The sequence below is a fragment of the Urtica dioica genome, chromosome 9, assembly GCF_054948205.1.
Source record: "Urtica dioica subsp. dioica isolate 48M chromosome 9, U.dioica_male_clone48M_v1_H2, whole genome shotgun sequence".
NCBI classification, from domain to species: Eukaryota; Viridiplantae; Streptophyta; class Magnoliopsida; order Rosales; family Urticaceae; genus Urtica; species Urtica dioica.
The window spans coordinates 25,759,322-25,898,724 of NC_142764.1; the positions used below are offsets into that span (position 1 = coordinate 25,759,322).

Sequence of the window (139,403 nt, forward strand, 5' to 3'; positions counted from 1 at the left end):
ACTCCCGTTTATTTTTAATTGTTTTTAGATGAATTTTATGGTTTTTTATTTATTTATTTAACTTTTATGTTACTCTCGTTGCATGAACTAATCCTCGAGATGGTGATGGCTTAGCTTTTTGCTTGAATATGGTTGTGGATTCATTATGTTTTAATTGAAGTATTTTTTTGTTCATCTTCTTTATCGCTTAAATTAATTAAGTTCTTAATACTTGTATTATATTAGCTACATCATTCATGAATTTTGAGATTGTTTAGTTGCTCGAGAGAGAATTAGATAATCGTGCATAATGATTTGTTCACCGTAGTACATTCCTAAGCTAGAGATAGTAAGTCTGCTATGGAGTCGTGTGTACATTCTTGTTTGCAATACTTGTCGTATTTTTAGGGTTTGAGATCGAGAGATGAAAATCCGGTATTGACAATAGGTTGTTAGATGCTCGAGAGAGATTTAGCGATAATTACATGTGTGATTAATGAAGAGAAAGAACCAAAAAAATCGTGCGTAGTTCTAAGAATCCCGAATGTATGAGAGTTTTTCGAAGCTGTTGCTCTTGCCTTCTACATATCCGTTCACCAATATTATTTTTGTGTTTTATTTATTTTTGCAAATTAGTTAATAATTATCTTTCGTGTTTTTTAGTTCAATTCATTACTAGTTGGTTTAAATAATCGGTCAAGTATAGTTCTCGTGGGATTCGACTCGTATTTACGACTTTACTACTTGACGACTACGTGCACTTGCGTACGAAAATATTGTACTAAGGATTTGTTTAGTTCTTGGTCAGTGAATATTCTAAACTAGCTTCGGGTAAGCAAGTAAACATAAAACAACCCAGGTTTTATATAATTAAAAATATATATACAAATGCGCGCATAACATGTATAAATTGAAAAATCCAATATATTTTTTTTCTTCAACTAAAAGGCAACAACTTTATCGTCAAAAATCCATTTAGTTGAAGAAAAAAATATAGTATTTATCATCCTTATTTACGAATATATAGAAATGTCAATAGAAAAAAGCATAATTAATAAAATTCTAAAAATGTTTCAATTACATATTAATACGTAAATTAACTAAAATAAACTACGCATTAGAAATGTCATAATAGTGTGATATATATAAATTGAAAAATAATTATATAGAAAATACCATTTATCCTCTAATGCGTCATAATGAATGGTGCTCTTACCTTAATTTTCAGCATGTCGTTGTTCCCCGATACATCGTCCCCCACCTCATCAGAATTGTGATACTGAAAGAGATATCATATGATATGGTATGGTATAGTTGTTGCAACAATTACCCTCTCAGATTGTTCACTTGTTCTACGATATTTCGCGATCATACATGAATAAATAAAATTGTGTTTGATGTCTCTTATCCAAACAAACTAATGAGTCTGTGATGTGTGAGTTAACTCACTTGTTTAGACAAGTTCTAGTAAAATAGTCAAGAGGCTAGCGTAATGAATATGAATATGACGTGCTGCTATACTAGAGGATCCAAATAGAATAATTAATTCTTCAGTAGTCTTTGTTGGTGTTAACATTGTCCGACGTATACTCGTACATCCAATCTCATAATATTTCGGAGAAGACATCTCACATGTATAAACTTCTATACAATCACGTGTTTAGAAAGATCTTATCTAAGATACTTGGATATATAATCCTTTATGACTTAGTCACTAGTAATGTAACTCACATATGCTATGAGTTTTTATACAAACTTTATTTATTTATAACTAATTATGTAATAAAACATGTGAGCAAATGAGCATGAGCAAAAAAAATTACATCTATTTTTTTTTACAGATGATAAATTCAATTATTGCGGAGAAATCTTCTTAATATGACATAAACACCGACACTTCACACGACATTGATAAATTCAGTAAAAAGTGTCATCTAAGAAACCATTACAACACACGTACATAAAATACTATGATGGTCATATGAAAATCGATGTTAATCTTGATGTAGTCATATAATTCTATGTTAAATTTTTCATGCTCTTTTATTTGTTTACTAATAGCTAATTGGTATTAAAAACTTACATTATGTAATTTCAAGGGTCATTGAGGAATGACATTTACCCATATGGAATTATTGATCATGAAATATAGTTTATATGCTAAAGATCGATTCCATAATTTAATGATCATTGTCACTTTTATATGGTGTCTAGGGCCAATATGACTCTCGAAGGGTATGTAATATAACTATAGTATGAGGATCAATAACCATGTAAAACCTACATTAATAGACACTCATTTATTAAGCAAGTTATTCTAAGAACATCACTCTTTCAAATTTAGAATATTAGTGGAATATTATCGAAACTAATAAAAATCAATTTAAATAATAAAAGACTTTTTGAATTTGGTTAGCATTTATTGGAGCTTGAGTTATTAGGTACATAGGCTAATAGATTATGATAGGGTCATTTGAGATGCTTTGTAGTTAATGTTGATTTGTTATTGCTCACATTTGTACTTTGAATACGTGTACCATATTATTAGTAATAGTATTTTGACTAATATTTGATTTAAGTAAATAAGTGTAAAATTATTACAAGCAATCAAAGTTGTTTTGATGAACCCAAAGTTTCTAGAAACCCATGAATACTCCAATAATTTTCTTAAAGAAAATGATATCTTAATCTTAGTGATACTTTTTTTTTCTTCCCTTTTTTCCTTACTTTCATTCCATGAATTTTTACAATTAAAATATATTAGCATTTTTTTATAAAGACATTTTATGGTATTCCGACTTTTCTAATATAATTCCACAAATGCAAATCATGTAATCTCCTAACATGTTGTCTGTCTACAATTTTTCTTGCTGTATAAACTTTTATTTTCCTCACGAAATGCTTGATTGGGCTCTGAAGCCTGACCTCACCATCCAATCCACCTACAATCTATAAGTTTAGCCTGTTTAGTAGAACTCGGCCCAAAAGTTTAGATCAACTCAACGTTTTGTACCATACCTATTTGTAAAAGCTCAAGTCCGAGCTGAAGACCGTCCAATGGGTAGTGAGTTACTCGGAAAGACTAAGTCCGATCACAAACCGCATTCTCAACTTTTACTTCACTTATTCCGGATCAAAGTAGACACGTATTGCAAACTAGCTAGAGAAGACTAATTCGACCATAACATGTCCTCCACAATAAACAAAGCTTGGAGATGAATCAAGAGATTATAAATGGATCTTCGGATCCTAATGGAGGACTGTGAATAAACACTGAAAAAAGAAGTTTAATGTTATCTTATGCGTGATTACAAAGAGAAAGAAATTATTTTTATTTCTTTCCTTTTTTTCTTTATGCTCATAATTATCTAGAAAGAAACAACGCATAAATATTTGATAATATAAGGATTTTTTTTGTTTAACTTTAGCATTCATGTCTTAACTTCTTTGATAGATTTTGTACTGGTATTTCTAATTCTTGAGTAGTATTTTTGTTGTTGGATGAGGCAAAAAAGCGAGGGCATTTAATCACGTGATATGTTGAAAATCCTAAAGAGTTTGGAAATGCTACTGAGTCTGGTAATTGTGGCTATGAAGATGATTGGACATGTTCAGTTCTGTTCGTTAGTTGCTTTGTTGGTCTATTGGCTTGGATACTCTTAGAAATGTAATATAATTGTAGACATGTTATTGGATACATGTCTACAATTATAATTTTTTTTTTAAAAATTCGCATTTGTATTTTAATCTTTAATTTGTATACATACACGTCTACAATTATATATCTATAGACATTTATATTTACAATTTTTGAAAATTGTAATACATATCTACAATAATATAAAATTGTAGATATACTATTGATACAACTTTGAAACATCTTAAAGAGAAAATGATTTTAAAAAAAAAGAGAAAAAAACATAAAGAAAGAGAACATGGAGAACAAAGAGAAAAAGAGAAAAAAAAACATAAAGAAAAAAATGTAAGGAAAAAAATTATAAATTTAAAAGTAAAATAGACATTGTACATTAAATATACTACTAAAAGTGTTGTAAAAAATAATGCGGCCAAATCCCAAATTTCGATCTTTTATTAATCAGAAGCTTTCCTCTTTCCATTAATGACCGAAGATCTGAAAATGAAAATTTCCGATAATCATTGATGCATAGAATTATTATTATGGTCTAATACCCTGTGGTCTGTGCCCATTAGATCATCTTTAATGGTAAGCCAATGTCAAATTAGCTGACCATGCCACATAAGCCATACCAAAATACAACTTATTTGAGCTAAATCATCCAGAATGGTAAACTAATTTCTCATCTTGCTTAAGTTTATCCCACTTGTCAATTTCTATTTTTGTTTATTTTTTATTCAATTTCCACTTGTTAAAACTATAATTTTTTTTTTATTAAAATTTGTATAATTCAATTTATTACGCCAAATGAAGAACATGTAATTTTTTTAAGAAAATAATTTGACTATATTATACTAACAATATATTAAGAGATTTGTAAGTAACTACCACTTTAAACATGTGATTTTGGATCTAGCCTATGTTTGACAATTTTTAGGGATATAGCCAAATAGCTTATGTGGCAATAATTAAAGTCTGATTTGCCCTTATTTATTAACAAATTCGTCACTTTCTCTCTCCTATTTTTTTAAAATATTTTTTTTTGCATCAAAACTTCAAAAATTCGTATTTTTTTCATACGAACTCGAAATTGAGTGATTTCAGATCCTACAAATTCGTGGCGTCGAGATCTTCAAAAATAAACCCATTGTGTTTGATGAAAAATTATGTTTAATGCATCATAGTTACGTTTCCATTTATTTTTTTTATAATTTCAAAAATTTCCAGTTATTTCCATATTTCAGGTAGTAACATGATTTTTCTACATCTATGGTATTAAACATGATTTTTCATCATACACAATGGATCTATTTTTGAAGATCTCGGCGTCACGAATCTGTAGGATTTGGAATCACTCAATTTCGAGTTCATATGAGATAGATATGGTTTTTTGAAGTTTTTATGTAAAAAAAAGTGTAGGAAAAAAGTAGGAGAAAGAAAGTGACAAATTTGTTAATAAATAAAGGTAAATAAGACCTTAATTATTGCCACATAAGTCTGTTGGCTATTTCCCTAAAAGTTGTGAAACATAGGCTAAAAACCAATTTCATAGTTTCATTTTGACTATTTCGCTACAGTGCTCATATATTGATTATATATGTACAAAAAATTGTGTCAACAAATAATTCACACAAAAAAAATATTACTCAAATATTGGTAATTAAAAATTTATAAAATTAAGTAAAATAATAAATTTAACAACACAACACATATAATCTTATTACTAAAAAGATGATACATTCAATCTTGGATATATTACTAACCAATATCACAAATAAGAAGAAGAAAAATAACTGACACCATCCTGGCTATCGGACGGTATCGGCACAGCCGTGTCCGACAGCGAACCTTTCCGAGTCAAAATGGGAGGAAAATTTCTGGGACTTTAGGACGGCAGTTCCGTGCTATCGGCAATGGAATTTTCGTCGTCCGAATTAAAGCTTGACGGAAATAAGAGTTCCAAACAAAGAACCAGACTTTAATGGCAGACTAAGTTTTGGCCGTTGGATTTTGTATCTAACGGCCCAGATTATTTAAAAAAAAAAAAACAACTCTGACAAACCTGTGCGCACATACCCTGCGTCCCTGCCTTCCGTCGTCATCCTTCAAACCCCAAAATCACTTCCGTCGATCCATGGAAATCAACTCGCCAGTTCTGTGCCACACGGAACTCGGAATTTCCGTAGGCGCGCGGGAAGTCTCGGAAGCCCGTCCTTCCGTGTGATTCCGTACCGAGAAGCCAGGATGAAACTGACATAATGCAAACAAATTAAACAACACATGCATAGAGACTTGAAGTGGACGATGATCAATTGAAATCTTGGTTTCCAAAAAATCTTCTCATATTCAAAACAATAAAATAATTGATAAAATATACATCAAGTGGTGTATTGTGTCCTATGTATTTTGCTTAAGCAAGTAGCTCTATAGAGCTAGTTTCTCTAGTCAATCACATAGTCAAATTACCAAATAATGATTAAGCAAATAGCTTAACACTTCTCCCAATTGCAAGCAAGTCCTTAAAATTATTAAGCTATAAAATGCCTAAGTCAAACCAAGGTTTGAAATCTCGCGCGAGATGGGGGTATCTCGCACGAGATCTCGCGTTTGGGAAGGGTGCGAGAGAGGTACGAGTATATCTCGCGAGTTTGGTCAAATCTCGCGAAATCTCGCGCCATATCTCGCGTGTATAATACCTCAGAATCTCGTCCGAGTGAAGTTATTTTTTGCAAAATTTTCCCCCATTTCCGCATGTTTTCCGCAAAAGAAGAAGAGAAAGAAGACCTCCGGATCTCGCGCATCTGAAGACCAGATCTGGGTAGATCTCGCCGAATCTTGCCGTGTACCCCCGAATCTCGCGCTCTGGATGTGTAAAACTGCTCAAATCTCGCCGTGTACCCCTGGATCTCGCGCGGTAAGGTCAAAATTGAAATATAATTTTTTTTTTAATTTTGAATGAATTTTTTATCGGATTGTTGAGTATTTTTTAATGGATTGTTGATATGAAGTTATTATAATCCGAATTTATGTAGTATTTGAATAATTTGATGATGTTGTCTTTATTTAGTGTGACTTTGCTTGAGAATTCTATATTATATGTGTATTGATTTGTACTCTACTTAGAATTTCATGTCTAGAATTTTGAAAATTTTATTCTAAAATTTATATAGATTGTGTATCCTAAACTTATACAAAATCATAATTAAAAAATTGTTCAAATACCTTACGGAATACCTTTTTTTGGTGGTATATCCCACGAAATGCGGTATACCATACGATACGAGATACCTCATACGTTCATCAAATACCACGAGATAAAAAAAAAAAATGCGGTACGACCGCGAGATGCGAGATTTTAATACTTGAGTCAAACCAAATTGTTTTGGGTATCAAAGATGGCGGCGAGTGCCTTAAAAAAAAAGAAAAAAAGAAAAGAAGGCGGCAAGTAATCGACGTCATTCCCTCGTTTATAGCAAAACCAACAAACTGATAAATATTAAATACACGTATGCGAAGCTTTCATCCATAACTTTGAGATCCCAAATTTAGCGTGTAAACTGGGCGACACCTCATCTATCCACGTGTCGCAATATAATTCGAGTATTTTGATCACGGGTCTTGAGATTTTTTGCCTAACTTTCCCTATAAAACGAGACCCTCCCAGAGGCTATTCTTAAATCGCAATAGAATTCGCTTATCAGAACTCGTTCCAGTTGAAGCCAAACAAGTTTCTCTATTCTTTTACCTTCTCTTCTAAGTTTCAAGGTACCGATTCGACCTCTTTCTCACTATCTCCAATCGTCTTATGTGATTATCGTTTGTTAATTTCTGTTCATTTGATTCTCGATTTTAGCTTTTCAACTCATTTTCACCAGATCTGATAGATCGATATTGATATTTGCTTAAATCAATTCTTATTTTATATTTTATTTAGTTGTTTCGCTAATTCTATACAGATCTTACTTCGTCGAGCGTTTTTTCTACGTCTGTTTAGATCAATCATCTTTTCTTTTTCAGATCTGATAGATTATTGTAAAATATTAACTTCAATTCTCTTTTATTTAGTTATCGAATCGCTCCGCTATTTTGTGTCTAGATCTGTAATCGTAATGGTTTTTTTCTTCGTTTGGTTAGATCAAGCATTTCTTTTCTTCAGATCTGTAGATTTGTCAAGATCTTGGCTTCTCTTATTTGATATTTATTGATTTGCTTCGTTAATTTAAATCAGGATCTTGGTTCAACGCGTTTAGTTATATTCGGTTAGTAACGTATTGTTTGATTAGTTGTTTTGATTCTTCGTGGAAAATTTTAGGGTAATATGGTTTGATTTTGATTCTGTTTGGAGTATCCGATATGTATATTATGAATTTTAGAGTAGAAATCATAGAACATAAACTACCAGTAAATTTTAATTTGGCTGATGATATGGAAGCAATTTTTCTAGCAGCTGATAATTGATTCTTGGATAAGTTTATGCTGATAATTGATTTTGAGTAGATGTAGGCTTTGTATAGTTTTTAATTTTATTTTAAACTTAATCAGTCGTATTTTCAACCCATAATATGGGGATAATAATTTCAATTAGTAAGTAGTTTCTGTAAAGATCAATCCTTTAGTTAAAAATTAGGTTACTGATTATGTTCAATATTATTCTAGATGCAAATCTTTGTCAAGACCCTTACCGGAAAGACCATCACTCTCGAGGTCGAGAGCTCCGACACCATCGATAATGTGAAGACCAAAATTCAAGACAAGGAAGGAATTCCCCCGGACCAGCAAAGACTCATCTTTGCCGGTAAGCAGCTTGAGGATGGCCGAACCCTCGCTGATTACAACATCCAAAAGGAGTCGACCCTCCACTTGGTCCTCCGTCTGCGTGGTGGCATGCAAATTTTTGTGAAGACCCTCACAGGAAAGACCATCACCCTCGAGGTCGAGAGCTCCGACACCATCGACAACGTCAAGACCAAAATCCAAGACAAGGAGGGTATTCCCCCGGACCAGCAAAGACTCATCTTTGCCGGAAAGCAGCTCGAGGATGGCCGAACCCTTGCTGACTACAACATCCAGAAGGAGTCGACTCTCCACTTGGTGCTCCGTCTCCGCGGTGGCATGCAGATCTTCGTCAAGACCCTGACGGGAAAGACGATCACCCTTGAGGTCGAAAGCTCCGACACCATCGACAACGTCAAAACCAAGATCCAAGACAAGGAAGGAATTCCCCCGGACCAGCAGAGACTTATATTCGCCGGAAAGCAACTCGAGGATGGCCGTACCCTCGCTGACTATAACATCCAGAAGGAGTCTACTCTCCACTTGGTGCTCCGTCTCCGTGGTGGCATGCAGATCTTCGTCAAGACCCTCACCGGCAAGACGATCACCCTCGAGGTTGAAAGCTCCGACACCATCGACAACGTCAAGACCAAGATTCAAGACAAGGAGGGCATTCCCCCGGACCAGCAGAGACTGATCTTTGCTGGAAAGCAGCTTGAGGATGGCCGTACCCTCGCCGACTACAACATCCAGAAGGAGTCGACCCTTCATTTGGTCCTCCGTCTCCGTGGTGGTATGCAAATCTTCGTCAAGACTCTGACCGGGAAGACCATCACCTTGGAGGTTGAGAGCTCTGACACCATTGACAACGTGAAGACCAAAATCCAAGACAAGGAGGGAATCCCGCCGGACCAGCAGAGGCTCATCTTTGCCGGGAAACAGCTCGAGGATGGGAGGACTTTGGCTGATTACAACATTCAGAAAGAGTCCACCCTCCACCTTGTCCTCCGTCTCCGTGGTGGTCAGTAAAATGATTGGTTGTGAAATAAGAAATTTGGGATCTACGTTTGTTTTTCGTGTCATATGGTTGGATTTTATGTACTTTTAAAACTATCCGCTGGTTTATGTTTGGCCCTGTTTGAGGCCTCACTGCTATATTTCTGTTAAATAATAATCTTTGAGCAACAATACCTGTTTGATTTCGTTGCTTTTCTATGCGTTTGTGCTTGGTGGTATCTGCTCTGTTTGGTTTGCTTTACTAGAAGTTGATGCTGAAGAATGCTGTGAAGTTATATGCTTTGAAAGAATCTTTGAAGCACTTCTTACTTGTTTGGTGTCGTTACTTTTCTATGCATTTGTTATGTGTATTTGCTGTACCAGAATATGATACCGTGATGTTAGGCTTGGAAGAATCGTCCCTTGCCTTGCTAAGAGCAGCAAGGTAAGTTTCGGTGCAGGTGGGCCGAGTTAATCTCTAGGATGAACAGGTTAAGGTTTTAGGTTGAAATCATTTTGGCTGGTATTCGTGATCTGTCTTGTGGGTCGTTTCCTTGGTTCACTTTTTTGGAGCCTTGGAGAATAAAATTGTCTATACTGAGTTTGAATTTGTTACTTTCCAAAACTGAGTTCATCATACCGTTGGATGTAGCACAAATTCCACCTAAAATTTCTTTTGTTTGGGGACAAGTTTTGGTTGTTGTTTGTTGGCATGGTGAGCACTAATTTTGTGCCCACATCAAGACTCTAAAAGGTTGTTATAGGACAGCTAGCTGTGTGGTTATTGTATGATGATACTTTACATGATGAGCGATCTTTTGGCACGTCCAACATGGTTTGTTAACATGTATACACGTTTCATGTACTCTTTAGGCCAATCGTCTTTGTAAGGTCTCTTATTTTTATTGTACATAATTCTTTATTGTCTGTAAGGTCTCTTAATTTTATCATACGTAATGCTCTTATTGTCGGTACCTTTTATCATGTTTTGTGTTTGGACAAAATAGCGTATTATTTAAGAAGTTGTTATACAATTTTTCAGGATTGCCTTGTGCAACTTAATGATCTTTCTAATTATTTACTAATTATATCGAGCTGATTTTTAGTTCCTGATTGACTAGAGGTACGATCAGATTGGATAAAATTTTATGACGAGAGAAATTTTTTTGACTTGAATACACTCTTTAGGGTTATTCTAAATAAATTATCTCATCTATTGATCTCATGCCGGTGTTATGCTCTTGTAAATTTTATTGTTCGTGTTTTACATTGGCAATACGAGTGGTTGTGTGAATCTTTTGTGCGTACCATAGTGGCAAAAATTGCAAGTTTGTGAGGTTTTATTTGTGCGTGTAATCGTTGTGGGTTTTCGGAGGAAGAGCATGTGAAAGTGAGAGGACCTGAGAGCTACGGGGATCTTAGACTGGTTGACTTTGGAAGAATAAGAAAAACGACTAGTCTACATGGAGTTTTAGAATCTTAAGTACGAAATGTTTGTTTTTCGATATTATTAGTACATTATTTTTTGACTAGTCTACATGTAGATGTTTATTGTCTAACTAGGGGGAAATTTTTAGGTGCCGATTTTTCCCATTATTATTATTTTGTTCTTCATTCTCTTATTTTTTGTTGCAATATGGTAAGCACGATAACTTTTTTGTTTTTGGTGAATCCCATGACTTTTATTCCTTATCCAATTGTTAAATCACAACATCATTCAAGGTGCATGGCGGGACATACTATCGTAATATCATATCCGATCGTAATATCATATTTTGCAAGATCATGAGCTATCACATTACAAGGTTGGAGAATAAAAGCAAACTTCAACGCGATAAATAAAGACTCTAATTCGTCAATAATGATACCAAGGTCTGAGCGGATTCACTCTGAGTGAGCAAGTCGTGATCACCAAAGAGCGATCAGAGTGGACTAGAATCTCCTTCCAACCAAACGCATCTGGTTCAGCAGATTGTTCGTCATGTTTCTTGATAAATCATCTCTATAATTTATTTATATTATAATAAATATTCATTCTCTATTCATGAAATCTTTAAAAGTCAATAAATACCTTCGTACGGTAACCAAATCGTAATTAAAAAATACAGCCTATTACAAACTTGCGTAATGCTCTTATAGTAGTAGGAGAATATGAACCACTAATTACCTAATACAGTCTTTACTGAATTGTAAATTATACGCTGTTAATATTGAAATAGTTAATGCCTTAATGGAGACCAATTATAAAATTAAGTTTCTTATTGATTGGTTTTAATTTGTGCTGCGCTGGTGATTTTTTTTGTTTGTTTGTTTGTTTTTGTTTTTGTTTTGTAGAAGACCCAAATACAATACAATATTCAACAAAGTTATAAAAGACGAGCACATGCTAGGACCGAATATTCATTAGGGGATACGTTTTGAATGTTAATAAAATATAAGTGGTAACAATAAACAAATTTTTTGGAGGTGTAATTGCGAATTTGCAATATATTGGAGAATACAGATTCCAAATGTGAGATTTGACTAAAACTCAGGAGATGTGGTTGATGATTTCCCAAATGGAAAAATCTAGAATGTTAAATAGCATATTAAATCATTTAATATTTCAGATATTTTAAGCTCCCAAGAGTTTCACAAGTTGGTTCGTTTCTCACCAACTCTCTCGACGTTTTCGAACTTTAGTTATTGCTGACGTACAGTCGTTAACAAATTATGCTAAAAAATAATTAATAGATGATCTGAGTGCTAAAAATATTGACCGTTGACATATACAGACAAACGTGAACTGTATAAGATAATTTATACTGTCGGCCAATATAGATCAATCATAACAGATAAATAATTTATTATATAGTAGGCCCAAACTAAGAGCACAACCAGTCAACGTCAAATATGAAACAATCAACTACCTTTCAAATTACGTTTGAAAATACCATACATCGTTGAATTTGAGCGTCCTATTACCCAACTACCATTCTTCGCATTGGTCTTCTTTGCATATATATCTATAAGATCTCGACGAAAAAAAAAACTGTACCTTTATATATGTGTGTACTTTGGATTACCAAGTACCAGAATTAAAGTTCCTTAACGTCTCCGAAAGGTTTTGTTTTCATTTTTCTAAGATTGTCCTTTTTTTTTGGGTGTGTGTGAGAGAGAGAGCAAATGGCTGACTCTGAGCACTCTTCTTCCGACGATAATTTCGCATACTCACAACAAGGTCCTTTTCTTATTTTACACGCTTAGATAGCCTCTGTTGTTTTCTCTCTCTCTTTGCTCTCTTGCGGTTGATTATTATTTTAATTGTTTCTGCTTAGGCTTTGCTTTAAGTACACGACATGTTTATTAAACACAGCCATTAATGCAAAGACAAGCTAGGTTTTATAGGAGAATGGGAAATCTTCTCCGAAAGAAATCATAAATTTATGAAATCTTTCGATTTTTTTTTCCGCTCTATTAGTTATGTGATTCTTTGTGATATGGGATTGAGGCAAATAGAAGAGACTAAAGTCTTAAATATTGGATATATCCATGAAACAGAGGAAAATAGTGAGGAATCAAGGCTCATTCTGGAATTCTCCGAAGACGAGGAAACGCTCATCATACGGATGTACAACCTGGTTGGAGAGAGGTTATTTTCTTCTCATTCTAAAAGGCCATGCTTACTCTATTACCCTGCTTTTGTGCTCAAGTAAAAAGACGAGAAAGTAGTTAATTTGCGAAACTTTTGCTTTGGTCATAGGTGGTCTTTAATTGCTGGAAGAATCCCAGGAAGAACAGCCGAGGAAATAGAAGAGTATTGGATGTCAAAGTACTCACTGTCGACAAGTGAATGAGAATACGAACCAAACCATTTTCAACGTCGTTCTCTCTCTTTCACTCCTCTGTCATTAGGAAGGAATTAATATTTCTATTAGTTCATGTAAATGCAATCATGTTCTAAGGTGTTATTTGGAAGGTTAAGGCCCTTGGAAATCGATTCAGGACCAATATTGGTCATATCCCAGCTTTAATATTTGTGTCGTTTCCTTGTGAAAGCAAGGAAGCATAGAGACTGGGGGGGACTATGAGAAATAGAAATTTTGTTTTTTTAGTGTACTTTATTTGAAGAACCAAATATTTTCTTTTCAGGCGTATTTGAATAAACTTACGCGAGTATACAAGAAAATATCATGGGTCTTAAATACAAGGTAAGATATAACTAGACTATATGTATAGATTTATATATAAGCACAAAGATCGGATTATGAGGGAGAGAAAGTTACTGATATTACTTTACCAAAGAGGCTTTGTGGATTTTCCATGCGAAGAGAGATTGTTGAATCAACTGTTGCTCTCCAAGTCATGAATATGAACCTAGAAATATTTAAATGACTGTTGAAGTCCTCACACTAAAAATACCTACCACAATATTCGGCTGAACAACTTTCATAGAGCAATTAGACTTGCTATGTATTCTATTCTTCTGTTTGGATATATCGAGAATAGAGAGCAAGATTTCTCACAACCTAGCTCAATGGGCTTCAAAATGTGTTGAGTCAGGTTTTTGTGAGTTGGGGGAAATCCCAGCCCTTGTCCGATAAATTAAGAGCTGAGGCTAAGCAGTGAATGAATTTCCAGTTTTCTACCCAAAAAAAAAAAAAAAAAAAAAAATCAATTGATGTCTCTACTTATTAACATTGCCAAACCTGACATTGACTGAGTAGGCTTTTGCCTCAATGATTTTACAGGTAACTAAAACCTCGCAGAAGAAACTACTCAACTCTACGTGGACTTCCGTTAAAACACGTGAAGGCCAATCAAGTAATCTAGCAGTACAGTCACAAACTCAGCATCAGATTCACCACAGCATAGCCAGATTTTCACCATCTAAATTCCTTGTTGAGTAAAGACTAGAATAGCAGTTATTTTGGCAGAAGTCATAGGTACCACGTGAGGAATCGAATCCTCGTAGTACTTAAGATCATGGGCCTCACTATTCGACTAGTAATACGAGTATAGTCGCTATGATCTAACCAAATTGCTACAGATTAGAATGGTACAGCCAAGCTATTCTGGGTCACTGGTAACAAGGACGAAAACAAAACCTCTCCTAAATACCACGAAAAGAAGGTCAAATCATACAAGTTTCTAGAGGTGCATGAGCAAGAAAAATGAGGAGTAGATGATTGCTATTATTACACCACCTTAGAAATCATTTCAACGAAGAAAGAAAAAACACTCTCAAGAAATAACGTACAAGCTAATAAGCTTGGTAAACCGACGATCTATTAGAACAGAAATGTATTCACAAGGTAAGCAAGTGTCTGTCACACTTAAAATGTAGTCTTTCTAATTCGCAGATCTTGATTACATACCAGCTGTGCTTATGGACGGTACATTATTCAATCCAAACACCGCTGCTAAATGGTAAAACCAAATCTTAACAAGCTATATGTCAACAACAAACATCCCGAGGCTTCATTACACATTGCTTTGTTTGTAGAACTTTGTGTCAAGTACTTGTTTTCCACACATCGCACAAACTCCTGCGAATGACATTACCATAGCATAAGAGTTCAAAAGAAAGTGTCTTTACCAAAGAGTTTTGTCACAAAGAATGAAAAAAGAAAACATAGTACGTCATTTAGCGTACCTTTGCTATAAGCACATGTGTGACAGTATTTTCCGTCCTGGTGTACCTGTTGTTTGCAAATGATGCACTTGGTATTCCCATACGGTGTCCACCTGAAAGAATTATACATTAAAAAAAAATTAAAACTAATTACACCTTGTGTATTCGGCATCAAAGTTCTAAAAATTCCAATCAATGATATTCGTTCATCAACCCAATTGGGGAATTTAGGTTGAGTCCTGATCAGACAAAATCCATAGCGAATTTGAATATACTGTTTATACCACTAATACAAGCAATTAGTCTAAATCCCAGCCCATCTGAACATGAAATCGACCAAGTTCGATTTGTCTAGTTCAATAACTTAAATCACACCCAAACAATTTATCGATACTTGAGACCCAAAAACCCTAAAATTGAAATTCGAAAGACGTCGAATTCGTTTCTTATGCCATATACCGAAACAAGATATAGCTAAAAACCTCTTCTTCTTGGAGAGAAGCTTGTTCTCGTTGATCTTGCGACCACCAGAGTCTGTTGTGTTACTTGCTCCTTCTTTCCACTTGTCTGGAACTATCACCTTCCCTAGCTTTTTCTCACCTGTCGAACAGAACGTATATAATCAAAACCACATGGATCACATACAATTCGAAATCACGGAACTCAAAGATGCGAACTTGGAAGAGGAAGTGAATTAGAGAGAGCGAGAGAGAGGGGCTTACACTTTTCGCACACCATGGTCGACCTTGCACGGTTGTCTCTGTATTTCGACTGCAAATCGGAGACCTATATTAGTTGGCCCTAAATTCGCCGATTGTTCAACGCACCGCTCCGCTCTAAGTCTATAGAACTCGGTTGTTGATAAACAGACGAATTGACTAAAATAGCCTCAGTGGCCCGTGTTCCTAAAATAGCCTCTATATAGTCTAATAATCTCCCAAAATGCGTCGCGCGTTGCTGCATAATTTTATTTTGAGTAATGTTATTTGACACAACTCACGAGTTGGAACGATCCACTCAGAAGTTGACACGTGGATGTTGGTGAACAAGTGTCAACTTCTGAGTAGATCGTTCCAAATCGTGAGTTGTGCCAAAAATCATTCTCGTTTCATTTTTCACCAATAAGTAATTTTTTTTTAAAGGAACCAATGAGTAGGTTAGATAAGGTAAGAAAATGCTTAAACATAATTAAAGTTAGTAATAATTCATAAATCATATAATATACATAACAGACACATTTAAAATAGAGGAAATGGCGGCATAAGTGCCCAAAGTTTTCGGGTTTTTACACTTATGTACCCAAACTTTTTTTTTTTTTTTTTTTTTTTTTTTTTTCGCGGTATAAGTATCCAATGTCGCTTCTCCGTCACGCTTTTAGTGTTTTGGACGTTAAATATAAATGGTCTTTGAAATGAACGGTTGTGACTGATTTGCTTAAATAAAATAATTTTGAAATGAAAAAAAAAAATACCTAAATCCCTAAACCATAAACCCATTCGCTCGCCCGTGTCCACCTCGCCCCACGCCGTCCCCTCCACCACCTGATCGAACACCGGCGGCAAATCTCCACCGTCGAACCCGCCGTAGAAGTACGTCGTCCTCACCAGGTACCGCCGCCCCGACTCCGCCGGCACCGCGAAGCAGTACTTCCGCGCCGCCGCCTCCGGGAAGTACCGCAGCGTCGCTAAGACGGGGACGGCCACAGATGCGTTGTCGAGGGCCGCTTTCTTTCCGACAGATACGAAGCCCTCGTCGGAGACGTACCGGAGGCCGTTCAAGGCCACGATAAATCCCGCCGGGAATAAAGAAACCATCGTCGCGATCATGATGGACGCCGGTCAAGAGACCGTCGACACCTTCGCCGGAATCAAACTCACCTGGAAGAGAACCCCAGGACCACCAGACCGGTTCGAGCTGAGCTTCCACAAAAGCCACCGCGAAGCAGTGTTCGAGTCGTACCTTCCTCACATTCTCGAGGAATCGTCTAAGGCGAAAGAACAGAGTGTAGACCCGGCGTTGAAGATCCACGCGCTGAAGGACGCGAGGGCGAGGATGATGACGTGGCGGCGGCGGAGGGGAAGAGTAACGGCGGTGGCGGCGAGGGAGTGGTGGGATTCGGTGGCGTTCGATCACGCGGCGACGTTTGAGACGGTGGCGATGGAGGCGACGACGAAGGAGGCGGTGGTGGAGGATCTGCAGAGGTTTGTGGGGAGCCGGGAGAGGTACCGGAGAGCCGGGAGGGCGTGGCGGCGGGGTTACCTTCTGGTGGGCCCGGTGGGGACGGGGAAGTCGAGCTTCATCGCGGCCATGGCCAACTACTTGAAGTTCGATGTCTACGATCTTCAGCTAAGCCGGGTTCGGAGCAATGCCGAGCTTAGGAATGTGCTGCTCTCTGTTCTAAGCCGCTCCATGATCGTTGTCGAAAATATTGACTGCGCCGACGGGAATCCGGCGATGCGCGGCGGCCGGTCAGGGAGACGATCCAAGGTAAAATGCTATTTTTTTTACAAAAGATTAAAATGTATAAATTGTTAATATATTTATTAATTCAGACATTGTAGGATGAAGACACGTGGCTCGGGGTTTACATTTAACGTCCAAAACACTAAAAGCGTGACGGAGAAGCGACATTGGATACTTATGCCGCGAAAAAAAAAGTTTGGGTACATAAGAGTAAAAACCCGAAAACTTTGGACACTTATGCCGCCATTTCCTCTTTAAAATAAATAAACATCACATGTTTTACTACGCATATATGTATGTGTGTAGAGTTCATTATATTTTTTTTTTTAATTTCTCTAACAATTAATATATATTTATTTTATTGCATACATCAAATTATTCACCCAAACTTAATTAAGATATACTGATCGACTTGCTTTCCAAACTGTCTTGATAAACTATTTATGTTCATGAACTTCATTGATACTGAGAGCGTGAGTGCCAAGATGTTTTATGAATTGAATTACATTGGTTGCTTTGCATTCGGTTTTGAGATTCCAAAAAAAAAAAAAAAAAAAAATCTCTCTTTTGACAAAAACACCATCCAAAATCAAAGCCAAAAAGTCATATAAGAAAACATTTGAATGTCGCGTAGAACCAAAGTTTCACAAAAGGCCGCCATAAAACTCTTCACAGGTCTTGGACACTCAAACCCGGGGGAAGGGATTGCTTCAACTAGTCGGCCTTCTGGGAATCGAGGACGCAGAGCGTGTAGAGGTACTTTGAGCACCGGACCTTGAACTTGACCACGTCCTTGTTTTTCTTGATCTTCACTGACCTTGCTGTCTTCCTTCTCGCTGTCAGAAGGAAGTCCTTGATCTCGTGGATTTGCTTCGGCATTCTGCTTAAAGATGATAGAGAAGATGACCCTGAGAAGCTCTTGAATCAGGCGTGGATTGTATTTGGTTTTGAGATTTAGATTTATCTGAACTCCATTATTCAGTATTTATGTTTATTGTGTTGCAAGTTTGGAAGTTAGGAGGAGTTTAGGAGAAATTTAAGGTTATAAATCAAGAGGAACAGATACAAAATCAGAACTAGGAAGTAAACACTAAATGTTTCTTGTCTTTAAAATTTTCATAAATATTTAGTGTTTACGTCTTAGTCTGATACAGAAGTTCATGTTTTCTTTTTTAAAGCTTTGAAAATTGCAATTTTTTTTAAAAATAGAATATCAAAGTTTGTACAAAATTTCGAAAATCATTCAAAAACTCCAAAAATCGCAGATCAAGCTTCATAAGTTTGGTGATTTTTTTTACGAACAAAACGTATTTTTCACCAAAAAATTAAGGAAAACGATTCGAGATGGTTTTGATTTTTTAGTTTAGTATGAGAGATTTTAAGGTTGAGTTTTGAATTTTTTTTGCTCTTTGTTCTGTTTGTGAAGTTGGAAAGGTAGGGTTGAGGTTAGTTCTGTGTAATTGTAATATTGTATTGAATTTAAGAGTATCATAGTATTTTTCGAAGGAAGAAACATATATTTCTTACTAGTGTCAAAATATTAATTAAAAAAAAAATCATAAAGCGATTTTAATATACATTTTTCAAATTTCCTTGTGCAAAGCAATGATATATACATACATGTACACGCATATAAACAATGATTTTTGGGTACAGATTTAAGTTAATACGCGGACTAATACGATTCGACTTATACTTCAGTGAGCATAAAAACAAATTCACATGGTTTTGACAGTTACTGTAGTAAGTTATTGGTCCAATGCAAAGATATCAATACCACAGAATCCATAACTACCTACAAGTTCGTCTCAGCCACGTGACATCATGGAGTCTTAGCTCTTGCCCGGAACCAAATTGCCTCGCCCTGGTCGATACCCTCCGGGCTTCCACAGACCTGGCTTACTCTCAGCAGCTTCACTGCCACAGTCTCCGATCAGGGCATTTCTCCGATGGTCTCGTCTCCGTCGCAGTCGTCCGATCATACGCTGGAGCAGGTCGTTTGAGCGATGCCCACCAGGTGCTTGATGAAATTCTTCACCCGAATGTGGACGCTTGGAATTCCATGATCGCCGGGTACGCTCGCTCCGGCCAGTTTCACAAGGCCTTGGCCGAGTTTCTCAGGCTTAACAGCTCCGAAACTCGCCTGGATTCATACTCGATCACGGCCGCTTTACCCGCTTGTGGCGGGCTAAGACTGTTGCGGTTGGGCCGGTCCGTTCACTCCAAGATTGTTAAGCTCGGCTTCGAAGGCACGAGCGTCGTTTCGAATTGCTTGGTCGACATGTACGGAAAATGTGGTTTCGTCGACGACGCGATATCAGCGTTCGAGAGAAACGTAGAAAAGGACGTGGTCACGTGGAACTCGGTGATCGGCGCGAGTGCGAGGAACGGAAGCCTGAGAGAAGCAATTAGTTTCCTAAAGAAAATGCCTAAACCCGACACGATCTCGTACAACGCGTTGATAAGTGGATTCGCTATGTTCGGGGAGACCGAAGAGGCTATGGAGATTTTGTCGATGATGCCTAACCCTAATTCATCTTCGTGGAATTCGATCATCACAGGTTGCGTGAACAGAGATCGCGCCCGAGAAGCGCTGGAAATTTTCTCCAGAATGCACGCGGAGAGCGTGGGAACAGACGAGTTCACATTTTCGAGCCTCTTGAGCGGAATTGCAAGGCTCTCGGCTCTTACGTGGGGCTCGCTAATCCACTGCATCACAGTCAAGACCAGTCTAGATATATCCACCGTTGTTGGGAGTGCATTGGTTGATATGTACTCCAAGTGCGGAAGAGTAATCGATGCTGAATCGATCTTCCGAACAATGCCTTACAAGAACTTGGTCACTTGGAACGCCATGCTCTCGGGCTTCGCTCACAACGGGAATGCCTCAAGAGTCATCGAGCTTTTTGAACAGCTACAAACACAGAGTGGTGGTATAAAGCCCGACGATGTCACGTTTCTGAATGTTCTATCCGCGTGTTCTCACAATCCGATGCCCCTGGAAGCAGCGCTCGGGTATTTCAAACTGATGGTTACAGGCTATAAGATCGAACCGACAATAGATCACTATTGTTGCTTGATAAGGCTTATGGGGAATATAGGTGAGTTGCGAAAAGCGCAGAGGTTGATACTCGAGGCGGGTCTCGGTGCTTCTGCGTCGGCCTGGAAAAGCCTGCTCGGAGCTTGTGAAGGCCGGCGAGCTTTGAAGATAGCCGAGGCCACAGCTGCGAGGGTGATCGAGCTCGAGGGAAACACGGGTTACGCGTACAATGTCATATCAAATATATACGCTTCTTACGGAGCATGGGAAAAAGTTGCAGGAGTTAGGGCGCTCATGAAGGAAAAGGGCGTCGCTAAACACGCTTCATACAGCTGGATCGAGGTGGAAGACATCAGAGACAACACAGACAGATAATCACTCAGAATTTTGATTTCTTTTCCTCTGTTTCTTTTTTCTTTACCCTGAAAATTTGTGAATTTGCTTGCCACAGATTATTTGTACACCACAGATAACTTGTGCATAAAACAGAAGCTGAAATACATCTTCAGAGACCACCAAGCCGTTTATATCTTATTGAAATGCAAAACTTAATTCTTAATAATCTGTTGGATGAATCAGAACCCGAATGATTCTAGCTACAAAATATTTCCGGTCTTCAAAATCTTTGATTACTTGCTCCAAAGTCACCTAGGAACGGCCAGACCAAGCTCTGAAGAAACAAAGAACGATGAAGATCAGAGAATCGTAATGACCGAACGAAATCGGCAAAGGAAAAATGTAGCGCAGGTTAGAATTATGTTTTCACACCTCAAAACACACGAACTCTAAAACCTCAACTCTCACGTACCATCAAATCCAATTCCATCTGGGGAAACACGAACAACTATGTTATCTATCTATCAATCTAACTATCCTTTACTACCATTCATTATTAAGCAATCATCTAATTTGCACAAATGACAAAGACTGATGATTCATACTTGAGTGAGTAAATGGATATTATGTGCCTGCAACAGCAACGAACCAAGGAACTGTATTAATGGAATCTCTGATGAACTAGTCTCTGAGTCTGGGAGAGAGAAAGAGATTAGTGTTAGGTAATTACCTTGAGAGAGAGCACGGCAGTCTCGGGAAGCGGATGTGAGGCACGAAGTCATTCTGGCAGCGGCGACGGCACTGTGCAGAGGCAGCAGAGACTGAGCACAACCCAGCCGAGGCAGCTGAGCCAGCCTCGGCGCTGAACACAGCTTCGACGCAAACGACCTCGACGAAGACTTCGTCGCCGATGCAGACTTAGCCGCCGATCTCATCGTCCTCGCAACTCCCCTGAACATCGCCGCCATAACCAGCACTGCTCCGAAATCTGATTTCACAAGCTGTCACCGCTTTAATGAAAAAGTCTTTTCGAAGATGGAGAGTTTCGATTCGAGCAATTCACCCGGAAATAGGTGCAATCGGAATCAAGAGCGAAGATCGATGAAGTTGCCTAACCGAGAGAGTGAAAAAGAAACTACATTACCTTTTTTTTGGAGGGAGCAACGGTGAGTTCGGAGAGAGATGGAAGTCGGAGAAGCAGAGAGAGAAAAGAAGACCTCTTTTCAGGCGGTGCCTCTGTGGCGGAGTGGGGCGGCGAAGGCACAATGACAACCACTGTAAACCCTAACTTTTGGATTGTGTATCTGCTTTGTTATACCTTTGGGTTTCGGAAAGTAAAAAAGTTATATTAATTTGCACAAATAATCTCCATTTTTTTAAAAATAGAACGTTTATTATAATACTAAGCAAGTTAGGTAGCAATTACAGCAGCCAAGTAATCCTAGGATGCAATCAAAATCAATATAGCTGATTCAACAAATTTCCGAGCATCTTTAATGGTGCAAAAAAAGGGACTTGGTAGCAATTATGAAAAGTTTAAGCTATTAGCTTAACCATTGTTGCACATTTTAGCTATTTGCTTGGTAGAGCAAATTAGCTCTATAGAGTAATAAATTGGCTCTAAACTAAGCTAATGGGTCCCACTTATTTTTCAACCAATGAGAATGCAATAAAATGTAAAAAAAATATGATTAATGTTTAAGCAATAAGATGGAGATTGGCTTACCACTAAAGAGCAATGTTGCTTAAAAAAATTGTAGCTTAAAAAATTGATTTGACAAATTAAACTAATGTACCATTGAAGATGTTCTAAAGTCTTCTTATACACACGTTTTCTTTCCAACAGTCTTATACTAAAGCTAACATTTTTTTTCACATGTTGAGAGCTTCAACTTGTGCTCTGTACTTTTTGTATTGGCCAGATAACAACACATAAAGGTTAAAATCTCTTGAGAGTATCAAACGGTTTTTTTTTATTCTTAAAAATAAAGCAACACAACCAGTCACATGAGACGAAAATTTTTACATAGCAAAAACGAAATTCGCTTCCAAAAATGACATACCACAATGAGCAATGAGAAATCGAAGTTCAAACTAAAAACAGTTAGGAATCAAACCAAGAATAACCTTGACCCTCTAAATCTATCAAAGTGAAAAGAAAATGAGTAAAACCCAAAAGAAAATTACGATCGAACATTAGTTCAATGCTTTCAAATCGAACCAGTCGTTGAAAAATATATCAAGAAACCAAACCAGAGATGAGGAAAAAATCAAAGAGGGAGTGAACCAAATACTTGAATTAAACAACAATTTAATTATATATTTTGACAATATTTAGATTAAGTATTATTTCTTATGATAAGAAAATAATAATTTATTATCATAAAAATATAAAAATGCAACAAACGTTCCCGCAGCAACGCGTGGGTATCTCGCTTTTATATTATATAGATATGCTACTTTATAACTTCAGACTATAATAGATAAATTTCTATCATATCTATGAAAATAGCAAAAATAATTTTTACAAACAATGTGACGACAATAAACTAGATTCATTATTTCGTACATAGACTCAAACTTATAATTATATTAGGAACAAAAGTAGTCTATCTATGTTGGCATTTCTATTAAATTAAATGTGTGACAATCTAGTTTCAGAAAGATAGATATTAAATTAGATACATTAATTCATATAGACCTAATTTGTTGATAAAAGAGAATTTATGTACTGTAATTAATCTCAAATGAAAGTCTCAAATGTTGAAGAAATTGAAATCATCAAATTAGGGAAAAACCTGCTTACGAAGGAAACCCTCTATTTTACTAGAAACACTTGTTTCTTTTTTTTGAATTTTTGAAAATTTGTATTCTCGAAATGAGCATAAAAACCGACATCAATTTCTCCGAATGATGCTTTCAAAACCTAACACAAGTTGAAATGAGCATAAACCCATTGTTCACAAGTTGTTCCTAACACAAGTTACCCTGTGTTCCCACCAGCATTGTTGTTCCTCTGCTGTATAAAATAATTTAAAGCTTAGGTAATCATAATTTAAAGTATCGCTAAAGGCAGTAAGCTTGACATTTCTTTTTTTAATATTCCAGGACAAAAATACATATAAAAATTAACCTACTATTTCATTTACAGAATCAAATTTTATGAATAAAAATAATTTCTTCTGAATTTTATTTTCTTGTGAAGGAGAAGAAAAAAAAAATACAAATTTAGTGAAAAATCTTTTCAGAAGTTAGAACACACATAAAATTTGGTTTGGAAATGTAACTCCTTAACTTCTATAACACAATATCATACCCCAGCTTTTAATCTCATCTTAACTCTAACTTCACAATAAAGCATCATTTTTCACAATAATTCCCGTACCTAAAATGATGCTCAACGACAGTTTAAACTTTAAACCTCAAGTCAAAATCCACAATTTTGATCAAACATTCCAAAACCATCAGTTTCAAATTTAGACACAAAAATATGAAATAAAGAGAAAAAATATACTCGAGCAACACCACAACAACGATCAACTAACCTATAAAGCTAATTCAAACCTCAACTACACTCAATCCAGCAAAACCCTAAATTCGCCATTTGGATTTTCGAGCAAGAAAAGAAGAGAATTTTAGAACACTCACCTTAGACCGGTGTTGAGGTCGGTCGAATCTCGGCAGAATGCAAGTTTTCTTCTTCTTCCTCTTCCTCTCTCTTCTCTCTCTCTATTCTGATGTTTTTTCAGCTGATGACGGTTCAAATGAGTGACCATCAAACTACCCTAATGCTATATATGTCAAATTTCTGAGTTTGCTAATATGCCCCTAAAGAATCAAAGCTATCTACAATACAGTCCTTTTTGATGAAAAACATAATTTTTTTTCCAAATAAATAGAAAGCTAATCAAATATTTTTCTCTTGTTAAAGTAACGTAATATAAAATATATATAGTTACTTACTTTCCTAAATATCAAAGTAAATGTCGGTTATCACTTATCAGTACCACATTACCAATTTATTATTATTATCCTACGCACGTGATTAACAAAAATTTATTTAGCATACATAATATGATTTTTTTTTTTTTTATTAACAATCGACTCAGAATTGAATATGAACGTAAAAACAAAACGAATGTATACTTACTTAGATACAATTTCTCAAAAGCTTTTCAAACCTAACACAAGTTGTTAACGCATTTGTAGTCACAACTCAGAAAACAGCGTGTTCATCAGTTTTATTTATCACCTTTTTTTTATTGTTTTCATACGCTTGTATCCTTTGTTAGATGTGTTTCCCATTAATCAACATCACAACATGTACATTCATAATATCAGACAAAATACTCAGTTATTTATCCAAACATAAACAATCTTTAAAAATACTTATACACTCCAAGACTAATCAAATAACTTCTTTAAATCAATTTTTTTTTTCTCACAATCTGGTAACGTGAAAATTCTAAGCAAAACATATCAAGATTGAATACACTTCTTGTGTTGGGAAGAGAGAAACCTCCATGTTGGCCAAAAAGAAAGAAAAAAAAATCATTCAAAGCTCAAAACTAAAAGGTTTTATAAATTTATATTTAGTTCAAAACTAAAATCATACTAATAGGAAGCTTGTAAATCTAAGGTAGTAATTCTAACATTAATACAACTAAATTCAATCAAATGACCATACATAATGCCACATCAGAAAAAATTCCCTTCTATGCCCTCAAAAAGGAAATATCTGATGCCACTCCACATGCTTCTATTTTATCAATAAAATTCTTTCCGGACCAAGAATCCTAACTCTAAAGGCCAACAAAACCCCATAAAAAAAACGCTTTTTCTATCCAAGATGTGATGGATGAATCCAAAAAAAAAAATGGCTAAAGTCTTAAAAAGGAACGTTTTGTGACCTAATCACCGCTATTCCAATCCCACACGACACGGTACTGCCGTTCCGGATCGTGGATCTCCAGAACATCATCGACCCGATCGGAACACGCGACTCTCCTGAACACGGCGATCTGGGAAGCGAAACCCGGCTCCAAGTCACCTTGCCCGCCGACTCCACTGAACTCGACGCTGTACTTGTGCTTCGTGGCCAGCTCTGTAGCCCAGTGATTGAACTCCTTCCTTGTCCACTCGAACTTGTGGTCATGGTTCCGGAACTTACTAGACTGCGACTGAGCTTTGTCCTCCAGCTCGTCTTCTGAGCCCGGGATGGATTTTTGGAGCACTACGTTGTATTCGTAATTGGGAGTAGAGACAATCAGAATCTCTGGGCAAAAGTAGTTCAGAACAATCTCGCCAAACAGCCACGCTTCATCTTCCTCCATGTGCTCAATTACCTGCCGTTAACGAAATCCCATATTATTTGTATATATTTGTGTTGTGCAGAGGGAAAAAAAAAAAAAAAAAATTACTTCTAAACAAGTGGCGATATCAAATCCGCGCAATCGTGGATCAAAGTCTGTGATGGAGCCATCGTAGAGAGTTGCAGATTTTATGCCTTTGTTTAAGTTCAGCTTCGAATGAAGTATCTGCACATCGACGATAAAAGAAGATGAAAATTAGTACTAATACAAGCAAACATAACCATGCTATTTTCTCGTGTCTGGATTAAAGCAAATTTTTAACAGCAGAAAGCTTAGAGCACAAGCAAGTGATATGAATAGGACAAGCAAATTTCATACTTTAGCTGCACGAACAAGACTCTTATGAGAAAGATCGACGCCGACCACTTTTTCAAGAGATGTATGATAGCTCAGTAAAGAGTCCAACAAACTTCCGGAGCCACATCCGAAATCAACCTGCTCGGGGGGGGAGTAAGAGCTAAAGATCAAAACTTGTATGACAAATAAATGAACTATAAAGATAAATAAAAATAAAAAGTCATTACCAAATTAGTAGCGCAAGATTGCTTAATGTGTTGTAGAGCATACTCGACCCTCTGCTTTGAGAGTGGAGGACTGAAAAGGGCTTGCTCCATTCTCTCCTCCATTGGCTCTGTTATCCGAATCAAAGTCATCGAGTACTTCAAGCAACCTTGATCTGCATAGCAACCCAATTACATACACATATGTGAGATTCAATGCACCAAAAATATAAAATGAAAAACAATACTGCCACTGGTGGTGCATAAAATGTTTTATTGAATTAAAGATGATAACGGATATTTATTCAATAGTTTTTTTTAATAATATACTTTAAACGTAAGCTAGAAGGGTATTTCATACTATAACCGCTAAAAGCCAACAATTATTTTGAATAAGGATTGAAATTGGCATGAATGGTAAACATATGGAGTATATTGGTTAAATTGTTAAACACAGGGGGTGAGTGTGATACAATGAAAGACAAATAAATATGGAATTTCCTTGAAACACATGATATACGTGGTATTTTCCCACCAAGAAATCTCATTCATCATGCCAAGCAACATTGGTTTTTTTATGCAGTACTAAATCACTATTTTTCCTAATTTAATGGCTACAATCCTAATATGAAATTTTAGCCCATTGAAATTAAGGAGGAAAAAAAAACTTTTAATTTTTAATTAATTAAAATCATACTAAAGTAAAAGATAAAAAGAAACACCCTTTAAGCCTTCATCAAGTTTACAAGAGAAACTCACCAGTTAATAATGGAAGAAAGCTTTCAGGGTCGTCAGCGGTGGCTAAGACGAACTCTATAGGTGGCAAAACCAAACACAAAAAGGCCGACTGCCCAACTGTCATTTGCACCACAGCTGCTTCAAGTTGCGTGAGAATCGCACCGGTCCCAATCTCAAACTCGAATTCCTCGTTGCTCTCGAGATGCTCTTGCACATTTTCACTGCCGTCGACCAATAATGACACCGTGTAACTCACACAAACTAGCGAACCGTTCGACGGAGAGACTCCAGAATCGGGGCCGCATATATCGAGAGAATATCGGCCATGTCCTCCTGATGAAGTCTCCTCCGAGTCGAACGGTCTCTCTTCTTCTCGCTCACCACCGCGGCGGCGACTAAAATATTGAATGGGACGACACAGCGCAAATGCCTTGGCATAGCTTTGCGGGTAAAATTTGATGTCGAGACCACTCGCAGAGGTCTCCAGTTTGTCCACAGGCACGTCCAGGTCCTTCAAATACGTGTCCAACAACAAGAGAACTTGCAAAGATGCGTTCTGGATCGAATCGCTCTGTTTCTTAAAAGGCTGTTTCGGGGTACACTCCATAACCAGTTCTTGAAACTTCGACCATATCGTTACTCGGCACCTAAACATGTCGCTGCTCTCCTTCGTCGCTTCTTCTTTTGCACCGTCCGAGATCGCGGACCCGTTTCCGCAGTGCGTTTCTGTCGCAGCCGAATCCGTCACCTTCAGCTTTTTGTGAGAGCCCAGTGCCTTGGACGGGGATTCGGAGAAGCTTAGGAAAGAGAAAGTGGGCTCCAAAAGACGATGTTGACGGCAGAAAACGCAGAGGATTTCTCTTGGCAAAGAGCCTCTCCAGTTTGTTGTGGCCGTAAAACTTAAAGGTAGGTCAGCCATGAGTATCGCTCCCCTGGAAAGCTTGTAAATGCCGCCCGGTACTTTATTCAGAAGCATCCTATAGTAACATAAAGATTAATCGTAAGTTCAGAGAGAACATACGGCGTCTAACGAACTTATTTGTCAATAAGTTTTACGCCATTTGAGATCCAGTTGGCCCCTAATTTTTTTTTTACCAATTCAGAGCCACATACGAGAGAGATACGCTGATTTTTGTTTTAGTTCAAAAAGGCTAGTAAATGAAGAAAACTATGAATTCGAGAACCCGGTCAAAAAATACCTGTAATACGATTTTCTGTTTAAACTTTCGTAAAAAAGATCTTTTGACCTCCACGTGTATCCGATGGATGCGAAAATAGCATTGCCGTATATATCTTCACCAGCCAAATAGCTTGCCCTTGTATTCAAAGGTCTTTCTGAACAAAAAGATCTCATGTCATTTGTCATATACGCATCCGAAGATGCAAAGTACAGCCTTGCCTCGGAAGACGCTTTGCCGATAGGCCTGCAAACAACACGCACGTCAGTAACTTATATCAAGAACAATTTGGTATTTTTATTAAAAAAAAAAAAAAAAAAAAAATCACCCACTTCTCAGAATAAAGTACCTCGTCATCAAAACCTTGGAAGCGTCGTCGAGACCAAGCTGTTCAGCGATCACATCAAGGTAGTATGTTCCCGCAGAAACATCGAGATTTACCACACCTATGCTCTTTTCGTTTGACCATGAAATGTACACGGCTTCTATCGAGATTTCCTCTGGAGAGCAAGTAAGTTCCACGTCAGCCAAATCTGCTGAGTATTTATTCTGCCTCTTTATCCAAAGTTGTTTCTCTGAAGCAACAAGAATCTCGGATAACCGAGAAGCAGCGCTCCTTATATAAGATATGGCCATGTATGGATTCAGTTCCACCCTGGCATCAATCAATTTACTTGCAGTAGAAAGTTTGGAATCGAGGATGGCAATGACAGAAACAGGGATACACCCAAATTTATCCCCTTCTCTCTGCAAGGCTGCTATTAAGTGACCTCTTAGCGGATGTTTACAACTAAGGAACTGTACACGAAAGTAAAATGCATTAAAACTCGGTTAGGTATCTGCCTGTAAGAGAACTCCAAGAATCGATAGAGCAACAAAAACTGACACCAGACAAGAGAGAAGTCGAGACAGAAATGGCTATCTCAAATGGTCCATATTACTCTAATCATGCAATATAAATAGTTCAAGATTGAAAAATAAATATAAATGCGATTCACATAACCACAAGATCATTGTTCCAATAAGTGGCCTACAACTGATTTATCTGAGCAGGAAGCAAAAAAAAAAAAAAATAAAATAAAATAAAACTAATTTATCAACATCAGCTCTGGTTTCTATTACCAATGATCCCAACCTTACCCAGCTGCCACATACCGTGGCGAGATTCAAAGTGTCTACATCAAACATTATCCTTATTAGTTGGAAAATAATGAAAAAACAAAGTTGCTTGAGCTATTCATAACAATTCCTATAAAGAGCAAAGTGAAATCCAAATTCACACACACACACACACAAATTCAAAGCAGGTGTACAGTACATGTGTCCAAGCAAAACAAAAGGTTATTGTCGCATAATGAGTAGAGCTAACCTCATCTGAGAACACGTACTTGAGACGACCAACAAGCGCGTCCCATGGATCTTCCACAGGTTGCTCATTTGCAGTAGGATCAATGCCCAGCTGCAGCCAAATAATTGCGATATTAATATCCAATCATGTGAAACACAAAATTTTATAAAAGCTTGACCCTATAAACAGAAGATTCATAATTTACAATGAATAAATTCTTTAGGATAACTCATTTGTGTTATATATATTCCAACATGGTAACATTTGCAAAATAGCCAAAGGTACATTTTCAATAGAAGCTAAAAATAAATAGCCAGAAAATATTTGATACTGTCAATAAAAATATTGACCCCTGCATGTAAGCAATTACCACTGTAAAAAAAAAAAAAAAAAAAAAAAAAAAAAAAAAAATCAACACTTGGTACTTGAACATTTTTTTTTTAAAATTTTGACTAGTTGAATAATTTTAGTCAAACCTTGGCTATTAGTTTCAATTGGCTATTTAGCTAGAACACCCTCTAATTTAACTCATGGTGTTAAGCAAGTGAAATGTAGGCAAACCTTTTGCAGGGCCAACCGAGCAGCAGATTGCTCGGCTTCTTTTTTCTTCTTGAAAGTCTCGGAAACAACAGATACATCTGGAAGTTGCAAGAAGCAGCGATAAAGGCACGGACCCTTTTGTGCGATGGCTAGTCCCGGGCATTCATTCGGAGCACATTCTTGAACTTCCTCTATTATATAACACGCCTTGTCACCAAACTTCTGGTGTATGATAGCCTTGGGAGTGAGGCCGGTCTTTCTCACCGCCGAAACAACCGGCGATCCCACAGTTTCCATCGATATTCCTCTCAATCTAAAGAACTGTCCATATCAGCAATAATTTTTATCACAGTCGGTGTGCTAGTCATGTTGAAATCTCAAAACAATAGCTTGAAGAAATGGACAAACACATAGGCATGATCACGCGTGGCTTTATGACCGCACATCAGTCATATGCTTAGCTTTATGCACTAGATAGAGCAATACAATGTACAGAGATGTTCATATTCCCAGTCGCTGAAGCTTAGTAGTATAAAGTCCACACACTGTAAAGTTCATCATTACCTAACCCCCAGCTCTATGATGTCAAAAGCTACAATCCCATGGCTGAACATATATACATAGCTTGATCTCAAAATTCACAACATAAATTTAATAACCTAGTGAACTTCAGCGGAAAAAGAAAAATCCATCATTCCAAAATGTGGATTATTTTATTTAATACATAGGACTTGAATATGTATTCCTATATTTATCTTTTGATTAAAAATATAACCACATACTTTTTTTTTTTGAGAATCAAATTCCATTTTATCAGCTTTTTAACTATGCATGCAATCAATCAGACGATAATTCCGATTTAAAAAAATCAATCAGACGATAATCAAAATATGATTGGTAGCAAAAGTACAGGCAATTTATAAGCATATATTTTTATTGTCGGATAAGGAAAGCTAAAAATCAATCACTGTGCTTTGTGATCATTAGAATGCTCAGAAGCAGAGGGCTTTAAAAGCGATTTCTTATCTGATGAAGAAATAACTGATTAAGAATATCCACACGAAAACAAGGGATTTCAATCAAAGTGTAAACAGATAAATAAAACCGAACACAAAATAGAAAAGTATAAGGAAAAAAAGAAATGCAAAGAGGCGATACAATAGAACACCTAAAAAACTAGAAATGATTGAAGAGGAATGAAAAAGATTGTACCTTTCTCGGCTTCAGAAATGAGGAATGGCCAGAGAGAGAGAGAGAGAGAGAGAGAGAAGTTGGGTAGTGTTTGTTCTCTGGTTTGCTTTTTAGTTTTTGTTTTGTGCGTTTAGTTTCGGAATTTTTATGGGTTTTGTATTTAAAGGGAGAGAGGAGACAAGGGAGGGAAAGAGAGAGTGTTTATGTAAATGTAATGCAATATTTATTATATTTAATTCATACACATTTCTCAAAGCAAAAAAAAATTCATGCACACTCCATTTGTTGGCTTTTTCATTTATATGCCTCCTTTTTATTCGTTACTTCCTTTTCTTTTTCGTAATGTCTATAAATCCCCTTTATTTATTCTTCTTATAGACGAAGTCACACTCTCTTCAACTTCCCTAAGAAGGCTTCTAGACACAATTTTAACAAAAAAAATTATTTATATATACATATATATATAAATAAAAAAATTTGATGATAAAACAAATGTACGAAAGAAACACATATTCCGCAACTTGTTAGTAAGGCTTCCGTGAGACTACTTTAACAGAAATTTGAAGAGTTTTCTTCCTTCTTTTTCTTTTGGATTATATTAGAAGAGAAAGAAAAGGTTGCAAAAATATTCTTAAAATGCTTAGAATTAAATCTTAATTTATATGTTCTATTTCTTTATTAGTTTGTGATTTTTAAGAGCATCGACGATGCGTCAATTCAACATTGAGTTATGAGTTATGTCGTACATAATAACTTAAATTGACGTAAACAATATCTCAAATGCTTGTATCAAATGACACCTTCCAAAATTTTGAAATTATTTGAATTTTTATATTTAAGTCAAGGAGAGAGACAGAGCAAATAATCTCGCTCTTTTTCGACATCATAGTTCACTTAAGCTCACACTTAAATCTTTACGAATATTTTGAATATAAATATACTGTTAAATTTGTGTGTGACTATTTAGGTGTTCTTTAATTTGTGAGAGAGATATACTAGAAGATGAGACGCATTTATATCCATTAAGTTGACATTTTGGGTTAATGGATATTGTTTTATAAAATTAGCAAAATTTTGAGAAGAACGAAAGATGAATAAGTATTAGCTTTATAATTTTTACAGTGCTCTGGGCACCGAGAAAGTGTATATTAACAAGTATTTGAACACATGAATTACAAAATGGTTAGAAGTGTGAGTCTATTCGTTATAAATTTAATGTGCCTTTTTAGAAAAGAATAAAATCTCTTTCCTTTAGAATGGCTCTCATATTTATAAGGATAAATAGACTTGGGTCTTCAAAAAATAGGTAGGCTCTGACGATGTGTGGGATCCAGCTAAGTATCGACCACTTTTGTTATGCTCCAAAAATGGAAAAAAATTACTGAACGAATACTGGATGTTGATGTTAGGATTTGAGCTCAAATCCGAAAACATTTAAATTACGCTGAACAATTCACGGACACAAATTTATAATGTTTTACTCTCAGAAATACGTCCACTTTGCTGCTGTATGTTTCAATAATACCAAAATTTTAGAGATGTGTTTACTATTCTCAATTGCGCTCTGCAAATAATAACGGCGCACACGGTATTTAACGAGAAAGACCTAACTAGTGCTAATATAAAAGCTTGAATTTTCTAAAATACCATTGACTAAAACACTTTATAATATAAATTTTTATCCAGAGAGTTTTGTCTTTTACGTCCAAATCAATCTGCGCATCATCATATGCATCATTGTATAGTATTCAGTCGTGACTAATCAATTAAGCTCTACACCTCAACACTGTGAAATAGAACCAAAACTTTATGTTCCATAAACAATAATATTATATATATTTATGATATAGGTGTCTTTTTATTAGGAGCATAATGGAACAAAATTATGGTTAGTTCCGGTTCTCTTTGCCAGAACTTATGTGTAATGTGCTGGGCTAATATACTTTCATGAAGACTTGAGAGTTGCCTGAGCATGTTGGACTTGATGAGACAGTTAAAGATAATTGGTCCCAAGATAATTTAGTAATGGGTTGACATTTTAAAAATTAACAAGTACATATCTTTCCAAAAAAAAAAATGTACATATCAATCTCACGTCAGTTTTGAATTTTTTTTTTATTTTATAAAAAAAAAAGTCTTGATTTTTTTTATTAAAAAAAGGACGGTGTAGCAAAATAGTCAAAATGAAACTATGAAATTTGTTTTTAGCCTATGTTTGACAATTTTTAAAGATATAGCCAAGTCACTTATGTGGTAATAATTAAAGTGTGATTTGCTCTTATTTATTAATAAATTCGTCACTTTCTCTCTCTTATTTTTTCCAAATAATTTTTTTTGCATCAAAACTTCAAAAATTCGTATTTTTCTCATACGAACTCGAAATTGAGTGATTCCAAACCCTACGGATTCGTGACGCCGAGATCTTAAAAAATAGATCCATTGTATTTGATGAAAAATCATGTTTAATACCATAGATGTAAAGGTGGCCATATGGGATCCCGCGGGACCCCGTTTCCCGTATTATTGGTACCATGTGGGAAATGGGAAAAACCCATATTATAAAATATGGTACCGGGACTTTTGTCCCGGAACCATCCGGGAAATGGGACGGAACCGGGATCCCCGTTTAGCACCGTTTAGTACCGTATTTTTTATATTGTATTTTTTTAATTGAAAATATATGAATTTTTATTTATTTTTAAATGTATTTATGATTAAAATAAAATAAAATAAATAAATATGGGAAATATGGGAATCCCGGAACCGCGAAATATGGTACCGGGAATTCCCGGTACCGTAGAAAATGGTTCCGGGATTTCCCGGTACCATTTTTTACGGTCCCGGAAGTCCCATTTCCCGCAAAATATGGGACGGGACCAGGGGATCCCATTTCCCGGGTTCCATATGGCCAGCTTTACATAGATGTAGAAAAATCACGTTACTACATTAAATATAGAAATAACTGAAATTTATCAAAAAAAAAAAAATGGAAATGTAAATATAATGCATTAAACATAAGTTTTCATCAAACACAATGGGTCTATTTTTGAAGATCTCGACGCCACGAATTTTTAGGATCTGAAATCACTCAATTTCGAGTTCGTATGAGAAAGATACAAATTTTTGAAGTTTTGATGTAAAAAAAATTATTTGAAAAAAAAATAGGAGAGAGAAAGTGACGAATTTGTTAGTAAATAAGGGCAAATCAGACCTTATTATTGACACATAAGCCATTTGGCTATATCCCTAAAAATTGTCAAACATAAGCTAGATCCAAAATCACATATTTAAAGTGACGTAATTAGTTACAAATCTCTTAAAAAAAAAACCAAATATTTTAACAATAGTCAACAAATTGTTAATTTTTAATATTTGATGTCAATTTTTGTGTAACATAATCATTTTTTTTTTTTTGAAGAGTATGTGTAATTTAATCATTGCTAGGATAGTTGGCAACTTGGCACCCAAACGCCTTCGGAGAGCTGACGTGTCATAAACTAATTGGGCAAGGTTTCTATAACATATAAATAAAAAAAAATCCAATTGGGCAACAGATCCACCGAGTCTTCTGATTCCTGGGCCCACATGATAACATCTACCCTTCCTTGAAAAGCGACCGAACTGGCTGATTCTGATACCAGAATCATGGAATCTAAAGTCTAAACAATAAAAACGATGCATTTTTCAACCACTCTAACGTATGTTACGTATCACACGAAAACTCTTTATATTTGACTTAATATACTCCACTCCCTATAAAACACTTATGTTTTGTAATATTCCGAAAACATCTTGAAATATCCAAGTAATTATCAAGCTTATTAGCTATGTCTTCTGTGCAGTGCCCTCCGTTGGGATTCTCCGGAGAGTATTACCAAGTTTCGGGAAACGGCGAATGTGTGAGACAGAGCAGTTTCTTTGAAGGCAAAGCTGTTCTTAACCAAGCCGTTGGTTATTCCGTTATTCTCGGTTTTGGTGCTTTCTTTGCCGTCTTCACTTCTTTCCTGGTACGGTGGTACCTCACTATTATTGATATACATTACACTACTCTCTCTCTCTCTCTCTATCAGTAGTTATCGTTATCACTCTTGCTTTTGGTTGTTATGGTTTCAAATTTTGTTTGCCCTATAAATTCTAAGAGGCTTGATAAGCAATGGTGGAGCCGGAATTCGGGAAAATTGTGAAAAGTAATGATTCAAGGGGGATATATGGAAAAATCATATAGTTATTGGGCTAAAAGTACAAAAGTTGATAAATATTTGGGGTAAATATTATAATTTTCAAACAATCAGGTGTGGCTGGAGAGACGATATGTGGGTTCGCGCCACACTTCGGAGTGGTTCAACACCGCAGGCAGAAATGTCAAGACAGGACTCATTGCAAGTGTCATTGTTTCTCAGGTAAAGGCCGTTTGACATAACTTTGTTTTTAAAAAAATACTTTTAGATTCAGTTTTTTTTTTTTTTTTTAACTGACAAGGTGTTTGGTAAACTGTTTATAAAACAGTTGTTGCTAGTAACAAAAACTGATTTAGCGTTTGGTAAAATAAATATATTATAGTAAAAAGATTAAAATATACATGTTCTTAATCATTAAATAATAATTATTAATATGTTTATTTATATATATATATATATATATATGAATAATATTTTGTACGATGATATTACAATAATTTTATATAGCAAACTTAAAAACATTTTTTGTAAAAGCTAAGAATCCTAGCTTTTCCATCTCATATACAAAATCTAAAATCGCTTATGAAGTTTTTTTAAAAAACAGTTTTACCACTGGACATATATTTATAAATTAGAAGTTGCTTAGAATTCAAGTCACAGTTTATTTATAATATCTGGTGCAGTGGACTTGGGCAGCAACAATATTGCAGAGTTCAAATGTTGCTTGGCAATATGGAGTCAGTGGACCTTTCTGGTACGCCAGTGGTGCAACAATTCAGGTAAATCTCAATTCCAGTTTATTTATTAATTTTTATGATTAACCTAACCTATACCGATCCCGATGATGACGGCATAGGTACTATTGTTCGGAATTATTGCGATCGAGATCAAAAGAAAGGCTCCTCATGCTCACACCGTCTGCGAAATCGTCAGAGCCCGGTAGTACAATCAACATAGAATCTCTCTCTCTCTCTCTCTCTCTCTCAATCTCTCTCTCATGACACAAGTCCGTCGCGTTTTGATTGTCTTATGCAGTTGGGGAACCGCGGCGCACATTGTGTTTCTAGGCTTCTGCTTCATGACAAACATTATAGTGACGGCGATGCTTCTTCTCGGCGGATCGGCGGTGGTGAACGCGCTCACGGGAGTGAATATCTACGCCGCGAGCTTCTTGATACCGCTCGGTGTCATCGTCTATACTTTAGCCGGCGGATTAAAGGCCACTTTCTTGGCAAGCTACATACACTCTGTCATAGGTTAGTAGTACCAAATCTCCTCTCTCTCTTTTTTTCTTCTCTTTGACACAAATTCTTGAACTTTACATTCTTTTCAGTTCATGTGGTTTTGGTCATATTTGTCTACCTGGTTTACGTGGGGAGCGCCGAGCTCGGTAGCCCTAGAATCGTGTTCAACCGCCTGTTGGAGGTTAGTGATAGTGATATATTCTTGGCTTGTTAGTGAGTCCAAGTGTCTATGTGGTGGTATTAACAAAACAGTCCTCTATGTAAGGTATCAAGTAAATCGAGAATGTGTGAGGCGCCGATTTCGCAGCATGGACAAGCCTGCGGTCCTATTGGGGGGAACTACAAAGGCTCGTACCTGACGATGCTGAGTTCGGGCGGTTTCGTCTTTGGGATCATCAACATTGTTGGCAATTTCGGCACGGTTTTCGTCGACAATGTGAGTTTCTTCATCGACATACATGCACACACACACACACACACAGACACACACTGCAAGGCTGTGTTTTGATTGGGGGAAAATTTCAGGGGTATTGGGTGAGCGCGATCGCAGCGAGGCCTTCGTCGACTCATAAAGGGTATTTGTTAGGCGGTCTGGTGTGGTTTGCAGTGCCTTTCTCTCTGGCGACGTCGCTAGGTTTGGGTGCGCTTGCGCTCGATTTGCCGATAACCGAAAGCGAGGCGAGCCACGGGCTAGTTCCTCCAGCGACCGCTATTGCCTTGATGGGAAAAGGAGGCTCAGTTCTCTTGCTTACCATGCTTTTCATGTGAGTACTTTCTCTTGTCTCTCAGGTAAGTTGTTGTTCGTAGATAGTCAGTTCGAGAGCTCATACGATCTTGAGCTCATAGCTCACCTCATCTCATATGAGCTCAGCCCACTACCTTGGATCTAGTATTGTATTTATTTTTCCTTGGCTCCAAGTGACGGAACCACACGAGGACCAGTGGAAAAATGACCCCCCCTGAACTTTTGAAAATTGTAATTTTACCTTAAAATTTTGTTCAATTTTTTGTATTTTTAGTATGTCCAGGTGTAATTTGGTATCATGAACGTGTAGCAGAAAATCCTCTCATTCATTCAATGTGCATTTCATAAGCGCTTTTTCTGTGATTGACCAGGGCGGTGACATCAGCGGGGTCGTCGGAGTTGATAGCGGTGTCTTCACTGTGCACCTACGACATCTACCGGACGTACATAAACCCGAAGGCGAGCGGGGATGAGATCCTCCGCGTCTCGCGGCTCGTGATCCTGGTCTTCGGGTGCCTCATGGGCGCGCTGGCGGTGGCTCTGAATGTGGCTGGGGTTTCGCTCGGGTGGATGTACTTAGCCATGGGAGTCGTGATCGGCTCGGCCGTGGCTCCCATCGCTTTCATGCTCCTCTGGAGCAAGGCCAACGCCGCCGGAGCCATCGCCGGAGCGGCCACCGGCTGCGTCCTCGGGGTCGCCACCTGGCTCTCGGTGGCCAAGGTCGAGTACGGGCGGGTCAACCTCGACACCACCGGAAGGAACGCGCCGATGTTGGCCGGGAATCTCGTGTCGATCCTCGTGGGCGGGGCGGTCCACGGGGTTTCGAGTCTCTTGTGGCCTCAGAACTACGACTGGGAAACGACCAAGCGGATCACGGTGGTCGAGGAGGAAGAGGAGGACGAGAAGACCGGGGCCCGCGTGGAGGAAGAGTGTAAAGAGGAGAGGCTGGCGGCGGCGAAACTGTGGATTGTGAAGTGGGGCGTCGGTTTCGCCGTGGTGATTGTTGTTTTGTGGCCTCTTCTCACTCTCCCTGCAGGTAACTTGTGGTGCAAGTTTTGTTTGAATGTACATTACTTGGAGGGAAAGGAAACTGATGCACTTTTTTTTTTTTTTAAATGAAGGGGAATTCAATCTCGGGTACTTCACGCTGTGGGCGGTGATAGCGGTTGTTTGGGGCACCGTTGGTTCTGCGGTGATCATCGCGTTGCCGTTGATAGAAAGCTGGGACACCATCAAATGCGTTTGCTTGGGAATATTCGGATATGATATCCGTTCCCGAAGCCAAACAGATATGCCTTGAAGAGAAGGTGAAACCCACGAAGAAGAAAGATGCGGGAAAACCATCTTCCATCACAGCCTTGCCGCGAATGACACGTCACTATGGACAGTGTACATGAAATCGGGCATGTTTTGTTATTCATGTTAAACTTTTGTTTGTCTTAATGTTACATTCATGTGGTTCTTTCAAGTATCAAGTAGATCAACGTCGTCCCAAGATCAACCATAGTCTAAAATAAAATTATACGTAGAAGAAGTAAATTTTAATCGTACTTACCTTGAAACCACAGATAAAAAAAAATGTCCAAATCACAAATCATTTTCTAACAAATCAGAAAAATGCCCATTGCCAATGAAAACAGCATTAGCCCATTGCATAAAGCATAAATTTTGAACGGAACGAAAATTATGTATTTCTCAATTGTCAGTACCCATGGAAAGAGAACTGCCGGGGGAATTTCACAAAAATTGCGTATTTCAAACATTGATCCACAAATTGCTAGGTGAGCAATCAGCAAGGATAAACACCAAATGCTACTAAGATCTCTGGATTACACTATTAGAGAAAATCTTCACCATTACAAAACCTTTTGATTTGAAAAGTGAGTGCCTCATTCATCGCTTGTATTATTTACAGTACCAGAGCAACTGAAGCAAAGATGTTTTTGAATTCATCTAAGACGAGTTAATCTCAAAACTGCCTGGTTTGGGCATATAATTTGGTCACAGAACGGTTCAGATCATTTATCTTTTGAGAAGATTAACTTGATTTCATGGGTAAATTTTGCTTTTGAAAACTTGGCCAAATATTAGTACCTACTGTACTTTTCACCCTCGTCTGCTAAGCAATTCACGCCTCTGTGAACCGTCTTTCGACGCAGATGTGTTCCGGGCGTTCATGGTTTCTCAGCAGTTCGCATCAGTCAGCCAATTGCTGGATCAGTGCCTGATTTTCGTTTTACCCAGAATAGCCTCTGAGAGAGATGAGGCTTTATCATCTTCTTTCTTCGCTGATGAATTACTCACCGTCCGTTCTCTCGCGGCTTCCTTCTCAAGTTTCTTTTTCTCCGCTTCAGCCAGTCTTTCATTCTCCTCGCGTGACTTGCTGAAACTCTTTACAAAGACGGCCAAGATTTGCGTGACTGAAAAAAAGGGAAAAAAAATAACTGCTTGAATCAGATGGGTATTAAGATGGAAATGAATGTATAATCTGAGACTCAATTTCTCCATCACGGGCTCTTTTTTTTTTTTTTTTTTTTTTATATAGAACTGTGGGTAAGCCTTCGCCAGTTCGCTGAGAGACCCACCAAGTGGACCCAAGTTCAGGATTAGTTCTTTATTATAGGCCGTTAATGAAGTTTATTCAAGGTTCTAATCCAATAAAATATAGGCCGTGAATGAATTTTTCCTGGCTCCAAACATACCCCTAACAGGGTTACCAAAATATTTTATTTTATACCTTGTTCGAAAGGACACCGGGTCGGATCTTCTCCAAAGTATTGAGACAAGGAATCTGCACTTCTTCCCTGCAAGAATTGTGGAAGTACTTAGTTCCAAACCCATTATTAAGTTTATTTATCAAGCAAAAATTAGCACCAAACTCACCACTTCAGAGTACAAGGAAATTAGCGAGCGCACTACGGCTTCAGCAGTGTCAAGAAAGTCCTTCAGAACCTACAAGAACAACGTCCACGTATTCAAGTTGACTCAATGGAATCTAAGCCTAACATAACATAGGCTCATACAAATTCTAGTGCAATCATAGAAACACCACATATTTTCACTTTCTACCTTTTTTTTTGGGTACTTTCAGTTCAACCAATAGAGTACGCAATTGCTCTTAGGCAAAGTCAACCCAAAGTTTCTTGCCTTCCTAGACTTGCATTACATAGAATCTCCTAATTTCTTTTTTTTTTATGAGAAACAAAAATTTATTTAAAAAATTTAAGGTGATAAAACTCAAATAAAAGGAAAAGAAATCTGACAATAGTCAGGAAAAGCAAAATACAAGGCAGGGGACTGGCATGAGCCTAATGTCACCTGACCAAACGCAAACAAATATGCCAGCCAGGCAACAAAAGAAAAAATCTGCTTTAAATGGTTTCACAAAATAGGTTTTCCTTGGCCCTCGTTAAGTGTAAAAAAATATAGGGTCGTAAAATTATTAAAACACAACTACATAATACAAATTAATTTTCTAGTCTTAAAATGAAACATTGACTATTATTAACTCTGCCCCTATAAATTGAGTTCACGAGGGATATTGTAATAATAATAAAAATCTCACCTTCCTAAAGCCCACAGAGATTTCACCATCATTTTCAGAAGCAGCAAGCTCTAGCTCAACCTTTTCTAGACCTTTGCTCACAGCTTGCATTTCTTCCGCTAAAGCTTTCAATTGAATCTATTCACGATAAAAATTAAATTCTCAACTACGTCGCAACCAGGTAACTTACTCTCATCAATGGAAATATTACAATACTAGGAGCTAGAAACAGAAATATAAATCGCATACCTTAGAAGCAACTTCCAAATGAGGAAGATCCTTGCCGAAGTCCAACAGCTCTGGCATTTTCTCAGCAAGTAACTAATCAAAACAAGATTTTACAAGTATCAATACACATCTGAAGCAAAAGGACACAATGTCATGTGTGTATATGCATTATTACAGTTGCAAAACTTGTGAGCATGGACTAGTTGTATACAGCTCAAGAAAAACTTTATTAGATTGACCAACAAAACTTAGCTTCAGCCGTTATGTACTTCACAGTAGGAACTCATCCGTACTATATTTTCACAAGGAATAAATAATTCAAGAGAGTAACATTTTAAACACTAGCATACTTTTCTTTTACATGGCAATGACTTTGCCTAACTAAATATTAACATGCATATTTGCACATCTCTTAACAAAAGAGTTCAACAAGTTCCTTAATTCCATCAGCCATATGGTAGTCAAATCATGATATTGACAGCAACCACACTCATCAGAATACTATTCGGTTAAAATGTCGGGCATAATAATTATGGTCTAAAGAATGATAGGAACAATATTAGTAGAACCACGATAAGTAGAGGAAAGTTTATCCACAAAGCATTCAAACTTCTAACTATAGGGAAAGTTGGAAAAACTAAAGCAGGGGAACGAAGGTTTTATTACATCTACCTTGCACAAATAATGCATTAAAGTCATTTTGTTATTTCTTGCACGAGTATCAGATAGTTTAAGAAGACTATCCAATTTGAATCCAATGGCAGACCCTGGAATATGAACGAAAAATTAAAAAAAAAAAGATTAGACAGCAATAGTTGATGACAGTAAAAGGGGAAAAGGAACATGATTACACATAAATAAAAAGGACTGTACCTCGTGCTGTCCCTTGATTCAAAGCGTTTCCCAAAGTAAGAATTGTCTGCATAATCTGACGCAATTTTCCAGATTCTTTCACCTGTAAATAAGGGGACATCTAAAGTTTAGAGAAAACAGTTTTTATGCTTGCTAGCTCAATAGAAAATTAATTTCATATTTACCTCTCTAGAAGCATTATTGATTGCATTAAGGTTCTTTCTTAAATCATCAACCTGAAAAATATAGAACAACAAGGGCATCAGCAACAATAATCCACAAGCAGACATATGGAAGATAAATGAACAATTACCTGACTAGAAAAGGTGATTCTAAAAGCAAAGACTCGCAACTTGGACTCAATTCGTGGAACTTTCATCAGTTCCAAGAAAAACTGAAAGTCACATTGTCAGCATAACAAGAAATCGATGATCAGTGCAAATTTATTCAAGAGGGTGGCATATTATTAACCTGTTCACACTTTCCCAGCTTCTCTTTTTCCCCTGTATAGTTCTGATAGGAAAAAGAATAATAAGTAAATCAATATGGTCTCCAAGGTAATACACTAAAACAATATAAAATGAAATAAGCTTTAATTTTTGGTTACTGGGACAATCCAGATTAGGCTTATTGTGTCTACATTCATCATACATTTTATATGGTGGTATCCCAATTTTAGAAAAATATTTATTTCATGCTTGTTAAAAAGATAATAGCTTCCCATTTTCTCTTCACGCAATTGGCATATAAGGCATTTTTTTATATTCTTACTAGAGCAGATGATGCTAAGCGTAATTCCATACACAAAATTGTATGATAAAGCTACTCAACTATTTCTTTGTTGAATTATGTACAAGTATTATTGTAGCATGTACCAAAAACGCATGGCCTATCTAGATTTAAGAAAACAAAATACAATATGCGTTTTGGTACATGCTTGAGATGGCAAACAGCAAAACTTAGAGAGCTTACCTTCAACACTTCCATTTCCTCTTTAGTGGGACAGAATTTAATCAGATTCTCAACCTGATCAATATCCAGAGCGGAGGAATCCATGGCTAAAACTGCTGTCTGGAAATTTAGATAAATAATTAGAGCCATCTACTTCACAAGTACCCAAGTCGTAGTATAAGCTCAGAGAACTATGAGAAATAAAAAAATAAAAAAAAAATAAAAAATTGAACAATACACTATTAGAAGCACTAGACATAACCAATTTGGCTAATACTAATATTAAAAATAAAAATATATATTAAAAACTTATGAAGAAGATTAATAGTTACAGTTCTACAACAAGTACATAATAATATATTCCTCACACGAGCTCGGCTGCGGACTTGCAAATTGAAAGGTTCTTGTGTTGTGCAAACAAACATAACTTGGTGTGCAAGTTGATGAAAACATTTTAGAGCTTAAACTTTTCTTCCTGAAGGGACATCTAATTTTACTAGAACTTCCAAAAATTAGGTTAACAATCATATTTGAATCTGCTTCATCTACCTTACCATCGTGTGAAATTTATATGCTGTACATCAACCATTTTCGAGAGGGTAAAGATGGAACTTACAATCATATCCGGCAAAGGTATTTTTATCTTTGTAAGCATAATTTCACAGTTGTATGCCCTACGCAAGTCAACCTGATAGGTAAGCAAGTAATAAGTATGATCAGTAGTCTTAATCTTTGGATTGCATAACAGTGACAAAGGTTTATATAAAACACAGGGAGAGAGTAATAGTTTTGACTTTCCAGTCTGAGTTATGAAGTATCAAGTGTGAAACCAATTCTAAAAAAAGGCAAACTTTCAACATGGAAGCAGTGAACAACGACTCACCAATTGCAGCTTTTCAGGTTTGTTCAGGTTAGGCCCACGCCGAACTCCTTTATTTCCTACCCCGTCGGTAGCTGAAGCAGCAGAGAACAGACTTTCAAGTTCGGATATATCAATTTCAGGAGCCCTAGAAATAACTTCACCAAGTGAGTATGACATTTTCAAATCGGATGAAAAGCAACAAAAGGCATAGTAATATATCCAAACAATGAAGAGGGCAAAAACAACATGCTACTTGAAATTCTTTCCAACAGCTAAATAACAACGTGTCATAAGTTTGTGCACAAGCATAATACAAAGAAAATTGAAGGGCACACCTCGATTGATTTTCTTGTTTGCTAGAATCTGCCCATAAACTCCCTTGCATCGCCCGGGTAACTTTTACCCAATGCAAGGGCTTTAGCGATGCTTTCTTTGGAGCGGTAGCAGCAGCAGCAACAGCGCTAGCACCCCGAGCTTTTCCTTGAGATGTTGGAGCATAAGATGCTTTGCCTCTCCCAATAGCCGGCGGTGGCGGCGGCGGCACATTGGAACCTCTATCTCCAGGGGGCGGAGGCGGAGCCGGTGCCACACCGTGCGGTGGCGGTGGTGGTGGAGGAGCATTAGGGGCTTTTAGTCCAGGAGGTGGTGGCGGTGGCGGTGGCGGTGGGGCTGATCTTGAAGGTCCAACAGAAGGCGGAGGCGGCGGTGGTGGGACTGGTCTTTTAGCTCCTGGTGGCGGTGGAGGAGCTGATCTTGTAGCTCCTAATGACGGTGGAGGCGGAGGAGGTGGCGGCGGTGGTGCTCTACTAGCATTACTTGGTGATGGCGATGGCAGTGGCAGTATTGGTCTACTAGTGTTACTAATAAGTGGTGTTGTAGGTGGTGGCGGCGGCGGCGGTGGAGGAGATAGAATCGCGGTAGTTTTACCATAGTTTTGAGTGGTCGGAGGTGGTGGTGGTGGCGGTGGTGGAGGAGATAGAAGCGCAGCAGTTTTACCATAGTTTTGAGTGGTCGGAGGTGGCGGTGGTGGTGGCGGCGGCGGTGGAGATAGAAGCACAGTAGATTTACCATAGTTTTGAGTGGTCGGAGGTGGCGGTGGTGGTGGCGGCGGCGGTGGAGATAGAAGCGCGGTAGATTTACCATAGTTTTGAGTGGTCGGAGGTGGCGGTGGTGGTGGCGGCGGCGGTGGAGGAGATAGAAACGCAGTAGATTTACCATAGTTTTGAGTGGTCGGAGGTGGCGGCGGCGGCGGCGGCGGCGGCGGTGGAGGAGATAGAAGCGCAGTAGATTTACCATAGTTTTTAGTGGTCGGAGGTGGTAATGGCGGTGGCGGCGGTGGAGGAGATGCTTCCAGCTCGGTAGTTGCATTATTCATGGATTGTTGCATCCGGGGCGGTGGTGGTGGCGGAGGCGGAGGCACTGGCACAAATGTTTTACTGGGTTTAGGTGATTCTGGTGGCAGAGTATTTTCGGGCGTATTTGATGATGGTGGTAGTGGAGGAGGCACTGGTGATGGTGTTGATGTTGATGCTGACGGTAATGATGGTTGCTCGGGAGGAGCAGGTGAGTTTGTAGATTCAACTAGCGCTTGATCATTGAGTTCTAAATGGAAACTCGCATCATTTACGCCCTCGTCTTCATAAGATGAAGGAATCGAATCTGCTTTATCAGAAGTCATTGGCTTTGCAGAGTCCAGTGAAGTTTTGGAAATAATGTCGAATGCTTCGTCCGAACTATCAGCGGTACTTGAAGCGTTGTTGTCTTCCTCTGAATCCACGGGAGAATATAGACTCGTCCTGTTTTGAAATCTTGATAATTCTTTCACGTCATTCATGACAGATAACTGTTTGAGCAACCATAGTGCAGCATCATCATTGCTTTCGAGCCAATCGCCACCATTGAATAGTTCCTGAACCCTTGAAAAAGCCTCTATTGGCAAACCACCTGTTTCCTCGCCGTTTAAAATTGAAGTAGGCGCTCTAGGGGGAGAGATGCTTTCAACATCCCCAAACAATACCTGCTCAAATAAATGCTATCAGTAGACAAACCATAGTACTGAAAATTAAAACCTGCAAAGGAAAATATTCAGGAAACTACCAAAGTTGACAAGATTAAAACCCAGCATGCATCTCAAGCATTAAATGGATATAGGATAAAGTGTGAAAAGCCTTAAATATTTTTTTTTTTAAACAAGAATCTTATATTAACAGGCTAAAAGTGCCAATTTACGAAAAGCCTTAAATATTACGCACACAGATTTAAAATTAATCATTATATTTCCTCTTGTGGTGCCGAAATTAAACCACAAGTTAAGATTCTAGTCACCTCTGCTCGGAAGGCTTTAGGATACCGGTCCTTTGAATCCCATAAAATGTCCAAATTATCAGAGTTCAGCATCAATATGTTGGACCGGATGAAAGCTGTGTTGAACATTACACGAAACATCATGACCTCCCTTTCTGGATCCAAGTCAAGATGGACACACTCCAACACCACATCTCCTTGGACCAAACATTGAATATCAATTTTGATCACGTCACAGTCAGCCTGAAACAAATAAATAATGGTCCGCTGAGTGCAAAAGCATCAATTTTTAAGCAAATTAAATGAAACTTGCAAAGCAACAAACACCATAAAAATAAGTAGAACAGAGGAACTTACCTGACGATAGTGCCGGGGTGTCTTTTTCTTGGACATAGAGAACAACATCTGCGTCGCAAGCCCGCCTTTGCTAAGCAAATTCCTACCAAATACTCGAATTAGTGGCCTACAGCCATTTTGCGAATCAAAGCCTGGAATGGCTCGAAGAATGACACAGTCTAAAGAGAGAGCTCGCTCGGGAGGTGGCCATTCTGGAGTTATATTTCTTCTCGTCACATACTGAAGATACCGAAGTTGAGAAGGCAATGGGTTTAAGGGTGACAGAAGCTGCAAAAAGCCTTTGGGAGCTTCTCGGTGAACGATTTCAAGAGTCTTCCGATCGCCACTGTGAATTTTTTTGAAGATCAAGAAGCTAGCTAAGAGGAAGGCCAAGAGTGGCCAACCCCCACGCTCGCAATGCACGAGAATTACGTTCTGCTGGTTACCGAGTGAAAGCCAATTATCGCAAACACGGAGAAAGTGTTGAATCAGCGACAAGGGTAGGAGCGGGCAACCCTCGTACTGCCGGGGATAGTCCATGACTGTAACATCGTATTCACACAGAATCTCCGCGAATTGGCTACGCTTTTCACCCTCGCGGAAATTGAATGCGAGGAAAGACGATTCAGGGAACTCTTCGTGCAACTCCATAATAATTTCATGCAAGTAAACTTGGTAGACTCCCTCGGGGAAAACTTCCGTTGAGAAACACGAATCGAAAACTTCAAAAACAGCCAAAATCAAATTAGTATATTTAGAATAAGAACCCTGAAAATATGTGAGTCCGAGAACAAGTAAATATATTTACCGTAAACTCTGTCAACAAATTCCAGCAACCCATCTGGTGGCCTTTTGTAAAAGAATCTATTGAGAAGTGTCATCTTTTCCTCTCAATTAGGGCACATATGAGAACTAGCCAATGACCTATACGAAACAAACAGATAAACTTAGACTTATACTAAACTAATTTTAGCATTCTTACACAAATAACACTTTTAATATCAGACCAACTCTCTGTTTGGCTTCTGAGAATCTACAAGCTTTCATTTCCATTCCTTGTCTTTTAAACAAAATTGAACATCAATAAAATTTTCAATTTCGCACCAATTGTAACTCGGGGAAAAAAAAGACAAAAAGTCACACATGAACAAAGTCTATCTCGCTACTTCCTACGCAAAATTCTTCCGAAAATTATCAGATACGTGAAATCGAACATGAACAGCTTCAATAATCGAATTAAAAAGTACACAAATGACTGAAAAATTAGATAGTGATACCTTAAATGTAGCTGATTACGAGACGGTGAATACTTACCTCGTTCAGCTCTGTGATGAACAGTCTCCAGAAATTCGAAGCAACCAACGAGACAAAGAATGAAAACGGGAAAGAGAGGGAAAACTCGGGGCGTTTGGGAACAGTGAAAGAAAGTGTTTGATTCAGCGTGTGGTTTTGAAAAACGGTGTGAATTACCGAAACTTTATGAATTTTGGAAATTTTCAAAAATGAAAACCTCCAAAGTTTGTCGCCATCAAATGTCCTAATTTGTCACTACGGCCTCTCGCCAGCTAGTTAATAATATATCACTACAAAACAATTTTTTTAAAATTTATTCAAAAACACATATAATCGGCTTTTTATCGCTACTTTTGTATTAAATTGGAAAAATATACTTATTGTTTTACTCTTTGACAGATGCTCCTTACTTCAAATTTTCAATACATCAAATTTTATTTTTCTCTGTATTATTGTTAGATTTATAATGTGAATTTTTTTTTTGTAAATTATAAAATAATATTTTTATTATTTAAAGTACGATTTTTGCCGAGTGCCTTTGCGCGTCCAGGACGCTAAGAAATCGGTGTCGAGAATTTTCTTAGTGAAGCAACATTATTGGAAGCAGTGGGATCGCGTAACGCTAACATCTAATTCTTCCACTCCAAAGCTAGTTGTAAGGAAGAATGGAAATGAGATCGAGGGTTCGGTAACGAATCCGTTATTTGAACATATTCATTATGACTTATTTGCTGAGGTTGTTGAGGTCAAACTCTTGCACATCAACATGATAAGCTATATTTGCCATTTTTTCGAAGGATGATATCTAAAGAGTTGCGTTTTATACGATAAATCCCCAAGCCCCTCGGATTCCATTGTGCTTATTTTTGTAAAGCTTAGAACGTCCGCATCAAAGTTGGCCTCTTGATTCTCTCAAAAGTTAATTTATCAGTTTGTGAGTTAAGTCATATATCACGGTGGTCTTGATCCCGAAGATGAAGAATATACGATCCTTGGCCAACTTGAGGCCTATTAGCCTTTCAATTTGATTCACAAAATTGTCGCAAAAGCTTTGTCTAATTGGCTTAAAAAAATCCTTAAAATTGATTCTCTCCAACTTAGGCTTAAAAATATTTTGTTTTAAGCCTTCTTGCACTTCCAACCTTGACAATGCTAATGATAACCAACATTTTGATACACACACCAAAAAAAAATTTAAAAAAATCCATTTTTGTTGGGAAAAAAAAACCCCTTTAAGGATCCCTTCTGATTCATGAGGCAGAAGATTGACCAACCACAATCACTGTCAGTCTCTTATTAAGAATTCAAGTGCCAGTCCAAATAAAGAAGCACACATGAATATTACAACAATTGATCATCTCATACTAACTTGCTTGGCTTGGATGTCCTTGAGCCGAAGAGTCACGGCCCTCTTGTGAGCCTCTAGGCCTTCAACTCCGGCCATTGTCGCCACATGGGGGCCGAGATTCAAAAGGCCCTCTTCGGTCAGAGACTGAACGGTCATGTATTTGAGGAACGAGTCCAAAGACACCCCTCCGTACATCCGGGCATACCCGTATGTCGGAAGGACGTGGTTTGTCCCGCTCGCATAGTCTCCCACACTCTCCGGCGTCCACTGCCCCATAAACACCGACCCTGTACACATCAACACAAGCTAAGGATAATGGAACTAACTGGAAATATATCTATTAATAAGTATATAGCCATATTTACAGTTTCACATTGCTATATAACCAACGTTTCGTAAATCTTAGATAAATAGTTGTGTCCATGTATTTACACGTGTAAATTGACGTAAATACCCACATTTTTATTTCAATGAAAGGGCAAATCAGGAATATCACGTCATCTTTGTGGATATTTACCTAAGATTTACGAAACGTTGACTATATAGCAATCCCAAACGTTTTAGTTGGCTAGTTACCTACTTTTTGTGTGTATATATATATATATATATATATATATGTATATATATATGTATTGTCATCTTGTTGTGGCACTAGAGGGGAATAAAAAAACTTGCCTGCATTCTCAATGAGGCCTTCCCATTTTTCCGCATCTTTGACATTGATGATAAGATGCTCCGGTGCGTATAAATTAGAAAAAGTGACAGCCTGAGACATTACAATGTTAGAGTTTAGAACTACGGCAAATGTCTTAATGAATTGATATTTTTTAAAGAAAATGTCCACTTTGGGTGCCACCTGATACGAACTGATATTTCTGTACTACACTAAAGGAAATACAATAGATTCATATCGGACTTTAGAGAAGTCCGTGCTCTCCAAATCGAAATTTCTTCCTCAATATATTTTCCATCCCTTTTCCATCTTTCATACCCTTAAGCCTTAATATCTAGTTACTAATTATTAACGTCTCGTCTTTTTGTGTAAATTGGTTTTCCACTTTACTCAATATATACAAAAAGTTACTGTATCAAAAAAAAAATCTAGTTAGTTCCAGGTTAAACACGGCCAATTCAGACACAATAATCTAATATCTGAGACTGTATGTATGGTGTCCAGAACAATTGAGGAGCGTATATAACAATTCGACCAGAGTTAGAGGACAAACCTCAACCATATCACGGGCAAACACTGCAAAACTGTGGGTCAGTGCTTTCGAGGCAAAAACTCCCCTTGGAAGGCTATCACATTGCTCTTTTAGCTCCTTTTCTATAGCCTTGAAATCCACACCATCTCCGGCTAGTACGAGAACGACCTGACTGTCAGGGCCGTGCTCAGCCTGATAATGGGTACGATCAGACATGCTTGGGATTTCTTTTTCGTTCAATAAAAATAATAGGCAGGACAAAATACTCCATAAATGAAAGTTGAATAATTAAATCATGGGTAAACGCGCCATTATAAAATAACAGTCTTAGAGATTGAACCATGAGACGAAACACAAAATTGAATATATAGATATGAAGGTACAGAGTGAATGGTGAATGCAGTTGTATAACTCTTGCCTGTTCACAGTGAATGGTTCAACAATCACCAAAAAAAACACTCGATTCGATCTACGAATTGTTCCTTTGGTAGTATCAAGATTTATCAAAAGGTAAGCGTTATCACCTGAGAGAGTAAATCTGCAGCAATATGAACTGGGCTGGCATATTTATCAGCGATGACAAGAACTTCTGACGGTCCAGCAGGCATATCAATGGATACCATTGCCTCACTGTTCTATTAAAGATACAAACTTCGTAAGTTAAAAGAAAATATTATCCCTCGAGCAGATCAGTTATACTCAAATCCAGATAACTTTATACGAGGCATAATTTGAGGTTGCTAAAAGGTAAACTACACGTCGTGGCAAGTAATACCTACTTGGAGAATCATTTTGGCGGCTGTGACATATTGATTTCCAGGGCCAAGTATCTTCTCAACCTGCAGAACGTATGGAAGCAGAGATTTAATAGTGTATCAAAACTTATGCAGGTCAACTTCAAGAAACTAATTTTGTCATGAAGATAACATAACATTTTACTATTTTCCATATAAAGAATCCAAGTCTATGCTATCAATTCGTTTGCACCATGTGATTTCCATTCATCACCAGCCTCACTTTTCAACACTGGTCCGGTATTATGTTGCAGAATTTTTTGTAATTCACATGTTTGAGAGACTTATAACTAATAGGGAGATTTTCGTAAGCTTATTATGAAATTAAAGAGAATTAGGGGCCGGCATAAACTTAGCACCTTTGGGCAGGATTCCGTTCCCCATGCCATTGCCGATATAGCCTGAATGTTTGGAAATTGTTAAAATTTTCAATATAGCACCAAAACATATGAAAATAATGTGTCGTATTTCCCTAAACGTAATTAAAATTAGCAAAAGTTCGAACCTGAGCTCCTCCAGCTTTAAGGATGTGAGTGACACCAGCCTTCTTAGCACAATACAGTACCTCCTGAAAAAAAAAAAAAAAAAAAAAAAAAAAAAAATTACCCAATGCATTTCTTTTTAACCAACTTAAAAAAAATAAATAAATAAAAATAAAAATAAAAAACTACCTTGCATATGCTGCCATCAGAACTTGGAGGAGTTGCAAGAACTACAGTTCTACATCCCGCAATTTTCGCAGGCTAACGCATGAACAAAGAATTTGTCAATCGGGACCACAACCATATAAACATTACAAAAGAAAATGATATGATCAATGTGTTAAACTTACAATTGCAAGCATCAGAGCAGTTGAAGGCAAAACTGCAGTTCCCCCGGGAACATAAAGACCCACTGAACCGATGCTTCTCGCCACTCGTTTACATCTAACACCCTGAGGTATTAATAAATGATAAATAAATTGTATTAAATATCATTCATTGAACCGAAACGAGCGTGGAAATACTTTTTAACTTACTTTCATGTTCTCCACGCTTCTCTCGGCCGACTTTTGGGCAAAATGAAATGCGTAAATATTGTCATAGGCTACATCAAATGCTTCTTTAACAATAGGATCAATCTGCAGCACGGACAAATATTAACTTCTTATTGAACCTCCTTGCATTCAAGGGACCAAAAAGGGGCCACATAGATGTACACCTCTGGGTCGGGAAGGTCCGAAACACTCACGACCGCCTTATCCAATTCAACCCTATCAAACTTTGCTGTATATCTGAAGAATAAGGAAACAAATGTTCCATTTTAACAATTTCAATATGGTATGAGTGACAATGATCGCAAGTAAGCAATTATAAAAAAAATCTAAAATTTCTACTTACTCTCTAACTGCAGAATCGCCTCTTTTACGAACGTCATCTACAATGGGGTTAACCTGAAGCAGTGCAAAAGATCAACTTTTTATTCTCAATTTCTCAAAACACCCAAAAACAAAGGGAAAAAAAACAGAAAATCAATAGAGCAGTAAATGACATACAATGTTGAAAATCGAAGAGAAATCTATCCGAGGGCGAGCCTTAAGGCTTTCAAGCTCCGAAGAAGAAAGTTGAGACAACTTGTAAGACTTCATTGAACACTTAATTCTCTGATACGCCAATCCACCTGAATCCAAACACCCAAAGTTATCAGTAACAGACATTTCTCCCTGAACAATGCAAAAATCGATTGAAGGAGTAAGATTTCACCTCGGCGAACCGAACCGTTGGAAATCAGATTGCCAAAAGAGTTGCTCCCACTGAAGTTGAGAATTTGGCTGTCCATCATCGCCTTTGAATCAGAAAGAACAACATGTAATAAACTAATTTTCGACACATGAAACCAACCACTACGAAGAAGAAACTGAAGCAGTTTTAGATATTTTACGCTGGTCAGCCGACTCAGCCCAGAGATCTTAAGGCAATTTGAGTTTTTGCTTCATTTACTTGGAAAAGTAAGCTCAGGTAGGTTATAACGACACTGAAAACCAAAGCATGCCTAATTTAAAAATTTCTTGAAAAAGAATGTAAAAGAAAGAGAGTCTTCGATTACCTTGGTGACGAAATCAACGCAGCTTTGTATGTGTTTTACAGAGCCTGCTTGAAAAGATTGCTGAGAAGAACGAACGTATCAAGTATCAATCCAATGCCCGTAACGTGAGGAGAGAGAGTGAGACGAATAAAAATAATATAAATATAAGAATAATTAGGTACGGTATAGGGCATAGATGTCATTTCCTTGACACATAGATGCCATTTGCTTTGCACGGATAAAAATTATTATAAAAGTTTTAAGGAGTGATTTTTGTCATGTTTTTAAATAAAAATCCATTCTTGAAAATCTGTAAATAAAAAGTCCGGAGATTTGCCAAAATATGACAAAAATGCATCTGCAAATAAAAAGTCCGATTATTTGCTACTTAGGCCTAAAACAAAGATATTTGCCTTTTCACACCAAGATATGTCGGATTATCAAGCGACATGTCGTTGGATTATAAGGTGTCTAATTTTTGCATCTACTCTAAAACCCAAAACCCTTGATTTTGCACAAACGCTACTCATGTCTTTTTCGCCTCTCTCTCCGTCGCCAGGTTCTCTCTCTCTCTCTCTCTCTCTCTCTCTCTCTCTCTCTCAGAGTTCTTGTAGCCATTTACTTTTTTCTGAATCTCTTAGTTTGAGAATTTGGATTTGTTTGTTATGATTCTAGATGAAAGATTTCATCTTTTTGTATGTATTTAGTCTCTGAGTTCGTTATTTCAACAGACGGGTTCGCATATGAATGTTTAAAGCGAGTTTTTATTAGTAAAAAAATATATATATACATATGTATAACACAGACGATTTTTTTTCTATTGAAGGAATGAAGTCCGGTAATTAACTAGAGAATACAACTTCCAAACTCGGACTGTACATAAACAAGAAATAAATTATTAGAATTTTCTGTGTCATGGTTTTGCTTTCAGGGAAATGAGAATCTTGGAGTGATTTGTATCAAACGTTTGTAAAAGGTTTTTGGGGACTGATATGTCATACAGTGATTCCTTCCTAGATTTCGAAGCGATAAAGAATTGGTTTGAGAGTACTCCAAACTCGGACATGGCTGACATCGAAAATGTTGATATCAAGATTCCTGGGGCTGATTCTTGCCATGAAATCCACGCACTAGGTCTTGTCGTTGATGATGGGTCTTGTCTCGGTGCGGTGCAAGAACTCGTCATTGATGGTGGGTCTAGCTTTGATGTGATAACTGAATCGAAGGACTGTGAAGTGGCTGAGAATGTGAGTTGGCCACTTGTGGAAGACTTGGGAAAGGTCAGTTTGATTGGTGAAACAGTAAACCCAGTTGATATTCTTGAGAGTGCTGTGAAGAGTGAGACGACAGATGTCAATGTTGTCAAAAGCGAAGCAGTGAGCGGAGAGCCAGAGAATGTGGACCTCATCATCGGCGAGAGTGGTATAAAGAGAGAAATACTTGGTGGTAATGACGATAAAAACGAAGCTGCGAGTGGAGAGCCAGATGGTAATTCGGAACTCGTCGGCGTGGATGGCGAGAAAAAAGAAGCGGTGAAAGAAGAAGATGTGGGTGAAAGCTCGGAGTCCGAGAGTGCAAGCACATCCTCATCGTCCTCGTCTTCTTCTTCCAGTGATAGCTCTAGTGACGATGATGAAGATGATGATGATGATGATGATGATGAGAAAAAGGCAGGCGAAGTAGAAGAAGGTGAAATAAGGGATGTTGGTGTGAGAGCCGTGATGGCTGACGAGGACGGTGATACAGAGGCAATGATAGCTTGGAGCGACGCTGATGATGAAGAAGATGATGGGATGAAAGGACCCATTAGATCCAAGAATGAAGCTAAGGTACATTTTCACCCCATGGGATAGTTTGTCAAAAACAGTGAATGGAATTTCTGTCTATTGTTTTAGGTGCAAATGCGAATATGCAATGGCCTGAACTGGCTATTGCTATATAAGGTTTAAGGCTGGTATTAATTCTGGATAAGACTTCTATGTTTGTGTATTCAGCATTTAATTTTGTTTCTAATTGTTGTGTTTTCTGTAACAAATTATATTTTCTGTGATTTAGGTTCTACCTCCTGTTCCGGCCGTGGATGCAACCTTGCTGCCACATCATCTGATACAACCCGTCGGAACCGTTTTATCTGTAAGCTTTGATCGACAGATATGAATATTGGAAGGCACAAGCTTTAGCTTGATTGGCACTTGAGATTTATTTTGTTTGATTCCGTCTGTTGCTATCTTGTAGATCCTTGGGACCCAAGTCGTCGTCGAAGGAGTCGAAAAGCACAGCCCTCTAAGCGATGGCTCGATCTTGTGGATATCTGAGAGCAGAACACCGCTGGGACTGGTAGATGAAATATTCGGACCCGTCAAGAACCCTTACTATATAGTGAGGTACAATTCTGAAGCCGAAGTCCCCACCGGGTTAAGTATCGGCACTTCGATCTCCTTTGTTCCAGAGTTCGCCAGCCATGTCCTCGATAACAAGGATATCCACAAGAAGGGCTACGATGCATCCGGGGCGAACGACGAAGAGATGTCTGACGACGGAGAGTTCTCCGACGACGAGAAAGAGGCCGAGTTCAGGAGAACGCTCAAGGCATCGAAGAGAGGCGCGGCCGACCCAAAACCCAGGAAAAGCAAGGGCAACAAAAAGAACTTCGAAAGCCGAGGCGAGCCGTGGAGAGGCGGGAAGTCGTCGCCCCAGCAAGCTCCGATGCAGCCGGGTCCCGTACTGCCCAATCAGCACCAGCCACCTCAGCAGCATCAATTCTCGCCGTTCCCGACCGGTCCGGCGCCCATGTGGCACAACAACAACAACAACGCTCCTCCGAACGGACCTTGGTCGAACGGCATGCCGTTTCAACAGCAACCACCACCACAGGGTGGGTTTTTCCCCAATGGCTTCCCCGGAAATAACATGCCGTGGCCGCCTCAGAACTGTCAGCAATATCCGAATCAAATGCCAATGCAAATGCCAAACAACTTCATGCCTTTCAACCAACAAGTCAATCCCAACCAAAGCATGCCTGGACAACCGAACAACATGCAGGGGATGCCTTTTGGAATGGGGTTCGTGGGTCAGAATAACGGCTTCAACACGATGCCTCCGTTCGGGAATAATGGGTTCAACAACACGATGCCTCCGTTCGGGATGGGTTTACAAGGTCAACAACCCTCTCCGTCGAGCTTGAACCCCGGAGAGCAAGGAATGGCTTCAAACGGGTTAGTCATGGGACAGGGCTTTAACACGATGCCGCCGTTTGGAATGGGCTTACAAGGTCAACAACCTTCTCCGTTGAGCTTGAACCCGGGAGAGCAAGGAATGGCGTCAAATGGATTTGCCATGGGACAGGGCTTTAATATGCCACAATCTGGAGGGGCTCCAAGGAATAATGACGCCCCGCGGAAATTCAATTCGGGTCCCTCTGATCGTGGGAGAGGGTCGCATCGACGAGGAGGCGGTCGTTTCTCGAGGGGTAGAGGACGGAATCAATGAAGATTCTCACCCTCTAACGAGCGGTTTTGTATTAGGATTGTAGTCTGATATATTTCAAATTTTCTTGGATTTTATATGTTGCAGTATGTATTTGGAATGCTAATATGTCTTGTGTTTTTACAGACTCTGTATTTGGATGATTGTATTGTATGATCACAGTTTTGAAGAGTTATAGAGCCAATTTCTTTCACCCATCCAATTTGTGTGTAGTATTATTTCTTCGTATTTAGTATTGCTATTGTGTTGTGGAGTTTAAGACGAGTGCAACTTTTCAATGAACAGATACTTTGTGATAATAGCGGTACACCATATACCTGAAATGTATACTGAAAATTGACTTTGTTGTAAGATACTGTATGACATAAATGAAAACCTTATCTTTATCATGTTTCTTTACAAGGCATAAAACTGGAAACATATGCGTTTTCATTACTTCTGTACAGAGGTTACACATCAGTTTTGGCAGACAGTCAAATCTTCTGGGATTTAGGAAAGCAGTACTGAACCGAGAGATTGCCAACATGGCATCTTCGGATCTTCCAACCGAGAGTGGGTAATTTCCAAAACTAAATTTCGTCTTTTCCGGAGTAATAGTGTCGGAAAACACATGAGAAGTCCTTGGTTTCATGCCCATCTCGGCAGATATCTGCGTATCTGCAAAAATTAATCAAACTCTCGTGTTACAGTTAGATAAGAAATAGTAGTGCAACGATGACGCAGCTGCATATTGAAAGAGATGAAATAGTATACGCGACGTCTTGTGATGGAAGTGTCCGTGATGCCAAAAAAAAAAAAAAGACCGTTGAAGGATTTTACATTGCATGGTATTTATGCTCGCATTCAGAGTAAAATAGTGAAAAAGGATTTTACACTTTTTGTGCTTGGGATGTAAATGGACCGTGAAAGTCAACCTCTTTGGCTGAGGTATCAGCGAGGTTTAAATCCTTAGCCTGAAACGTGAAAGACATATCCATCACTACTTTTGATGGAAAAACTAGAAAACAGACAACGAAGCATTGATGGCTGTTCATTTAATGACGAGCCAGCGATGTAAATGGACATTGACTGAGAAAAAAATATGAAACAAGTTTACATACCATAAGCTTAGATGCAAAGCCGCCATCATAATTCCTCGAAGAGGGTACTCCTTCCATCACCCCCGGAACAGGATTATAAGAATCACTGTCAAACAAGAGTAACAAGCAATCTTAAGCCACAAAAAAATAATTAAACGGTAACTCTGTTCTCTCCGATATCCAAAACAAATCAGATATCTTTCTTCGGTTAAAAACCTTTCGAAAACAACACAACTAAATGGTATCATTTGTACCTGCTCCAACAACGAGCACTTGACGAGTTGAATACTTTCGATAGAGTGGTGGCAGATATTCCAAGAGACTGACCAAGAGCCAGTGCTTCTGATATGCCAATCATACTAATAGCCAGTGCCAGATTGTTGCATATCTTCGCTGCCTAATTTTTTTTTTTAATGCCATTATTAGCAACAAATTTTGTCAGCGATAACATCATTGGACATAGCTCAACGGACATTATTTAAAGAAGCTTATCCCGGAGTCTCTCTACAGACAGAAATTTCTAATATCGTGAACCACTCAACAAACATACACAAGAGAATTATATTGTATCTTCATATACGACTACTTACCGAACCGTTCCCTGGTCCACCACAGTAAACCAAGTTCTTTCCCATCGACAAGAATAATGGTTTTGCTCTCAGATATACCTCTTCAGAACCACCAATCTGAATGCATATTAGTTTCAGAAAATAAGAACATTCATGTCGAGGGTATAAATGTTTCGAATTTCGAGTATATATAAAATAAACAAGAGAAAATATTTTGACTTGGAAGTACCATGAAAGTAAGTGTCCCGGCTTCTGCAGCGAGTACACCTCCGGATACAGGAGCATCCAACATAGCCGAGACTTCCAACAATCAAGTTTTTTTTTTTTTAATTTTATATTTAGAGCAAATATTCATCGAGAAGAAGCCTAATTTTTTTTAAACACGACTTGATCCAAGAGAACAACTAAAGCATCGTCTTTTTTTTTTTCTGTTTTTGTTTTTTAAATTGCTTGCAATACCTTTGTTCTCTTTGGATGTGAAATTGGATACAGCGTGAGAAATCCTCCTTGATGTATGGGGATCGATCGTTGACGAATCTATTAGCAGCCATGGCCGCAATACATTACCACCTCTAAGCAAACCATCCGGTCCATTGTAAACATTATTTACCTGCATGTAATAAAAAAAAATAAAAAATAAAAAATAAAAAACTGGTCTAATTGACACAAACCCGAAATTCGACATGTTGAATTTAACTCACATGAGCCGAAGAAGGCAGCATCGTTATCACAACATCGCTGGCCTCGGAAATCTGACGAGGTGTCTCCTTAGTCTCGACTCCCATTTCCGAGAATTTTTTCATGGCATTGCAGTTTCTGAGAACGGAAGCAAAAAAACAATGAACTCGGAATCACAGCTTAAAGGAGAGATCTTAATTCTTACATGTCATGAACGGTCAGACTGTAACCAGCCTTGATCAGATTATTTGCCATCCTTGAACCCATATTCCCTAGTCCTATGAACCCAATTTTCTGCATAATCAAATATATAAAAAGAACATAAAGATCCATAATTCAAAAGCACCCAAAATCAAAATAGCAGGTCTAAAAACGAATGTCATTTTAAGGGTGCTGTTTGGTTTCTAATCTCAGAAAATTGACATTGATTAACTTGTTTAGAGCTCGCTGAACAATAAAGTTATATAAAGATGAAAATGATTTAGCTACTCGCTGTACTTAATAACTCGCAATTTAACCGAATAAGAGTTGAAACAGCATTTACTACCTCAAACCCAGAAGGAACTTGCGATGAAAATCTTTGTGAGGGCTGAAATAGAAAAGCTTTTGCTGTGGAACTGTACTTTTTACCGGGGAAAAGCGATCTTACTCTACAGATCGCCATGTTTATCGCCTAGCTCTTTCTCTCTCTGTTCAAAGCGCATGAGAATCCTAGTCTGAATGTATTTGATAAGATCGCTTGCAAATAACGGTTCATTTCAGTGGGCCATGACTTTCATGTCTCCTTGACAAAATGTTATATAATATGGCGATACATATCCCATGAGAGTTCCCAAATCTCAACGTTAAATTTTTCGTTTTAAGGAGATACGTGAATCGATTGAAGTTGACCAATTATAAAAGTTGCCAACCTAGGATAGAAAGAAAAAAATTAAGTATTGAAAAGGTAATCGTAGTAAAAATAAAATAGGTCACGAGAAAACTGTGATCGCATTAAATGGGAATGACCAAGGGACAAAAAAAAAAAACAATCCTCAGAACAATTCCATTCTTCCAAAAAAAAAAAAATATTCCATCCTTTTTTTACACAGAAATGATTGAATTGCTTGTCACTGCACTACACTACTCTCTACTAATAGTAAGCTTGCTTACAATGAAAAATAAGCGACACCAAAAAAAGCAGGGCCAAAATGAGATATTAAGTCCCCATTAAAAAAAAAAAAAGTTGGACCATGATCATCACAATAATCAAAACAAAAAAAAAAAAAAAAAAAAACTAAATAGAAGAGAGATCTTCATAAACAGTCTTGATCCCGGGCCGGTCCGAGACAGACCTGAGACACCTCAGCGCGATGGCGAGCGCCTCTCGGACCCCCTTCTCCACAGCGGGGCTCTCCGCCATCTCGACCGCCAGCGAGGCGTCAAAGCAGTCGGTGGGGCGGGCCCGCACCCACTCTGCCAGGTCAGCATCCGCGGGGCGTGCCGTGAGAAGCTCGAGGAGCACGACCCCGAAGGCATAGACGTCGGACTTGAAGGACGGGACGGGCTTTTTGGAGCCCGCCAGCTCGGGGGCGCGATATCCCAGCACGCCCGAGTCCAATATCTGCTCCACCGTGCCAGCCTGGGTCATCAGACGGTGGAGGCAATAGTCTGCCACGCGGGCGTTGAGGTCGGGCCCGTCGAGGAGGACGTTCGTGGCCTTGAGGTTCCCGTGTGGGACCGCGCGGTCGAAGTGGAGGTAGTTTAGCCCGCGCGCCACGTCCACCGCGATCTTCAGTCGCTGGGCCCACGTTAACGGCGGGCCTTGCCTTCCCGGTTTGTCTACGGCAACGGAATAAAAAAAAAAAAGTGTCAATTTTTTTTTTAAGGGGGGTGTTAAAAATCAAGAACACAAATTTTAGAGGCCAAATATGAAACATAAGATTTTAGTGGGCCAAAATAAAAAATATAGAAATAAATTAGAAGGCCAAAATTAAAATGGGAAATTTTATACTCTTTCAATTTCTAAATACCTAAATGAGATTTGTCATATTTGTGTCTTTTGATAAAATAAATAAAACTCCAAAAAAACTTTTTCCTCTAATTGATTTTAGTGTTGTCACAATTAATTGCAGTAACTCACTGAAAACTATATGTCAAAGGCCTTTTTTAAGTATAATTATATATATATTTAAGATTTTTAATTTTTTAATAATATAAATTGAATTAGCTCGTTATTATACATAAAATATAAAATTTCCCAAAATTTCCTCTATTTTCCAACCTTTCATAAATACCTTTTTTTTTAATAATAGCATTAAGAAAAATATTGGTTAAAAGAGAGTTACTCATAGAATACAAAAATAAGAAGAAAAAAAAAATTATATGCGGAATTAAGTTTGAAAAAAAAAAAAAAAAACCAGAAATGAGCAACGATGGAAAAAACGAAGTTTAAGAGAGTGAAATATACCGTAGAGGAAGGTAGCGAGGCTTCCGGGGGAAATGTAATCGGAGAGGATGAGCTTCTCGTGCTGAGATGGGCCCCAGTAATAACCCTTTAGCCCCACCACGTTTGGATGCCTTATGTTTGTGAACTTCTTCGCTTCCTTCACGAACTCCTTCTTCTGCTTCGCAACCCCTTCCCTCAGCCACTTCACCGTCAGAAACCCACCGTCGTCCAAGCTCGCCCTGTACGACGTCCCGTGGCTGCTCCGCCCCAGCACCTCCGCCGGAGCCCGCGACAGCTCCTCCGCCGTCACCCCTATCGTGTCGTCCAGAAAGTACAGCTCCCCCGCCAGCCTCTCCGGCGACCACGACACCTGGCTCCCCCCGCCGCCGCTCTTCGACGGCGACGCCTTCTCGTCCGACGACGACATCGTCGCCATCGCCGGCGGCTCCGACGCCGACGACACTTTCAGGTCCCCCGCCGAGACCGTCAGGGCTCGGGACGGGTTCGGCTTCTTCTCCCCGGATTCCGGCGAGGAGTTCCGGCGGGATACGCAGAGGTAGTGGAGGAAGACGGCGAGGAGGAGGAGGACGACGGCGGCGGCGACGCAGGAGACGGCGATCACGACTTTCACGAGCGTGTTCATCGGCTTTTTCTTCCCATTGTCGTTGGAGCCTCCCGCCGGAGAGTCGCCGGAGCCGGGGAAGCGGAGGTTGGAGTTTCCGGGGAAGAACGAGGAGGGCGGGAAGCGCCGGAGATTCTCGGGGACGACGCCGGAGAGGTCGTTGAAGGAGGCGTTGAAGCTCGCGAGGCCGGCGGGGAGATTCTCCGGCAGCGGGCCCGTGAAGCGGTTCGTCGAGATGTCCAGTGACGTCAGCGAGGTCATAGTCGCGATCGAGGTCGGGAGCGACCCGGAGAAGTTGTTTCCGGCGATGCTGAGCGACCGGATCGGGGTCGAGCCGAGCTGGCCGGGGAAGAACCCGCCGAGGCTGTTGCGAGAGAGGTCGAGGATCTGAAGCTTGGAGTCGCTCGGCAATGGTGAAGAGAGCTCGATCGGGCCGAACAACGCGTTGTGGTCGAGACGAAGCTCTTCCAAGGCCGGCATTGTGACCCAGCCTTCGAGGAACGGGCCGTCGAACCCGTTCGAGCTCAGGTCGAGCGACCTGAGCTTCGGGTACCGGGTCATCGCTTTCGGGAGCGGACCGGTGAGCGAGTTGTGGGATAGGTTGAGGTGGTTCAGGCGCAAGAACTGCGGGGTCAACTCTGGGATCGGTCCGGTCAAACGATTCCGACTCAGGTCAAGGAATTCGATGTCGCCCCATTTCAGCATTCGAGTCAGGTTTCCTTGGAACCCGTTGTTCGAGAGGTCGAGAACAGCGCAGCTTCCGGTCAGCATTGGAAGATCACCCGAGAGCCCATTCGAAGATAGATTCAGAACGCGCAAATTCGTCGAAGTAATCATGCTTATTGGCCCTTAAAAAATAACAAAAACGAAAAAACAAAATCAGAATTATAAAAAAGTTGAACCAAATTGAGAGTTTATATTACCTGAGAGATTGTTGCTGCTCAAATCAAGCTCAGTCAAGACCAGAGTGTCTCCTTTCAGCAAATTGTTGGGTATTTCTCCCGAGAACCCGTTGTTGCTGAGCTTGAGGACTTGGAGATCATAGACGAAGCTGAACCCGGGGAGTTCGCCCGAGAGCTCGTTATAGCTCAGGTCCAACACCTTCAATCCCTCGAAGACCTCGCCGCTGCTCACGAGCGACCCAGCGAGCCGGTTCCGGCTGAGATTCAAGTACTTGACGGTCTCGGAGACGCGAGACAAGACTCTCTTCGGGTCCGAGCTCGTGAACATGTTCCCGCTGAGGTCGACGTGGGAAGCCCCGGTCGAGAGCAGGAACTCCGAGTCCAAACGTCCCTCGAGCATGTTCCCACTGAGGTCGATCACGTCGAGGCTCGACAGCGAATCGAGACCCTTCGGGAGAGTCTCGGCGAAGCCGTTCCCCGAGAGGTTCAGAGACACCAAGTCCGACATCTTCGCCAGCGAGTCGGGGATAGGGCCGGAGAAATTGTTGGAAGCCAGAGAGAGGTTCCTGAGGCCGCGAAGCTTCCCGATTTCGGGCGGCAACGGCGAAGAGAACAGGTTGTTGGAGAGGTCGAGATACTCGAGGGACTCGAAGTCGGCGATGTTGTCGGGGAATTTGCCCGAGACGGAGTTGTTGGCCATGGAGAGCTTGACGAGCTTGGTTAGGTTTGCGAAGACGCTGAGGTCGGCCTCGGCGGAGAGGCCCAAATTGTCGAGGACTACTCCGGCGACATTGCCTCCGTTGCAGACGATGCCGTTCCAGGAAGATGGGCAGCCATTGAAGTCGATGGACTCGTCGTTCCACGAGTCGAGGACATAGCCGGTCGGATCTCGCTTGATTCCTTTCCTGAACTCGAGGAGAGCCAAGATGTCCTGCGATGGAAGCTGTCCCATGGCCGATAGGAACAGCAATGACAGCACTAAAAACCCACCAACCTTCATTCTCAGTCTCAGACTCGGACCCAAACCAGAGGAAATCAAAGAAATGGGTTTCGAGTTTTCAAACCCAAATGGGACACTTTACAAGTCTATGAAAAGCTTAAATAACAAAAGCTCTTGCCCTAAAACCAAAGAAAAAACTAATATATCTGGTGACGAAGTACAAGCTGAGTACTATATATAGTGAACTACAGAAAGTTATGGAGATCTAAATAACGAGCACTAAAGTATCTTCTTCTTCTTCTTCTTCTTCTTCTTCTTCACTAACAACAAAGATTCTAACTTTCGACAGCAGCGAAAAGGGCGGTAAAAATTGTAGAGCTTAGAACAACCTAGGTAGCTGAGAGTAGTTTTACTGTACTGTATTGTATCATTGCTATACCTCTGCGTCACACATTGTCCAGGAGAGCTCTCAGTGATGGTCTACGAGAAGTAGAGCAAAAATAAATAATGAAAGTTGGGTCGGAAAATATCAACAGACGAAGTGCATTGATGAAAGAAGAAAGGGACCCAAGACAGGGAGATTATTGTTCACTGTGAAGAAGAAGAAAAAACCCACCTTTGAGTCCAGATGAAAGGTAAATTTGGCTGCCCTTCAAATAATTCGAAAATAAAATTGAAAATTGGAAATGAAAACCCTCCTTACTCCTTCTTTAATGCAGGTATTTTTTTTTTAAAAAAACAAGAGCTAAAAAGGCAATGCCTTTGTCACTTTGAATCCGGGTTGTTAGAGAGAGAGAGAGAGAGAGCGAGCATGTGAAGACGCTAAACAAGACACCATAAAAAAAAAATGTTTTTTTGCATTGGGTCTTTAAAATGCTAATGGAAAAATCACTTTTCTGTCCCTTGTTTTTGTTTTAAATTTTTGGTTTTTCTTTTTTAAGGAAAAGTTTTTGGTATTATGAAAATATGACTTATACGGTATATCCCATGGCCTTGATTATATATTACTTTTGAAATTTACTGTAGAAACCTACACTGTTTCATCAATTAAATTATATTTGATTGTCATATTTGCTTTTTTCATAAATGTCATTGTTAAAAAGAATGTAAAAAATAATTTTAACATTAAAAAAAATATAGGATTAAAAACTAAATTCTGGGATTTTTTTTCTTTGATAAAAATTCTGAGATATATATTTTGTTATTTTCAAATAAAATAAACCAATAAAGTTCAAAGCGGGAACGTGCTCTACTGTATTTTCTATCGTTTTTCCCTCTATTTTTTAGCGTAATATTATTATTAGTGATTGCTTACGCGCCAAAATAAAAAAGAAAAAATAAAAGAGAATCTCTCTGTACTCCTGGCCTAGTGGACGTCAATGGATTTATCAAATCCGACTTTTTGCTGTCCTCTCTCATTTGATTTAAATAAAATGAAAATTCCAGTAAAAACAAAAGAGACGAAGGAAAGGCCACGTAGGACGGTTGGGTCCCACTCAATGACCCTTTGACCAGGCTATTGACTTGTTCCGTTTTCCCTTACTTACCCTTCCCCAAGTTCCAACTCTCCTCTTGGGAGGTGAAGTAGGCAGAGAGGCGTAATGGTGGAGGTGGGACCCAGCAACACAAAACCATATGTGAGACGACACATGTACTCCGGCCAATTATTTTGTACACGTCATGAGCGTTTTTTTTTTTTTTTGTTGAGAGTTGAGTCGAGTAATAAGAAGAAGATCGTCATGGGCGTTGTTGTCTATATTTAAACAGGTTGTGAGCTCGTGGGGTATTTATAATCTAAGAGGACCACTTAGAAAAACATGGAAAGTTTTTTTTTTTACTTTGTGTGTGTGTGTGTGTTTTTTTTTTTCAATACTACACATTGATGGGTTTTGTGAAAATAATCAAAGTGCTTTTTTTTTGTTACGATGGGTGATGAGAGTTGAGTTGAAATCTCGTGTCCCATTAAAACTATATCAATTTTTTTTTTAACAAACGTGGGCAAAGCAAAATGATATATCAAATTAATATTAATATTATTTTATGGTTAACATTGTCGTGTCAAAAAAAAATACATGAGATTAAAAGACAAATAGTGAGAGTCCCGCCGACAGGTGAACATAGAGAGTACAAAGTTCTGAGACAGCTAAAATATGGTTTGACGTATTATTGTGTATAATAATTACATCGGTGATGTAGCTGAAATTGAATGAGTTGGTTGGGATTTGTATTTTAAGTTAAAGGAGCTTGACCCTATGAAAGGATAGAAGAAGAATGTTCGTTAGCAAAATTATCAATAATAAACAACTAAAAAAGGTCGATGAAGCTATTGACTTATAAACTTACGTAAAAATAACACATATATGAAATGTCGAGTTCAATTTTTAGTTTTCAAAAATATTGAGTTCATATTTTATGTTTAATTAAAATGACGAAATTATACTATGAAATAGATAACAAGTGTCACAAATCTCCATTTCATTGATATTAACTCTTTTATAAGAAAAACTGAATCACATTCAAACTAGTACACTAACTTCCAAATTCTCAATATTGAAATAAAAATAGTCTTAAATTGAAATTAAATAATAAAATTCATATCTATCAAGAGATGACTTCATTCCGTATTCGAATTGCAACTCTAAATCCTAGATTCTCTGTTCTAATATGTTGTTTGGATGACTATTAATTGTCGATTTTTACTAATTTGTCTATTTATGTGTTCTTCACGATTAAGAGACTTGTTTATTTTTTAAGTTTTAAATAACAAATAAATCAAGATAATTGGTTTTTATATATAAATATTATAGTCAACATCAATGAAAACAATAAAAAAAAATGTGGCACTGTTGTCAATTTCAATGTATAATTTCGTCATTTTAATTAACAAAATGTATAAACTTGACATTTTTAAAAATCAAATATTAAACTCGACATATCATTAAAACACGAGATATACATGTGCCATTTTTCATTAACTTATTAACCTTTAATTCATTTCAACTCTCCGTGTAGAAATTCTATATATTCAACTTAGCCGGTTTTTCTTTTACTTTATATTGTTTGGTTATTTTTTCACCCTAAATAAGAAACCGTTTTTCCTCTTCCCGTTGGCTAGAAACATGAAAGATGAAACCATGATTGAAGAAAAGAAAGAAAGAAACAAGCGCGCACAAACACACGAAATATTTGTTCTCATTTAAATTTTCTATTTCTAATTGGAAATGGAATGGTACGTCTTTAATATTATGTAAAGCAGAATAACGACGCATGAGATTGAGCACCAATGAATTCAGAGTGGGCACCCCTATTGATATTGATATAAATTGGCTTCAACTCTAACAAATAAAATTACCAAAAAAGTAAAAATGAAGATTCGCAGAGGGAATAAGTTCGTGCGAGTAATACAGAGTTTGGGACTTTGAAAGCGACATTAACAAAAAACGGTTAAAAAATGTTGAAATTCTCATGATGTACGGCTCTTCTTATTTGAGTGAAATGGCAATTGTGGGTAAAAAAAAAAATTAAGCATCATAGTCCGTGACGGGGTTAAAAAAAAAAAATAGTTTTTCAGAAAGAATTTTTTTTATACTAAAAAAGTGTTTTTCTTTTAGCTGATGTGACAACAAACATACAGGTAGAGATTGCACAAAAATTCTCTGAAGGTAACCCATTCTAGTGTGTACCAATTTTCAACAGAGACAACATAACGTCTTAGTTCAACCCTTGCAAAAACAGACCATTGGTACAAGCGCTCTAAAATATTTGTGTTTACAACAAAAATGATGGTTCAAATATATCACCACATATTATAAGCAAAATTAGGTAACATATAGTCTTAGTCGGACGGGGAATATTTTACCTTTCTCACTTCTTCCCTCCGCCGGAAACATTAAACTTGAAAAATATTATGTCTCCGTCTTGGACAACATAGGTCTTTCCCTCTTGCTTGTACTTTCCATTAGCCTAATCACAAACAGTTCATATCAAATACCAGAAGTTAAATGAAATATCAAAGAAATAAATACAGGAGGTTGTGTGGACACTTCGTCAATTAGGCCAACAATTTCTGTAGTTTATTTCCGCCTTGCTAACCGATTCCGTAATCTAAGGATGATAACGGAACTGAAGTGTTCATCTGCCACTCGTCCAAATTTCATTTGAATAACACGCTCACTAGTAACTCATGGGCATATCGATATATTCAAATTACCTTAACAGCTGACTCACTGCCGAGTTCCTTCAGGTCGTCGAATTTCATAACCTACATATTGACATGTCCATCATGGTGAATATAAGCCATACTTAATTTAATATTGTCAAAGACTTATTCATGGTATAATAGAACGATCAATAGAGATGAATAGCAAAAAAAAAATATTATAGATGAATAGCATTGGTATTAAATGCCAGTTGACAAATATTACATTGCCACCAAAATTATGATGATTTTGAACAGGTAATAAATGTATCATCTCCATCGTCCTAGTTTATTAACTTAGAAAAGGAATGGCCATGTTCCATATCAATGGCCTTAAATGCTGCCAGAGAATAATAAATTTTGAAGAAGCACTATTGCAGTAAATTGGATAAAAACGTAGAAGCGGGATAGTTGTTTAAAAGAGGATTCGGTGGTTCGTGTGATCATCACATAGAGCTAGATACGGGCGAAGAATAATTGCAGCAGGTAGATGATCACTATAATGATTGAATGAATAACCATGTTCCTTGGTAATATTAAACTTAAATTTCTAGGCAGTTGAAAATTAATTTTAGGATCGTACCTCTGCACAAATGAACCCTCTCTCGAAATCAGTATGGATTGTTCCTGCAGCTTGGGGTGCTTTGGTCTGCCGTCTAATTTGCCAGCACTTGACCTGTCAAAAGCCGAATTTTCAGGGTAAAAACATTAAGTTTGTTTAATGAGCATATGCAAATGCTGTCATTTAAAATTTGACCATTCATACACATCATGCTAACTTGGCCAAGATAAATAATTACACATTTAACAGCAAGAACCGCTATATTGATCAGAAGAGAGAATATAGAAAGTACATGTGGATGGGAGATATATAGATGTTTTACCTCATCGGGACCAGCTGTGAAGAAGTAAATGAGATTAATTGCTGAAAATCCAGTCTTTATGATCTTTGGGAGAGCACTGTTGGATAATTCAAGCAAATATGAAAATTGTTACTACTTTGCTCATCAACATTACCAATGCAATCCATCCCAAAAAGGATATGTAAAAAAACAACTTGAAAACAGAAAATGAATTCAAAAGTATTTATTTTCAATAAAGAAAAAATGTATTCCATTCTACACATATAATTGTTGTAGTGTTTGTGGATGCGTACTGCTAAAGTATGAAAATTCTGGATAAAAATCCAACAAAATGGATGGTGGTTCTAACAAGGATTCAAAATAGCCATTGAGCTTACCTCTGAAGCTTGTTCTCATCACAATATCTTGCTGCTTCATCAGCTGGCATATCAGCAAGATTTCTTTCCAAGGAACAGCTGAACGGGATGATTTGTTCTCCACCGTGCTCTTGAACCCTATAAACCAGAAGGAAAAAATTACATAAACATCCCTTGTCATTTTGCATTCTAGAATACTGCACATCTGGTGGACATACTCAATACACAAAAAGAAAAAATAATCACATTAGTTGAGAAAATAGTTGGATCTGCTAGTAACACTTGGGAAAACTGAAGTATACTATGTGAAGTAGGCATAGATATTGTATACATACAACACTAAATGGATACTGATTGATCATATTTATGTACGCTCAGAATAAAAGTACAAAAAAATACCATGCATGTATCTTTGGCAAAAACTTGTTCTTCTTTCTTTGGTAGTCTCTCTCATTCATGTTAACCTGTGAAGAAAAGACATCATGTATTCAAAGGAATTGGCTTGGTAAAACACAATACACTACCATAACCCATAGGCCTATCGAAAAAAGAACAACTCACTTATGAGATATGGAAACTAAAGGCAATCAAACTAGGGTTGTTGAGCATTCAATTCTAAGTTATAACCATTTGGAGGCTACCATTTGAGCATATAAGAGAAAAAGATCAGTATTGTTATCATATCAAGGCCTTTTCCAATCCGTTGTCTTTCAGACTGTTGTGAGGACTTAGTTGGGGGCGGCATGAAAGTTGTGCGTTCATCTATGTTCTTCGTTTCACACCCCCATGTAAATATTACCCAACAATTTTGATACAAGTTATAGTTGCTTAAGAAAAAAAAAATAAACACAAAAAATCGCATTAGAGATAGATCACATACAACTACATGAGTTAACTTAAGTAGATGTTTTTGAATGATAATTAAAACTAACCAAGTAAACAACAGCCTTGGCAGTCAACAATTGGAAGGTATTCAATATTTCCACTTCAGCAGCTTTCCACTCCCCTAGACGCACATCTTTTCCATCTTCAAGCCATGCCTTGACCTATACATAAACATTAACGGTAAACAAGCTGATATCATACTCTTTGTAAGTTATCACCTACTTGATTCAGAAAATAAGAGGATCAAAATGTCGACTTTAACTAAAAGCACAAGTAAAATGTTGTACTGAACAAGAAAAACTCCGTTCTTCCATTGTCATTCCACGACTTATGTACCAACACGAGCCCGCATTCCTTATTTAAGAAAGTTAACCAGCCATACTATATATATATATATATATATATATATATGTGTGTGTGTGTGTGTATATATATAAATGTATATATTATCACCCTGGTGTCTGGGTTAGACTCAACTAATATCCACGAGGCCCTGGCATTATCGACCGGGAGACTAATCCAGTGGCCCCAATTGTTGCGTCCAGGTAAATCGAACCGGGGACTAGCAACGTCCCAAGAATCGCCCTTACCACTCGACCAACCCCTTGGGTTGTTATCCAGCCATATATGATATCAATTTTCAGTATTCAAGGAAAAGCTACAGTGTGTTTTGCAGTTGAAAATTTATAGCTAACAGCCTAATACATTACTATTCCAAAAACTGAGATGTCTAAGAGATTTCTAGCAGCCTGTCAATTAAAAATGGAAATAAACAGAGATTTTTGCAAGTTACGACTCTGCACTACAACTATTTACATTTACCACATACCTTACCACAACACTCAAGCTCTATCTTTAACTGCTTGTCGTTGCTCCTCTTCATACTCTTTTCGATATCCTCGATCTTATTTTCCATGAATTCAATATCCTGGGAACAAGCAGTACAAGAACAAAAAGGTTCCAATGATTACAACTGTGATTCTAAAAACACCAATTTAAGCAAGTAAACATATGTTTTATAAGCCAAACAATCTTCAACTGTAATTCAAGTTTGATCTGCTCATGGGAGTAGAAAGAATACAAAACACATACTCCGAATTCAATAGAATATTTGAAACCGCACCTTCAAGCGCAACTCTGCACTAATAGTGTCCAAATCCCTTACAGGGTCAACAAGGTCGTCAACATGGATAATGTCTGGATCTTCAAATGCACCTACACAATGATTTAAGAAAATCGGAGACTTTAGTACAGCATGCTTACCTTTTATTAGGATAGAAGCAACTAATTTACCTTAATAAACAGTTAAGCACCAATGTGATAGAACTAAGCAATGATACACATACAATTTCAACACTACGTATTAAACCAAAAAGTCGTTAAAGAATGACTGTTGTATTAAACCAAAAATTTGGCAAGGGAAAACAATAATTACATAGGATACAAAAGCATGTTAGTATAAAACATAGTTAGTTACTGACAAATGTAATTTCATAGAATAGGAACAGAGGTTCAAGGTGTATTAAAAAACAAGTTCATAATATTAATCAAGATAAGAAAGGTAAGAGCAACACATGTTCTCATGATTTGACTACCGCCTTAAAGAACAATATTTACACCACATTGAATCTTTGATATATAGTGGCTTAAACATGTTGCTTAAAAAATCCAAAATGGTTATGGTTCTCCTTGCGCTGGCTAACTAACATCAGTCTCATTGATCCATACTTCACAGGTCATGACTGAACCATCAAGGAACGAAAAAAGAAGACAAAACTCAAGCATTCTGTAAACTTAGGGCATGTGGATCTTACGTAGAACATGAAATATTCCATCAACTGCACGTATGTGAGACAAGAAACTGTTTCCCAAGCCCTGCCCTTGATGGGCACCACGGACAAGTCCAGCTATGTCATGGATTTCAAGAAAAGCACTGACCTGAAAATTGATGGATCAATTTGTACATTAGCTAAATAGAAACTGCAATTGAATAGGAAGGTACAACTGTTCACATTTACATGGACTGAACTTCTTGAAATGCCAAAAACATGCATAATATCCACTCATGTAGATGGCATATACAAACCTCCAAACAATTCAACTTCCCAAATATTCACAATATTAGATTTTCATTTTCCCAAGAATTATTGATTTGCGTTCATTTTTCACTCTGATAGCAAATTAACACGATAACATCAAATCCATCATCTCTAACATCCGAGTAAAAATATCTGACCAGCAGGTAAGACATTTCAGTCCTATGACATATAAGACTGTTTGGCACAGCATAGACGATAAAGTATATCTAGTGTAGAAACTAGAGAGATTTGGCTACTGTCACAAACTTATTGCTTATTTATAGAATAAAACAATATAGGCTTAATCAAACTACAAGTCCTATACGTGAACCATGGTAACACATTGAAGATCCCCACAGAAGATATGGTAGGCATATGCATGACATGACTAAGTGAGATAAAATGAAAGGGATAACATTAAAGTAAATACAATGAAAAAAAAGAGTATATGACTGCATGGAATCAATAGAAGCAACAGAAAACCCGTATTGCGAGGGTCAAGTAACTCCCATGGAAGGTCCGATGATCAACATTCAAATTTCAATTCAAACAAGCACTGGATTGCGCTTCTGGGTCAAATATATATGACCAACATAAGATGGTTCCAGGAAATATAAGCAACAAACCTCGCTCTTTGGCTTGAAAAGTTGGCAAAGCCATTCAAATCGCTCATCAGGGATGTTTACTCGAGCCTCATTTGGTTCAATAGTGCAAAAAGGGAAATTCTCCGCTGGAATCGCCAACTTCGTAAGCGTGTTAAAAAGCGTAGACTTGCCAACATTTGGCAATCCAACCTGGCGATTCAAATACACAAGCGCAAAGCAATTCATGAGTAATGACAAAGAATATGCTAAACTCTGCATATCAGCAACAATTACACTGTTAGCGATCACTCATTTGACTGCATCAGCAGGAATGTGTTTTACATGTGGTGATGCTCATGTGATTGTTGGGTTCTTGAATACAAGTAAAAGTAAACACATGATAATCACATTACCATTGTATCGAGATTATCTCAATATGGGGTAATCAAAACAGTCACGAAAATATGTTAATTCATAAAATCACTATCTAATTACCTAAAAGTGACATCGAATTATAAAACGCACGCTTTTCAATACATGTACGAGCCATAGCTCAAGTTTAAGTAAGAGATATAATTAAATTCTGAGCTCAACCAAGCACAACATGCAACATTCCTTGGAAACTAAAAAAAAATAGTGTTGGCAACCAAGTTGTTTATTGATAAGATCTCTGCACATGAATACATTTTAAAATATCATCATTTATCTGGTTACACTGGATAACTATCCGTTTGCTACTTGGATCCATTTATTCATCTTTTGCTAACCATCATAACAGCGAAGTAAATAAGTGTTGTCTACTTAATTATTTCAACTGAAATCACTATTTAGGAACACAAATCAGCAAACCAAGACCCAAACCAACGTTTGTAAAGAAGAACCGGTTCAAACCTAAACTCATGACGACACGATTCAAGCATAAAGCTCGTAAATGAATACACTGCCAGACTGTGAATTGTGATTGGATTATAATCTTCCTAAGCTTTTGGATAAAGTTAAATCAATACTCTCGGGGGAGAGAAAAATCGGAAGGAGGATGATAAACAGAGAACTTTACAATTCCGATCTTGAGATGAGACGAGAATCGCCCAAGAATTGGCCTCTCAGCTGGCACTTCCTTCCCCTTCGCAGCCTTTGGCGGCATTTTGAGAGCGCGAGAGAGTGTTTGGTTTATTTTCTAGGGCTGTTCTTGTTGAGTGTGCTTTACAGAGAAGGAAATGGAAAAGATCGTGAATCAGCAAATTTAGAGTATATATTAGAACCCTAAAACAGACTCTCACGTGCTGTCAGCCCAACGCAAAAGAAAACCCGTGCGGTCAGCCACACAACCCGCTACATTGCCACTATTCCCGACGAGTATAGGTGGCAATTTGCCTATAAAAATAAATTAATAATAACTAAATAAAAAAAATTAATTAGTCTACGTTTTATAAATTTTAGATAAATAACCAACGTTTTATAAGTTCTTGGTAAATTTTAAGTAAACAGTCAACGTTTTAATATAGTATTTCAATCAATTTATGTGTGTAAATATTTGGTCATAACTATTTACCAAAAACTTGGTAAAAATTGGTTAAATGATGATTCAAAACTGTAAATTAAGTTATATATTATCTTAATAATAATAACAATAAGGATGAAGCATTGGTAAAAAATAATAGGGTTTCCGAAAACGAATTAAAATTTTAGGACGGATAGATAAGAATGGAATCACGTTCCGATTTGTAAATAAAAAAAATTATTGAATTGATTTTGGTCATTTTATAAAAAGCATCTCAAAATTTATTTTTCTTCCTCAGTTAGATAGTTGAATCATCACTCGGTTGGATATCTAATTATGAAAAAACAAATTATTACCTTTTTTTAGTCTTAATATTGAAGCCTTAATTTATATATAATAAAAAATTGTTATTTTGCCTTGTATTAATTTTCCATTTAAATATTTTTTTCTCTCGAATTTGATTTTAGCGAGAATCTGCAGCAGCAAAGTGGATGCAATTTTCGCTTTGAAAGCGAAACACTATAAATCTGTATGCTATTATTCTTCGTAATCATGTGTTTTGTTTTTTTTTTTTTATTTTATGTTGGATTTGGGAATAAATCATAACACAACTGTTGCCTCCGATAATACAAGGAATGGACTTCACTTTTATGGAACCATTACAAAGAGTGCTCCCAAATTTAAGAAGTCACATCTTCATCTAGTCATGTGAGTACATACGATCTCATAACATAGAAGCATGTTGATTCAATACATAGTTTCAACTTTCAGCAAATTTATGTCATTTTGAATCTGTTGGATTCTTAGAAAATGATTATTATTTGGTTAACCGAATTCTTATGATTTCGAAATATACTTTAAGGCATGATGACATACTAAAATATTTTAAACAAGAAAATGGAAAAAGTTCGAAGTCATTTTAGGTTCAAGATTGTTTAATTACTCTTGCGACCTTCGACATATAGACAAGAAAGTTGAAAATGAGTTTGATGAGCGTCGTAATACATAATATATACAAAAGATGAATTTTAAACAAAAAATTAATAACGTTTACAATAATTGAAAGAAGTCATCACGCAAACGCTATTTTGTAAATAATCTTAGGTGTTATAGAATGCCATTTAAGTAGTGGGATTATTTATGTTATTTTAGATAATGCAACTCCAAAATCTTTTGTGATTAACCTTATATATAGTTGTTTCAAAATACATGAGATGCCTCATTTTATTTTAAACTAGTTGATCTTTTTTACATACATACTTCATGTGCAAAAAGCTATTTCAATAAAGGTCTCTCATCGGTTGGGCCCATATGTGCAAATAATCGTCACTCTCACATGGTTGCCACCACCTTCAACCATGCATCAAGCATTTGATTACGATGGAATTTAACTTAGCTAAGTAAGTTAATAAGCTAATCAAAGTACAACACAATGCATAAACATCTTAACATTTTATTAATAAATAGACACTAAATCAAATAAAATCTCACGATTCTTGCTCATTACAAAGTAATATCACTTCATCAAACAATACGACCGCACGTCTTCAATCGCGATGAAATTAATATCACGCGATATAGTGCTTAATTTTGTATTTGTGTTCGTTATGTTATATTAGATTTTATGTGACATGATTTTGTTTGACAAAACAGTTTTGTTTAAGTTGTTCAAGATAAGTTGTAAGAAGTTGTTCGATACCCAAATTATTTAAAGTCAGTTTCCTCCCGCGCTAATATAACTAGAAATATTTTGTAAAAGGATATGTGAATGGATACCCTCTATGAAAAATACAAGTAAAGATAACAAAATTTAACGGTAATTTTGTAAATTTGCATATCCGTTCTATTAACTTTAAAATTGCAAACCAACAAAGAAATGCATTTCCTATTCTACTCCATTGCTATTCTCGTAGTTATTGTCATTCCAATTCTAATTTCACTTTTGAACCAAACATATCATTGCCTTTTATTGCTTTTTCCTTGATTGCTTGTTTGATTATTAATTAAATTAATTTTATAAAAAATAATTAGTTGCTCAACAAATTGTTTCACCCATTAATTAAACAAATAACTTGAGTCAATCTTCTCAGTCTTTATTGATATCTTCATAGGAGATGCGATAATCGTGTTGTATCAAGCACTCAAGTGATATATGCAATATTGTTTTAATTTGCTTCATGTCTTGCTCAAAATTTTAACTTATTCCAAAGCTGTTCTCGAAAAAAGAGTTTTATACACATGACACCCTCCCTTAAAAAAATGAAGTCGATTTAAAAAGAGAAATTTCATTTTGTGGACCTAAAAATTAACAAAATATTGAGATTAGACCGCATATTTCAAAAATATTTAAAAATAGACTTTTGTCTCTATTTCGGGCACAAATGTCATTTTGAACAAATAAACATATTTCACTTTCACTCTCTATCTTTTCAATATCTCATTCGGTATCATATATTATCGTACATTATAATTATAATGTACGATAAAATTCATAAAATGAAGTTTGTATTATAATGTATGATATTGTACGATAATGTACGATACAATACGATGAGATACAATACATTATAATTATCATGTACGATAAAATTCATACAGATGAAATTTGAATTATAATGTACGATACCATACGATAAGATTCATATTTTTTGGGCATTTTAAGCGGTGAATATCAAATTCACGAAACTTTGCCATCCTAGGCCGTCATAGCTTGTCGGATCCCCTCGTATCTCGTCGAATTTAGTTGTATCTCGTTGGAATCGATCGTGAGAGACCGAGTGTGAGATTGAGAATATATATGAGCTTATTTGTTCAAAATGGTATTTATGTCCGAAATATAGACAAAAGTTCATTTTAGATATTTTTTAAATATGAGGTCAGCCTTAATATATTGTTAATTTTTAGGTCCATAAAATGAAATTTCTCAACTTAGCGGACCCTTTTTTTTTCGTCGAAATAACGATTATTTAAATTTTATATTTTTTTTATTATCAGAAACGATATTTTAATTTTGAAGGGTAGATAACGACCTTATGACCAACGATTTAATGGCATAAAAAACTCGTCACTTATCTATTGGTTTAAAAATGTGTCCGTATATTAGATAAATTCATTTAAAACTTCGATGCATATCCACGACCACATAAGTCAGCCACGGCATTGAATTAAACGAACGAAGAGCCTTCCTTTCCGCGCGAGAGAGAGCTTCATAAAAGGTATTATTCGATTTCAATCTCAAATAAACTGTAATCCATATACCTAAAGAAAGAACTCGTCGTCCAGTCCTTTGATTCTAGTCTCTCGGTTTTTTTCGGTCAGAACTTCTGCCAAAACGAAATAATTTTAGGGATTTCGCGGAGTTGGTGGCGTGATTCGGAACGAGGATTGAAGTTTCTTTGTCATCGCATAAAACTTTTGTCCAAATCACTTAAATTACCTGGAATTTCGATGCTATCTTATTTTACGCTAATGTACCCAAAAAAAGAAGAAGAAAAAGAATAAGGTATGAAATAGTATACAGTTTGGTTCCTGATTTTACAATTGTGAGCAAGCTTTGAACCTTTAGATGTGTTGGAAATTTGATAGGAGTAGGGAAAGGAAATTTGGTGTGGTAGTTGTTGGAATTTTTCCACCACGGCTCTAAGCGGAGAAAGCTGCGGTGATAAGATTGGAAGGGGAAATAAATGCATGAAGAATAGCCCGGAGATTCTGGTTTCTTCGTCGCCTTCGTTCCACGGCGGCCGTGGTGCCCTACCCTCCGCTGGTGGGTGTCCTGCGGATCTCACGTGCCTCGCCGGCGGTGGTGTCGGTTGTTGAAACACTTGCCCAACCACGTTGATTAGAAGTTATTTGTTGAGTTAACTTTTTTCTTTAGTACTACAATTTGGGCGGTGTTTGGTTGGCTCGTATTGAGTTATACAAAGAAGTTGAGCATGGTTGGGTTCAAGCAGGTCGAAGAAGGCGATGGTTTGCCTAAGCAGTTGAGGTCGCTTGAAGGTCGGTTTCGTTTTTTGTTCTGCATGTGTGTTTTTATCTTGTTGTTTGCTCTTGTGATACCGGAAAACCTCATTACCTTTTAAAAAAAAATTAGCCAAATAAGTCACCATAAGTCTAAGAATTGCTAGATAGCCAACCTTTTGTAAATTTTTTGTAAATAGCCACCTCAACTTATTTACGGCACTCAAAAAGACAAAAATACCCAAAAACATTCCCGCCTATTTTGGGTTTTTTTTTTTTGTCTTTTTGAGTGCCGTAGTTGAGGTGGCTATTTATAGAAAATTAACAAAAGTTGGCTATTATACAAAACGCTATAAGTCAAATGGCTATATAGCTAAAAGACCTTTTTTTTTGTTTAGTTTTTGATGGTATTAGGGATAAGGGAAAAATGGCATATTGTGAAATTTGTGATGCGTCCCATTTTCTCCCGTGAATTGTGTTGAATACCTAAATAAAATGTAGGTGTTAAAGTACCTTTGTACTACTTTGGTAACCAACCTTTGGTGGATCATGAATCCGGTGAAGAGATATCACGCTTCGCTGAAAGCGAGGAGAGCATGCTAAACGCTCTTCTTCTTGCCCAGGTATGCAGCGAAAATAATACTCTCAGCTATTAAAAGGTGAACTTTTTAGTCATTGGCTTTATGTTTCTGATTGTAGTGGGAAGATCGCGCGGTGAAAGGAATTTTTCGATATGATGTGATGAATTCCGAAATCAAGGTTCTGCTTCTTTTTCTTTTACCCTGCTGATTTTATTTTTTTCTCGGTGACATTCTAACTGATTTTATATATTCTGTGCAGGCTGTTGAAGGAAGAAAAAAATTTGTTGCTCAGTTAAACGAAGGATGGGATGCAGATAATTTGAAAATGTCAGAAGAGAACAGCGCTTTCAATCAAGCTGATGTATTTGAACTGAGTTCCGCAAAACTCGAGGAGGAGTTACTCTTTTGTGTCGCGAGCAGCAAAAACCCAGCCCCTGAAATTATTTCTTCAGCAGCAGTGCCCGACAATGGATTATTGATATTTATCAATGTAAGGCTTGGAACCATTTCACCTGCGTCTTTTACTTACCACGTTGATTATGATAACTGCCATAGTGTGATGTTTAATCGTTCTGACGGCTCGATCTGACAACCGATAGTTCCAACCTCTCTGTTTATTGTTCTTTTATGTATTTATTTTTCTTGATTTTGGTTAATTAGGTCTTAGAAGCTATGGTTATATTGATGTACGGATATGGTTTTAGTTAGTAAGAAAAAAAAATTAAATAAAATGAGATCCTGCATATTTGCACTATGTACTGAGGTTTGTGACTATTTAGGAAGTTCCTACTGTGTGTACTGTTTTATTCTTCCCTTTTCCAAAAATTGATTAACATGAAATTTTAGGTATCACCCGTGGAATATGGACATGTCTTGCTGGTACCATTTCACTCTGATAGTTTTTACCAGTTCCTGGATGCAAGCTGCTTGGAATTGGCCGTCGAAGTTTCTGTTGGAATAAATAATTGCTGTTTCCGCTTGTTTTATGACTGTTCACCAGACATGTCTAATTTGCATTTCCAGGTAAATAATAGTATTAACTGGTTCACTTTAAAAAAAAAAAAATTCTTTCTGCATATGCTGTACTGCAATATTATCTAATGCTTTAATGCATAGTTTAGTTACACTATGGCAATGTTTAAACAGAAAGTAATGCTCTTCTTTCTTTGTGCTGAAATGATTCTGATGTAAGTTGCGCTTTCCTTTTGCCAATTTAATGGTAAGCATTACTATTTGAAGGTTTTTTGCACGGTAACATGAAAAAGATGCCTGATTGTTTGCGAGGACCACGACAGTGTTAGTGGCTACCAGGTTATTGACAAAATAGTGAAGTAGTCCGACTATTTTCGTCTTGGTCATCAATGTCCAATTTTCATTTTTCGGACTGGAATTTCTGAACAAAATTTTATTTATTTATTATTTTATTTAGTTGGACAGTGAACAAAACAGTTAGTGAGACGAAAACTTTTTCCTTTGATGAGTATGGTTCTAGTGTTTTAGTCAAACTAGAGCCCTCAGGGCATTAGTTCAGCGGCAAGGAATATTATTTTGTGTCTGACAACACATTAGTCACAGATTCGATCTTGAGGGGTGAGTATATTATATTCACATATTGTTTCTTGGAACTTAGTGCTGGAGCATGTGGTTCCAAACCAGAAAATAGAGATGAATTAGACATGATTGTCTTACCTCATGCCGTGATTCATTATCTGAAACAATGTGGTGTATGGTGATACTCTTTAAAAAAAAAAAAAAAAAAACTACAATTTTTTCACAGTGAAAGCTTGATATTTTTTGTTTCTCTGGAATTTTTTTGTGATTTTCTGGGAAAATTATATTAAAGTCCTTGTAATTATATTGGACTCATTGCTGTCCAGGCGTGCTATTTCCCGAACCCTTTAGCTGTCGAGCTCATGTCGGTCGATACTATATATGGAGATTTGGGAAGCGGGATGCATATTGCCGTTGTGAATGATTACCCTGTTAAGACCCTCCTTTTCGAGAGCAATCACAAGCTTAAGAATATGATGGAGGTTATTTCCAAGATATGTTCTTTTTTACAGCAAAAGAGCATCACATATAATCTGCTGATATCAGATAGTGGGAAAAAGATCTTTATATTTCTTCAGGTAAACTTACCTTGTTCTTATCACATGAGTGATCCTCCTCTTTGTTTGTTTTTGTTACTAGTTTTGATGCAGATGAATTAAGTTTTTAAGAATCTAATCAATTTACCAGGATATGTAAAGTTGGATTGCAAGAGCAAGACAAGTTGATTCATGTTCGACTATCACTTTATGAGAAAAAAAATACTGTTTACAAACATACGGAGTTAAATCTAAATTAAATAATTAGGTCACGAGTTAAATCTCTCTGACCCCTTCGATACCTTCAAAATATTTTAAAAGTTTTATTAAAATTCCCATGTTTCTAAGTTGCTAACTAGACACATTTCATCCTTTAAAATGGCATTGATTCTTCATAACGCACTATGTACATAAATACGGCATTTTTGTCTTTCAACTTCAACTAGGTACTAGTCAACTCATAGTTCTCTGTAAGGAATCTAAATGTTCCCACACATTGGTAGTTGGTCTGTATTATTACCTAATTACGTGTCACATTGCAGCAGCAGAATTTGAAGAAATCTGGCTTCCTCTCTGCTTGGGAATGTGGAGGCTACTTTTTATATAAGTCGAGGTCTGAATTTGATCAAGCTACCGAGAAGACAATGCTTAGTCGTCTGAGCAGTGTATCCATTGACGACGAAGCTTTCAAAGCTGTCAAGACGCTTTGCTGCACCGTTGCTAAGAAATATGACCTCTTAATCTCAGCAGGTTTGATCAAGTTGATATGATCATTATAGTTTTTATTTTCTCAAAACTCAGGATCTGTGGTATGTAATAAATAAACCTTATACAGAAATAAAGGACTAAGGTGTGTTGATATCCGTGTCCGGTGAAGTTTGTATCCAACTTGCTGCTGGTATAGAAATCAGATTGAGTGTTATAAATAACAAGCATTGTGCCCGTGGTTGCTGCTGGGTGTTTGATGCATTTAAATAGCAATAGATTATGTATATGATTCGTTTTATACATACAAGCTAATTAAATAGTACCTGTAAATAATCTGTAGTATGATATTGCATTAAGTTTATAATCAAAATGTGATAGGACTTTGAAAGTTGAAACTAATAATCTTTTTTTTTTTCGAGCAAAAAAAAAATCTTTTATTTATTTATTTATATATATATAAAGAAAATTTTGTGTTAATAGAGAAATGGTAAGAAATACAAAAGATCTGGCCAAAGCATGTTCTCTAGAGTTGTCCGTAAAAACTCTACTCATGTATATAGTATTTTTCAAGGGTAATTTGTCAACTCAAACCCATGATCTCTAACTAGTGTTTGGTGGATGTCTTTTTTGAAAAATTAAGGTCCTCGTTAAAACCTTTTCTGTCCCTAAAAAAGTACACCGGAAATGAAAAAGAGTTCCCTTACATCTCATTAATAATACAAAAAATTGGCTGCTTAAGCCACAGAATGTGTAGCAATTTAAAATTGGCCAACCTTTCGTTAATATGCTGTAAATAGCCATATTGCTTACGTGGCAGCTTATTAATTAAATTAGGTTTACACTTTTGCCCTTATTTAATTCGCAGAAACCGAATAGGGAAGTTTTCAAATTTGAAAATTGAAATTTCCTGCAGATTTTGAAAATTAATAGCCCATTTATTGTTATGTTTTTGGAGTTTTTAGCGTTGACTTTAGGTAATTAGTATCTATTTTCGTGGTTAAACTCTGTAAATATATTCTTCATTTATTGATATTATTTTGTCTTCCATATATTCATAATTTCCAGAATTTTCGTGCTCAAAATATTTCCAGAATTTTTTTTCAGTAAATATACTGTAAATATGTTTTGTATTTACAGTGAATATACTGTAAATATGCTTTGTTTTTACAATGAATATACTGTAAATAAGCTTCGTATTTACAATTAATATACTGTAAATATGCTTCTTATTTACACGAATATACTGTAAATATGTTTTCTATGAACAACAACCAAAAAAAAAAAAAAAAATTCTTCGCGGTGTCGCAGATCGGGACCTTGGACGCAGATCGCGGAGAGGAGGACAAAGTGATGCTTTAACGGCGGTGGTGACGTGGTGGTGGTCGTGATTATTAGTGGTGGCGGCGGCCTGAAGGAGGTGCTGCCTCTCGCGGAGTTGGAGGCGGGGAGAACCATTTCACATGCACGCACGCCCAGAACCATTTATGGCTGTGAAATCAACTCTCCAGTGCTCTCTGCGTCGTTTTCTGGTGTCTCCTCTCGGTCCGGCATCCATGGCGACTCGTGGCTGTCCTCGTTTTCTCGGCTGGAACACGCGCGGGTGGTGCTCGGTCTCGGCCATTGATGACGTGCAAGGAATGAAAAAGAAGATAGGAGAAGGAGATGAATGAGACGATGACGATGAGAGAGAGGAGGGGGGTGCTCGGGCTCGGCCATTGATGGCAGTCAAATCCTTTTTTTTTTTTTTTTTTTTCTTGAAGAGCAGTAAATAGCGTCCAAATTTGTGCTGCGTGATGTTTAAATTCGTTTGTTAATGCATTTATGGAGTTTTAAATGCTCCCTTGATTTATGCAAGGTAGTTATGGTCGAATTTTTTTCTTTCCATTTTAATTTCGACGCTGAAAATAATGGGCGGGAATAACAAAGGGCAATCTCGTCTAAATTTGACTGTTAATAAATGACACTGGCTATTTACAGCTTATTAACGGAAGGTGGGCTAAAAAAATTGTTTATTTTTGGGAGGCCATTTAACTTAATTACCCTTAATAATAAGCTTCCTCAACTAAACAATCGCAGACAAGGGTCAGGGTATTGCCTCAGGTCTAAACTAAAAAGAGTACCCCCAACTATGGGACGGAGCTAGAGTCAAAACTTTTTCTTTTTTTTTTAATAAATTGCCTCAACTACCACTATTTGATAAGTTTTTTTTTCAATTTCTCACAAAAAACTTAATTTGGCCAAAAATACTAGTAAACCATTTATACAAATACAATTTTACTATCAACATGATATCAACAATTGACATCTATTGTTGACATCTGTGAGTTTTGGATTATCTGTTTGTTGACATAGATGTCAACAATTGACATCTATTGTTGACATTTATGTCAACAATTGACATAAATTGTTGAAGGTAAAATTGTATTTATATAAGTGGCTAAGAAGTATTTTTGTCCAACTTAAACTTTTGATGGGAGATTGAAAAAAAAACTTATCAAATGGTGGTAGTGGAGGCATTTTTTTTTTTTTTTTTCATAAGAGCTAATTTATAAATTTTCAAGGTAAAAAATGAGAAAAATTTAAATTTGAGTAAAAGGTGAGATAAAAAATTGAACGGGGTTTAAGCCCCCATTTACAAAGTCGGGGTAGATGTCTTCATCACTTGAACTATTACACTAGTCAATGTCGATGGTCATATAATATATTTATCATTAAAAATTATAATAATTATATTATTTAAAATATCCGACTTTGCAGCTTACTATTTTGAGTATGGAGCTTTTGAACGTTTTTATTTATCTTGAAAAAAAATAATGATGATAATATTGATAAGATATTTAAAAATTATGAATACTTTTTTATACCACTTAATTTACACACGGTTTGGATTGTTACCAAACGCCGACTCTTTCTAATTTGAAATGAGAGAATTTTAGAATTAACATTTTTAGAGACTTCCTTTCTAAACTAACCGTGATTTCAAAACATACCAAAAATATTAGTTTTCAAATATTTAAGACGATAATACCTTGTAGTATACAAATTTCGGTCTGTATTATGCGGTTTTTCAGTAGACATTATATAGTTTAAGTACATAATTTTCAATAAACATGCAATAAGTATACAATTAAATAATCAATATCAAAATTTTAAATACTATCAAAATTTCAAATACTGTACTTCCAACGCGAAATCCCACATGCCGCACTTCAATTCAATGGTAGGGTTCTAGGTATAAATTGCGGTATATCTTAAATTACTATGGTATTTTTTTAAATACCACAAATACCACGATTATTTTCGTATATATTGGAAATAACACAAATCAGATTAAAAGATACATATTATTTTAAAAAATACCTAAAATATTCCACAAATATTAAAATGAATTATTGTAGATATTATACTCATTAATCCTTTATATTCATCATAATAAAGTTTTTATTATTAAATATTTGTTTCTGAAATACCACGCGTTAGACCTCTTTTTGCGGGTTACCTTTTATAGTAACAGTTTACCATGCCATAAAGATTATCTTTTAACTTTGTCAAATGCCAAAATATACCAAAGAATATAATTGATATACAATGTTATTAGAACCCAGGATTGAGGCTGTGTTGTCGTTTATATTTTGGTTCAGTTTTGATTAAGTTTCCTATTAGCCTTACTTTCTTTTTTGGTCAGTTTCCTTTTCATGTATTCTCTTGACTATATAAAGCCATTACCTTTTACAGTTTTAGATTGATTGAATAATATTTTTCTCTGATTTCTCATTCAAGAGAACAGAGTTTTTCCAAATTTAATTCTTCAATCCAATCCCTAGAAATCCAATATGGTATCAGAGCATATTTTCCGCGTTTGATTTTCTAGGTCAAAAATCCCCTTCGTCATCCACGATTCTCGGCGATCGGCGTTCGATCTCTGCATCTTCTTCTCTCGAGGACTCCAATGGTGACTCAGGCGGAAATGGAGATCTCCGACGCAAGCTTAGGTGGAAACACATGAGGGTCGAATTTTATTATCCTCTCAGAATTCCGATTTTGTGGCGTCTCTTCTTCTCAATTTCAAGATTTCCTCTCTATCAATTCAATGATGGAAGAGCCTTCATAGACGGAGATGCGTCGGGTATATGAGAGTGCTTTTCAGCAATCGTTGCTTTTTGCCGCAAATTTCAAGATTTGTTTCATCTTCAATGTCTGTTCAATGACGCTTCAAGAAACCTCGACGGAAAATGGATCGGCGACGCTGTGATTCCTAATACTTATTCAAGGTGTATATTTCTTTCATTTCTCGATTGTAATTTCCGATTCCTTTCCCGTGCGTCTATTGGGGAATTCGGAGATTCATCGATGGAGAGTTATTTCTTTCGATCCGGTGAAGACACGAGACGATGTTCATTTCTCTCGATCTAGTGAAGAAACGAGACGGCGCTCGATCTCAAATTTCAGATGGATTTTCGCCCCCATGGCAATCAGGATTTTTTTTTCGACGTTTCCCGTGTGTCGAGCTTTCAAGAATCTATCTCCGGCGAGTCCCGCCGTGTCAATGCGATCAAGATTCTTCTCCAACGAGTTTTGCTGAGTCAAGATCCTTCTCCGGCGAGTCCCCGCCGTGTCAAAGCCCTTCAGATTCATTCCGACTACCTCGCCTGCAAATTTACAGCAACCTTTCGCCGAATTCAGTCCAAGATTCACTCCCTCAAAACCCGATGTCCAGACTTTTCCGGTGGTTCAACCGCAGTCTGGAGACGTAGGCTCGAGAGGAAATCAGTGTTGCCTCAGAGAAGAGAGCGTGGGATTTCGAGGTTGTTCAAAGACTTTTCACGGCTGTGCATAGGACGAAAACTGCTTCGAGTCGCATCATGTTCGTGAATGAGTTTTCAAGACCAGAGATCATGAAGTCTCTCGCCGTCCGTCTCTTCAGAATTCTACGCCTTTCTATGTGTAGACCTGTTCTTGACTTGCTGATACAAGAAGCTTGTTATCTTCATCTTCATCAGCGTATTGTCTTCTCCAACTCTACAAGGAGCGAAGCTATTTTCTACCGGAGCTGGTTGTCTTCTCCGGAGTCCAAGTTCAGTCCAAGATGAACTTGCATCAAGTTCATCTTGAGGGGGTGTTTTAGAACCCAAGATTGAGGCTGTGTTGTCGTTTATATTTTGGTTTCAGTTTTGATTAAGTTTCCTTTTAGCCTTACTTTCTTTTTTGGTCAGTTTCCTTTTCATGTATTCTCTTGGCTATATAAAGCCATTACCTTGTACAGTTTTAGATTGATTGAATAATATTTTTCTCTGATTTCTCATTCAAGAGAACAAAGTTTTTCCAAATTTAATTCTTCAATCCAATCCCTAGAAATCCAATATACAATGTTAGTAGCAGTATTTTAATTCTTGGTCAATATATATATACTAGTCTGGAACACGTGCTTCGCACGTGGTGGTTGTAGTTGTAATCAGTACCACATAATTTAACAATATCATATTATGTGGTATTTAAACTTGTATCACCCCGTCTCTGATCGAAGGAACAAAAGCGTTACGAGTCTCGAATTTAACAATAAAACACATGAAAAGATCATAAACAGCTCTAATAAAATTATGAATTTGGATACTTGAAAATAACGATCTGTGATGGTTTGCGGTTACTCGTTTGATAGAAATCCTCCAGAAGCTCACTGCAAAACGAAGTTTATTCGACTTTATAGCAAGACAATCTAATAGATATTCGACTCAATGCATCTAATGTTTTATATTACACAAATTGTGCGTGGATATACAGTTTAATTTCAACTTCAATAAGATATTAATCCATGAACTTTCATAATATATCTTACTGATTTGTATTTGAAGTAAATTTATTAGAAAATGAATCAGATGCAGCAAAAATAAGTATCAAGCTAAGCTTTGATTAAAATTAAACATCTCATAATATGTGAAATTAACTACCTGATGATCCCATCGTCATGTCCATTCGGCAGTGGCTTGTACAAAGTATCAATCATCTCCGTTTTAGGAGATTGTGTCCTGACTGAAGCACCATACTTTGAAATGGATGGCCAATATCGAGAGCCAACAACCTGCATGTAGCAAACACATGAATATCTCTTAACACTATTGAAACGATTGCGGAAAAAAAAATTCTAAAAAAAAGAAAGATATGTTGGTCGCACCGCAGCAATGGATGGGAGACCTGATCGACCAGGAGACCCATGGGAGACATCCATTCCCAAAATCAGCGTCGGAGTATCACTGATCACAGGAACACGTGAAGGATGTTCAATCGCCAACATAGAGTTCATCCCTCCAAGCTTCACGAGGAAAACACGCAAAATATAGTTAAATAAAAGAAATTAGACAAGAGATGCAAAGCCAAAAACAAAACAAAAAAGGTTTTATATCTTACCTTAGCATTGATCTTGAGGAGGACATTGGTCAAGTACTGATCGTTGACCTTGAACGGTGATATGCATTGGGTGACAATCCCAAAATCACCCAGACATTTTTTCTTCCACGGCCCTAGTCAAAATGGGAAGAACTACATTTAAGTACAAGGGGTGATAGAAAGGCGCTATAGGATATATTATTAAGATCACAATGCCATACCATAGACATCACAAGTTTTCCTCTCTGATAAGATACACAGGATAAATGTTGGTGGCCCTGGAACCTTTGCTCTGATCCGCTCAAACATCTTCTCAACCCTTGCAACAGGGGAGGATCTTCTATGACTTGGCTCTTCATCAATCAATGTGAACGGTCCTTCAATTTACATATCGTAGAAAGCTCGGTATAAAATCTGATATCCTGTATTATGAAAAAAAAATTGAATTAAAACTAAAAATCTCCAACAAAAAATGAACGAAAAAGTTACAAAGTTCATTTCAATACCTAAGGATATGCGGTTTGCTGATCATATCGGCCGTGATTCCATGGCCGTGATTCCTAACTTTTCCATCATTCTAATATTTGATATGTTTTGAAGACAAAAAGATATAAATTTCTTATAATTCCATGCGTAGTAATCTCGACCAACAGTAAAACACAAGTCAAATGCATCCTATCATGTACAAGCACTTTTATTCTTTCTTTCTGTCGTAGATTTACCTTCATCAGCAGGGTAAATGAAGCATTTTTTTGCTTCTGTTGATTTAAGCAATTCCTCCGTGTAAGCCAGCCTGATCTTGACACTGAAGGAGAAGAGACAAAAAACGAAAGAAAAAAAAATTATCCAACGAAACAATAATGAAAAATTACGCAGAGTGGTTTATTTTCTTGACCGGACTTGCCGCCAATCGCAAGCAACGACACTGACGAGCCATTCGGAGGAACGGAACAGACTCTAAGGGATAATTGCAGCAGCGGCAACCACGTAACAACAAGTGACAAAAGCTGTGATACACAATCCACATCAGCCATGGCTCTATGTGCCGAACCAACCACCGGGATCTCGAACTCCTGGCTGAGGGATTGAAGAGAAATCTTGCCTCCTATTCCTGTAATAGTCCGTTATCAAAGAATAAATAAATAAAACACTTTAGGCCCTAATAGTCTTTTCAACCTCGACAGATTCGAGCACGAAAAAAAAAAGAACCGTTCAATTTCTTCATTTTCCAAGCCAAAGGGCACGTGTCAAGGAACATCCAATCCGAAGGCAAGTCCACGGAGCAACGCCTGAATTCATGAATCAGAAACGGAACGTCAAAAAAACGAGCATTGTGAGCCTATTTGTAAAATCATATTAAAATCCCAAATGCATTTTGAAAATGAGTAGATGAATAAAAATAATAATGAGTAGTCACGATGAACGAGTATCTTACCTAAAAAAATACTATGGGATAAATGTTAGATAACAAAACCTGAAAATACACAATTTTAGAAATGCAAACAAATGAAGAGCAGGGGAGAGATCACTACATTCTGTATCCATGATGATATCAATGAACAAATGATTGGTAATAGATGGGTTGTTATATCACCAAGAATGACAGACACATGAAACATTGTAAACCAAGCATATGCAAGGCAATCAGTGATCATTCTGGAAATACATAAGTCCACTTATTGCTGAAGTGTATATACATCAATCAGAAAATGAGAAGGATATGTTAACCAGATATAATATTACTGACTTGCGGAAACTTGCTGTGATTTGTTGTCAATCTGCAATATAATTGATTTGCTGCTTAAAGAGCCATCTATCTGTAAATCAATGTTTATGGGGAGCTCGGGTAGCACAATTCTCCCCAGTCAGCAACTCCTGCTTCTGCATTTCATCACTGCTCGGCACGCCCATCGACTTCTGTCTCTGGTCAAACTGTTGAAGAAGATATGCAACAGCGATGGAAAAATTACGCTCGGAAAGTTTTCATGAACTGATGTTATAATTCAGTCTCTTCCATAAACTTTAATATATATGCTTGACTTCTGTTTCTAAACCCCATACTTTGTACACAAGGCCAAAGAGCACGAGTACAAAAAGATCTTGGGTACCTAAATAAAAAATTCCAACAACTTCACTTGTGCTTATTTTATTTTTATTTTTTTTCCTGCAAAAATCCTTCTTTAACTAAGAAGACCTAGCAAAACAAATTATTTTGACAAAAGCACTGTAGATTCTCTGGTACAATAACATCTTAATTCAAGTGATCAAAAGCAGTTTTTTCTCTTCTATGGATAACCAAATCTCTTTAATATGCAGTGGAAAAATCCCAATTTCAAAAACCTGTAAATACTTGCTCTCAAGCCAATGTTCGTCATCAACATCCTGAGGTCATACACCTACAGTAATTGTGTATAACCCCTCAAATACCTTTTTTATTTACTTTCAAACCCAGATATGCTTCCATGGATGCTTTCTCAAGGAAAATAGTAGAATGTGTCCGAAACAATCCAGGTTAGTAGAATGTGTCCGAAACAGTCCAGGTCAATATCTTTCAATTTCCAGATTTGCTTTCTTTCTTTTACTCATTCCCCTAAAATCGGATCTTAACAAAAACAAAAACGAACCCTATACATGAATTCATTCCGATGTACTAAACAATTGCTACAAAACTGTCATTCCTTGACCGTTCTACATATTAGGAAGTCGTAAAGGCGGAACAGAAACATGGCTAATATGAGCAAAAATGTCAAAATTCGATGCCCTATAATCTCTCTATCTTTCTCTGTTCCGAAATAATTGTGAGAGACTGACAAAAAATCTCTTTCTTACTATTGTGAGTAATTCCGTATTAGTCGTTGTACTTGATGAAATTGGACTATGAAATATATATAAATAAAATAAAAACTTACAGTTAGTCCATCTGAGTCAGTTCATGAAGCGAGATTCGGGAGAGAGATTGTTGCAGAGCGATTCGGAAGTGTCAGAGACCACCACGACTATGTCTACGCGACGGAATTGAAGTTTGTTACGACAACCAATGCATTAACGATCTGTAATTTAATAAATAAAAAAAGGAAAATTGAGCGATTATTTTGGCTGAATTAGTGAAAATACGTTCTTGGCCATTTAGAAGGTATATTTCAGCCCAACATCGTCTAACAGTTCCAATTGCCTTGCCTAACTACAACAAAAACATTTAGCCATCAAACAATACTTGTTCTATTCCTGGTATTTACTTGCCTCTCTACAGAGAACGAAACCAAGATCTTCGATCCCCTAACAAATACCAACCAAAACACTATAAAGATCGAGAACCTTGCAGAAACAGAACGAGATAATTACCTGTACCGCCACTCTCATCGGCAGATTTCTTTTCCTTCGGGGGTTCATTGACACTCTTCTTCTTCTTTTTCTTCTCCTCTGCCGCACAAAAAAATAAAATAAAAGAGATTTACAACCAATGTATAGAATAGATTAGGGACCCGAAAAGAAGAATAAGAGCGAAGGGTGGTCAGAGGGTTGACGAACAAGGAAACCCTAGAAAACCGAAAAAGAGGAAAACGAACAAAACCCTAAAAATCGACAAACATCCATAACATTAAACACTAACCTTCTCCAATTCCACACTCCACTGAAGATCTGACTCGGTACGAGCCGCGTCGGAGATCGGCTCTGTGATCCCATGTGTCTCAGCAACGAAGAATTACCCGGACTCTCAGAGCCAACCATCTCTCTAGACGAACAAGGAAACCCTAGAAAACCGGAAAAAGAGGAAATCGAGCAGGTTAGGTTTACGAGGCGGATGTTCTCGAGCCTTTTGATCTCATAGCCGCTGAGTTTTTTGGGGGCTATAGAACCGATTGCAGAGAGAGAGCTAGGGCTTCTGGTCAGGAAGCGTTAATTTTCGGGGAAAATATTAAGAGACTAAGAAAACGGAGAGACACGGAGAGGAAATAATGACGTGTCGAGTTAGGATTGGTTAAAAACAAGATGAATAGTCTATGAATAGTAAAGAAATCATTCTGACTTATTATATTATATAGATAAAACATCATAATAATTTAATAAAACATCATTATTAATATATAATTAATGCTTGAATTGTATACACATTTAACAATTACGAGATTGTATCCATTTATAATCTTGTATACAAAAATTAAACTGAAAATAATGATAGAGTGTACAAAACGATTAGATTAGGGTAGTACTTCCTAGACACGCAAGTTATTTTCAATATAAATACGTCTGCTATTTTCACAATAACTTCCAAAAATCTATTACGTGTAATTTCCGCTCCTACTTTTCCATATGATTTTTTCTTTTTTTTCTTTTTGGTCTTTCTGACCGTTCATTTATGATATTACTTTGAGTGGCCTATTTTCATTTTAATGGCAAATTTGAAAGACATGATAGAATGTTGAACCAGTCAAACCGAAGTTGTTATCATTTCTATAACATAGATAATAATATAGGAACTCCCTCCCAACTATCATTTATAAAGAGGAACCATTTTTTTTTTTTTTTTTTTTTTTTTTTTGCCTTTGTGCGTTTCCATTTTTTTTTCTCCTTTACCTTTGCATTTTTTTTTTCTTTTTTCTTTGCCTTTCTTTTTTTTTTTTTTTTTTTTTTAGTTTTTTTAATATTTTGTAAATTTTTTTTATTTATATTGGTTTTTTTTTCTCCCTCTTTCATTAATATATTTTATAATTTTTTTTATGTATTTTATAATCAAAATTACTGATACTATCAATAACATACATTATTTTGACTGTATGTTAGTTTTATATTTTCTTTATTAAATTCTATTTCTTTTTCTCTTTGATATTTATTTCCCTTCACCTTATATGTGTCTCCATATTTCATTGGAAAGCGAACGCACGTCTTATTTACCAATGAAAGCCTAATCGATGTGCAAAATAAATTTTTTACATTTTCTTATTCGTTCATTATTTTTAAGGGTTTTTCTTAATTATACTATATCGTTTTTTTTAGTTTTTTTTCAATCTCTTTTGTAAATCTTTTTTTTATGTATATTGTTTTTTTTTCTCCCTCTCTCGTAAATTTATTTTGTATAATTTTTTTTTATGTATTTTATAATCATAATTACTGATACTATATTATACTATATCAATAACATACATTATTTTGACTGTATGTTAGTTTTATATTTTCTTTATTAAATTCTATTTTTTTCTCTTTGATATTTATTTATCTTCATCTTATATGTGTTTCCATATTTCATTGAAAAGCGAACGCAAGTCTTATTTACCCAAGAAAATCTAATCGATGTACAAAATAAATTTTTTACATTTTATTATTCGTTCACGATTTTTAAGGGTTTTTTCTTAATTATACTATATAATTTTTTTTTTAGTTTTTTTAATCTATTTTGTAAATCTTTTTTTTAATGTATATTATTTTTTTTTCTCTCTCTCTCATCAATATATTTTTTATAATTTTTTTATGTATTTTATAATCATAATTACTGATACTATATTATACTATATCAATAACATACATTATTTTGAGGGTATGTTAGTTTTATATTTCCTTTATCAAATTATCTTTCTCTTTATCTTTGATATTTATTTACTTTCACCTTATATGTGTCTCCATATTTCACTAGAAAGTGAACGCAAGTCTTATTTACCCATGAAAGTCTAATCAATGTACAAAATAATTTTTTTACATTTTATTATTCGTTCATGATTTTTAAGAGTTTTTTCTTAATCGTCGATTTCTTTGGTGCCCATTGTTTACGATTCTTGATAGCACAAATTAACCTCTACAAATTTTACTTGCTATTATCATTTATAATATGCTAAAATCATTCGCACGTAGCGCGAAGATAAAACTAGTAAAGCTTAGAAAATCCTTATGATTTTATTCACTTTATATATTAATTAGGTCTGCCAATTTTTAATTAACAGCTTCATTTGATACTTTTATTTATTTATTTAAATGGTCTGACCATATTTAATTGAAATCATAGTTCAACTATTTTAATATTAAAAATAATATCATGCATAGCTCTCCATAATATTAATGCATACTCATTTGATGTAGAATTTGGATATGATTGGTATTAGTATATAGCAGACTACTTCTGTTGTTAATCAACGCATATATATAAGCTTTGTTCTGGAATTCTATATATAAGCTTTGTTATTCTTGTTTATAGTATTCTTATTGGCCGAGCTTTTTGTCCCATGATTACGGAAGCTATGGTTATTTTGGAAGGCTTAAAGAAAGCCTTGATCGAAGGTCTCGAAAAGGTAGTGATACAATCAAATTGGGAAGTGGTAGTCAATCTCATCAACACCAAATCGATTTCGAGAATCGACATAGGCCTTATTAATTAGGATATTCTTGTTATTTTGGCCTCGTTTTGTGGTTGTGAAGTTGTATTTTATTTCTAAAAAATGTAATATGTTATCCCACATTGCTATAAAGCACTTAGCCTTGATTTGGATTTATTTAGGAACTCTAACCTCCCTCTTTATTTTTAAGAGGACACTTTGACTTAAATGATACCGATGAAATCTCGGTAAAATATTAACTATAATCGTTATCGTTTTATAAATATCGTTAAAAAAATGATGATATATCGATAAAATATCGATATCTTTTAGTAGTTAAAAAATTCAAAATATCGACAAAATATCATCCGAATTTGAATTCTTTTGATTAAAAAAAATTAACATTTCATTATTTTTTCTTTATTTATTTTATTTATTATTCTTTATTCTTTATATCTTTTATTATTGATTTTACTTCGTATTTTATTCTTTATTCTTTATATCTTTTATTTTGAAACCTTCATTGGCTCCGATGAAAACACTTACGGCAGCTTGTGAAGATCCAACCGGAGCAAATTTTTACCTATTATAAAAAAATTGAAATCCATAAACTTATTAGTGTGAAAGTATCATGGGGTTCAATCTTAAAACCAATTGGCAATAGGAGGAGTAATCCATGACTTTTATAAGAAGCACAAATGATACATCTCCAATCGATGTGAGACTTTCTGATACACCCCTTTCACACTCAAGATTGAACAACTGGTGCGTGGAGTTTGAAACGGGTGGTCCAACATCGAAATTGAATTTGACTCTTTACCATGTGTAAGTATCATATAAGGTTTCATCTTAAAACCAATTTACAATAAGATGAATAATTCATGACCTTTATAAAGAGCACAAATGATACATCTCGGTCGATGTGAGACTTCCTGATAATAATTAGCAATTTTGATGAACTCGGTTTTGTAAAAAAAAAAAAACTCTGGGATTATGACAATGAACGAAAAAAATTATAATAAAAAATAAACGACAAAAAGAACCTTGTGGAAAGATAATATTTGTTTTCAATGGGAATAAAAACAAAAATAATTAATTAAAATGGGAATAGTAAACAAAATTGATATGACACATCATCCATTACGACTATTCTGATACAATGCAAATTTTGAAACGTAGTTCGTGCAAATTTTCAATAATTTTAGTCGCAACTGCATTGCAATTACTAGGAATCTGACACGTCTTTCGCTACTTCGGACCGGTCAAATACTACATTTGCTATATAAGAAGTTCTTAAGAACCGAGTGTGGAGAATGATAATATATACCCCTGATAAAACAGTGGTAACGTACGAAGGGCATCAGAAAAAAAAAAAAAACTAAATTATCAATAGATGGGTGGGCGCGGGAAAGTAGTAGTAAAAGTGGGATTGATATTCCTCGCCGCAGCTGTATCAGTGGCGGCGGCGTCTCAGGCCTTTCCCGGCTGCCCCGAGCGATGCGGTGACATGAACATCTCTTACCCTTTCGGAGTCGGCGAGAAATGCTCTTTGGAGGAAAAGTTCCAGCTGAGCTGCAACAAGGACTCCACGGCGTCCCTGAAGAACGGCAACGTCACCGTCACCAAGATCTTCGCCGAGAAGGGTCAGATCCGGATCCAACATCACTCCGTGGCCAGGGACTGCTACACCAAGGCCGGGGAGAGGGACAGTAATCAGTCCTCGAGCGAGATCCTCTCGATCTACCCGGGGATGGCGGTGTCAGAGTCACACAACAAGTTCGTCGCCGTCGGGTGCAACGCTATCGCCTGCCTGTACGGCGACAACTACGAGGACAGGAAGGAAATGCCGAACGCGTGTTGTATGTCTTTCTGCGAGAGCGCCGCCGTGCCGGCGGTCACGGACTCGTGCTCCGGCAACGGCTGCTGCGAGGTCAATATCCCCTCGGGTCTCGAGAGCAATAATGGCGTGCTGCTCTTCAGCTTCGGAAACCTTACCAACGCGTCGAATTTCAACCCCTGCAATTACGCTTTCGTCGTCGAGGACGGCGAGTTCAACTTCTCCGGAGAGTCCAGCTTCAAGGATCTTGAGTCGAAGCTCGATCTTCCGCTGATCCTTGACTGGTCCGTGGGAAAACAGTCGTGCGAGCAGGCCAGATCGGAGCCCGATACGTACCACTGCAAGGAAAACACCGAGTGCTTTGACTCCAATACCGGGACTGGGTATCTTTGCAAGTGCTTGCCTGGTTACGAGGGAAATCCGTACCATCCATATGGTTGCCAAGGTTTTATCTATATCTCAAGTCTCAACCTTATCTAGTTGATGTTTTTAAAAGCATCATGTTTTTTTTTTCTAAGGCAACTTCGGTGCTAGTTTGTGATTGAACCCACGACCTCCGTTTTGGATGTGGTTTAAGTTATTCTCTAACTATAATTTTAAAGTGTGTTTCAACAATATCACTACTAATTGTTTAGAGAGATTTATAACTGACTAAGCATTTTCAAACTTAAAAATTTTATTTTGTCAAACGTATCAGATTATTTTAGTTTGTAGCATTTTGACACATGATTTATACCATTTTTACCCTTATTAATTAGATAATTATAATTTATTTTCGAAATTAAAAAACTCAATTTATTATAAAAAAATCTTAGTTACTAGAATCTCAGTTATATATATATATATATATATATATATATATATCATCTTTCGTCACATTCTTAAGCCATAGACCGAGATAAAAAATATTAACATCGTAGTTAACAGTCGGTATTAACTGTTAATATATTTTATTGATTCAGTTAATAATCAGTAATAACTGTTGATAGCTTTCTGGTACAAAAACCTATGAGCAGTTATTATCGACTAGTAACTGCGATACTGTTGTTTTTTTACTTCCGTCGTGGCTAGAAATATGACAAAAACAGAGAGAGAGAGAGTATTTAAGTATAGATATATTATTTTAATTTAATTTTCTTTGGGAAAAAATGAGAGAAAAAATAAGAATAACTATGTCTTATTGCATCATAGAGCGTCCTTGTTTAAAAAAGAAAATGGAATTATTTTACAAAGAGAATTTTACTTATCTTATTGTAAAAATTATTTAATTAAATTATTAATTAATGACATGAAAAAAATACAAACTATGTTATATCTTTTTCCATTGATTGACTATTAATAAGCGGGAGATTTCTATATATTTATACTTAGTATACATTTTTTATTGAAAATATGAATATTAGTTTTAGTGAGTGTGCCCAAATAAGAAAAATCTGTTGTAATTAATCAAATGACTACTTTCAATTAAAATCATAATTTAATTATTTAAATATTAAGAAAATAGTTTAACTTATGCTTACGTTCTTATAATATGGCGCATGACGCATGCGTCTCGTTTGAGTTTGTGCTATTTTTTTTTTAATTCTTAATAATTTTAGTTAGAATTTTAACGTAGGAAGTTTAAACAAGCTATATGGTTAATTAGGAGGACTGTAGATGAAAATGACGCAAATACAACTAATCTACGGTTATATTATCGCTAGAAAAGCAAGGCCAAGATTAACTATCTCAATTTCAAAATTAATTTCAGATATTGATGAGTGCAAGCTGGGAACACACTGTAAGCACGGAAAGTGCAAAAACACGGGGGGGAAATATAGCTGCATCTGCGACAAATACAAAGGTTTCAGATTTAATGGAACCGAATGCATAAAAGATACTCGAAGAATTCTTATCTATACTCTGTCAGGTAACAACCCGTACATGCTTCTTTTGTATTTACACATACTTAAATTCTTCTTATTATGTTAAAGATCTTTTTTTTTAAAGCACAAAGAAATCAATTTGTTTTTTGAAATCATGTGTAATAGTCTAATTCATTTTATATGTCAAAAATTAAACTTCGAAATATGTAGGATTTTATTTTAATACCATCCAACACGTAATTTTCAAATTAAAAAAATTTAACCTTAAAACCTTCATATTGACCGTATAGCTGACTGCAATCGGCTGCAGTCAACTGGAGGGAAGCTCTTTGGTCAAAAGTAGACTAGTTCATTATTAGATAAAAGAATTGATGTTGCGCTGAAATTATTGTTTTTACCAATAATTAGAAACGATCTTAAAAGTGACATGTCGCTTCTAAGTCATTTAAAAACGGCCATTTAAAAGTGACACTTGGGCCTTTTAAAGCATATTTTGTCGCTTCTAAATGCTTAATTTGTTCTTGTGGCATAAGATGGTTATCTACCATTTGCAAAACTAAAAAAAACCTCAAATTGACGACTAATAGTAATTATTGTGCATACATACATTGGTTAATAATATTTACCATGCGAAAAAAATATGAATTGAAACAGAAGATTATTAATCAAATTAGCTATGAAGGTTAATATGCCATTAATAATTAATAAAAGTGGTTAATAATATTTAGTGCACATCCATGTGATGATTAATAATAAACATCACGCCAAATTAGAATTAAACCTTAAATTGTTTGTTAATAATATTTACCATCTATATAGGCATACAATTGTTAATTATATTTACCATTTGCGAAATGCAAAAGCACATGAAACTGATTCTGAATTTGATTATATGAACTTATCTATAAAAGATATTCTTCGAAGTGAATGATGAATATTAAAAAAATAGGGGTTAACAATGGAACAACAAAAAAGAGATATGTAGGAATAAAAAAAAATAAGGTCACCAGCTTAGACAAACTCGGCCAAACATAAAAGATCTTACCACCAACAAAAATTGTAGGAATTCGAATCCTCTTATTTCAGAATTTTGGAGAGAAACGACGATTCTGGATTTTGATTGAATAACTATTCCATACATATATCAATATAGTCTTTGAAAAAATTAATATTCAAACCATCGTCATTTAGCTATGAGTCCATCATTTGTGCAATTTTTTTTTTCTATCACTATATAATACGTAGCCTTCAACATATACTGTTTAATAATATAGAAAAAAGAAGTTGTAACTAGCCAAATGATTACATTCTATAGAAGTTATAGCTTAATCGCTCAAATATTAAAAAAAAAAAAAACCTAACTCATACTTTCGTCATGCATCTTGCTTCCAAGCTTTGTTAGTCAAACTATACATTGAACATTTACATATTACTTTTACATTGAACATTCAAAATTGGTTTTATACACAATTTGTACTATTAATTTCATTATCAACCTAAAACCTTATATATAATTTTTCATATATTTCCCTCTATTTTGTTTTCTTACACTCTTCCTAAAAAATTTAAATTATTTCACCGGTTTGAACTCTAGCTCCGCTATCATTACATATCTCTAAATTATTCAACGATGAATATACGATCAGTAGTAGCAGACGCGATAATCTGACTTGTGATTAATTTTCTATATGAAGGTGTGAGCGTTGGAGTTGTGGCTCTAGTTTGTGCTAGTTTACTGTTATGCATGGTTTACAATAATAGAAAGTTACTGAAACAAAAAAAGAGAATTTTTGAAGAAAACGGTGGTCTACTATTACAACGAAGACTGTGTAACGCTCATGGATCACTTGATGAGACGGCCAAGATCTTTACCGAAGAAGACTTGAAAAAGGCAACGGATAATTACAATCATATCCTCGGTGAAGGAGGTTATGGAGTTGTGTACAAAGGAACATTGCCCGATGAAAGAGTGGTGGCTATAAAGAAGTCCAAAACTGGGATCAACACACAAACAGAACAGCAGAAGGAACAGTTCATCAACGAAGTGATTTTGCTTATGCAAATCAACCACAGAAATGTTGTTAGACTCCTTGGGTGCTGCTTGGACACAGAAGTTCCTATTCTGGTTTACGAGTTCATCACAAACGGGACACTTTTCGAGCATATTCACAAGAAAGGCTTGTTCGGAGAATCGCCACTCTCGTGGGATCTGAGGCTGAAGATCGCGACCGAAACAGCCGGCGCGCTCTCCTACTTGCACTCCGAAACAAATACGCCGATTTTACACCGCGACATCAAGTCTATGAACATTTTGTTGGATGAGAATTACAATGCAAAGGTGGCGGATTTCGGGACATCCAGGCTAGTTCCAATTGATCAGGAAGAGCTCTCGACTCTTGTGCAAGGAACGATCGGATACTTAGACCCCGAATACTTACAATCGAGTCAATTAACAGACAAAAGCGACGTCTACAGTTTCGGCGTGGTGTTGGCTGAGCTTCTCACTGGAAAGAGGGCTCTCGGTTTCAACAAATCAGAAGGTACTACCATCAATTTGGCGACGATTTTTATATCATTGGAAGAAGACGAAAAGTTTTGTGGAGTCATAGATGAAGAGATAGATCATGAAGTTAATGCTGAGGTAATCAAAGAAGTTGTGAGACTAACCAAGAGGTGCTTAAGGATAAAAGGAGAAGATAGACCGGCGATGAAGGAAGTGGCAATGGAGTTGGAAGGACTTAGAGCCATGTCTAAATATGCGTCGGGAAAAGTTGAACTTGCGAATGTAGAAGAGAATGTGTACTTGCTTGGTTCATCGTCAAACACCCATGGATGCGATAATGACCTTGAAATTGGTTCTAGTGTTGCTTCGTCTTCTCTCTATGACAGCATTCAAAACCAGCCGATTGTAAGGTCTTATCAAGATGGGCGATAGGGTTAGTTATTGGTCCTTGCAAGGTCTTTAAATATGCTAAGTTTAGTATAATGTACTTTTTTTTATTAATGTTTTATATATCTTACAATTAAAAAAAAAACTACTAGATCAATCAAAGTATATTGTCACCACTACTCGCTATTGCAATAATAATTAGGGGATTTCCCATATATTTATTTATTTTAGTGCAACTACATTGCAATTACTAGGTAATTAGACCGAAGAAAGTATAGGTAATCTGACACTACATTTGCTATACATGATGTTAGTGATGATTGTCGTTTAGACTATCAGCGCACTTTATTACTGTCGTATTTTACTTCTCTTTACTCTGCTTATATACATGCCAAACTTAGGTAATGTGCCACGCTGGCATATTCTGTTAAGTAATTGGGTCCTTAAATACCCAATGATGTGCTTCTTGTACCTTTTGAGATATTCAATACAATTCTCCTTTATTCTGATTCTCTCGTACAGATCTGAGAATCATCACATAAGAACCGTGTGTTGAACGAAAATAATAAGATACCCTTACAAAATAGTGGCAACGAAGAAAAATAAATAAATTATTGACTTAAGTATGAGTAGGTAGGGCGGGAAAGTAGTAGCCGTAGCAGTTGGATTGATATTCCTCGCGGCGAACTGAGTATCTCTCTAACCCTTTCGGAATCGGCAAGAGAGGGATTTGGAGACGGAAAAGTGGGAAGGTTAGCAGAGATCGATGTCCCCACGGAGCTCTACAAGCGTAATGTGACGCTTAGCAGTTACTACAACCACAGTTCAGCTTCTCCGTCGATGACGTGGCGTTCAACTTCTCCGGATTGCCCAGCTCAGCTTCGAGGAGCTCGAGTCCAAGGACAAGCTTCCGCTGATCGTCCACTGGTCCGTTGGAAACTAAATACTATTGCATGGGAAACACCAAGTGCGTTGACTCCAAAACCATCCATATGGTTGCCAAGGTTTTATATCTCAACCTTCACTGCTAATAACTTTTTATTTTATTGTATGGCTACAAATTAATTATAGATTTTTGGCACGGTCCTAAGCTTCCGAATTTGACATGCACTTCCACAAATTGTCCTTCATATTCACTAGTTGTTTAAAAATGAAAATTATTATTAGAGAGAATTTCACTTTTTCTTTCTGCATAAAAAATCATTAATTAAATGATTAATGACATGACTAAAATACACATTAGTTATATATACTCGAAGTCGAAGTATACAGTTTTTATTAGAAAAATATGAAAGATATTCTGGTGATTTAGGTGTCAAATTTTTATTGGGAAATTGACAACAATAATACCAATTACTGGTTACTTATCAAAAATCAACCAAAACTCAAATATTAACACATTTAGTACATAATCGGTTACGAATTGCGTTGATTTCGTGACACATTAATCAGGAACTGATTGCACCTCGTGATCGATTTGGTACTAAATATGTCAATATTTGAGTTTTGGTTGATTTTCGGTAAGTGACAAGTAAATGGTATTATTGCCGTCAATTTCTCATTTTTATTTGTTTTTTGGATGACTGTATGCTGAAGAAAAGGACGAAAATCTACATATTCAGGAGTCAGGACCATTGGTTGAAACTTGAAGTGCAAGGCCAAAATAAATTATCTTAATTCCATATATACTGCTTTAATGATTTCAAATATCGATGTGTAAGATGGAAAATAACTGTAACGGAACATGCACAAACACGCCGGGGAGTTATAGCTGTGCCTGCGAGCTGCGACAAAGGATTCACATTAATTAATGGGTAATTTAGTAAAATAACCCATTCAAACCTTAGAAATTGCTAAATAATCAAGGTTTTGTAAATATTAAATAAATAACCAGTAGGAATTAATTACCCGTCCAAGATTACTAAAATGCCCAAAAAAAATTATTCCCGCCCATTTAATGATGAAAAAAACAGGAAATTTCTATTCCCGAGATTCTAGGTTATTAAACCTCTTCATTAACCGCTGGACCATTTACTCGGTCAAAAAAAAAAAAAGCTTAAAAAAAAACAAAGATCTCAAAGAAAAAAGAAAAATCTTTGTCTCTCCTCCGACGAAATCCAGTCCACCATCGCCGACCTTCAATTTCGGCTGCAACGATTCTCTCATGTATGGATTTGTAGATGTTCTTGATAGTTTTACAAGTATTACTAATTCCAGAAAAAGAATTACACAAAAAGTGGAAAGATAACTTGGGTTTTTTATTCGATTTCTGAAAACATTTATTTTGTGTTAATCATCTTCCTCGTCGATAAAGATTCATGTATTGTAAATGGATGTTAATATTCGTATATAGCTTATTCATAATCCTAGATTTTTTTTCCATAAACCCTAGAAATTTCAGACGAGATTTTGAGGTTCGGGTTGTAAATGGCTTGATGTATGTTTGTATATTTACATATATTTACTGCATAATATATCTAGTTATGAATTTGTTATAACTAAATTGGAATATTAACACCTATTTACTGTAAAACAGAGTTAATAGGGCTCAACCACGATGACGAGAACGAAAATAGCTGCCGTAAAAAATAGAAACTCATAATAGCGCCGTCTACTGAAAACAGTTTGTACGTAAATCATTTTGATTACATTCTGTATTTACACTACCTGACAATGGGTTATGGTTTTCCAGCTATTGACGTTAAACACACTTCACTGTAGCATAACAGCAAAGTAAATATACGTAAATACATGAGTAAACCTGAAGGAACCTCTCCTACGATTTCAAAAATTAAAAAATTACACCACCTGATTCAATAAGAGAAAATCCAGACATGGTGTGGAAGAGTGATATCTCAACGTTGAAATTACATGAGCTTTGAAAAATAAAGAAATTTAAATATGATAAATGAGTCAAGAAAAATCAAGCAGTAAATACAAAATAATATATAATAGGAAACAAATACATTTCCAATGCCACGTACAAAACAATTCCTAAATATGAGGAATAATTAAGTACACTTTATCCTGTTCACACTTGAAATCAGGAAATTTAAGTTCAAAAATTCAGGTTAGTTATATAATTCGAATTTCAAAAAAATTTGAAATTCAAAACTCAAATAGGGGCAATTTTCGGAGATGAAAAAATTTATAATTGGGTCATGTCATCCGAGTGACTATTTACTTAATATTTACAAAACCTTGGTTATATAGCAAATCATAACGTTTGAGTTGGCTATTTTGCTAATTTTTTGTTAATTAATAATGGGACTAGTTGCATAAAAGATACGAGTGAATCCCTCAAAGAGCTCTTATCTATATCCTGTCAGGTAACAATACTAGCATTGCAATACAGTATATTCATATCCGTACATGTTTTCTTTGGTATTTCTACGCATGCTTAATTTATTCTGATCATGTTAAAGATCTTGAAGTAAAAAAAAAAAAAAAAATAGAACTGTTAACGCTCTTACGACTTTGTCTTATTATATATCAGGGGCCATCGCCCAAGCCCCCTCCCCCAATAAGGCCCATTTATTTTTTCAATATATATATTTGTACTTCTAAAACTATAATATAGCTTAATTTATAGTCATAATTTACTATATTAATTTATAATTATAATTTTATCAAATATGTGTTAATCTTTAGTATTAATCTATAATTATAATTTCACGTGCGATTAAATAATTTAAATATTATATATTTATTATTAGATAAATTGGTGGAAAAAATATTCAATGTTTTCGAATTGTTGCAGATTAATACCCATTTTTTAAAAGTCGCTGAAAAAAATACTCAGTGTTGCAATATCTTTCCACCGTTACTATTTTTCCGTTAAAATGGATTGAAAAACACATATAAGCCATCTAGATGAGCAAAATTAAAATCATATTATTATAATATTCAATAAATTGAAAAAAAAATTATTCATTCTCTATCATTGGTTTAAATTCTCTACCCCTCTAACGCATTTCCGTTTATTTTAATACTAAAAAAGTTTGAACACTCTTTGTATTTAAATAAAATATATTAAACTATTAATAAATAGAGAGCTAAAAGCAATTTATTTATTTTCTACAACATTAAAAAAATTAAAAATTAACAATAAATAAAATGCTATTAACATGAAGTTTGCCAAAAAAAATCGTATATATAAATATACATGCTCATGGTGAGAAAAGAGAGTAGATGAGAGAATAAAAAAATGTGAAAGGTCTTTGAAAACTAATCATCTTTTTTTTTTCCTAAGAAAATTTTGAAGTTAGTAGAGAAGTGGTAAGAAATACAAAAGATCTGGTCAAAGCATGTTATCTAGAGGTGTCCGTAAACACTCTACTCATGTCTATAGTATTTCTTAAGGGTAATTTGTCGACCCCAACCCATGATCTCTAACTAGTGTGCGGGTGGATGTCTTTTTTGAAAAATTAAGGGGCGTCGCTAAAATCTTTCCGTCCCTAAAAAAGTGCGTCGGAAAGGAAAAAGAGAACCCCAACATCTCATTAATAATAAGCTTCATCAACTAAACGATCGCGGACAAGGGTCGGGATATCCATTCGTTTATAATACCCATTGTCTTGTGACAAAGTAAACCATTTACAAAGTCGGGGTAGATGTATTAAAATATCCGTCCTTTCAACTTACTCTTCTGAGTATTGAGCTTTTGAACGTTTTTATTTATCTTGAATAAAAAATAATGATGATAATATAGATAAGATATATAAAAATTATGACTACTATTTAATACCACTTAATTTACACACGGTTTGGATTGTTACCGAACGCCGACTCTTTCTACTCTGAGAGAATTTTTTAATTAACATTTTTAGAGCCTTTCTTTTTAAACTAACTGTGATTTCAAAGCATACAAAAAAGATTAGTTTTCAAATATTTAGGACGATAATACCCTCAGTACATTATACAATTTTCAGTATACATTGTATAATTTAAGTACATAATTTCCAGTAAACATGCAATCAATACAATTAAATAATCAGTATCAAGGTTTCAAATACCGCACTCACAGCGCGGAATCCCGCACACCGCACCTCCGTGGTAGGGTTCTAGGTATAAATTGCGGTAGATCTTAAATACTGTGGTATTTTTGTAAATACCGTAATTATTTTCTTAAATACTGGGAATACCAAAAATCAGATTAAAATATACATATTATTTAAAAAAAAAATACTTAAAATACACCACATATATCAAAATTAATTATTGTAAATATTATACTCATGAATCCTTTATATTCATCATAATAAAGTTTTTATTAGTAATAAATTGGATAACTTTGGTTTAATCATATGTAAACATATTAAATATTTCTTTTTGAAATACCGCGTTAGACCTCTTTTTCGTGGTTTACCTTTGTGGTAATAGCTTACCATGCGGTAACGATATAATCTGTGAACTTCGTCAAATGTCAAAATATAACAAATTATAATCGACATACAATGTGTGGTACAGTAGCGGTATTTTAATTCTTGCAGTTTATCTAAAAAACATCATAATAATTTAATAAAACATCATTATTAATCAATAATGCTTGAATTGTATACACATTTAAAGGTATGTTAACACACAATTACGAGATTGTATCCATTTACAATATTGTATACAAAAATCAAACTCATAACAATGATAGATTGTACAAAACGATTAAATGAGGGTAAAATTAATACTTTACTAGACACACAAGTTATTTTCGATATACAACGACAACATATGCTATTTTCGCGATAGCTTCCAAAAATCTATTACGTGTAATTTCCGCTCCTACTTTTTCGTAACAATTGTTTTTTTTGTTTTTTTTTTGGTCTTTTTAAGAGATTCCTGAACGTTCATTTAAGATAATAGTTTGAGTGGCCTATTTTCATTTTAAGCAAGGAAAATTTGAAAGACGTGATAGAATGCTGAACCAGTCAAACCGAAGTTGTTATCATTTAAAGAAAATCCTTATGTTTTTTTATAACTTTATATATTAATTAGGTCTTCCAATTTTTAATTAAAACAACTTAATTTGATAGTTTTATTATTTTTAAATAGTTAGACTACTTTTAATTAAAATTATAATTTAACTATTTAAATGTTAAAAATAGAATCATGCATAGCTCTCGATAGTATTAACGCATATTCATTTTACATAGAATTTGAATATGATTGGTATTAGTATATATATAGTATACTACTGGTTGTATTGATCAACGCATATATTGTAAGAAGGGACAAGTGCGAGGTGTGAGGTATTTTCTGGAATTCTATATATAGATTTTGTTCTCTTTGTTTGTAGTATTCTTATTGGCCGAGCTTTTAGTCCCATGATCATGGACGCTATGCCTATTTTTATTTTGGAAGGCTTGAAGAAAGCCTTGGCCGAAGGTCTCGAGAACGTGTAATATGATGTCCCACAAATTTGCTAAGACACTTGACTTTAGTCAAGATCTAGGATCGATCAAGATCTAGATCTGAGAGAGAAAAGTAGAGAGAGAGAAACAGAAAGAGACGAAATGTTGTTTGGCAAATGAGATCGATACTTTCTCATTAGCTCAAGGGCTGTGCATATACAGAGTTGATTTGACTAACAAACTGTATTACACATAAGCATTCTGTTGCTAGCTAATTTAACTTAATTCTTAAACAAATGGTGTGCCAGCTCAGCATGCCAGCTCATCTGTTTGATGATTTGGATGTATTTTGGAAATCTAACCTTTTTCTTAATTTACAAGACTTTGGCTTAAATTTCTGATGATAAGGGTCTATGAACCCAGCTTCTTTCAAAAATAAAAAAATAAAAAATCAACGTATATATTGTGGGGCTATTGCAATAATAGCAGAATGTGCCATACTGTATTTTAGTCACAATTGCCAGCAAGTGTCCGAAGAGAGTTACTATTGGACACGTAGTTTTCAAACAAACAAAAAAATTAACCTTAAAACGTTCAAATTGACCGTATAGCTGACCGCAGTCAACCACTGTATCGTTTGACTTCAAACGATGTAGGCTGTGGTCAACTGGAGGGAAGCTATCTGAAAGCGGAGGGAAGCTATTTAGGCAATAGGAGACTAGATCATTATTAAAAAAAGAATTGATGTCGCTGTATAATAGAGCAATGTTTAAACTATTATTTTACAAACTAATTAAAAACGATCTTAGAAGTGACGTGGTGCTTCCAAGTCATTTAAAAGCGGACGTTTAAAAGTGACATCTGGGCCTTTTGAAGCATCTTTTGTCGCTTCTAAATGCTTAATTTGTCCTAGTGGCATAAGATGGTTATCTACCATTTGTGAAACAAAAAAAAAACCTTAAATTGATGGCTAATAGTAATTATTCTACGTACATACATACATTGCTTAATAATATTTACCATTCAGAACGAAATTTTTTTTGAAACGGAAGATTATTAATCAAATTAACTATGAATGTTACTAAGCCATTAATCATCACTAAAAATGGTTAATAATACTTAGTACACATGCATATGATGATTAATAATAAATATCACGCAAAATTAGAAATAAACATTAAATTGACTGTTAATAATATTTACTATATAGGCATACGATTGTTAATTATATTTACCATTTGCGAAATTCAAAAGCACATGAAACTGATTCTGAATTTGATTATATGAACTTATCTATAAAAGATGTTCTTCGAAGTGAGTGATGAATAATACAAAACAAAAAAAATAGGGGTTAACGATGGGGACAACAAAAGGAGATATATAGAAATTAAAAAAATTAGGTCACAAACTTAGACAAACTCAGCCAAACATTAGATAAAAGATCTTACCAACAAAAATTGTAAGAATTCGAATCCTCTTATCTCAACATTCTGGAGAGGAACGACGATTCTGGATTGTGATTGGATAGTGTAGCCATAATTTTAATTGAAGTAGTCATTTGACTATAATTACTATTTCATACAGTTTCTGGCTAATCAGTTAAAAATACTAAATTGAAACAAGGATAATCGAAGAATAATAAAATAATTCTTCTATAGAAACTTAGACAAATACCTATTCTAAACTAACTAATTAGAAAAGTGGTCCAAGGTTTTAAAGTTCGAAGCAAAATTAGCAAACATTTTATGCTTTTGACATATAAATTTTGTACTTAACTATTTAAATAAACGATGTACCCCATATTTAAATTTATACATATTGGAAAATATTCTTTTTACATCTAGTACTTTCAATTTTTTTTTACTGTTTTGTTAATTTTAGACAAATTTTAGTAATTTTATACATTTTTCAATTTTAATTAATTAGTTAGCTAGATCACAGCAGGCGTACACTTGGCATTTCCCATATATTTATACATGTTATGATAAATGTCTAATTTTTATTTTTCTCAAATTGAAGAATGTTAACATGCAGAACATATCATTATAGTCTTTGAAAAAAAAAATTATTCAAACTATCGTCATTTAGCTATGGGTCCATCATTTGTGCAATTTATTTTTTCTATCACTATATAATAAGTAGCCTAGAACAAATACTGTTGAATAATATTAAAAAAAAAAATTGTAACTAGCCAAATGATTACAATTATATAAAAATTATAGTTTAATCACTCAAATACTAATTCATACTTGACGCATGCAGCATGCATGTTTGCTTCCCAGCTTTGTTAGTCAAATTTCACATTGAACATTTACATATTACTTTTACATTGAACATTCAAAATTGGTTTTACACACAATTTGTACTATTATTTTCATTTTCAACCTAAAACCATATACACAAATTTTCATGTATTTCCCTGCTCTAATTTGTTTTCTTACACTCTTCCTAAAAAAATTAATTATTTCACCAGTTTAAATTCTGGCTCTGGCTATTATTACATAACTCTAAATTATTTAACGATGAATATATGCTTAGTAGTAGCAGACACGATAATTTGACTCGTGATTAATTTTCTGTATGAAGGTGTGAGCGTTGGAGTTGTGGTTCTAGTTTGTGCTAGTTTACTTATATGCTTGGTTTACAATAAAAGAAAGCTACTAGAACAAAAAAAGAGAATTTTTGAAGAAAACGGTGGTCTACTATTACAACGAAGACTGTGTAATGCTCATGGATCACTTGATGAGACGGCCAAGATCTTTACAGAAGAAGACTTGAAAAAGGCAACGGATAATTACAATCAGATCCTTGGCGAAGGAGGTTATGGAGTAGTGTACAAAGGAATATTGCGTGATGGAAGAGTGGTGGCTATAAAGAAGTCCAAAACTGGGATCAACACACAAACACAACAACAAACTGAATAGTTCATCAACGAAATCATTTTGCTCATGCAAATCAACCACAAGAACATTGTTAGACTCCTTGGGTGTTGCTTGGACACAGAAGTTCCTATTCTGGTTTACGAGTTCATCATAAACGGGACACTTTTCGAGCATATTCACAAGAAAGGCTTGTTCGGAGAATCGCCACTCTCGTGGGATCTGAGGCTGAAGATCGCGACCGAAACAGCCGGCGCGCTCTCCTACTTGCACTCCGAAACAAATATGCCGATTTTACACCGAGACATCAAGTCAATGAACATATTGTTGGATGAGAATTTTAATGCAAAGGTGGCGGATTTTGGGGCGTCCAGGCTAGTTCCAACTGATCAAGTAGAGCTCTCCACTCTTGTGCAAGGAACGCTCGGATACTTAGACCCCGAATACTTGCAATCGAGTCAATTAACAGATAAAAGTGACGTCTACAGTTTTGGCGTGGTGTTGGCTGAGCTTCTCACTGGAAAGAGGGCTCTCGGTTTCAACAAATCAGGCGGTACTACCATCAATTTGGCGACGATTTTTATATCATTGGAAGAAGACACAGAATTTCGTGGAGACATAGATGAAGAGATAGATTATGAAGTTAACGCTGAGGTAATCAAAGAAGTTGTGAGACTCACCAAGAGGTGCTTGAGGATAAAAGGAGAAGATAGACCGGCGATGAAGGAAATGGAATGGAGTTGGAGGGACTAAGAGTTATGTCTAAGAATGTGTGGGGAAAAGTTGAACTTTCGAATGTAGAAGAGAATGCGTACTTGCTTGGTTCATTGTCAAACACCTATGGATGTGATAATGACCTTGAAATTGGTTCTAGTGTTGCTTCGTCTTCTCTCTATGACATCATTCAAAACCAGCCGATTGTAAGGTCTTATAAAGATGGGCGATAGGGTTAGTTATTGGCCCTTTTTTTTCTTCCTTAAATGGTATGTTTAGAGTAATGCTTGGGGTGTTTAATAGTAAGCGAATCAAAAGGATATCGATGAACACAATATGTTTTTTTTTATGGATGATTGTACGTATTTTAGTTGGTGGCCTTTATGTCTTTTTTTAGTCATCCTACATCTTCTTTTCAAGGAATAAATATATGTAAGATTATTTTGGAAAGTTTTTAAAACTAATGTCATGAAGCGTTTAATGATATGTACTAACTACTTTTGTGTTTGTGTTGCTATCTAAATTATGGAATGTAGAGAGTTACATAAACGTGAAACAAGCTTCAACACCTAGACAATCAGTGCTTACAATATAAAAATCAAATTTATAGTATTTTATTCACATTTAAAATGTATATCAAGACACAATTATGAGACTATACATTCATAGTAGTGTATACAAAAATCAAACTGATAACAAATGACCGAGTATACAAAACAATAAAATAAGGGTAAAATTGGGACTTCACTAATACGCACAAACTATTTTCAATATAAAGTAATTAGGCACACTATATTCGCGACAACTTTCAAAAATTCACTACCACATATAATTTTTACTAGTACTTTCTTGTATGAATTTTTTTTATTTTTATTTTTTTTATGAGGCTGATAGGTGCGTTAATCACGTGTAAACTCCTATCTCCCGAGCTTAAATCCAACGAGTTCTCAAGGATTTTGATTATCTCTAGAGTGTTTTTGATGGATTTTCAGGTCTATATGGGTTTTACTAGTGTTTGGGGTCTCAACATGGAAAAATATGCTAATCGGAGTCAAAACGGAGCAAAAACGAAGAAAAGAAGTGTCAAAAACATTTTTTTGACAACTCCGCGCGCCGCGAGGTCCATTTCGCGCGCCGCGCGGAGTGGGAAGTCTGAAGCCAAAACCACAGAGTCTTCCGCGCGAACCGCGCAGAAGCGAAATGAAGGACCGCGCGGCGCGCAGGGTGAAGCGCGCGGCGCGCGGTCAGTCTGACAGGCTTCGTTTATTTCGATTTTTGTAGCGAATCTCAGCCATTGGATGAGATTGGAAGGCTTAGATTGCTCCGAAAACAAGTCCACTAAACCCTAAAAAGACCAATACTTGGAGAAGAAGAGGGGGCATGAGATTTGGAGACTCTATGAAGAACAACTTTTCATTTCTCTTAGTTTTTATTAGTTTTTCCAGAAAATTTCCAGCAGTTGTTCATACTTTGTAGCTCAAATTTGAAGACAAGGAATTAAGTTGCTGAGTTCTACCATTGCTACGACTTTAAAACAGTGTTCTATCCTCTAATCTCTATCTCTTACTTTTTTTTTATTCAAGTATGATGTCTTTTGTTTCATTGTTCTTGTATTCATCTTTGTGTATGTTCATTGTCATAGTCATCATTATGAACTAATTTCATGTAGGGCTATGGTGTAGTGGGTTCATTATGATGTAGGATTCAAGATATTAGAATTGTTAGGTTGTTGTTTTTCTCATCACTTTTTGCTTAATCCACAACTATGCTTAATGCTTGTATGAATGTCATGAACTCATGCTTGTTTTATATTCAACTCTAATGCTTGAGAAAGATTAGGTTGTTGTGTTTTTATGTGGGTCACTAGAATTCATTCCTAGACTAGATATAGCTAGGTTGTTCTAGACTCGTGATAATATTCTTGTTCTTTAATGCTAGCCGTGCTTGTTAGGAGTTGAGATCGAGAGATGATATTCCGGTATCGGTTTAGGTTGTTAGATGCTTGAGAGAGATCTATCAATTCGATTAAAGTGAGTATGAGTAGTGAAAAGTGTGAATGTCAATAGCTTATTTCTTTTCTTAATTCTGTGAATCCAAGTTGTTTTGTGAACCCATGAACCATAGTCCTTCCCTTTATCCAATAGAATTTTTGTGCATCAAGTTATTTAATTTTGTGACGTGTTAGTTAAATTTTGTGACAACAATCTTATCAAACATATTTAGTTCTATATTAGCTTGTGAATCTTGAATCTTCAATTTAGCTAGTCCTCGTGGGATCGACTCGTTCTTACGATTTATTACTATTGCGACCACGTGCACTTGCGTGTGCTAGAAAATTCGCAACAGAGGCTTACCATTCATTTAAGATATAATTTTGAGTGGCCAATTTCCTTTTTAAATGTGGACAATTTGAAAGAAATGAAAAATACTGAACCAGTCAAACTGAAGTTGTTATCGTTAAAAACTTAGAAAATTCTTATGGTTTTGATAACTATATATATATAATATTTTAATTAGGTGTGCCAATTTTATAACCGAAAACTCAAGTGTTACATATAATAAAATTTTGATAAATTTTAAGTAAATAATCACGAAATTTTATCAACAAAATAAAAAAAACGTTAAAAATTGTAAATAATCGTCAATATTTGTAAATAAATTATCATAATCTAAAAGCATAAATAAAATGCAAAAAAGTCCAAAAAGCGTCACATCATGATAATGATTATTTAATTAAAATTAGCTATTTAGCATACTTTTAAATTTTAGTGACTTAATTACTTATAAATTTGTAATATTAACGCATACGTTCAATAGTTTAATACTATACTTATTTTACGTATAATTTGGACGATTGGTTTTAGTCTATATCAATGTTCAAAATATCGGGATATATCGGTGATATATCGCCGATATATCATTTTTTGAAGAGTCTCGATAAAATATCCGTTGTAATCGTTATCGTTTTATAAATATCGTTAAAGTAACGATGATATATCGATAAAATATCGATATTTTTTAGTAGTTATCAGAGCAACGAACCTACGACCCCCTTCGCTATCGATTCGCACGGCTTCCCCCTACTCAAGTAAGTTAGTACTTTTTTTGTTTGTATCTTAGTCGTATTTTTTTTACTTAGATGGAAAACGTTCAAGCTGCTCGTGGACAAGGTAGAGGTAGGGCACGAGGCCGAGGTAAAGGAAGAGGCAGATTTATCGCTGATGCCCCAGTACAAGATGCTCATCATGCCGCTTCGTTTCCCGCACAACAGGGAGCAGCAGAAAATCGCAACGGTCCAGCCCCCGGACCTCAGCCAGCGGCCCAACCAGATCTTGCGGTGCTCGTTACTGCATTGCTGCAACGTATCGAAGCTCAAGAAGCGGAGATACAAGAGTTAAGGAACCACCTCCCCCAAGTGAATGGAAATGTGGGAGAGGATCAACAAGCACCACCAGAACCTCTCCAAGGCGTACCTCAGATGGGCCAAGTTGTTGTGACTGATGATCTTTTCGAAAGGTTCAGGAGGATGAGAGCTCCAGATTTTGAAGGATCGGCGGATCCTTTAGTGGCTGATGAGTGGATGTCAGAGATGAAGAAGATCTTCAACTTCATGAATATCTCGGAAATTGAGAATGTCATATGCGCATCTTTTGTTCTGAAGAAGGATGCACGATACTGGTGGGAGACAGTAGCAGCTAGAAGAGACACATGCGCTATGTCTTGGGACGACTTCATCGAGGAGTTCAACAGTAAGTATTTCAACATGCGCGCGATGAACACTCAACAAAAGGAGTTTACAGAGTTAAAGCAAGGCACGATGACTGTGACTGAAGCTGTGAGAAAGTTCAACCAGCTGGCAAGACTATGCCCTCACTTGGTTCCGACCGAGTCAGAAAGAGTCCGAAGGATGATGGGAATGTTCCGACCGGAACTGGCTCTAGTTATTGATAGTGGAAGTCATCCACCATCCACTGTTGCAGATTGTCTTGAACGTGCAATGCGTGCTGAATACCATTTGATTCAAGTGAAGGAGGAGCGAGACCAGTACATCAATGCACGGAAGGAAGAGATAACTCAAAATAGAGGACTAGATAACAATAAGAAGGCCGGTCAGCTTCTCCTCAACGACCAAGTTGGCAAAGCGCAATACCTCGAGAATGAACACGGGAGGAAGAGGAGCTATCCTGAAAATGGTAATAATGCAAATTACAAAGTCAAGATGGAAAATAGGTTATTTCCGAAGTGCAACACATGTGGGAGGATACACCCAGGAGAATGTAAGATGGGCAGTATAGTGTGTTACAAGTGCGGTCAGCCAGGACACTTCCTTAAAGATTGTCTGAAGCAGAATTTTGAGCAGAACAATCAGAATGGGCGACTTAACTTCATTCAATCTGAAATTGAAGGGCCACAGATTTTCCAGGGTCGACTAGAAGCACCACCAACAACTCAGACACCACCGCCTCCTCAAGGTCGCATCTACGCCTACACTAATGTAGATGCCCTAGCCAGCACCTCGAATGTAGTAGCAGGTCAGATTACTTAGTCCGTCATGATGCCTTTATATTGGTTAACGCTGGAGCAATACACATTTTTTGTGTGGAAAAGTTACGATGTTAGGCAATCTTGTAGAGAAAACTAGACAAGTTTTAAGGACGTGACATTACCGTCCGGTGATGTTTTATCATTATCATAGTACTGCTTAAAACATTGTCGATAATAATTAGTGGTCAGAAGCTAAGGATCGATTTCATCGTCTTATAGATGAAAGTTTTTGATGCTATCTTTAGAATGAGAATAAGACAAGAGAACGCAATATCCCGAGCTCGTTCTAGAGGGACTTGCTATGTCCGAGTAATAGTTCTTGCAGTTCTTCTCGCCGTTTTTTTGTTAATTTTCGGGACGAAAATTCTAATAAGTAGGGGAGATTGTGAAATCCCAATTTTTTTTAGCTTAATTAAAAAGCTAAAATTTTTGTGTTCGAGTTACGTTAGTTTTTTTTTATAAAGTAGTAGTGAATGATTTATTCATGTGATAGTTTTTGAAGTTTTATTTTTTTTTATGTGTTCTTTAGAGTGTTTTTGAATTTAATATACTCTTTAGATTATAAAATAGGGATATAATATATATATAAGTTATATATTATAAATAATTTATGTGTGTATAAATATACATACTTAACCTATCTTATATAAATATATATATATATATGTATATATATATTATGATTTTAAAGTAAAGTTAATATATATAAGTTCATGTATGTACGTATAAGTTATATATATATATATATATATATATATATATATATATATATATATATACTTAGTAGGTTATATTATATAATATAATATTTTTCAAAAAAAATTTATATGTTAACGATTCAGCTTTTTGGGGTTAGCATATACATAACCGTATATATATTAATAATAGTAATAATAATAATAATTAATAATTTATGAATAAAAGTAGGATTATTGTTTGGGCTTTTAGGGTTTAATTAAACCATATATAAGCCTCGCATCCTTTTTTTTAACGCTTCTTCTCTGCTCTATCTCCCTTATCCCTCTCTTGGTTTAGAAATTCGCAGCTCTTTTTAGGTATGCTTCCTTTTCTATCTGGTTCGGATTTCTTGAAAACGATTTCTTAAAACGCTTGTGCTGGTTTCAAAAAAATTGTTTTTGCGTTGATTCTTTTTGGAAAAGTTAGGTTTATGTCTCTTCTATCTAAATCTTTAATCGAACAATATTTTTATGTAATAAAGAATATTTTATGATTATTTTCAAATCAGTGCACAGACCTGAAATCTATTCCCGATTTTCAGATTTAAACGCTTACCGTGGATTCAACAAATTTGGTTTTGCGTTGATTCTTTTTGGGAAAGTTAGTTTTAAATGTCTTCTATCTAACCCTTTAATCGAAAAATATTTTTATCAAATACAGAATATTTTCTGATTATTTTCAAAACAGTACGCAGACAGTTTTTGACAAAAATTTTAAAGTTAGTTTTAGCAATTCTTCTATTTTTAATAAATAGTTAAAAATTTATTTTGGCCATGATGCCTTTACAAAAAGTGATCCAAATTATGTTTTATACGTACTGGAATTTTTACAGAAGTTTTCTCAGAGTTTTAATTTTTTCGCCGAAACCCTAATAGCCAAGGGTATTTTCGTAATTTCACGTTGAATGTCGTTTCTGAAAATTTCCAGAACCTACAGTATGTCTTGAATACTTTTCTCAGCTGATCCCAATAGTCTTTTTCCGATTAGGTTCCAATTCTCTTAGAGCGTACAGTTCATTCGACGATCTACAATCGTAACTCTCGATATCCAGGTGAGAATAATCTCACTGCAACACAGATTAGTTCAAAATAAATTTGATGAGTGTTTATTCATGATATGAATTGTTTATAGATTTATATGTTTGAGTATGCGATTTGTTATTTGATTGCGTGACTAGTTGAAGTAGTTTGTGATTTATGTGTTGTATGCCATGTGGTGTTATGTTAAAGTATATTTGAGATATATGTTTTATTCTAGTCATGTTTTTTGTATGAGGATATATATAAAAAAATTTATGCTCATGTCATATCAGTATGTAACGTAAGATTCAAAGTGAAAAGATAAAGTTAAGCAAGGGAGTCATACCGCCTCGAGCTATGGAGGTATTATGGAGAATTTCTCGGGCCGAGGCTCAAATGGGGAAATTTCTCGGGCCGAGGCCCTAATAAGTTTATTAGCTAGATTGAGCGAAGTGTGGGCTCTGCAATCCCATATCTTCGTCTCTAAAGTGATCACTGAAATAGGTATGACTACCCTAGGGGCACCCCGAACTAAAAGTTGATAGAAGCAAGAAAAGAAAGATCAAGTCATCAATTAGTTTAAAATACTAATAACCGGTTCATGCATTGCATTACTCTTTTTTTGTGAGCTTTATATTATTCTCGCTGAGCGTAAGCTCATCCTTTCGAAAAAAAATATGCGTCTGTGTTGTAGGTAAACAACTCGCAAAGAACTGAGTAGGGTGGACTAGCATCGTCGATAGCGAGAGGGCGGGTCATGGTTTCCATTCACGAAATATGTCTTCCGCTACAAGTTATTAAGAAATAAAGTTTAAAGTTTTGCCTTCGTTATTAAGAAATAAGTCTTCCGCTACGAGTTTTTAAGAAATAATTTTTAAAGGTTTTTATTTTCATTACTTCGAAGTTTCAAAGAGTTTTATATTTTGGTTGAGATTTAGATTATGGAATCATGTTTTAGTATATTTGCTGTTATGTTTTGTTTTAAATTCGTATTTTCAATTTTGCTTAAATATTTCTTATGAAGTGTTCAATATGCAATCTTCATATTTTTCTTAAATGCTTTTGTTTCTTTTTAAGATCTTCAAAATTTTAGTTCACCTTGATTCGATGTGTTTTAAAAAAAAAAATTTCCTCCAAGTTTTCTAAAGGATTTTCGAAAGTTTAAAAAGTAAGATAAGTAAGACGGTCCGAAAAGTCGGGTCGTCACAGTTGGTATCAGAGCAACGAACCTACGACCCCCTTCGCTATCGATCGCACGGCTTCCTCCTACTCAAGTAAGTTAGTACTTTTTTTGTTTGTATCTTAGTCGTATTTTTTTTTCTTAGATGGAAAACGTTCAAGCTGCTCGTGGACAAGGTAGAGGTAGGGCACGAGGCCGAGGTAAAGGAAGAGGCAGATTTATCGCTGATGCCCCAGTACAAGATGCTCATCATGCCGCTCCGTTTCCCGCACAACAGGGAGCAGCAGAAAATCGCAACGGTCCAGCCCCCGGACCTCAGCCAGCGGCCCAACCAGATCTTGCGGTGCTCGTTACTGCATTGCTGCAACGTATCGAAGCTCAAGAAGCGGAGATACAAGAGTTAAGGAACCACCTCCCCCAAGTGAATGGAAATGTGGGAGATGATCAACAAGCACCACCAGCACCTCTCCAAGGCGTACCTCAGATGGGCCAAGTTGTTGTGACTGATGATCTTTTCGAAAGGTTCAGGAGGATGAGAGCTCCAGATTTTGAAGGATCGGCGGATCCTTTAGTGGCTGATGAGTGGATGTCAGAGATGAAGAAGATCTTCAACTTCATGAATATCTCGGAAATTGAGAATGTCATATGCGCATCTTTTGTTCTGAAGAAGGATGCACGATACTGGTGGGAGACAGTAGCAGCTAGAAGAGACACATGCGCTATGTCTTGGGACGACTTCATCGAGGAGTTCAACAGTAAGTATTTCAACATGCGCGCGATGAACACTCAACAAAAGGAGTTTACAGAGTTAAAGCAAGGCACGATGACTGTGACTGAAGCTGTGAGAAAATTCAACCAGCTGGCAAGACTATGCCCTCACTTGGTTCCGACCGAGTCAGAAAGAGTCCGAAGGATGATGGGAATGTTCCGACCGGAACTGGCTCTAGTTATTGATAGTGGAAGTCATCCACCATCCACTGTTGCAGATTGTCTTGAACGTGCAATGCGTGCTGAATACCATTTGATTCAAGTGAAGGAGGAGCGAGACCAGTACATCAATGCACGGAAGGAAGAGATAACTCAAAATAGAGGACTAGATAACAATAAGAAGGCCGGTCAGCTTCTCCTCAACGACCAAGTTGGCAAAGCGCAATACCTCGAGAATGAACACGGGAGGAAGATGAGCTATCCTGAAAATGGTAATAATGCAAATTACAAAGTCAAGATGGAAAATAGGTTATTTCCGAAGTGCAACACATGTGGGAGGATACACCCAGGAGAATGTAAGATGGGCAGTATAGTGTGTTACAAGTGCGGTAAGCCAGGACACTTCCTTAAAGATTGTCTGAAGCAGAATTTTGAGCAGAACAATCAGAATGGGCGACTTAACTTCATTCAATCTGAAATTGAAGGGCCACAGATTTTCCAGGGTCGACTAGAAGCACCACCAACAACTCAGACACCACCGCCTCCTCAAGGTCGCATCTACGCCTACACTAATGTAGATGCCCTAGCCAGCACCTCGAATGTAGTAGCAGGTCAGATTACTTAGTCCGTCATGATGCCTTTATATTGGTTAACGCTGGAGCAATACACATTTTTTGTGTGGAAAAGTTACGATGTTAGGCAATCTTGTAGAGAAAACTAGACAAGTTTTAAGGACGTGACATTACCGTCCGGTGATGTTTTATCATTATCATAGTACTGCTTAAAACATTGTCGATAATAATTAGTGGTCAGAAGCTAAGGATCGATTTCATCGTCTTATAGATGAAAGTTTTTGATGCTATCTTTAGAATGAGAATAAGACAAGAGAACGCAATATCCCGAGCTCGTTCTAGAGGGACTTGCTATGTCCGAGTAATAGTTCTTGCAGTTCTTCTCGCCGTTTTTTTGTTAATTTTCGGGACGAAAATTCTAATAAGTAGGGGAGATTGTGAAATCCCAATTTTTTTTTAGCTTAATTAAAAAGCTAAAATTTTTGTGTTCGAGTTACGTTAGTTTTTTTTTATAAAGTAGTAGTGAATGATTTATTTATGTGGTAGTTTTTGAAGTTTTATTTTTTTTATGTGTTCTTTAGAGTGTTTTTGAATTTAATATACTCTTTAGATTATAAAATAGGGATATAATATATATATAAGTTATATATTATAAATAATTTATGTGTGTATAAATATACATACTTAACCTATCTTATATAAATATATATATATATATATATATGTATATATATATTATGATTTTAAAGTAAAGTTAATATATATAAGTTCATGTATGTACGTATAAGTTATATATATATATATATATATATATATATATATATATATATATATATATATATATATATATATATACTTAGTAGGTTATATTATATAATATAATATTTTTCAAAAAAAATTTATATGTTAACGATTCAGCTTTTTGGGGTTAGCATATACATAACCGTATATATATTAATAATAGTAATAATAATAATAATTAATAATTTATGAATAAAAGTAGGATTAGTGTTTGGGCTTTTAGGGTTTAATTAAACCATATATAAGCCTCGCATCCTTTTTTTTAACGCTTCTTCTCTGCTCTATCTCCCTTATCCCTCTCTTGGTTTAGAAATTCGCAGCTCTTTTTAGGTATGCTTCCTTTTCTATCTGGTTCGGATTTCTTGAAAACGATTTCTTAAAACGCTTGTGCTGGTTTCAAAAAAATTGTTTTTGCGTTGATTCTTTTTGGAAAAGTTAGGTTTATGTCTCTTCTATCTAAATCTTTAATCGAACAATATTTTTATGAAATAAAGAATATTTTATGATTATTTTCAAATCAGTGCACAGACCTGAAATCTATTCCCGATTTTCAGATTTAAACGCTTACCGTGGATTCAACAAATTTGGTTTTGCGTTGATTCTTTTTGGGAAAGTTAGTTTTAAATGTCTTCTATCTAACCCTTTAATCGAAAAATATTTTTATCAAATACAGAATATTTTCTGATTATTTTCAAAACAGTACGCAGACAGTTTTTGACAAAAATTTTAAAGTTAGTTTTAGCAATTCTTCTATTTTTAATAAATAGTTAAAAATTTATTTTGGCCATGATGCCTTTACAAAAAGTGATCCAAATTATGTTTTATACGTACTGGAATTTTTACAGAAGTTTTCTCAGAGTTTTAATTTTTTCGCCGAAACCCTAATAGCCAAGGGTATTTTCGTAATTTCACGTTGAATGTCGTTTCTGAAAATTTCCAGAACCTACAGTATGTCTTGAATACTTTTCTCAGCTGATCCCAATAGTCTTTTTCCGATTAGGTTCCAATTCTCTTAGAGCGTACAGTTCATTCGACGATCTACAATCGTAACTCTCGATATCCAGGTGAGAATAATCTCACTGCAACACAGATTAGTTCAAAATAAATTTGATGAGTGTTTATTCATGATATGAATTGTTTATAGATTTATATGTTTGAGTATGCGATTTGTTATTTGATTGCGTGACTAGTTGAAGTAGTTTGTGATTTATGTGTTGTATGCCATGTGGTGTTATGTTAAAGTATATTTGAGATATATGTTTTATTCTAGTCATGTTTTTTGTATGAGGATATATATAAAAAAATTTATGCTCATGTCATATCAGTATGTAACGTAAGATTCAAAGTGAAAAGATAAAGTTAAGCAAGGGAGTCATACCGCCTCGAGCTATGGAGGTATTATGGAGAATTTCTCGGGCCGAGGCTCAAATGGGGAAATTTCTCGGGCCGAGGCCCTAATAAGTTTATTAGCTAGATTGAGCGAAGTGTGGGCTCTGCAATCCCATATCTTCGTCTCTAAAGTGATCACTGAAATAGGTATGACTACCCTAGGGGCACCCCGAACTAAAAGTTGATAGAAGCAAGAAAAGAAAGATCAAGTCATCAATTAGTTTAAAATACTAATAACCGGTTCATGCATTGCATTACTCTTTTTTTGTGAGCTTTATATTATTCTCGCTGAGCGTAAGCTCATCCTTTCGAAAAAAAATATGCGTCTGTGTTGTAGGTAAACAACTCGCAAAGAACTGAGTAGGGTGGACTAGCATCGTCGATAGCGAGAGGGCGGGTCATGGTTTCCATTCACGAAATATGTCTTCCGCTACAAGTTATTAAGAAATAAAGTTTAAAGTTTTGCCTTCGTTATTAAGAAATAAGTCTTCCGCTACGAGTTTTTAAGAAATAATTTTTAAAGGTTTTTATTTTCATTACTTCGAAGTTTCAAAGAGTTTTATATTTTGGTTGAGATTTAGATTATGGATTATGTTTTAGTATATTTGCTGTTATGTTTTGTTTTAAATTCGTATTTTCAATTTTGCTTAAATATTTCTTATGAAGTGTTCAATATGCAATCTTCATATTTTTCTTAAATGCTTTTGTTTCTTTATAAGATCTTCAAAATTTTAGTTCACCTTGATTCGATGTGTTTTAAAAAAAAAAAAATTCCTCCAAGTTTTCTAAAGGATTTTCGAAAGTTTAAAAAGTAAGATACGTAAGACGGTCCGAAAAGTCGGGTCGTCACACTAAGCTTCCGAATTTGACATGCAGTTACAAATCTGGCTTCCTCTCTGCTTGGGAATGTGGAGGCTACTTTTTATACAAGTCAAGGCCTGAATTTGATCAAGCTACCGAGAAGACTATGCTTAGTCGTCTGAGCAGTGCATCCATTGACGACGAAGCTTTCAAAGCTGTCAAGACGCTTTGCTGCACCGTTGCTAAGAAATATGGCCTCTTAATCTCAGCAGGTTTGATCAAGGTGATATGATCATCATAGTTTTTAGTTTTCTCAAAACTCAGGATCTATTGTATGTAATAATAAAGAAACCTTATACAGAAATAAAGGACTAAGGTGTGTTGATATTCGTGTCCGATGAAGTTTTTATCCAACTTGCTGCTGGTATAGAGATCAGATTGAGTGTTATAAATATCAAGCATTGTGCCCGTGGTTGCTGCCGGGTGTTTGATGCATTTAAATAGCACTAGATTATGTACATGATTCGTTATCTGTTTGTCGTGAAAATTATACAGTCGAAACATTATAAAAATTATGCAAAATAGTAAATAACATACAAAAACACAATGTTTAAAAAAAAAATTGTTGTATTTTAGATTATATAAATGAGCATACAAAAGATCTGGTCAAAGCATATTCTCTAGAGGTGTCCGTAAAAACTCTCCTCATGTCTATAGTATTTCTCAAGGGTATTTTGTCGACTCAAACCCATGATCTCTAACTAGTGTGTGGGTGGATGTCTTTTTTGAAAAATTAAGGGGCCTCGTTAAAATCTTTTCCGTCCCTTAAAAAGTGCGTCGGAAAAGTAAAAAAAGAACCCCAACATCTCATTAAACTAACTGTGATTTCAAAGCATACAAAAAAGATTAGTTTTCAAATATTTAGGACGATAATACCCTCAGTACATTATACAATTTTCAGTATACATTGTATAATTTAAGTACATAATTTCCAGTAAACATGCAATCAATATATAATTAAATAATCAGTATCAAGGTTTCAAATACCGCACTTACAGCGTGGAATCTCGCATACCGCACCTCCATGGTAAGGTTCTAGGTATAAATTGCGGTAGATCTTAAATATTGTGGTATTTTTGTAAATATCGCAATTATTTTTGTAAATACCGGAAATACCAAAAATCAGATTAAAAGATACATATATTTTTTTTGAAATACTTAAAATACACCACATATATCAAAGTTATTGTAAATATTATACTCATGAATCCTTTATATTCATCATAATAAAGTTTTTATTAGTAATAAATTGGATATCTTTGATTTAGTTATATGTAAATATATTAAATATTTGTTTTTGAAATACTGCGTTAGACCTATTTTTTGTGGTTTACCTTTATAGTAATACTTTACCATGCGGTAACCATTATCTGTGAACTTCGTCAAATGTCAAAATATACCAAATTATAATCGATATACAATGTGTGGGAGTAACAGTATTTTAATTCTTGCAGTTTATCTATAAAACATCATTATTCATCTATAATGCTTGAATGGTATACACATTTAAATGTATGTTAACACACAATTACGAGATTGTATCCATTTGCAATATTGTATACAAAAATCAAACTCATAACAATGATAGAGTGTACAAAACGATTAAATGAGAGTAAAATTAATAATTCACTAGACACACAAGTTATTTTCAATATACAATGACAACGTATGCTATTTTCGCGATAACTTCCAAAAATCTATTACGTGTAATTACATTTTTCGTAAGAATTGTTTTTTCTCTTTTTTAAGAGATTCCTGACCGTTCATTTAAGATATTAGTTTGAGTGGCCTATTTTCATTTTAAGCAATGAAAATTTGAAAGACATGGGACGTGTTTGGCATGGTTTTTTTAAACCTGTTTTTGCTGTTAGCAAAAACCAAACTGCAATCTTACTGTTTGGTAAAACAGTTTTTAGAAAAAATTTCAAAAACAATTTTAAAAATTGTACATGAGTCACAAAAGCTATGAATCTTAGCTTTTAGAAAAAGCGTTTTTGTATTTGATATAAAATTACTTTAATATCCTCACGTGATTATCCATAGCACTGTTAAATATTTATTTTATGTCTATTTTAGTCTTTTTACTATAATATATTTATTTTACCAAACGCAAAATCATCTTTTGTTACCAGCAACAACTGTTTTATAAACAGTTTACCAAAAACTGACAGTAAAAGCGTTTTTTTTAAAACAAAGATATGTCAAACGATGCCATGATAGAATGCTGAACCTGTCAAACCGAAGTTGTTATCATTTAAAGAAAATCCTTATGGTTTTTGTAACTTTATATGTTAATTAGGGGTCTGTCAATTTTTAATTAAAACAGCTTCATTTGATAGTTTTTTTTTAAATGGTTAGACTACTTTTAATTAAAATTATAATTTAACTATTTAAATGTTAAAAATAGAATCATGCATAGCTCTCCATAATATTAACGCATATTCATTTTACATAGAATTTGAATATGATTAGTATTAGTATATACTATATAGTATACTACTGGTTGTATTGATCAACGCATATATTATAAGAAGGGACAAGTGCCAGGTGTGAGGTATTTTCTGGAATTCTATATGTAGACTTTGTTCTCTTTGTTTATACTATTCTTATTGACCGAGCTTTTTGTCCCATGGTCATGAAAGCTATGAGTATTTTGGAAGGCTTGAAGAAAGCCTTGACCGAAGGTCTCGAGAACGTGTAATACGATGTCCCACAAATTTGCTAAAAAGACACTTGACTTTTGTCAAGATCTAGGATCGATCAAGGTCTAGATCTGAGAGAGAAAAGTAGAGAGAGAGAAAGAGAGAGAGAGACGAAATGTTGTTTGGCAAATGAGATAGATACTTTCTCATTAGCTCAAGGGCTGTGTATATACAGAGTTGATTTGACTAACAAACTGTATTACACATAAGCATTCTGTTGCTAACTAATTTAACTTAATTCTGTTACAAATGGTGTGCCAGCTCAGCATGCCAGCTCATCTGTTTGATGATTTGGATGTATTTTGGAAATCTAACCTTTTTCTTAATTTACAAGACTTTGGCTTAAATTTCTGATGATAAGGGTCTATGAACCCAGCTTCTTTCAAAAATAAAAAATAAAAAATCAACGTATATATTGTGGGGCTATTGCAATAATAGCAGGATGTGCCATACTGTATTTTAGTCACAATTGCCAGCAAGTGTCCGAAGAGAGTTACTATTGCCATTATTGGCACATCGCGATTACATGGGCTGGCGCGGAAAAGGAGTAGTGACAGTGAGATTGATATTCCTCGCTCGCAAGACCTAAAGTCTCCCAGATGCGTACATATATCTATATTTCTAAGTCAGTAAGCAAAAAAGAAAAAGAAAAGAAAAACAAGTCAGAAACAAATTAGTCTTTTATTTTTTCGACAAAAACAAATTAGTCTAATTAGCACAATTGTTACCATCGCCGCCGATTTCCTCTCCGTCGCCGATTCCTCTCCCCCCGCCGATTTCCGAGTCAATCTGGTTCGTTTCGGTGAGGTCGAGCATCGCCGCCGCCGGAGCTCGACGGAATCGACGCCGTCTATGGCAGATCTTGAAGGCGTCTATGACGGATCTCGCCGGCGATGTGTTAGGGATCAGCAACAAGGATGGACGACGATCGGCGACGATGCGGCGGCGTGAAATGGATCGGCGGCGTGAAGTGGATCGGTGGCGTGAAATGGACGAAGACGAGAACGAGTTTAGGTTTAGGTTTTGGGAAAATTAAGTTTTGCTCTTATATATGAGAGTAATTTAGGTAGTGAAATATTAATTGGGCTATTCACTTAATTTATTCAAATTTGAGCTATTCTCCTAATATTGATGGGTTGATTGGGCAAGTATGCTCACTCTCCCTTCATTTTAGGGAAATTGCCCTAAATAGGAGTAAAAAAAAAGTGTTTTGAGTTTTTTGGACTTTTTTTTTCAAAAGGTCACAAATAGGACCTCTGACACTTTTTTCATTTATGTAATTACTATTATATCCTTATTTATTTACTTTTTGTAAATGTCAATATCTCATGGACCCCACTCTCACATACCCCTCTCTCTATATTCTTTGTCCTCATATGTTATAATAAAGTACAAATAAATAATTAATAAAATAAACACATTTTTTTTTATTTTTATGAAATTAGTTTGATTTAACTTCCATGAAAATAATAAAATACACGCATAAATAATTAATAAATTAGACACATTTTTATTTTTATGAAATTAGTTTTTAATAAATAATAACATGAAACAATAAAATTTTGTGACTTTCATGTCACTAAACAAATGGATTCGTGACTTTCCTGTCACGGAAAATGGGAATTTCGTGACTTTTCTGTCACGAAAAATAGGGATTTCATGAATTTCCTGTCACAAAAGTAAGCACTTTCGTGACTATATAGTCACAAAAGTAAGCACTTTCGTGACTATATACTCACGAAATTTAGCACGTTCGTGACAAAATTGTCACTAAATTTTGATTTTTTTTTTTTTAAAATTCATCCAAAATTAATGGATACTTTGATGTATTATTCTATTGAAAGTTAATCCAACCTTCAATGGACTACTAGTCCATAAGCAAATATATGTCAAATGAACAAATTATTTCAAACGAAAATGTATAATAAAGACCCTATTTCGTGACCATGAAATCCATTATATTTGTTTTCAAAGTGGTAGAAGAGTGACGTTGGGAATTAAAATAATAAAATAACAAAGAAACTTAAGAACTAATAATCCATGAATACACATGGATGATGAGATAATGTTTTCATTTTAAAATTTAAAGAATATCATATAGTCTAAACAAATGTATTTACGTCACAAATGAAATAAAAGCAGCGAAAGTAAGCTTGTTTATCAAAATTGGGGTCGTTTTCGTGACTTATGTGTCACGAAATTTTGGACTTTCGTGACAGTTGTGTCACAAAATTCTAGCCATTCGTGACCTCTATGTCACGAAATTTGGGACTTTTGTGACCTCTGTGTCACAAAATTTGAGACTTTCATGGCAACTTTGGTCACGAAACGTGAGAACTCTGTCACGAAACAAGTCTATTATAGTCACGAAATAGAATTGTTTCGTGACTTCAGAGTCACGAAATGGGGCTCTTTTAGGGAATTTAGGAAAAAAATCACTTGTTTATTCATTAAGTACTTTATAGGAGACCAGTGGTTGTTATAAAAAAAACAAAAACAAAAACAAAAACATTGTAAGTCAGCCTCTACATAAAAGATCATGATCTTATGTCTTACAAAGTTTTGTTCAAACATTTATTCGTCTAATGTTATCGTTTTAAAATTTACATAATTAGATATAGTCTAAACTCACAAACTTTGTAATTTAAGTATTTAAAACGTTATAAAAATTACTCCATGTCGTTGTCTCGTGATCCAAGCGAATCCTTTAAATGCATCAAACTTCTCTTTAATCTTAAGTTTGATTAATATCATATATTATAGGGTTGATATTCTAAAATTCACTCATTGAACAGTCTGGAAACATGTATTTACGTCACAAATGAAATGTCATGAAAACGTATTGTTTCGTACGGTAGCAATAGCACTGAAATGTCATGAAAACGTATTGTTTCGTGACTTGAAGAGTTTTTTTCGTGACAGCTACGTCACGAAATCCCAATGTTTCGTGACAGGAAGGTCACGAAATCCCAATTTTTCGTGACATATAAGTCACGACATCCCAATATTTCATGATATAGAAGTCACGAAATTCTAATTTTTCGTGACATAGAAGTCACGAATTTCCATTTTTTCGTGACAAATACGTCACGAATTCCCAGTCAATTACGTGAAACGTGCTCTCTTTTGCTCATTTGAACTCGTTCGGTCCTCATAAACTTTCTTCTACATTGTTGAATGAGTTGATTTAAAGGACTAACAACGCTAATACATTAATTATCAATAAATTCTCACATTAAAGATAAGTTAGAGGAGAAACGACATGTCGGACGACATGACGTTAAACTCGTTAACTTATAATCATATGTTTAGACTACTTGACATTCTTTTCCCATTTGAAATGATGAAATTGTACAAATTAATGCATGTCAACAACACTTCACAATGTACAAGATACATACTTTCCTCAAGATCTTATAGGTAAGTAGAGCTTGGCTTACAATGTATTTTTTCAAATTTTTTATTTTTATATTTAAAGGAACCATTGGTCCCCGAAGACGTATTTCATGAAATAAAAGAAAGATTTCTCTTTAAATTCCATAAAAGTATCTAATTTCGTGAGTGAAATGTCACGACAACGTACTGTTCCGTGACTTGAAGAGTTTTTTTTTCCGTGACAGCTATGTCACGAAATCCCAATGTTTCGTGACAGGAAATTCATGAAATCCCCATTTTTCGTGACTCGAAAGAGAGATTCCATTAAAGTATCCAATTTCGTGACTGAAATGTCACAAAAACGTACTGTTTCGTAACTTGAAGAGTTTGCTTCGTGACATATACGTCACAAAAATCCAAATTCTCGTGATATAGAAGTCATGGAAAATAAATCAAACTAATTTCATAAAAACTAAAAAAAAAATATGTCTTTTATTAATTATTTATTATGTGTACTTTATTATTTCATGGAAATTAAATCAAACTAATTTCATAAAAAAAATGCCTCTAATTTCAAACAAAATTCCAATTTTTTGTGACATAGAAGTTACGAATTTCCATTTTTTCGTGACAAAGACATCACGAATTCCCGGAATTTTGTGACAAAAGAAGTCACGAAGTCCGAGCCAATTATGTGAAACATGCTCTCTTTCGCCCCTTTGATCTCATTTGCTCCTCATAAACTTTCTTCTAGATTGTTAAATGAATTGATTTGGAGGACTAACTTCCTCAAGATCCTAGGTAAGTAGAGCTTTACTAATCATGAATATATGTTTCTAGGTATATATTTGTCATTTTTCGTGACAAATAAGTCATGAAATCCTAATTTTTCATGACATAGAAAACACGAAATTCAATTTTTTCGTGACATAAAAGTCACGAATTCCCATTTATTTGTGACAAAGACGTCACAAATTCTCGGAATTTCGTGACAAAGACGTTACAAATTCCCGAAATTTCGTGACAAATAAGTCACGAAGTCCGAGCCAATTACGTAAAACATGCTTTTTCGCTCATTTGATCTCGTTTGGTCCTCATGAACTTGCTTCTAGAATTTTAAATGAGTAGATTTGGAAGGACTAGCAACCTTAATACATGAGTTGTCAATAAATTTCCCACATTAATGAGAAGTTAGATGGGAAAACGACATGTTAGACGACATGACATTGAATCTCAGTCACCTAAGTTCATTTGTTTTAGACTACGTGACACTTTTTCTCAATAAATTGAAATGATGAAATGGGACAAATGAATGTATGTCAACAACACTTCACAATACAAGACACATTAGTTCCTCAAAATCCTAGGTAAGTAGAGCTTACTTACCATGTATTTTTTCAAACAATTTTTTTTATATTTATAATAATCATTGATCCCCTACGACGTATTTAATGAAATAAACAAGATATTTATCATTAAATTCCATCAAATATCCATTTCGTGATTGGTATGTCACGAAAACGTACTGTTTCGTGACTTAAAGAGTTTTGTTTCGTGACAGATAAGTCACAAAATCCCCATTTTTCGTGATAGGAAAGTCACGAAATCCCCATTTTTCATGACCTAGAAGTCATGAAATCCTCATTTTTCTTGACAAGAAAGTCACGAAATCCCCATTTTTCGTGACAGGAAAATAACGAAATCTCCATAGAAGTCACGAATTCCTAGACTGATCTCGTTTGGTCAATTACATGAAACATGCTATCTTTCGTTCTGTTGATCTCGTTTGGTCCTCATAAACTTGCTTCTAGACTCTTAAATGAGTTGTTTTGGAAGATTAACAACGCTAATACATAAGTTATCAATAAATTCCCACATTAAGGATAAGTTAAAAGGGTAAACGACATACCGAACGACATGATGTTAAACCTCATTAACCTATGTTCATATGTTTAGACTACTTAACATTCTTTTGTTGGAATCGATCTAGGGTTTAAGAAAAAGTTTAACGCTTCGTTAAGCGGCGGAATTTTAAAAATTTTCTTTTTAAGTAAAACTAGTTTTTACTAACCTAGACAAGAGCATATGCATGTAAATAAAAACTAATATGAGCTATAAAAGTTACTAACCTTTTTGATGCTTGAACGTTGATGAGCCTTTGGAAGGTTGGCAACGTTCGTCTCCCCTCGCAGCACGTCTCTCTTTTCTTTCCTCGGGAACTCGAGCAACCACGATAGTTTCTATCACTAAATCACTCGAAAAGAAGGAATTAGTGAGTGGGCACTTTTAAACACTACGACTTGAGAACGAGTCTCGAAGTCGCAGAGCTAAAGACTAGGTCGAGTGAGGACCTAGGTGCCAAGACAAGAGAAAACCGAAAATAAACTAGAGAGAGAGAGAAGAGGACTTCGGCCAAGTTCTAGAGAGAGAGTCTCTCAAATCTCTTAAACTTGGATGAATTAATTGTGAGGAAATGGGGCTCCTATTTATAGGAGAGGTCTCACCTTCAATAAGGTAGTTTCCTCTTCTATAGAATATCACATATTCATGAGCAAAAATCCTTCATTTCCCATTCCATGTTGGGCGCCCAAGGCTGCCTCCTAGAGGCTAGGATTTGTTTCCTTTTTTGTTCCTTGGCTTTCCCTTTTCTCACTTGGCCGAATTTCCTACAAGCATGTGTGGGAAATTTGTTTCCTCTTTTTCTTTTGGCAAGTATCTAAATACATTTATGCACAAAATAAACTCTCTTTCCTTGGGTATTATGGGCGCCCATTTCACTTCTAGAAGGAGCTTCTAGAAGCTTCTTCGTTTATTCATGAGAACATGAAAAAGGCCCATTAAGAGTTTTCAATAAAATTATTATGAAATGAAATTAATTCACAAGGCCCAATGATCAAGTCATGGCCGAGTGAAACATGTCACAAAATGACCTTGTCAAAAAAATTTATTGACATTCATTTCATCCTTTGTCTCAAAAGACAAAAATACCCTTTTAACTATTTTCGTTCTTGTTTTGGCTTAGCTTCCAGTTTAACTATTCCTATCGATGTGATTCGTGACAGTGACCTCATGGACCCAAATGAACAAAGCTTTAGCTAAACACTTGGACTCAAAAGTTCACAAACCTTTTCCAAGTTTAGCTTAATGCCAACTGACTCCACTAAATAGCTGACACTGAAAATCTCTCGGTTCAAATGAATTTATTTTCTACTCAAGAATTCGACCTAATTATGATGAGCGGATCCATTGAATATTATCTATGTTTACCCTTCATGAATGTCATCAGCTAGTCGGGATTTACTAAATTACCATTTTACCCTTCTAGCTGTTATTTCCTCAACTCCTTTGTCGCTTGTGAATAAGTTAGAAACAATGTATTGACGAGGAGATAACAAGTCACATTGTTTCATCCAAAAGAGTCAGGACTCAATTTGGACACTAGCCAGTTCATTTATTCACACTCCAAGGAACAAAGCATGAGGTGACATACATTGCATTTCAGCAATCTTGTACATGAATTCCATATCTATGAGAACTTCACAAAGTTACTCATGACAGACTCACAACTTAGTACTTCACCAATAGGCCTTGTTCGGAATCACATAGTGAGTCCGAACTTTGACTTTCTCAAATGAGAATACTAAGGTGTGAAATGACATGTCTCATTTCAGGATTAAGGTAAGCATGATGCAATTCATACATAGTGACTTCGAGACATAAGAGGTTAAATGGTTTGTTCTTATCTTGTCTCTAGAAGTGCACTGGTCAATTCAGTACCTTCGGAAGATACCTAGAAGAACTATAGAGTTCCTAGCTCTCAATGCCTCATAACCAGACATCATAGATTCTTCTAACAATCATACTGAGGTCAATAGTCCTTTGACCCTAAGATTGCGAATATATCGTTTTAAGCAAACTACGAAGAGTTTGTTCATGCAAATCTACATTTGTCTCTTCGTAAGTTGTTAAGTTTGTTTATGGACTAAAAGACTATGGTTTTATCATAAAGCTTCAGACAAGGAAGATTGAATGAACGTTTCAACTTTATTAATGAATGAATAGGCAATTACAAGCAAGAGTCTTCATGAGACTTTATTACATCAAATGTTCAAAATAAAGACTACAACTCTTCTTGTGGGCACCATTGACAACAAACTCCCACTTGACTCAAAGAAGGTGTGTGTAGTCCTTCATGCCTAATCCCTCACGATGTTGGTCGAAGACCTTGTTCGCTAGGGCCTTGGTGAATGGATCTGCGAGGTTGTCCACCGTTGAGATCTTCTTCACTTCCACGTCTCCGCGCTGCACGATCTCTCGAATCAAATGGTATTTCCTCTCAATATGCTTAGAGCGCTTATGGCTTCTAGGTTCCTTTGAGTTAGCGACAGCCCCACTATTATCACAATAAAGGGTCATGGGCTCGTCGACGTTTGGAACAATTTCCAAATACTTAAGGAACTTTCTAAGCCATACAGCCTCTTTGGATGCTTCACAAGCAGCCATATATTCTGCTTCCATTGTGGAGTCAGCAATGCAAGATTGCTTAATACTTCTCCACACAACAGCTCCACCATTAAGGATGAACACAGATCCCGAAGTGGATTTCCTGGAATCCTTATCCGCTTGAAAATCGGAGTCGGTATATCCCGTCATAGTCAGGTCAGTACCTGAGTATGTAAGCATCAAGTTCCTAGTTCTTCGAAGATACTTAAGAACATGCTTAACAGCAATCCAGTGCTCGGGTCCAGGGTTGGATTGGAAACGACTAACTACGCCAACGGCGAAACATATATCAGGTCGGGTGCAAAGCATAGCATACATGAGGCTTCCTACGGCAGAGGCGTAAGGAATTTTCCTCATGTCTTCAATCTCTTGTGCAGTCTTGGGAGACTGGTCCTTAGAGAGTGAAATTCCATGCCTAAAGGGTGTTTGACCCCTCTTGCAGTCTTGCATCGAGAAGCGATCCATCACCTTATCAATATAAGATGCTTGAGGGAGCGACAGGGTCCGGTTTTTCCTATCTCGAAAGATTTGGATTCCCAGAATGTACGCGGCTTCTCCTAGATCCTTCATATCGAATTGCTTTGCTAGCCAGACCTTAACCTCAGATAACTTACCCACGTCATTACCAATGAGTAGTATATCATCGACATATAGTACCAGAAACACAACTTTGCCTTCGTGTATTAACTTGTAAACACAAGGCTCATCTATTGACTGTTCAAAGCCGAAGCTCTTTACAGTTTCATCGAATCTAATGTTCCATGACCTAGATGCTTGCTTTAGTCCATAAATGGATTTAAGCAACTCACAAACCTTGGTCTCTTGACCTTTATCCACGAAACCGTCTGGTTGAGCCATGTAAATGCGCTCGTCAAGATTGCCATTCAGAAAAGCTGTCTTGACATCCATTTGCCAGATCTCATAGTCGAGAGCTGCAGCTATGGATAGGAGTATGCGGATGGATTTAAGCATCGCGACTGGCGAGAAGGTTTCTTCATAGTCAATCCCTTCTTGTTGGGTATAACCCTTCGCCACAAGTCGTGCTTTGAACGTCTCAACGTTCCCATCAGGACCCCTTTTCTTCTTGTATATCCACTTACACCCTACGGGTTTAATCCCTTCAGGAAGGTCTACAAGTTTCCAGACTTTGTTGACATACATCGAGTGCATCTCAACTTTCATGGCGTCAAGCCAAAGGTTTGATTCAGAACAAGCCATTGCTTGGCTATAGGAAACAGGATCATCCATGTCAGAGACGGCTACAAGAGAGTCTCCATAAGACATGTACCTGTCAGGCTTTTGAGTAGCCCTCCCACTACGTCGAAGTACTACTTGACGAGATTCTGATGAGTTAGGTTGTGTTTCAGTTGGGGTAAGAACAGTTCTTACAGATGAGGTAGAAGCTTCCTCACCCAACTTTTCTTCAAGCACAATTTTGCTTCTAGGTTTCGCATCCTTCATAAAGTCCTCCTCAAGGAAACGAGCATTCGTGCTAACGAAAGTCTTATCGTCCTCGGGACTATAGAAAGTAAAACCTTTGGTTTCCTTCGGATATCCTACAAACAGGCACAATTCTGACCTACTAGCCAACTTGCTAGTCTTTTGCCTCAGCACGTGTGCAGGGCAACCCCAAATTCGGATGCGGCCAAGATTCACTTTACGGCCAGTCCATCGTTCATAAGGAGTACCAGGAACCGTTTTGGACGGAACTTGGTTCAGAATGTAGGCGGCTGTTTCGAGGGCATATCCCCAAAAGGAAAGCGGGAGTGATGAGTAACTCATCATCGATCTAACCATCTCCATAAGAGTTCGGTTTCTTCTCTCTGACACTCCGTTTTGTTGAGGTGTGCCAGGCGCGGTAAGCTGAGAAGCGATACCTTCTTCTTTAAGAAAGTCATCGAACTCTCCAGACATATACTCACCACCTCGATCAGATCGAAGGGTTTTGATCACTTTGCCAGTTTGCTTTTCCACTAAAGCCCTAAAGACCTTAAATACGTTAAAGGTCTCGGATTTGTGTTTAAGCAAATAGACAAACCCATATCTTGAGTAATCATCAGTGAAGGTAACGAAGTATTCGTATCCTCCACGTGCCTGTTGGTTGAGCGGACCACATACATCAGAATGTATTAGTTCCAGCAACTCAGTGGCTCTTCGACCCTTATCGGAGAAAGGTCGCTTAGTCATTTTTCCTTCTATGCAGGATTCACAAGTAGGTAGTGAACCTATTGCAGAGGCTTGGAGTGGACCATCCCTCACAAGTCTCTTAATCCTATCTAGACTGATATGACCAAGTCTTAAGTGCCAGAGGTATGTTGATTTAGTTAGATCGGAGGATTCAGAAAGTTTGATCCTCTTTGGCTCCCTAATTAGATCGTTATCTATTTCGGTGTCTAAAAGAGAAGGTTGAGTGGGATAGATGTAAAAAAGACCATTCTTCATACATGCATCAGTGACGAAAGAATTAGAAAAAGAAATACGAATTCCATTCTTTATAAACTTTAAATAATAATCTTGCTCGAAAAGTTGAGCAACAGATACTAGGTTTTTCCCAAAGGAAGGAACATAATAAACATTATTCAAATTTAAAGTTCGATCTTCAAAAGATAGCGTCACGGATCCCACAGCCTTCGCAGACACCACGCTCTCATCACCCCACTTGAAGCAGAAGTCGCCATCCTCTAAGCTTTTGCTTTTCCTAAAACCAGTCAAGGAGCAGCAAATATGGTTAGTAGCAGCGGAGTCAATAATCCACGATGATACATTATCAGCTACTAAACAGGCTTCAGTAACAAGTACAATACCTTTAGCTTTGGTTTTGAGGTAGGCGGGACAGTTCCTACGCCAGTGACCAGGCTCGTTGCAGTGGTGGCACTTGTCTTTAGACTTGTCCACCTTCGGAGCCTTTGGCGCCTTCTTCTTCGTTTGAACCTTAGGTTGGTTCTTCTTCTCGGCGTTGCGAGGTCTCTTCTTAGATCCAGAGGTGGAGGCAGTAGCATGTACTTCTCCTTGAGCCCTCTTTTTCTTAGTGAGTGCCTCAGCGGTTTGAAGTTCCTTCATGAGCTCGGTAACAGTGTACTCCAGCTTGTTCATGGAATAATTCAATTTGAAGGTATCAAAGGTTTCGGGGAGAGTTTCCAAGATCATATCTATTTTGGTCTCCCCATCAATCTCAGATCCAAGAATCTCCATCTCGTTGAGATAGCTAATGATCAGCATCATATGATCTCTAACGGGAGTTCCAACCTTCATACGACAGTTCATGAATTGTCGGACCGCTTGTTGCCTAGCTTGACGTCCTTGCCCTCCAAACATCTCATGGAGATTGTAGAGCATATCGGTGGCAGTTTCGAAATCACGATGTTGTTGTTGCAACACATTGTTCATCGATGCCAAAATATAGCATCTCGCAATCTCATCGGATCGAAGCCAGGCCGCCAGGACGTCTTTCTCCTCTTGCGTCGAATCATCATTCGTTTGAGGACAGGGGGTGGTGAGAACCCATTTGTGCTTGTCGACAGTAAGGATTATGTCGAGGTTACGTTTCCAGTCGACGTAATTGTCGCCTTCGAGTTTATTCGAGGAAAGAATTGTTGAGAGAGGGTTGAGAGACATATTGCCTATAACAGTTGAAACAAGTTTATGATTAGTCTTTGGTTTAGGATTTAAGTTTCATTAAGACTTTTGTAAAACCCAAAGGTGTTATAAACCAAACGATAATTTACTCCCTCAAGAGAAGGCCGCAAAAAATCTCCATTTATAAGTAAATGACACATCATTAATGCTAAGCCAAGATGTCAGTACATCATTTTGACTAGCCACCTTGTAAATTGGTTTGATCACTCACATCCTTTCGCAGAGCCTTAAGGAAGGATACTAGGGATTGAGCCTAAGTGTGCAACCAACCACTTAGTCCAAAAGATCAGCTTTGAAAAACAATCCCCCAAGGGGAGGCCTTGCCATCATTGCATCATTCTCGGACGTAGCTCATTGAGCAATGATCGAAGCAACAACGCCTTGGAGTACTCACATTTAAGTGAGGGTCGCAAGAGCGGCTCTTAGTCCCACGTTATTGCTTCTTTCATTAGTGTTGGGGATCGCGGGTTACAAACAACGAGTATAACCCTCCCACTTAGTTTTTGGAGATGGTTCATCGACTCTTTTAAGTTCGGAAACAGATTTCCTAGTTAGAGAGCGACAGAGCGGACAACTAGAAGAGAATCCTAGATCGACATGTTCAGAGCAGTATTAGTGCATAAAGGCACAAGGGACATACTCGATCTTTTCCTATTTTCTATTTCGGGAAAGTGCGTGAGGGAAGTGTGAACTTCAACTCACTCGAACACTTGAAAGTTTGAGATTACACATCTTTTTATTTTTCGGTTTTGTCTACAAAGAGACCTCCCACTCAAAATTTCAAGAGCATATAGATTTTGAACATATGTGATATAGATATAGTTTTGAAAACATTTTGAAAATTTATTTGATTTGGATGACAAAATATTTTCAAGTTTGAAAGTGAAAACGGTTTTTCAAAATTCAAACTAGTTTTGTAAAAATTCAATTTCAATTAATCTTTCAAAAATCAAAACTTTTAATCTTTACACATCATGTTTATAATCATATGAAAAACATTTTTGCTCAAGAAAGTTTTCTCATTAGAGTTCTATAACTCATGGTAGTGGGGTTTGAAAATCCGGATTTCTAAAAAACTGGAGTTTCAGACAGCCGCGCACCTCGGAGTAAAATCGCCATAACTGGCGGCTCCGATGTCCTTTTGAGCCGAAACCGGTGGAATTGGACAGAGGACAAACAGAGCTTTAATTTGATTCAAGAATCATTAAATTTCGATTTCTGAGCAGAGAGTTATGCCGCTTTTAATGCGGGTTTACATTCCAGCTCGAAGAAAAAGAAATAAATTAAAGCTTTGTCCTTTTAGGTGCGAAAAAGAATCGAGTGTAACGGAACGTTTTATGAAGTTGTTTAAAGCTTTTATTTGTGTTTTATTAGCAGGGTAATAACATAGAATAAAAGAAATAACAACATGCATAAAACGATTCAAGTAAATAAACGAAACTAGCAAGAAAATAAAACTAGTCACAAAATTTACTCGAAAATTCTCAAACCTTTAAAACACGTTTTTCAATATAAAAAATTAAAAACTTTTAGAACTGATTCTAATGTGTTTTAACATCATCCCAAACTCATAGAAAATCAACATGGTTTTTAATTTAAAGGCATGAGCAATAAATTAAAAAAAAATCTAAGATTACAATTCTAACTTGTCACAAAATTAGTAAACTTTCGAAAACGATTTTCAAGCTCATAATTTTAAAAACATGCACATGCATTCCTTTGACCATAGCTCTGATACCATTTGTTGGAATCGATCTAGGGTTTAAGAAAAAGTTTAACGCTTCG

At 36.3% G+C, this 139,403-nt stretch overlaps 16 protein-coding genes and 3 pseudogenes across 29 annotated transcripts; 9 read left to right on the plus strand and 10 right to left on the minus strand.

Annotated features, from left to right (window-relative positions):
* The first annotated feature begins 7,108 nt into the window (after positions 1-7,108).
* On the plus strand, positions 7,109-9,604 carry LOC149386227 (polyubiquitin-like). Its single transcript, XM_089625428.1, has 2 exons — positions 7,109-7,381; positions 8,273-9,604. The coding sequence occupies exon 2, from the start codon at positions 8,273-8,275 to the stop codon at positions 9,416-9,418; it is 1,146 nt and encodes a 381-aa protein (XP_089481554.1). The 5' UTR covers positions 7,109-7,381; the 3' UTR covers positions 9,419-9,604.
* Positions 9,605-12,372: 2,768 nt separating this feature from the next.
* Positions 12,373-13,669, plus strand: LOC149386228 (transcription factor CPC-like). Its single transcript, XM_089626040.1, has 3 exons — positions 12,373-12,605; positions 12,926-13,016; positions 13,128-13,669. Exons 1-3 carry the CDS (start codon positions 12,551-12,553, stop codon positions 13,219-13,221), a joined length of 240 nt encoding a protein of 79 aa, XP_089482166.1. The 5' UTR covers positions 12,373-12,550; the 3' UTR covers positions 13,222-13,669.
* A 959-nt stretch (positions 13,670-14,628) lies between these two features.
* Positions 14,629-15,912, minus strand: LOC149386229 (postsynaptic protein-like protein). Its single transcript, XM_089625287.1, has 4 exons — positions 15,722-15,912; positions 15,482-15,599; positions 15,021-15,112; positions 14,629-14,913 (listed from the first exon to the last, which is right to left on the minus strand). Exons 1-4 carry the CDS (start codon positions 15,735-15,737, stop codon positions 14,849-14,851), a joined length of 291 nt encoding a protein of 96 aa, XP_089481413.1. The 5' UTR covers positions 15,738-15,912; the 3' UTR covers positions 14,629-14,848.
* Positions 15,913-16,826: 914 nt separating this feature from the next.
* Positions 16,827-17,593, plus strand: LOC149386230 (AAA-ATPase At2g18190 pseudogene; annotated as a pseudogene).
* Positions 17,594-18,006: 413 nt separating this feature from the next.
* Positions 18,007-18,350, minus strand: LOC149386231 (large ribosomal subunit protein eL38 pseudogene; annotated as a pseudogene).
* A 799-nt stretch (positions 18,351-19,149) lies between these two features.
* LOC149386232 (Pentatricopeptide repeat (PPR) superfamily protein) lies at positions 19,150-20,878 on the plus strand. Its single transcript, XM_089625286.1, has one exon. It carries the CDS (start codon positions 19,222-19,224, stop codon positions 20,875-20,877), a length of 1,656 nt encoding a protein of 551 aa, XP_089481412.1. The 5' UTR covers positions 19,150-19,221; the 3' UTR covers position 20,878.
* On the minus strand, positions 20,875-24,609 carry LOC149386233 (uncharacterized). Of its 4 annotated transcripts, XR_016301220.1 has the most exons (6): positions 24,487-24,609; positions 21,983-22,156; positions 21,569-21,826; positions 21,444-21,470; positions 21,271-21,328; positions 20,875-21,172 (listed from the first exon to the last, which is right to left on the minus strand). XR_016301220.1 is itself a non-coding variant. In XM_089625288.1 (5 exons), exons 3-4 carry the CDS (start codon positions 21,804-21,806, stop codon positions 21,303-21,305), a joined length of 264 nt encoding a protein of 87 aa, XP_089481414.1. In that variant the 5' UTR covers positions 21,807-21,826; positions 21,983-22,156; positions 24,487-24,609; the 3' UTR covers positions 20,875-21,172; positions 21,271-21,302. The 4 variants fall into 4 exon arrangements, 3 of the variants coding, with proteins under 3 accessions (XP_089481414.1, XP_089481415.1, XP_089481416.1); XM_089625288.1 differs by lacking the exon at positions 21,444-21,470; XM_089625289.1 differs by lacking the exon at positions 21,444-21,470 and having other exon boundaries at positions 21,569-21,839.
* An 818-nt stretch (positions 24,610-25,427) lies between these two features.
* LOC149386234 (small RNA 2'-O-methyltransferase-like) lies at positions 25,428-31,878 on the minus strand. 2 transcript variants are annotated; one of them, XM_089626802.1, is made up of 10 exons: positions 31,727-31,878; positions 30,536-30,827; positions 29,996-30,085; positions 28,976-29,424; positions 28,648-28,872; positions 27,470-28,425; positions 26,735-26,886; positions 26,529-26,645; positions 26,259-26,375; positions 25,428-26,183 (listed from the first exon to the last, which is right to left on the minus strand). In XM_089626802.1, exons 2-10 carry the CDS (start codon positions 30,809-30,811, stop codon positions 25,749-25,751), a joined length of 2,817 nt encoding a protein of 938 aa, XP_089482928.1. In that variant the 5' UTR covers positions 30,812-30,827; positions 31,727-31,878; the 3' UTR covers positions 25,428-25,748. The 2 variants fall into 2 exon arrangements, with proteins under 2 accessions (XP_089482928.1, XP_089482927.1); XM_089626801.1 differs by having other exon boundaries at positions 30,536-30,835.
* Positions 31,879-35,532: 3,654 nt separating this feature from the next.
* DUR3 (urea-proton symporter DEGRADATION OF UREA 3 (DUR3)) lies at positions 35,533-39,360 on the plus strand. The gene is made up of 10 exons (XM_089625223.1): positions 35,533-35,712; positions 35,998-36,105; positions 36,567-36,662; positions 36,740-36,822; positions 36,919-37,139; positions 37,217-37,308; positions 37,393-37,563; positions 37,653-37,891; positions 38,244-38,908; positions 38,994-39,360. The coding sequence occupies exons 1-10, from the start codon at positions 35,533-35,535 to the stop codon at positions 39,170-39,172; spliced, it is 2,034 nt and encodes a 677-aa protein (XP_089481349.1). The 3' UTR covers positions 39,173-39,360.
* A 311-nt stretch (positions 39,361-39,671) lies between these two features.
* AFH14 (Formin Homology 14) lies at positions 39,672-48,492 on the minus strand. Of its 2 annotated transcripts, none has more exons than XM_089625221.1 (18): positions 48,264-48,492; positions 47,758-47,873; positions 46,971-47,671; positions 46,635-46,856; positions 44,645-46,326; positions 44,331-44,454; positions 44,064-44,135; positions 43,469-43,567; positions 42,968-43,009; positions 42,810-42,890; positions 42,682-42,732; positions 42,518-42,599; positions 42,317-42,411; positions 41,666-41,737; positions 41,438-41,554; positions 40,756-40,824; positions 40,610-40,676; positions 39,672-40,292 (listed from the first exon to the last, which is right to left on the minus strand). In XM_089625221.1, the coding sequence occupies exons 2-18, from the start codon at positions 47,828-47,830 to the stop codon at positions 40,090-40,092; spliced, it is 3,852 nt and encodes a 1,283-aa protein (XP_089481347.1). In that variant the 5' UTR covers positions 47,831-47,873; positions 48,264-48,492; the 3' UTR covers positions 39,672-40,089. The 2 variants fall into 2 exon arrangements, with proteins under 2 accessions (XP_089481347.1, XP_089481348.1); XM_089625222.1 differs by having other exon boundaries at positions 48,227-48,492.
* A 934-nt stretch (positions 48,493-49,426) lies between these two features.
* HDH (histidinol dehydrogenase) lies at positions 49,427-53,784 on the minus strand. Of its 2 annotated transcripts, none has more exons than XM_089626787.1 (15): positions 53,675-53,784; positions 53,332-53,399; positions 53,124-53,248; positions 52,969-53,021; positions 52,790-52,862; positions 52,608-52,709; positions 52,422-52,523; positions 52,261-52,332; positions 52,095-52,157; positions 51,949-51,990; positions 51,575-51,634; positions 51,320-51,430; positions 50,817-50,987; positions 50,266-50,356; positions 49,427-49,877 (listed from the first exon to the last, which is right to left on the minus strand). In XM_089626787.1, the coding sequence occupies exons 3-15, from the start codon at positions 53,214-53,216 to the stop codon at positions 49,597-49,599; spliced, it is 1,314 nt and encodes a 437-aa protein (XP_089482913.1). In that variant the 5' UTR covers positions 53,217-53,248; positions 53,332-53,399; positions 53,675-53,784; the 3' UTR covers positions 49,427-49,596. The 2 variants fall into 2 exon arrangements, with proteins under 2 accessions (XP_089482913.1, XP_089482912.1); XM_089626786.1 differs by having other exon boundaries at positions 53,332-53,413.
* Positions 53,785-54,162: 378 nt separating this feature from the next.
* On the plus strand, positions 54,163-57,336 carry LOC149386238 (uncharacterized; the record flags this gene model as incomplete). The annotated part of the gene is made up of 4 exons (XM_089626494.1): positions 54,163-54,212; positions 54,657-55,482; positions 55,709-55,786; positions 55,889-57,336. Coding segments are annotated over 4 exons (2,208 nt in total), but the record flags the coding sequence as incomplete, so codon positions are not given.
* A 126-nt stretch (positions 57,337-57,462) lies between these two features.
* Positions 57,463-60,317, minus strand: LOC149386239 (6-phosphogluconate dehydrogenase family protein). Of its 2 annotated transcripts, none has more exons than XM_089627487.1 (10): positions 60,013-60,317; positions 59,671-59,759; positions 59,489-59,603; positions 59,247-59,397; positions 59,017-59,087; positions 58,809-58,904; positions 58,473-58,615; positions 58,240-58,324; positions 58,013-58,092; positions 57,463-57,796 (listed from the first exon to the last, which is right to left on the minus strand). In XM_089627487.1, exons 1-10 carry the CDS (start codon positions 60,127-60,129, stop codon positions 57,709-57,711), a joined length of 1,035 nt encoding a protein of 344 aa, XP_089483613.1. In that variant the 5' UTR covers positions 60,130-60,317; the 3' UTR covers positions 57,463-57,708. The 2 variants fall into 2 exon arrangements, with proteins under 2 accessions (XP_089483613.1, XP_089483614.1); XM_089627488.1 differs by having other exon boundaries at positions 59,696-59,759; positions 60,013-60,060.
* A 42-nt stretch (positions 60,318-60,359) lies between these two features.
* Positions 60,360-65,181, minus strand: GHR1 (Leucine-rich receptor-like protein kinase family protein). 2 transcript variants are annotated; one of them, XM_089627486.1, is made up of 4 exons: positions 64,974-65,181; positions 63,439-64,837; positions 61,915-63,363; positions 60,360-61,286 (listed from the first exon to the last, which is right to left on the minus strand). In XM_089627486.1, the coding sequence occupies exons 2-4, from the start codon at positions 64,415-64,417 to the stop codon at positions 60,742-60,744; spliced, it is 2,973 nt and encodes a 990-aa protein (XP_089483612.1). In that variant the 5' UTR covers positions 64,418-64,837; positions 64,974-65,181; the 3' UTR covers positions 60,360-60,741. The 2 variants fall into 2 exon arrangements, with proteins under 2 accessions (XP_089483612.1, XP_089483611.1); XM_089627485.1 differs by having other exon boundaries at positions 63,439-65,181.
* Positions 65,182-68,009: 2,828 nt separating this feature from the next.
* LOC149386241 (GTP binding protein) lies at positions 68,010-74,575 on the minus strand. The gene is made up of 12 exons (XM_089626746.1): positions 74,379-74,575; positions 73,364-73,531; positions 72,474-72,597; positions 71,783-71,874; positions 71,489-71,587; positions 70,707-70,820; positions 70,174-70,238; positions 69,796-69,912; positions 69,440-69,515; positions 69,139-69,231; positions 68,568-68,618; positions 68,010-68,320 (listed from the first exon to the last, which is right to left on the minus strand). Exons 1-12 carry the CDS (start codon positions 74,463-74,465, stop codon positions 68,222-68,224), a joined length of 1,185 nt encoding a protein of 394 aa, XP_089482872.1. The 5' UTR covers positions 74,466-74,575; the 3' UTR covers positions 68,010-68,221.
* A 3,379-nt stretch (positions 74,576-77,954) lies between these two features.
* Positions 77,955-82,448, plus strand: LOC149386242 (GDP-L-galactose phosphorylase 1-like). Of its 2 annotated transcripts, none has more exons than XM_089627083.1 (8): positions 77,955-78,037; positions 78,141-78,818; positions 79,281-79,402; positions 79,479-79,538; positions 79,620-79,850; positions 80,207-80,383; positions 81,238-81,489; positions 81,990-82,448. In XM_089627083.1, exons 2-8 carry the CDS (start codon positions 78,755-78,757, stop codon positions 82,215-82,217), a joined length of 1,134 nt encoding a protein of 377 aa, XP_089483209.1. In that variant the 5' UTR covers positions 77,955-78,037; positions 78,141-78,754; the 3' UTR covers positions 82,218-82,448. The 2 variants fall into 2 exon arrangements, with proteins under 2 accessions (XP_089483209.1, XP_089483210.1); XM_089627084.1 differs by having other exon boundaries at positions 81,993-82,448.
* A 5,122-nt stretch (positions 82,449-87,570) lies between these two features.
* LOC149386243 (protein argonaute 16-like) lies at positions 87,571-92,440 on the minus strand. Of its 5 annotated transcripts, none has more exons than XM_089627351.1 (13): positions 92,147-92,440; positions 91,879-91,956; positions 91,446-91,586; positions 90,284-90,468; positions 89,746-89,825; positions 89,441-89,647; positions 89,259-89,341; positions 89,043-89,113; positions 88,758-88,958; positions 88,558-88,670; positions 88,325-88,462; positions 88,101-88,231; positions 87,571-87,829 (listed from the first exon to the last, which is right to left on the minus strand). In XM_089627351.1, exons 9-13 carry the CDS (start codon positions 88,843-88,845, stop codon positions 87,751-87,753), a joined length of 549 nt encoding a protein of 182 aa, XP_089483477.1. In that variant the 5' UTR covers positions 88,846-88,958; positions 89,043-89,113; positions 89,259-89,341; positions 89,441-89,647; positions 89,746-89,825; positions 90,284-90,468; positions 91,446-91,586; positions 91,879-91,956; positions 92,147-92,440; the 3' UTR covers positions 87,571-87,750. The 5 variants fall into 5 exon arrangements, with proteins under 5 accessions (XP_089483477.1, XP_089483479.1, XP_089483476.1 ...); XM_089627353.1 differs by having other exon boundaries at positions 89,432-89,647; XM_089627350.1 differs by adding an exon at positions 89,972-90,010 and having other exon boundaries at positions 89,259-89,647.
* Positions 92,441-95,920: 3,480 nt separating this feature from the next.
* Positions 95,921-101,660, plus strand: LOC149386244 (wall-associated receptor kinase 2-like). The gene is made up of 3 exons (XM_089625505.1): positions 95,921-97,120; positions 98,426-98,584; positions 100,235-101,660. Exons 1-3 carry the CDS (start codon positions 96,232-96,234, stop codon positions 101,473-101,475), a joined length of 2,289 nt encoding a protein of 762 aa, XP_089481631.1. The 5' UTR covers positions 95,921-96,231; the 3' UTR covers positions 101,476-101,660.
* Positions 101,661-110,347: 8,687 nt separating this feature from the next.
* On the plus strand, positions 110,348-111,656 carry LOC149386245 (wall-associated receptor kinase 5 pseudogene; annotated as a pseudogene).
* The last annotated feature ends 27,747 nt before the right edge of the window (positions 111,657-139,403 follow it).

Coding starts and splice junctions, on each gene's coding strand:
- LOC149386241 (XM_089626746.1), bottom strand. CDS start 74,465: ATGCCGCCAAAGGCTGCGAAGGGGAAGGAAGTGCCAGCTGAGAGGCCA. Junction 69,913..70,173: donor TTGCCAAAGATACATGCATG/GTATTTTTTTGT, acceptor TCTGGTTTATAG/GGTTCAAGAGCACGGTGGAG. Junction 69,232..69,439: donor TCACAGCTGGTCCCGATGAG/GTAAAACATCTA, acceptor GGCTTTTGACAG/GTCAAGTGCTGGCAAATTAG.
- HDH (XM_089626786.1), bottom strand. CDS start 53,410: ATGATGGACAGCCAAATTCTCAACTTCAGTGGGAGCAACTCTTTTGGC. Junction 53,249..53,331: donor CAACGGTTCGGTTCGCCGAG/GTGAAATCTTAC, acceptor GTTTGGATTCAG/GTGGATTGGCGTATCAGAGA. Junction 51,431..51,574: donor CCGCCAAAATGATTCTCCAA/GTAGGTATTACT, acceptor TATCTTTAATAG/AACAGTGAGGCAATGGTATC.
- LOC149386234 (XM_089626802.1), bottom strand. CDS start 30,811: ATGGAAACTGTGGGATCGCCGGTTGTTTCGGCGGTGAGAAAGACCGGC. Junction 28,426..28,647: donor AACAGAAAATCGTATTACAG/GTATTTTTTGAC, acceptor ATGTTACTATAG/GATGCTTCTGAATAAAGTAC. Junction 26,184..26,258: donor ATATCGCCACTTGTTTAGAA/GTAATTTTTTTT, acceptor CGTTAACGGCAG/GTAATTGAGCACATGGAGGA.
- AFH14 (XM_089625221.1), bottom strand. CDS start 47,830: ATGACACTTCTCAATAGATTCTTTTACAAAAGGCCACCAGATGGGTTG. Junction 42,600..42,681: donor TCAATAATGCTTCTAGAGAG/GTAAATATGAAA, acceptor CCTTATTTACAG/GTGAAAGAATCTGGAAAATT. Junction 40,825..41,437: donor TCTCTGTGGGCTTTAGGAAG/GTGAGATTTTTA, acceptor TTGTTCTTGTAG/GTTCTGAAGGACTTTCTTGA.
- LOC149386243 (XM_089627351.1), bottom strand. CDS start 88,845: ATGTTTGAGCGGATCAGAGCAAAGGTTCCAGGGCCACCAACATTTATC. Junction 88,671..88,757: donor GAAAACTTGTGATGTCTATG/GTATGGCATTGT, acceptor CATTTTGACTAG/GGCCGTGGAAGAAAAAATGT. Junction 88,463..88,557: donor TCCTCAAGATCAATGCTAAG/GTAAGATATAAA, acceptor TTCCTCGTGAAG/CTTGGAGGGATGAACTCTAT.
- LOC149386229 (XM_089625287.1), bottom strand. Junction 15,113..15,481: donor CTTCTCTCCAAGAAGAAGAG/GTTTTTAGCTAT, acceptor TAATTCTTTCAG/GTGGACACCGTATGGGAATA. Junction 14,914..15,020: donor CACATGTGCTTATAGCAAAG/GTACGCTAAATG, acceptor TGTCATTCGCAG/GAGTTTGTGCGATGTGTGGA.
- LOC149386232 (XM_089625286.1), top strand. CDS start 19,222: ATGCAAAGATATCAATACCACAGAATCCATAACTACCTACAAGTTCGT.
- LOC149386244 (XM_089625505.1), top strand. CDS start 96,232: ATGGGTGGGCGCGGGAAAGTAGTAGTAAAAGTGGGATTGATATTCCTC. Junction 97,121..98,425: donor CCATCCATATGGTTGCCAAG/GTTTTATCTATA, acceptor AATTAATTTCAG/ATATTGATGAGTGCAAGCTG. Junction 98,585..100,234: donor TCTTATCTATACTCTGTCAG/GTAACAACCCGT, acceptor TTCTATATGAAG/GTGTGAGCGTTGGAGTTGTG.
- GHR1 (XM_089627486.1), bottom strand. CDS start 64,417: ATGAAGGTTGGTGGGTTTTTAGTGCTGTCATTGCTGTTCCTATCGGCC. Junction 63,364..63,438: donor GAGCAGCAACAATCTCTCAG/GTAATATAAACT, acceptor TTATTTTTTAAG/GGCCAATAAGCATGATTACT. Junction 61,287..61,914: donor CCTCGCTACCTTCCTCTACG/GTATATTTCACT, acceptor CCGTTGCCGTAG/ACAAACCGGGAAGGCAAGGC.
- LOC149386242 (XM_089627083.1), top strand. CDS start 78,755: ATGGTTGGGTTCAAGCAGGTCGAAGAAGGCGATGGTTTGCCTAAGCAG. Junction 78,819..79,280: donor GCAGTTGAGGTCGCTTGAAG/GTCGGTTTCGTT, acceptor AATAAAATGTAG/GTGTTAAAGTACCTTTGTAC. Junction 81,490..81,989: donor AGATCTTTATATTTCTTCAG/GTAAACTTACCT, acceptor GTCACATTGCAG/CAGCAGAATTTGAAGAAATC.
- LOC149386239 (XM_089627487.1), bottom strand. CDS start 60,129: ATGGCGATCTGTAGAGTAAGATCGCTTTTCCCCGGTAAAAAGTACAGT. Junction 59,760..60,012: donor AAGTTCCTTCTGGGTTTGAG/GTAGTAAATGCT, acceptor TTGATTATGCAG/AAAATTGGGTTCATAGGACT. Junction 58,616..58,808: donor GTGGACCAGGGAACGGTTCG/GTAAGTAGTCGT, acceptor AAAAAAAATTAG/GCAGCGAAGATATGCAACAA.
- LOC149386233 (XM_089625290.1), bottom strand. CDS start 21,806: ATGGCGGCGATGTTCAGGGGAGTTGCGAGGACGATGAGATCGGCGGCT. Junction 21,173..21,568: donor CTGCCGTGCTCTCTCTCAAG/GTAATTACCTAA, acceptor TTGTTTCTTCAG/AGCTTGGTCTGGCCGTTCCT.
- LOC149386228 (XM_089626040.1), top strand. CDS start 12,551: ATGGCTGACTCTGAGCACTCTTCTTCCGACGATAATTTCGCATACTCA. Junction 12,606..12,925: donor TTTCGCATACTCACAACAAG/GTCCTTTTCTTA, acceptor TCCATGAAACAG/AGGAAAATAGTGAGGAATCA. Junction 13,017..13,127: donor TACAACCTGGTTGGAGAGAG/GTTATTTTCTTC, acceptor CTTTGGTCATAG/GTGGTCTTTAATTGCTGGAA.
- DUR3 (XM_089625223.1), top strand. CDS start 35,533: ATGTCTTCTGTGCAGTGCCCTCCGTTGGGATTCTCCGGAGAGTATTAC. Junction 37,564..37,652: donor GCACGGTTTTCGTCGACAAT/GTGAGTTTCTTC, acceptor GGAAAATTTCAG/GGGTATTGGGTGAGCGCGAT. Junction 37,892..38,243: donor TTGCTTACCATGCTTTTCAT/GTGAGTACTTTC, acceptor GTGATTGACCAG/GGCGGTGACATCAGCGGGGT.
- LOC149386227 (XM_089625428.1), top strand. CDS start 8,273: ATGCAAATCTTTGTCAAGACCCTTACCGGAAAGACCATCACTCTCGAG.